The 135221-nt window shown below is 33.9% G+C and overlaps 4 protein-coding genes across 4 annotated transcripts; 2 read left to right on the top strand and 2 right to left on the bottom strand.

Moving 5' to 3' along the window:
• The first annotated feature begins 20909 nt into the window (after positions 1–20909).
• On the top strand, positions 20910–108151 carry LOC133199119 (perlucin-like protein). The gene is made up of 4 exons (XM_061334993.1): positions 20910–21249; positions 59378–59457; positions 60299–60386; positions 107901–108151. Exons 1-4 carry the CDS (start codon positions 20925–20927, stop codon positions 108149–108151), a joined length of 744 nt encoding a protein of 247 aa, XP_061190977.1. The 5' UTR covers positions 20910–20924.
• Positions 22397–24854, top strand: LOC133199200 (perlucin-like protein; the record flags this gene model as incomplete). Its single annotated transcript, XM_061335046.1, has 3 exons — positions 22397–22459; positions 23254–23341; positions 24616–24854. Coding segments are annotated over 3 exons (390 nt in total), but the record flags the coding sequence as incomplete, so codon positions are not given.
• LOC133199106 (uncharacterized) lies at positions 31144–43671 on the bottom strand. The gene is made up of 9 exons (XM_061334979.1): positions 43218–43671; positions 41500–41705; positions 41129–41225; positions 38717–38897; positions 37410–37495; positions 35557–36350; positions 34231–34370; positions 33398–33585; positions 31144–32379 (listed from the first exon to the last, which is right to left on the bottom strand). Exons 1-9 carry the CDS (start codon positions 43381–43383, stop codon positions 31583–31585), a joined length of 2655 nt encoding a protein of 884 aa, XP_061190963.1. The 5' UTR covers positions 43384–43671; the 3' UTR covers positions 31144–31582.
• Positions 108152–115985: 7834 nt separating the features above from the next.
• Positions 115986–121059, bottom strand: LOC133198401 (ficolin-1-like). Its single transcript, XM_061334496.1, has 3 exons — positions 120774–121059; positions 116499–116666; positions 115986–116239 (listed from the first exon to the last, which is right to left on the bottom strand). The coding sequence occupies exons 1-3, from the start codon at positions 121057–121059 to the stop codon at positions 115986–115988; spliced, it is 708 nt and encodes a 235-aa protein (XP_061190480.1).
• Positions 121060–135221: the final 14162 nt, after the last annotated feature.

Below are 135221 nucleotides of genomic sequence, written 5' to 3'. Positions count from 1 at the left end.
TGATATTCACAGAGACTTTTTAGAAGGGGAAAAAGACACCTATTTAATCCTTTCTTTCACATATTGGAAGTTGTACTTTTTGAATCTGTTTGCACTTTATTTGCTCTAAGTCTTTTCATATGCATATTTTTATACAAAGAAGGAACAAAAAATATGCATATGAAAAGACTTAGAGCAAATAAATTGCAAACAGATTCAAAAGTACAACTTACAGTTTGAAGCTGTACATCATACAGGGCTAAATCTGTATTTTATATTTATACAGAATAATTGAGATTCTTGGACATTCGTCCTCACTTTTTTGGTCTGCATCACTCAGGTGACCTACTGCTTCTGTTTTTGTCCGATGTCCTTCGTGCGTTGTGCGTCGTGCGTTAACATTTGAACATTTTCAACTTGTTCTCTGGAACCGCTGAACCAATTTTAACCAAGCATCTATTGGTGAAAGGGAACAAAAAGTGTAAATTTCATGGTCCCTGCCCTCCTGAGGCCTGAGGAGTGGGGCTAAAACCACCAAAATTAGTTGCAATCTTTAAAAATCTTCTTCTTTATTCCTGGACATCAAGCAGTCAAACTGTTGGTATGGTTGTGATAAGCACTGAGTCCTCTACCAAAGCTGTGAAATTGTGTGCTATATAGATCATATAGTGAAAGTGCATTATTTCTTTGAAAATCTTTCTTCTCTGCTCCTGGGTATTAAACAAAGTAACTAAGTACATAGCTATGATAAACAATGCTGCCTCTTCCAAATTGTTAATTTCATGGCCCCTGGGTCAGGGATTTGTTGTTGTTGTTTGGGGGGGCTGTATTGATTATATAGTGAAAATGCATTACTTCTTTGATAAAACTTCTTTTCTGCTCCTGGATATTAAACAAACAAACTTAGTATACAGTTATTATGAGGAAGGATGCCTCTTCCAAAATTGTGAATTTCATGGCCCCTGGCTCAGGGGTTCTGGTGTTAGGGCGGGGCTCTATTGATTAATGATTATATAGTGAAATGCATAAATTCTTTGAAAATCTTCTTCTCTGCTCCTTGGTATTAAACAAAGTAACTAAGTACATAATTATGATGAGCAAGACTGCCTCTTTTAAAATTGTGAAATTCATGGCCCCTGGGTCAGGGGTTCTGGTGTAAGGGCGGGGCTGTATTGATTATATAGTGAAAATGCATTAATTCTTTGAAAATCTTCTTCTCTGCTCCTGGGTATTATTTAAACAAACTAAGTACATGTTTATGGTAAGCAGGGATGCCTCTTCCAAAATTTTGGAATTCATGGTCCCAGGGTCGGGGGTTCTGGTTAAACGAAGGGGGGGGGGTATCAATTATTTAGTGAAACAGCATAATTTCTTTGAAAATATTCTTTTCTTCCCTGGTTATAAAGCAAAGAAACTAAATGAATAGTTATAATTAGCAAGAGATCTAGAGTTCCTTCCAGAATTATGAGTTTCATTGCCCCTGGACCAGATGTTCTTTGTAAGGGTAATGCTCTATTAATAATAATGTGAAAATGCATTAATAGTATTAAGGGGATGAAGGATACATGGTCACATGACTCTGTTTTACTACGTCATAGTCTCCGTTTATATAAGTGCAACACGTGTAAAGCATCAGTTCTTGTATAATTTTTTGACATTTTTTTTAACCTTAATTACCATCTTATATTAAAAAAAATTAAAAAGTTTTTACGTTCTTGTAAACATTAACAAATTATGAAAAAGATTTATCCACTCCTCTGTTTCCCTAAACTGGCCGTCCAACAAGTCGGTGACGTCATACACGATCTGTTAGTACAGCAAAATCATACTCGGTGAACACAGGGGCGGTATTATTATGTAAAAATAGGTCATAATCAGTATATGATGAAATGTTTTGAGAAACGGGGAACACAAAAATCATTTTTGCATGGCTGATGACGGAAATCTTATGTAGGTATATTTTCTTTCGCTTAGTTAGCTTATTTAGTGTAACGTCATAGTTGGTTTTTCCCGAACTCGAGAAATGTAACATGACATGTTTTTGTCATGCTTATGCCCTCTTTAACGATGTCCTGTGAAATAATGAGGTCAGCCACATCATTCGAAATTTTTACTGTTAATCAATAATTTGAAGGATTTGCATTTCAACGTAAATTAAAAAGTTTTGAATGATAGAATTTTTTGTAAATTACGTTTTTTTAAGTTGTCTTAAAAAGTGGGTAAATTTCCCTATCCAGATGCAGTGTGATAGACAAAACTTGCTTTTTCGAATTTTAAATCCTAGTTATACTCTGAAATATTTTAAATGATACATGTCCACTTTGATATTTTTATATATGCTTAAAAAATCCCATTATGGACAGATTTATGAGCCCGGAAACATGGAGAATTAAAACTCCACTTAGATACTGTAGGGCATAGTATTTGTCAATGAATATCTCCAAAATAAGGCAAGAAACCTAATGATATAACTGCTGTAAAATATGTGGGACATACTTAATTAGAAATATACAAAATATGAAAAGAATTGAATGACAAGTATTTTTCAGCTCAAGGTCCTTCTCCTCCTTAAATAATCATGTCTGCTCCTTATAGTGTTGAGCAGATAAACAAAGTGCATAGATATGATGAACAAAATTTATATAAAAAAAATTAAAACTTGTGTGGTTCCAGGGTCAGGGGTTCTGGTGTTTCTCGAGGGGGGGGGGGGGGCTCTATTGATAATTGATATATATAGTGAAAATGAGTAAATTCTTTGTAAATCTTCAACTAAATGCTTGCCTATAATAATGAGGGTGCCTCTTCCAAATTTCTGAATTTCATGACCCTGGGTCATGGGTTCTGATGTAAGAGTAGGGCTAAGTTGAATCTTTAGTAAAAATGCATTTTTCTGTGAAATTCTTCTCTGCTCCTGGGCATATCGGAGGTAAACAGAGTAAAAGTTTTAATAAGCAAGGATATTTTTACCAGATTTATGAACATCTGGACCGTTTGGTCAAGTGTTCTGGTCCTGGGCAGGGCTCTATTGATTAATTATTCTACTGAGAGAAGTTATTCCCCTTTGCAATTCACTTTTGATAATTAATCACTGTAAATAAAATATTTGAAAGGTTAATAGAATAAGAAAATTATGCAAGAATTATTACTGTATACTACTAAAAGTACTTTCATAGTTTTAATAATCAAATAGACTTGTACTTGATACATAAATAAAAATGAGACAAAAATAACTTATTAAATGTTCTTAAAAGACCAAGAAAGGCCAATGTGAGGCGATATAATATGGGGTTAAAATAGTACAGAAGCACAAATAGTTTGTTAATAGTTTGCATGGTGATAGTGATGAATAGGGGAATTAGAACTTACTTTATGAGTTGTTACTGATTACAAGACTAATTATATCGTTGATCCTGATCATCATATTTCTCTTGCTTTTGGGCAACAAAGCTTCATCTATCAGTTTATTTTATACTCTATGGATCCTCTAAATTGTTGTATTATACTCAGGTGACCCTTAAGGCCCTGGGCCTCTTGTATTTCCATTATAAACATACTTATATACATACTTTTTTTACAATCATAGTATCATAATAAATTATTCTGCACTAAAGTTGACTTAATTATTATTTGATTTAATTCACAAATGATAGGGATTTATGTCTCTCAGTTGATTCGATACGCAAGAGCATGCTCTACGAATGAACAATTTCTAAAACGAGGTAAGTTATTGACAAACAAGTTGATGAAACAAGAATATCAGCAGTCTTGTTTAAAGTCGTCATTTCATAAGTTCTATGGAGGATACAATGACCTTGTCAGCAAATACAATTAATCATTAAGTCAAATGCTGACTGATGTTTTTCATTATAAATGTCAGGCCATTATGTACACACTGAATTATCGACGGATTTTTCCGTTATTTCCCGATCATGACAAGGAGCACACGGCGTGTGTGACCGGCGACAGGGGATGCTAAGTCCTCCATGGCACCTGATCCTACCTCTGATGTTTTAGAGGTCCGAGTTTGCTCCAGCATTTGTAGTATTTAATGGACTTTTGAGCTTGAATACTGTTCGTTATTGCCATATAATTCATGACAGGAACTTCAAGTAAAATTATTGAAAATAACATCGCTTATATGAGCCTGGTCTCGAATAAGCGAATTTATTTCAGTAACCCTAGTAATGTTTGTGAATTCCATTAAATTTACATCCATTCGGATGAAAGCAGCTATGTTAAATGTGATCTAATAATCAATGTAAAATAGTAGCTATAAAATGGTAATGAAAGTAATATAATGACCTTAAATGATTAGATTCGTGTCGTATTTATTATCAGTTACATGGCATGTATGAGCTGTGTGTCACTTGACTGGTATAAAAATAGAATTATTAGGCTGAATTTAGAAAATGGCACTAGTGCAAGGGCATCTAGTTGTTTTTGGCCATAAAAATTGATACATATTAAAAGAGATTAACATCCTTTACCTGAAAAATGCTGGGAGCTAGTTTCTGTTGTTTGGAAAGTACTCGTAATTTTGCCGCGAATGCGTGTATAGCAAAAATGTTCCACTTTCCCCGTACGTCGTACTGAATTTAAAAACAAAAACTGCTGTTTTTGCTATTTCTTTGTAGTTGAAGACTGCTTGGTCCAGCATCCACAAAAGCTGATTTTGCATCGAATAATTTTATGTGTTCGCATATTCCATAAAACTTGTCTGCTGGGTCGAGCTTCCTCATCAGCTTATGTCGCGGTTGTGAATTCTGTGTGAATTCTGATTCCAAATCAACCTATGTCGTAGTGGGGATTTCTATGTGTTGCGTATTCCGTGAAGTAGTTCGCTGGGTACAGCGTCCACATCAGCCTATTTCGCGGTGGTGAATTTTGTTTGCGTATTGCATGAAGACTGCCTGCTGCGCACAACGTCCAAGCAGCGTATGTTGCGGTGATAAATTTTTGTGTTTGTGATTTCCGTCGCATCTCAACTGTTGGAGGGCAACACATACTCAGGAGCTCAATCCATTGTGAATCCTACTGCACATGATTTGTAAACGGAACTTCGGGAATTGAATTTGTGCATTGAGTTGTAATTGACAAGTAATTGATTGATATTTGAATTGTTTGCAAGCAAAACATAACATATTTTCTTTCTCAAAAAAAAAAAAAAAAAAAAAAAAAAAAAAAAAAAAAATATATATATATATATATATATATATATATATATATATATATATATATATATATATATATATATATATATATATATATATATATATATATATATATAAATTAAATAGATTAGTAGAGAGCTTATAGCAAACATTCGATCAATGTTAAAAAGATATTTTATTACCCGTAAGTAAAATGCTGTTAATTTGAGCGGCTTGCTCATCAGTTTTATTATCTATTATCAATCTCTCAGATAAGTTTTTGCTAGAAAGTTGTATTTCAGATGGAAAAGAGGTTTATTTAAGAAATAAGGTATTATTTTTTAAACTTTCATCGGAATTTGAAGACGTGTTGGTCATGTGATCAAATCCTATAAAGCCCGAAGGGCTTTATAGTAGAATTGATCACATGCCAACTTATATTTATATTTAAGCTTATTTACAAAGTATATTATGTATAACAGTTTTGAGACCATCACATGATTTAATTTTTTTTCAAACCCCAACGGTATAAATTGAATTTGTTGAACTCGTCTATCTCTTATGAAGTCACAGTGAAATTACGTCAATTGTTTATGACTGAACAATGAATTTAAAGACACGTGATGAATCTGTATTTACACAGGATTAAATAAACCTTATTTTGATGGTGCATTATACGGGAAAACATTTGCAAATGTAAATATATTATACATGACATTAAAAATAAGGTGAAGCGTCTTTGATTACAAAACTTAATTGCGTAGATCAAAATCCTATACACCATTTTAACGAGCTCGATAAATCAAATATAAACTCACACAATTATAGATGTTCTTTTTATCACATACAATGTTACTTTTTAACAAAGCTTTAAAACCACCACTGTAAAACTATATTGATTGATTTCTGCCCATATCGATAACGAGTAAATTGACGACATCGCCCTGTTGACCTTGACATGCTGAAAAAATTTTAGGATTATATCTGTTGCATCTTTTAAAACATACGTGACAATCTTTTGGACATTAATGTCAAATAAACCTTCGACTAGAAGTTTTAATACATGTCGTGCAAGAAAAAGGACCGAGAAATCATGAATCCTTTTCTGGTCCTTTTACGGCGATAGTGCTTCTTGTAGACCCACGGTCTGTTCTTTGCTTGTAGTATTATGTAAGAAAGCATTTTCTAAAGTGGTTAGATTACCTGCATGATCAAAGGAACCTTGTATCAATAATACAACTGCTAGGTATAATCTTACCTATGAGAACGATATGGGGGAACACAGGCGTGACTTTTGGTACAGATGAAGTTTATTCAGTCCTCATTTACTCCCATGAATGTACAAAAGCGATACCGTGAATGCAATCAGGCAAATACCCGGTATCACACAAATGTGAATTTGTTTATTTTTCAATTATATTCAGAAAATATTTCAATAGAGGCTTTGGTAAATGCAGTTTCCGTTTCCATTAATTAGCCTAGTCACAAGTACGTGCACTTAATACTTATTAATTACCCTAGTTACAGGTACATGCACTTTATTTTTACTAATTACCCCAATCACACGAACATGCACTTAATATTTATTAATTACCCTAGTCACATGTAGGTGCACTTTATATTTTAGAAAATCTTGATAGTTACAAAACTAGATTTGTAATAAAAATGACTGTTAAACAGCAATTGCTTAATGTATTTAGAATATTAAACGTGCCATTTGTTTTAATTGTAAGCAAATGAAAATACACGATGGAATTTGCTTTGCATTTAGAATTACTTTCACATTTTTTTTTTCTGAAAAAGCTATATTCAAATATAGTACAGTGTGTTTCAACAAACATATCCATAATTTGAGGTTTGCAAAAAAGCCATTAAGTAATTATGAAAGAAAATTTTGCAGAAATTTAAAGATTACAATCATACAATTTTACCAATGTGAAAGTGTAAATAAAGCTTGATAATTTACTCTTAAGACACTTTTTTCTAAACCATAGACGTAAGAGGCAGTTTTTAATTTAACGTCATTTCATTGTGTGTTCCAAATGGCCGCCGTGTTTTCCAATCACATTATGCACCTTGTCTTCTAAGTCATGTATATATAAAGAAAACACACTTTTCTAATTGGAAACATGTGATTTTGCTAAATAATCGTGATAAATATATTCATGAAAGAAAACATTGTGATTGCTCACTTTTTTTTGGCGCGAGATACTGTATTGCCAAAATATCGGATAAATTTTAGAAACGCTACAACATGCACAATAGATAAAAAAGTTTTCATATCATATAATTGGTCTTTACAAATTACCTTTATTAAAATCATTCTAATTATTCGTACGAATAATCGCACAAAATTGATACTCGAGAAGTTTTGATTTTTAATTTTTTTTTTTCTAAATGACAGTTTCTATGTCTTTGGAGACCAGTAGGCATATTCATGAAGCTGTCTTAAGACTAAGATATGTCTCAGACTTCTTAGTCCTTAGATGTGGTAATTTCTTGAACCCTGTCGGACTTATGACACTTCTCAAAAAATTGTCCTCCTTTTCTGAATTGTTGGTTGTCACAGAAAATAATATTGGGAATATAATTTCATTTTTCAACGTGGATTTTGGGGAGGGGGAAACAAAAGTGCCTGAAAAAAATGACAAGGACAAAAATAAAGAGGCATACTGCTCAAACTCGAAAAACCTATTTGGGGGGGGGGGCAAAAAGTGAGGGATTAACCAGTTTTCCGGAATAAAAATGAATTGTAGGTTTGTAGCCTTCGAATAGAAATAGGACTACTTAGGACTACTTTAGATATGTAAAGTTGACTACTAGTAACTGGCTACTAGTAGCTGGCTACGACAAGTGGGTAAAGTTGACTACTAGTAACTGGCTACTAGTAGCTGGCTACGACAAGTGGGTAAAGTTGACTACTAGTAACTGGCTACTAGTAAGCTACTAGTAACTGGCTACTAGTAGCTAGTTACGACAAGTTGGTAAAGTTGGCTACTAGTAACTGGCTGCGATAAGATTGTAAAGTTAGCTACTAGTAACTGGCTACTAGTATCTGACTTAAAATGTGAATGAAGCTAGCAATTAGTAACTGGCTACGACATGTGAGTAAAGCTAGCTACTAATAACTGGCTTGCAATATGAGCAAAGGTACATAGCTTCTAGTAACTGGCTAAATTACAAATATTAATTTGAAGAAAATAAAAGTAATGTATTGAATGCACTTAAAAAAATGAATACAATCTCGTATTTCTGTTTTGCTAGTAAAAATATCTTACATTAAAATATGCTACTTTTAATCTCTACTTGCACTTTAGTACTATCATTGCATATGCATTTTGAATTAGTCATATCTTAGAAAAACCGTTTGTGTGCCGTTTCTTTTATAAATTTCGAAGACATCTATTCCGTCCGGTGATCTGGCACTCAAGTTACCAAGATATCTGTAGTGATATACACAGCTATTCGGACATTTTATGTAATATAATGCAAGTTAGGGATACAAATGTTGATATCATTGAAGTAACTGGATTCTTAATTAGCTAATGTCTACTTATATTGCTGATATAAACTTCCTGTTTGGTTCTCCTCATGACCTTGCACTGAAGTTGCCAAGATATCTGTAGTGATATCTTCAGCTACTAGCCTGTTTTGTGAAATGTGAATCAATTTTTATCAGCCTCAAGAAGCTGGGTATTTAGAGAGCTGATATCTACTGATACAGCTAAATAGAAATTTCTTCAAGGTTCTCCACATAAAACATGACTGACAATTGACGTTTATCTTTCTTTTCAGCTACTAGTATATTTCATGAGGCATACTAAAAGTTTGCAATACAAATATTGATATCATTGAAGTGACTGGATTCTAATGAAGCTGATCTCTATATTGTTGCTGCTGTAGTATTGCTGATGAAAGCATTCTCTTAACTTCTCTACATGATCTAGCACTGAAGTTAACAAGATATCTGTAGTGATATACTCAGCTACTAGCACTTTTTTTTAACAAGATATCTGTAGTGATATACTCAGCTACCAGCACTTTTTGTGTAATATAATGCAAGTTTGGGATACAGATGTTGATATCATTGAAGTAACTGGGTTCTTACACAGCTGATATCTACTAAAACTGCTGATGTAAACTTTCTCTTAGCTTCTCCACACGATCTGGCGCTGAAATTAACAAGATATCTGTGGTAATATACCCAGCTATTAGCACTTTTTGTGTAATATAATGCAAGTTTGGGATACAAATGTTGACATTATTGAAGTAACTGTGTTCTTACATAGCTGATCTCAATGAGTCTGTGGAACAATGCACACACTGAAACGTAATCTTTTTTTTCAGTTCATTATATGAGCTTCTTCCTAATGATAAATTAAATTTTTTGATTGTTTGTTTGTTGTTTAATGTCCCTCTCGAGTATTTTTCACTCATATGGAGAAGCCACCACTTGCCGGTGGAGAGCTACAAATTTTGACCTATACCCGGCACTCAGGGCCATTGAGCAGTGAAGGATCCTTTTCGTGCCAACACCTACTGCGACACGGGACCTCGGTTTATACGGTCTCATCCAAAGCACCGGTCTCCATGTCCCACAGTGGGATTCAAACGCGCGACGTAATAATCAACTCCTTACTCCGCGACTCTAGAGCGAACGCTCTAACCACTGCTCCACGCGCGCGACCGCCGTGTAATGAAATTTAAACAAATTGATGCTTCAGTATTTGTAAACCTGGAAAATGACTTTAGGATTTTCATGATTTGATTATTTGTTTCATCCAGGCATATAAGTTGTCTCCTTATTAAGCATTTAATGTTCAAAATGTAACACCGTCCTCAAAGTTGATGATATTTTTAGCCTTTTACTTAACATTTGACAACTTTTCAATTTTACTAATGTAAAACAGCATACATTCAATCAATCAATCAATTTAACTACAAGACCAAGTTAAAAGATTTTGACATATTTTATTCTACTTGAAAAAATAATTCAAATGTAAAACAACCATATTCTAAAGCTGCTTTGTGGGAGAAATTCTTGTTCCCTGGCACACTCTGTTTATATTATAAAAACAGCACTGACCGTAAAATGCATGTATATGATAAGTTCATTTTTTTTCAAAGGTAATTATTTTGATCAAATGTCACAGATATAGGGTTTTTTCCATGGATTTTGTTGTTGTTGTTGTTTGTTTTTGTTGTTGTTTTGTTTTGTTTTGTTTTGTTTTTGTTTTTGTTTTTTGTTTTGTTTTGTTTTTGTTTTTTGTTTCTTTGTTATTTTTATTTACTGAAAATACATGTATATGTATTTTTTTTTTTACTTCTTACCCCATTCAGGTGCAGGACCCATTACCATTTTACTCTAAGTATTCTTTTGACTTATTTCTTGAACTTGAGGTAAGTTATTCCCTTATGAATGTCCAGCAAGTTTCAATAATAACAATTATTTTTGATTTCATATTTCATGTTTCATTTCAGTGATGATATTTAAAAATCCAGTTAAAAAATAGAAATTGGGAATAGAGCCAACACCGACATCTGAAAACAGAGGTTTAGTGCAGTTATGGTGCGTATTGGGAATATCGGTAAATTTGTGCTATGAGAACTACCACCATGATTATAAAGGAAGTTTATTTTTAGAAGATTACGTTTATTGGATAAACATAATATGGGCAAAAGTTACATATGAGAATGAGAATATGAATATTTAGAATGATCAGTTGATGTGGTAATCACTCAATCACGCGGTTTTGCGAATATGACGGCTGTATTATGGTCATGAAATATATGGAGATAATGAACAGTATTCAAGCTCAAAAGTCCATCAAACAATACACAATAGGAGCAGAGCAAACACGGACCTCCAAACATCAGAGGTGGGAACAGGTGCCATGGAGAAGTGAGCATCCCCTGACGACCGGTCACACCCGCCGTGTGCTCCTTGTCATGATCGGGAAATAACGGAAAAATCCGTCGACAATTCAGTGTGTAAATAATGGCCTAACAATTAGTGTGAAAAACGTCAGTCAGCATTTGATTCAATGTTAAATTGTATTTGCTGACAAGGTCATTGTATCGACCATAGAACTTACGAAATGATGACTTTAAACGAGACAGCTGATATTCTTGTTTCATCAACTTATTTGTCAATAATTTACCTCGTTTTAGAAATTGTACATACGTAGAGCATGCTCTTGCGTATCGAATCAACTGAGAGATATATACCCCGTATGCAGGTGATGAAGGTATATTGCTGCATAAGTAAGGGAAGTTGACGATCGAAAAGTTAAAGTCATCACGTTTATCATAAAGCTTGGTTGTTAGATTACCATTAACGTCTTTTTCAAGTAAAATATCCAAATATGAAACAGATGTGTCAGACTCTGTGGTATCTTTTATCTCAAGTTCACAAGGATATATCGTATCGACATGAGAATGGAAATAGCCATTGTTAATGGACAATACGTTGTCGATATATCTAAATGTCGATTTGAAGGCCACAGCAAGTGTTTTCTTCTTTTCACGTACAAGATTTTGGACAAATTCTGCTTCATATGAATACAAAAAAAGGTCTGCTATTAACGGGGCGCAATTGGTACCCATGGGAATTCCAATAGATTGTTGGAAGACCTGGTCTCCAAAAACCACATAGATATTGTCAATCAGAAACTCAAGCATCTTTTTAATGTCAACTTCAGAGTACTTGTGTGAACAATCAGAATGTTTTTTAACAAAATAATTTTGCAAATGACCAATGACAAGGTAGGTATATTTACGAGTTCCATTTTTATTGAAAAAGCAGCTGTCAATGATATCAAAAAGCCTGGACTTTAATTTATCGTGGGGAATGGTTGTGTACAAAGTTGAAAAGTCGTAAGTTTTTAAGCTGTTGATTTTGGTAAAATCTTGTGATTTCAAATTTTCCAAAAGTTCCTTGGAATTTTTAAGTATCCACCTCTGATTTACACCACTTCTCGAATATATTGTTGCACAGTACTCTTGAAGTTTCTCCTTCACCACTGTTAATATCTTAGTGAGGAGTAAAGATAGAGGCTTGGTTGAACAGTTACTGGAACCCGCTATGTATCTTTGTTTGTAAGGATTTTTATGAAGTTTCGGAATCCAATATAAATATGGTAATTCGAATTCATTTTGGTTGTTTGGAATATTAAAAATATTCAAAACTGACATATGATTTTGAAGAATTTCTTCCTTAGAAAGGGAACTATGAGTATAAGTTGCGGGTCCTTCGGATGAGACCTTAAAAAGCCGAGGCCCGGTGTCATGGTAGGCTTTGGCACAATAAAGATACCTCACTGCCCAATGACCCTGAGTGCCGAGTAAAGGTCAAAATTTGAAGCCCTTCACCGGTATATGGTGACGTGTCTATATGAGTGAAACATTCTAGAATGGGACGTTAAACAGTGCAATCAATCAATCAATCTCCTGAAGGCAGAAGATTATTGGTTATTAAAAAATATGATTAAAAAAATAATATTAAGAATGTAAATGCACCAAGAGTGAAAGTTTCATAATTGATTTTTATACGAAATATTTAGGTCTTAGGTCACTGAATACGCTATAATTTAAGAGTCATTTTTGTCTATAGGAACTTTATTTGTCAATCAGAAAAAAAGAAGATTAAAATAGTTAAGACTTTTTTATTCAAAATTTTGGTTTTAAATCCAAATCACTGGTATTTGGAATAAATGGTGAAATATGGAAATAATGAACAGTATCTAAGCTCAAAAGTTCATTCAAACAATACAATTCAGGAGCAGAACAAGCACGGACCTCTAAAACATCAGAGGTTGGATCAGGTGCCATGGAGGAGTTAGCATTCCCTACCGACCGTCTCACCGCCGTGTGCTCCTTGTCACGATCAGGAAAAACGGAAAAATCTGTAGACAATTCAGTGTGTAAATAGTGGCCTAATGATTTAATGAAAGATTGAATTTGCTGACAAGGTCATTGTATCGACCATAGAACTTACGAAATAAGACTTTAAACATGACTGTTGATATTCTTTTGTCATGAACTTCTTTGTCAACTAAGAGACATAAACCCCATATGCTGGTGATAAGGGTATATTGCTACATAAGTAAGGGAGTGTGACGGTTGAATCGTTGAAATCACGCTTACGATAAAGCTTGGTTGCTAGGTTACCATTAACGTCTTTTGTAGTAAAATATTCAAATATGAACTAGATGTGTCGGCTCTTTGGTATCATTCTTTCACCCTCACTGGGATATATTGAGTCGACATATCAATGAAAGTAACTGTGGTCTAATATGTTATGACGGAAAAATATTCTCAACAAGACAAAACAGAATATATTGCTTTTTGTGTGACAATATGTTCTGTCGTTAATATTACTACAAGTAAAACACCCGAAGTTTGTATGAACAGTCGTTTTGGCTTATGTTGTGATATAGTATTTCCATAGATTTGAAAAACAGGGCCTATTTAAGAAATAAAATGTCATTTTTAGAATGTCACTGGGATATGACAATAAGTTTTTCACTTATCAAATCCTATAACGCCAAATCTGAAAAGCTGTGTTAGAATGAATATGAGATACAAGCGACAACTTGACAAAAAAGATAACGCAATGGCCAGATATGTAATGTGTTTTAATATATAATGTCTTCAACTTTGTGGAAACAGAAAGAAGAAGTGATTGGGCTTTGGAACAGAAGAAGTTGAAGAACTTTTGAATGAAACTCAACTACTAGCAAAGAGGAATGCTAAGGCTGACATGCAAAGAATCCAAGAAATACTTTGAGCAAGGATACTGACATTGATGTAGAACACGACAGGTGATAATACCTGTAATAGCAGGGAAAATTAGAAGATCATTTCCAAGAAAAAAAAAACATGAATACATGTAGTTGGGTAGACTGCAAATGAATGTATGTAAAGGTATGTAGATTTAGCAGAGAACATAAATGTTTGTATCCTTACTAAAAATCACTATTCAATTGTGATGAGAATAACTGGATGAAGTGTAACCAAAAGATTTACTGTTGCTAGAAGCGCTGGTATAGTGATAGTTTTTTTTTTAGTTGAAGGCAAACTTTTAAACAAGGAAGCTCTTGATTTATCAAAGTATTTAGATTAGCAATTAATTAAAGGGTAATTCTGGGCTACTGCAAAAAATCTATATTACTTTGTCTACGAACTGGAACCACTCAGCTATGTTAAGGATGGAAATGGAAAATGCGATCTTAGTGCCTTCTTGATACGTATTATTTTTAAAAATCTTTATACCAAAGTAACTGTATACATGTAGGAAAGGTAGTATAGATATTGGTACTGGATAGATTTGTTCCGTACTCAGTACCAGTTACATTGCATGTATCAGTTGTGTGTCACGTGACTGGTATAAAAATAGGATTGTTCAGCTGAATGTAGAAAATGACGCTTTTGGAAGGGCATACGCATGTTTTTGAGGAAAAAAAATTGATACATATTAAAAAAGATTTACACCATCATCCCGAAAAGTGCTGGAAGCTAGTTTTAGCTGTTTCGGAAATACTCGTAATTTTGCTAAAAATGCGAATAATAGCTTAAAATTCCCACTTCGCTTAAATTCTGTTATGAATAAAACTAATGTTATGAAGACCAGAATCAGCTCCCAGCACTTTTCGAAATATGCATGATATAAGCAATTGATATTCCATATTTCAGCTCGAACAGTCTAGTCTATGCCCTTGCACTTTTGAGGTTGATCAGGAATACGCTTATCATGTTAGCGACATTCTTAACATTCTCTGTCTTTCTGCAGCTCCATAGCACCTAGATAAATTGAAAATCTGCATAATTGTTTTAAATAAATCATATCCTTTTAATTTTAGTGATTAGATTTTAACATTGGCGATGCTTTTATATTTATTTAAGGATTTTTGTAATTATTAAGCCAATGAATCCAATCCTCTGGATCATTTTTACCGCGTCAAGTCAAGGCTAGTGACCCCATTTATGACACAAGATTTACTTCTAATAACTCGGCAGTATTGTTATCAAATGTTGTGATTTTACATGCTTTTAAAAAAAATGATAAAATAAATGATTGCAAGTTGTTATTTACGCATCATCATGTGGCTAAATAGTTTTTTGTTAATTTTCTGTTATATTTTTTATGACGTCACAATGAAACTTCCCATACGTTGCATCACAAATATGAACTCAGGACTTCCTTAACGTAGCTGAGCACCCTACAATTCTCTTATTTATGAATCCAATACTGTAGAAAGATTTAAAGTACATCCGATTATTTGTAAATTACGAGGGTTATTCAAAAATAAAATAGACAAGTGTATTTTTGTAGGAACCCGTTGTCATAAATAAATGAAACCCACTGCGGAATGTGAAGACCTGTCCTTCGGATGATACCGTATAATCCCGTATCGCAGTAGGTGTTGGCACGCAAAGGGTTCTCACTGCTGAAGGTCGTAAATGCCGAGTACAGATCAAAATTTGCAGCCCTCCACCGGCAAGTGGTGGCGTCTCAATATGAGTGAAAATTTCTCAACGGAATATAAATCAAAACAAACTTGAATTCTTTATAAGTATTCATTTTCAACCTCGTAATTTATCACACAACACACTTTATCCACACGTAAAATTTTAAAAAGATATATAAATTTTTGTAAAAAATAAGGGCTAAGTCTACGGAATTTTTGGATAACCCTCGTGATTAGCGGAGAGATAAACCATATGTTCGATTCAACTGGTGTCAAAATTTCCTAAATAATATAAAATATGTGGAAGATTTAGCAAGACTCTAGGCCAAACATGAAAAAGAAGACCTTGACACTTTGTCAGAATAGATTAAATACATCAGATGGATGATAAAATCTCACATTAAGCAGCTAAGGGACAATATGAAAACCATCTATTCTTCTGTCTTCAATAATTCAAAAGTGAACAAAGATTAATTACACGATCAATATCTACTGGTTCCAGCTGAGAAACCTGATAACAACACTGGCATTGTTTGTAAGGCTCATCATTTTAATTGGATATTAGAGGAACTTGAATTTACTTCTGCAAATGGTAATCTAATTTATATTCATAGATCCTTTCTAAAGAGGAAATTCTTTAAAATTTTATGTCTGTTTTATAAATATTTAGTAATCCCAACAATCAAATTGAACTTGAACTACCATACCTATACTGCATTTCTAAACTACATAAAATCCTAACAAAGATACAAAGCGGGTTCCAGTTAATGTTCTACCCAGCCTGTTTTTCCCTAAATAAAATATTAAGAGCAGTGAGGGAGAAACCTTAGGAATATTGTGCATCAACATATTCGAAAAGTGGTGTAAATCTTATGTGGATCTTGATTTAATTTTCTAGAGCAAATATCGAAAAAAAAAATTGTGTAAAATTATTGTCCAAAGCATATTTTATCTCCCCTTGGTTCAGTTGGTCTCTTATTTCGCTCAAGAGTGGTGTTCATGGGGTGGAGGATGTGCATTGTTCTTGAACTATTTTTATAGATGGAAGATCAAGGTCAGAAATCCTCTTTGTCCAGGGTGTATTTTCTTTCCCCTTGGCAAAACCTGGGTCAAACTTCAAGCTTCTATGTTCTTGGTTTGCCAACATACACATGTACTTATCCTATGCATCCAAAAAAATTAGGAAGAACTATGCATTGAGTATTATGTTGGGCAAGAGCTCCAGGGTGATCCCAACCCCCTATTTATAGCTCACCTGAGCTGAAGGCTCAAGTGAGTTCTGATCAAATTTTGTCTCCGTTGTCTGTCATTGTTGTTGTCTTCATCCTAAAGTTTTTACAGTATCATCTTCTCAAGAACTGCTGGGCAAATTTAAACAAAATTGTCACAAAGAATCCTTGGGTGAAGGGGATTTAGAATTGTTCAAATGAAGGGTCAAACCTTCTTTTAAGGAGAGATAAGAATGAGTGAAAATATTAAAGATAGTGGTTTTAACCAAAATTTCTCAAAAGCAGACTAGTGACATACCTTTACTATTGTTTATTGATAAAATGTCGTCAAAATATATATAAATGTTGAGTTGAAGGCCACAGCTAGGGTTTTCTTCTTTTCTTGACGAAATTCTTTAATAAATTCTGCTTTAATTCAATTGAATCAATATTTTAGTATGTGAAGTCAATTACATTATTGGAGGACAATAATTAGAAGACATCAGGTGTTGCGTATATAAGTCCCCTTAAAATTCTGCTTTATAGGTGTATAAAAACAGGTCGGTTAATAAAAGAGCACAATTTGTGCCTATCGAAATTCAGCAGTTTTTTTGGAAGACCTTGTCTCCGAAGAGACATAGATATCGTCAATAAGGTATTCCAGCATTTTTTGACCATTCACAAGAAACGAAAATTTAAGACATCCATTCTTATTTAGGAAGCAGTTGTCTATGATGTCAAAAAACCTGCTCAAAAATTTATCGCAAGGAATGGTCGTTAAAATTGTAGAAAAGTCATATATTTTGATGTTATTAGTATGTGAAAAGTAAACAGAGAAAACTAGCGTCTGCACTGATAACTCTACCTAGAACTTTAATTTAAAGTAATGTGTCTTCTTAATGTGTCTTCTATGTGTTTGTCTGACATAACTGAGGACACAACATCCACAAAAGGTTAGTTAGGGTTTTTAAAAACCCGCTAATTGAATATATTTTATTAAGTTACATTTTATAGTTGATGGTTATTCATTATACAGCACTAAACTTATGAATTAACAAATTTCAATGAATTTAAATTTTCTCCAAACAAAAGCGGGATACCTGCGTAGTTGCCATTAAAGTGTTAATTACATTGTGAATTCAAATTTGTTCCAGTCTTTCTTCTTATTTTCATTTGAATAAAAACGTTGGATCAAATCCATCATCTTTCTGGTGAACAAAGTATGTAAGACATCAAACACTTTGTGGCTAAGCTAATATGATCGATGGTGCTTCACAAAATAAATAAATTAATTAATTAATTTTCTTATTTTTCATTGAATATTTCCTTAAATCAACAACCATGTACACGAATATGCTAAAACTAATCCATTAATCCTTGATAATTAATCAGCATTATTTTAATCTCAAAGAAGCCCTGAGAATAAGAGCCGTAATTATTATACACAATATATTTGCCGACTCGGAAACAGTTTAGGTGTGCAATGGAAATATCGGCAATCTTTTTGATTAAAAATATTTTCTTAATAAGGATGGTCATTCTTTTTACTACTTTATTTATATCGGACAAATGTAATTATGGTTAATAACTACATAATTAGGACGATTAGATTTTACATTTAGATTTGTCAAGTGATGTGGCAGTCATGTGATTTTAGCAAATATACTTGCTGTATTGAGATCACCTATAAATTTCACTAGTGCAAGAACGGCATTAAATATAGATATAATTAATTCATTTTCAAGATTTCACCAGGTTTGCAGCACTTTTCAAATACCTTAATCCTTCTAGAATTTATTTGTAAAAGCTTACTATGATTCAATGAGTGTATGCCCTAGCACTAGATCGATTTATTAAGACCCTTACATTAACATCGAATGTACTTGCATACAAATATACGGTGCATTAATTGAATAGGAAATGTGCGGAAAATATGTGAGTGAAATAATAAAAAAGACATTGCATCCAAGTTAATGGCCTCTTAAATTTCTGCAAATAATATTATATTTAATTATAAGATACATTTTTCGTTGAGAAAATATTACAGTGTACTTGATCCGCCTCTCGCTGCATACAAACGTTTTACGAAATGGCGTCACATCGATAAGTGCATCGCAATCAGTGACTTGTTTAAACTTTGCTATATGGGATTAAACTAACGACAAAACAGCATATTGTAGTAAATTTTAATGTAGTTTGATGGTTTCCTAGTTAAACGGAGCAAATCATTTCATTTTGTGGTATTTAAGAATTGTTAGTTTTGTATGATGTCATATTCATACTTCCCGTACAGATTAGGCTCCGCCGCCACTTTGTAGCCTTAACGAGTCCCAGTCTACTTGGGTTTTGCATTCGTTTTCAGTCAGCGTTGTTTCAGACGCGTCACAGCACCCTTGATTACCGTCACAATTGAATACAATAACGTCACAGTTAAAATGACTTCAAATTGCGCTAAAAAAAATTTACATTTCTTGCATTCCTTGTATGTCTTGACTCTCACTCATTCAGGCATTTCTATTAATGAAATATATGGAGATAAAGAACATTATTCAAGCTCAAAACTCCATTAAACATTACAAAAAAAGGAGTAGAACCAAACATTAGAGGTGGGATCAGGTGCCATGGTGGAATGAGCATCCCCTGTCGACCGGTCACACCCGCCGTGTGCTTCTTATCATGATCGGGAAATAACGGAAAAATTCTTGTGCTTTAATAAATAAACGGTTTGATTAAAAACAACTTTGTAACATTATTTATTTTGAGATATTGTGAATTTCTAAGTAGATATTTATAAGTTTAATCTTATTTTATTTTAATTTTGGAGTTTAAAAAAATGGAACCTAAAGTAAACACATTTAGAATTTCTCCTTGAAAATGTTTATCAATTTTGTCGATAACTTTACTATGCTAGCAGTAGATTGAATTAAAAAAAAATTCTACGAATCATTTAAATGCAACCAAGAAGAAGTAGTTTAGTTTCTTACATATTAACAAACTTTGTAATTTTATTGCCTTCCCACCCCCCTCCCCCTCCCCCTTCCCCACCACCGTTTCTTTTTCGACGTAAAACAACGTTTTGTGTTAGATAAAATAACGATTGGAGAGAAAATTCTTTCATAATGTAAGGAACACTTAATTTTGAGAAACATATACAATACAACAATCATTAATTGATATTATGTAAACCTACTGCGGCTTATAAAGTATCTTAGATGTAATTTAAAGTCCAATTTTTGTGTTTTGATATGCCCCCTTTTAACTACCATAAAGGCGACCCCCATAATTTCTTTTCATTTTTTAAACGAGGAATGGAAACTGCAAATATATGTAAAAAAGCAAAACATTTCTTTCTTTTTTTTTTTTTTGGATTTATGAATTCCGTTGTTTTTATGTAGTTTTAGCATATAATTTTCTGAAAAACCATAAAAAATGTCCATATCTTGAAATTCTATTAAACTGAAATCTGCATAAGATTTTTCAGCTTCGCTAGCCAAGGGTTTCCGATCCGAAATCTACTAGAGTAGATTTCGGATCGGAAACCCTTGGCTAGCGAAGATGAAGATTTTTATGCATTTTGTCATTTACTATTAAGAAAGAAGCTTTCTATGCAATTACATGCCCTTTCAAATATGATATAAATGATGACCATTTGCTGATATCGACATTTGTAAGAAGTGTACAGAATATAAATTTATACTAATTCATTCTTTTTCATTACTTACGGAATGTACACGGTAGTGATGAGAATGACGCAGTGGTTTTGTCAATAACTGTAGAAATATTAGTTAAAAACACACAATTTCTAGGGGACAAAAGCTATAAAAGCAGATTTTATTCGCTTTGTAAATTTGGTATTCTTCTGTGTGAATAAACAAAATTATTCATTCAAATGAAATTGACTTTCGTAAATAAAGTGAACGACACTCTTGTAATCAATTATTTAATGGATTCATTGCGAATGTGTTTTATTTGATCACAAAAACAATAATCATCTCTTTTATTTAAATTGTTAGATTATGTTGATGTATCACATTACCAAATCGCAATTAGTTCTTGACTGTGATAAGGACGAGATTTTGTGTAAAGTGGGTATTATCATCATGTTGAATAAGCTCATAATGACAGCCTTCCATGTAGTGAGCTTCTTTTCAGCCATTTTAGCTTCTGTGTGTTCTGTTCCGGAATACTGTGAAAAGAGATTAGAAAGAGACAGAGACTACGATAATGCTACGATCACAAATTCCTCTTACATCGGAAAAGAAATTTTGTACGTCAATCTGCAATCATGTGCCCAGAAATGTCTAACGTATCGTTGTGCGTGTTCGGCCATTTTTCACAACAGTCAAATGGGAACCTGTGTGCTGTTGAGCGCCACATTAGATCCCCAGTCTATTGGGTCTGGCCCCATTGAGGGGGACTGGGAATATTACACAACTCCAAAAGGTAAATTTAAAGTTAAATTTAAAATCCTTTAAGGAGGCTGCGGGGGGGGGGGGGGTCAACAAATTAACCATCAAATATAACGTACTTTTTTTTAGATATAATATCTTAAGCTGTCAACTGTCATTTGGTAAAGAAACATTTCATACATCTTAGTTTGAAAATTTGATCATTTTGTATATCTTTATATGGAGCTCTTCTTCTAAAGGAGATCAATATGGTCTGAAAATGGCCACAACCCCCCAGCCCTCTTAATGTACTTTAATCCTGAATCATCATCATTATTATGAATTATTTTTTGTTACGTTTTAGTATTGCTTTGTACCTCTTCTTAAGTAAGCTAAATTAATTTAAAAAATTTCAGGACTAGTTGAACAGGTAAACGGAGAAGAAACTTAGAAAGACAGACAGACAGATTAAAGATAGAGATAACAGACAGACAGACAGACTCACAAATATGTACACTCACACATGCGTACATTGTATATTTATAATGTCAACGTTAGCTGATCCCTAAGAAAGTTATATAGTTAATAGTTATAAAAGTTATATATAGTTTAACTTTGTCATATCCTGAGGCCACAAACTATATCAGATACGTGGTCTTGGTTGACTCATTCAAAGGCTGTAGAATAGAACCATTTGTATATAATTTTAAAAAAGACTGTAAACAGGTGATTGCTAAATATATTGCTTTTCAATATTGTTTAAACTTTTCCAAATCCTGAGGCCATAAACGTATATCAGATACGTGGTCTTGGTTGACCCATTCAAAGGCTGTAGAATATTTGATATTTTAAAAAAAGACTGTAAACAGGTAATTGCTATATATATTGCTTTTCAATAATATTAAAACCTGTGTTTTCAGACCATTGTTATGGATTTTCACGATACAAAATATTTTAAAAAATATCACTCACTCTATATGAATAATTTATGTAGATAAAAATATAAACAATTAAATGTCATTGTTAATACGGGGATGAACGATTGCTATCAGGATTCCCTCCAAAAATACAATGCCTGCTTTTGCAGGTTATGCGGTTTTTTTTCTTTCGCAATGTTGCAACTTGTCACCCCTTTTTAACAAAAAAGCTTTAATTGTTTAAATAAACTCTATGACTTGTAAACAGGTTGTGAGCCAGACTGACTGGAATATAGCACTCACTGCTACTTCATTTACCAAACAGAGGTCAGGTGGATGGAGGCGAAGGTATGAACTCGGTGTCAAACATTGAGGATTCAAGAGAGTAACTGGAGAATAAATGTTTTGATTAAGAATATATGTTGAATATGCATGACTTAATTATCTGTTTTTATACAATGTTTAATTCTGTTTTTATTTTTTAGTAACCGTACACGGTAGCTCAGTCGGTAGAGCGCTCGCTCCGTGATCGGAAGGTCGTGAGTTCGAATCTAGACCGCGACTGACCTAAGTCGATAAAAAATAGGTAGCAATTGTCTCTTCGCCATGCGCTCAGCACTTTGAAGTGAAAGTTGCGGGTCCTTCGGATGAGACCTTAAAAACCGAGGCCCCCTGTCATGAGAGGCTTTGGCTCGATAAAGATCCCCCTCTGCTCAATGACTCTGAGTGCCGAGTAAAGGTCAAAATTTGAAGCCCTTCACCGGTATATGGTGACGTGTCTACATGAGTGAAACATTCTCGAATGGGACGTCAAAAACATACAATCAATCAATCAATATTTCTTAGTATGAAGAAAGAGAATAAGCATGATAAGTTTAGGATTTTTAAATGAGTCATTTTAACAGCTTCTACAGTTAAACTCTTCAATTTGAGAGTGAATATCACGCTGCACTTGTCGGCGTTTAACGTTTGTGACGTTAGAATTAAAAAATCATTACATTATCTTTTGACCTTTCCGTCCGTCTTATGCTGTTTTGAATTCCAAAGATTTCCATGCATTTTATAAAGAAAATACACGTGAAATGTACATATACTTCGTTATCGTAATATTTCCTTATAAGAGAGATTAAGTAAATTTCCAGTCTGAATGTGAAGCAAGATGTTCCCATCTGGTGGAAATAGAAACTAAAGAAGAATCTGATTGGTTGGCTGAGACATTTGTCTTGAAAGGTAGGTGACTTGTTACAAAAGAATAATCTGAATTCCTGGCTTGGACGTATTCGTTTATCGATAAGTCTTAGTTGTTCATTGACCTTTATGATCTACATTGAGTAAAACATCTAAATATGAAACAGATATGGCAGACTCTGTGGTGTCTTTTATTTTAAGTTCTCTGGTATATATCGAGTCGACATACGAACTATTGTTAAATGATAAAATATCGTCGATATATCTGAGTGTCGAAGTAAGTCATAAATTCAACACTAATTCGTTAACGATTGCGAAATAATAAAACACGTTACAAAATGTTCTAGTATCCTCTAACGTTGTTGAATATTTACCTTTTCTGGTGTTTTCAAATATATCCCAATCTTTATCAAAGATTAAAATTAAATCTGCCTTTTGATATTTTAAGTCCCTTCCTGAAGATACAAGATTTTTTCTAAACTAGTGTTAACTGACTTGGAAAATAAGATGCATGAAACATATGGAGATAACGAACAGTATTCAAGATTCAATATTCCATTAAATAATATAAATTTTAGAGCAAAGCAAACACGGAACAGGTGCCATGGAGGAGTGAGTATCCCCTGCCGACCGGTCACACCCGCAGTGTACTCACATTTAGTGTACATAAAAACATCATCATTAAAATGAATTCATGACCTCATAGGTCAGACACAGCCCTCCAAACGAAATCAATGATTTATATTCATATATTCAGAGACATTATCTCAATATTCCGTACAGTAGCAGGGCTGCATTGAATCTTGCTATGGGATGGAATCTTGCTGGACACCGTCTGTTCACAGTTGTCCTTTCATCCTAGTTATTGGAATTGAAATATTTTCAAAAAATAAAGGTAATAAAGTCTTTAAAATATTCTAAATCCTATTCAAATAGAAAATCTAATGACCTGCATACCGGAAAACACACTTATAGCAAACACGCTTTTAATGAATTGACGCTCATAGCGAAGTGATTTTCATTCCTCTTAGTTTTGAATAGTATTATGAACTTAACGGATATAGCGAATATGACGAATTACGTTTATAACGAAGCTAATCTCTCCGTCCCTTTCACTTTGCTACTAGCGTGTTTTATCCATTATACTTTAATTGAGCTTAAATTATCCACATCTAGAATTTTTTGTATAAACCAATTCTTTTTTTCAAATTTTTTATGCAAGGAATATATATATATAGGACAACAAGAAAATGATTTAGTTTTACAAATTTCATTACGTATTTATTTGTAAAGCATTTAAATTCTTTCTTTTCCAGACACGTGTCCGTCTAACATTTTTGCTTTCTGTCGCGCTTGGACGGGAGGCAACGATCTTAGAACGGAAGGCAGATACCAGTGGGACAATGCTAATGAAAGCATGGCCTTCACAAATTGGGATTCAAATGAACCAAGCATAACCTATCCTTTTCAAGCAAAGGATAGCGACCGTATCCACCTACTTAGAAATGGTAAATGGAATGATGTACCTTGTTCGACCTTCTGTGAGAAGGCCTGAAGGTCGATAGACAAGAACTATGCTGGTATGTTTTTATCAGTGCGTTCAGGAGTTGTGCGTCTTTGTCTATCCGCAAAGTGTACGTTCTCAAATTTAATATATTCATGTAAAAGTTGAAAACAGATAATTAGAAATATTTCTTGTTGACACATGTAACGTTTTGTGGGAGTTGTGTGATTTTATATTATTTTATTTTGCTATCAATTTAGTCTAAAAGACGTCTCATCATTAAAATGAAAGCATAATAACTTACTTAATGAAAATGAACATATTACGGAAGAATGCTACACGAAAATTTTATTTAACTGGTCTTTAAAGTAATTGTAATTTTCAAAAAATGGACCAATCCCAATCGAAATTAAACTGATCCAAATCAAAATTAATTCAAATTTTTTACAGAAGTACTCAATTCTGCCATTCTCTCTAAGAAATCTATTTGAAAGACAATTTTAATTACTTTGTAAACCATATTACACTCAAGCAATTTAGCATTCTTGTGAAATTGTTATATATTTTCCATTTTATACAATTCTGGTTGGGATCAGATTTATTTCCAACAGGATTGGTCCTAGGTTTAAAATAGTCATGTTTCTAAGTATATAAGTCTAAGTCTATAGTATTTAATACTATAATTTATTTTGATAAACATTTATCAAAAAAAAAAAACAAAAAAAAAATATTTCTGATTTTTCTTGACATATCTAATTTGATAATAATCTTACGCATTTATTAACTGCAAATTCTAAATTCTAAATCATCTATTTTACAATGAAAATAAACATAAAGAACAGTAATCAAAACCAAAAGTCCATTGAAACCATACAAATGTGAAGCAGAGCAATCACAGACCTCTATATAAATTTAAACATTTTCCTGGATAAAATACAAACAAGAAGGCCATGGACCACATCGCTCACTTGAGCACATTGGCTAGGAAAAAGCAGAGATCTTGTTCATTATTGATAAGGTTACGGGAGGGAGGGGGTACTTCAATTTACACTACCTCAGGATGCTTCCATTTCTATATTGATAGTCATATTAATAGTCATGGCTTTGTTGTTCTTGAGCAGAAGAATTTTAAAGATTTTTTCCCTATGTATTCCTATGTTAAACTCTGATCGCTCATTGTGGCCCCACCCTATCCACCCTAAATTTGAACAAATTTGAATCTACACTGTCTGATGATACTCCTATAATAATATGACTATATGACTAAGAGCTAGGTTCACTTTATGCATAAAATAGCCCTGTCGATATACCAATTTATTGACTAACACCCTGTGTACCAATTTCAACATTAATATAAAGTAGAGACTTGGTGCTTTCAGTTTATATAACAGAATTGCAATGGAAGAGCACAAGCATTAAAGAACAGGTCGTGTGAAATTGCAATATTATTGAATTTTGAAGAAAATAGATATCTTTGAGAACGTTCAGCAAAGAATTAAAATATGAGCACACCCCTCCATCCAAAAATTAAAATATGTTTTATAATCTTCATTAACAGTTCTTTTAAAATATATTTACACACTTTGGATCGGAGGTTGTACTGTATATGAAATATTGAAAAATGGCGTCATCTTTCGGAATTTCTGTTGAAATATTCAGGATGTGTGAAAAATGACGCAATTCATGACGTCATAATGCATTGACTAGCAAGAACATTTCAGTAGATAATCATTAACTAGGTGTTCAAGTATTATATATTGCCTTATCGACTAAAACTATGCAGTTTTGAATTTTCAGAAATTGACAGGGCCAAAAAAAGGCCCTAAGTGGCTCTTGCTCTTTATCTACCCTATTAAAAAAGAGGTATTCCTTTAAATAACAAAAAAGTTATTATTCCTTAACCACTGTCAATAAAATATAACTTGTGAGTGTGTCGAAGGGTTTAAGATTTGTAGCGTTGTTCCAATTAAGAATTCGTTCATTAAGATCAAAATGAACAATTCTTACATTTAATATGTAATTGCAAGCATTAAACTTTTTTCCTGTCAGTGAGAATGATAAGGAATATTTTGTAAAATCAAATAGAATAGAAAGAATGTAGTGATTTTTTTTTCAATATTAACATTTTTTTTTGCATTTGTCGTATTTTTCAAGGTCCCTTTTGCTTCATGGAAGGGCAATAAAATAAACATACACAGTTGTATGCAAAAGTAAAATTAAAATGAAACTTCTCATTTAAAACAGTCCCCTGGATATTGAATTTCATTTGATGCTTTCAATTATATCATAGTAAATACCAAAATAAAGACTTGGAAATATTGTTTATAATAATTTGAAGATAAGGGTTACCTTACATTTCAATGATTTCTATTAATACAATTGAAAAAATGCATTTAACCAAATGATAGATTCAAGAAACAAACCAAAGAGAAAGGCTGAGTTTTAGATCGGTGCCTAGAGCTATGTTATTAAAAAGCTTGAAAATTTATAGTTATTCTTTTTCACAATATGACTTCAGCAAATGACTCAGGTTTGTATTGCAAAACAAGCACGCCTCCTTTCCATTCTTTTAACCAACAAAATATGGCTGAAACATTTTCATTGTAATGTCATTAAAAATTTTTAAAAAGTAACAAAAATAAATTACACTGCATGATGAACCTTAAAAATGTAGTATGAATGAATCCTTTTTTCTAGAAAAACATCCAAACATGAAAGAAATGTATGAATCTCTGTGGTTTCTTTCATGTTTATCTCAATGGGATAGATCGAATTAACGTAGGAATGCAAATAAATATTGTTAATCTAAAAAAGTCGTCGATATATCTAAATGTGGTTTAAAGGGTCACGGCAAGAGAGCTTTTCTTCAAGATGGTTTTTTGAATAAATTCTGCTTCATAGAAATACTCATTCATGTACGTCCCCATGACATTGCAAAAGACAGAATATTACATGAGAGGTAAAACTCAGGAAATAGAAAACTTTATACCACATTAATCCATATATTATTGATAAGCAGGAGTGCTTTTCAGTTTTCTATGTACCTTGAAAAAGTCGATTTTATAAAATGAATAATTAACTTAATGTTCAGGAATATCATTTGGGGATCAAACTGCAGGAAAAAAACATATTTAAAAGAGGAAATAGGCGACAAAATATGATTTATTACGAAACAATGAAATTTTGAAATCTAAAGACAAACTTTACGGTTCCAAAAAGTAGATATTGAAAATTGAAGACAAACACTACTATACGATTCAAAAATGATATAGCGAAGTTAAAAATAAAACACTGTGGTATAATTTAAGACAGAAATACAGAAAATCAAAGACAAACACTGTGTTCATTAAAGATATCACACTAAGCTATAACCACGTCTCTATATGAGTGAAAAATTCTCCACTGGGAAATTTAGCAACATAAAATCAATCAATCTAAGCTATAACTTACGAGTTAAATACAAAAAATAAGTACTGAAAATTAAAAGAAAACGAACACTAACGTCTTTAGAAAGAAATACTTAGAATTGCTTATACTAATTCATATGCATGTTTTAATGAGCTGTGCACTATATAAAGTAAGAAACCTGCCAATTTCACAAGATGAACCTACACCTTTCAATTAACTGTATAGACACTGAAAGAACTTGAAAAGTAAGTAAAGACAAAGCAATTGTGATCAGAGCAAACATGGACCTCTGAAAAATTTAGCTGGGATCAGGTGCCATGGAGAAGTAAGCATTCCCTTGCGACAGGTCACATCCACCTTGTGCTTCTTGTCATGATCGGGTGCACAGATAAATATACGTAGACTATTCAATGTAAAAATAATAGCCTAACATTTGTAGGAAAGTTGTTAGTCAACATTCGATGTAGCGAAAGATCGTATTTGCAAAGAAGGTAATGGTATCGACCATAGAATGTGCGAAACCTCAAACCCTTGTATCTTCAACTAGCTTGGTCCCTTTTAGAAATTATTAACATGCTCCTGCTATCGAAACAACGGGGAAACATAAACACCATACGAGTATACAGGTGACAATGGTATGTTGCTACATCAACAAAGGAAGTTAGCGATATAGGAAAAAAAATGAGATCATCACGTTTATCCTTAAGTTTAGTTGTTAGTTGACTTTTTCCCTAGCAAAACATCCAAATATGAAAGAAATGTATGAGACTCTGTGGTTTCTTTTATTTTGATGTCAATGGGATATATTGAATTAACGTTGGAACGGAAATAAATATTGTTAAGGTGTTTGGCTTCTGACAACAAAAATAATTAAAAATTTAATTTTTCTTTTTTAATTGTAAGAATAAACATAATTAATTATTTTAAGCCAAAAAAGTGCATATGTATATGATTTGGTTTACAAGCTATAGGCGTTTATGCCAAAGGGAGGTAAATCTCTCATTTTAGTAAAGAAAAAGACCAAAAATGCGTCCAACGTATTTAATATTCCCTTTAACCTAAAAAATATTTTCAAATCATTTTGACTTTTTGTTATCTTTTAAAAGTAGTCATAAGGAAAATAAATATTGATGAAATAATGATGGTAATCAACCGAAGATAAAATTAATTCTTTAAAAAAATGCACACACCCCTGTGCAAAAATTCGCTTATTTTTCCTTTTGGGGGCTTGTAAAATAAGCTTGGAAAATGAATTAGAAATAATTAAAAAGTTAATTTTTTTCTAGTTAATTATTTCTTAGTTGTAGTGCTTTCAAACAATGTAAAATATTGTATATCTACATGAGTTACTTTAAAAGATATTTTCATATGAATTTCCTCTGACCGAATTTTCCTCAAATTTTGAACAGAGGAAATTCGGATTGATTATATTTGCTTCCTACATTATTTAGCCTGTTATTTTTGATGAATTTTCTATTTGCATGAATGTATGATTGTATTAAAACTCATTCTTTCTCTTAAAAAAAGGACATTAAAATATATTAGTGAACGACTATATTTGATATTGAGGGGGAAAGAGGGGGAAGGGGGGTATCGAGTCAGATTATTTTCGTGCCCTCTCAAGACAGAATATTTATTTGCAAGAAGACCGGATACAGATTATTAAATTTCATTCTTGGAAAAATTCTGAAAACTCTACTTCTTTGGGTTTTAATCTTTCATATTACAAAGCTGGTCTCACAGTATATAAACTTCCCAGATTAACAAAACTTAAATCTACAGTATGTAATGATGCTTTCACACAAGTTTCATCTTCTCTTGCCCAGTGGTTCTTGAGAAATTTTTTTAAAGATGCTACCAAATTCTTAATTATCTTCCCTTGAAAGAGGGCGTGGCACTCCTGTGAACAAACTTAAATCCCCTTACCCCAAGGATGCTTTGTGGCAAGTTTGGTTGAAATTGGTCCAGTGGTTCTTGAGAAGAAATCAAAAATGTGAAAAGTTTACAGACATTGTGATAGTTATCGGTATTTCAAATTGTTACCGGTACATGTAACATACAAAAATTTAATGGCACTGCTGTATACTGTAAACATAAAGGTTTTTTATCGTCTTTGACAGAAAGCTGCTTCCGCTATATCAAGAACATCACAAACTTTATGACGTGTATATTTATTGGTACACAATCAGAAATGTGCCAAAATCAAACCTAGCTTGACTTGTTGAAAAATTAATCACCACCAAGTATAGTGCATGCACAATATACATTTGCAGTATGTCCTTTCATATTCATTTGTGCATATTTCAATTTATGCACATAGCTTTCTTCAATAAATATCAATGAACAGAATTTAAATTCCCATGTATGGTCAATAAATCATTGTCAATTCAGTTTCTAAATTGGATTTATTTTGAATGGAAAGAAAATGTTTTGTTCAACTACAAACTACCAATAACACTAGACATTGAAACATGTTTCATATACAACAGTACATTGCATAATTATACCCCCGCTCCGAAGGAGAGGGAGTATATACTGTTTTATCCTTGTGTGTCTGTCTGTCCATAACAAATTTTTGTCGCAGTTTTCTCAGCAACCACTTATAGCAGATACTTGAAGTTTTAACACTCACTTTGTTTAGGCATGCCATATAGTAAGATTTATTTTGTACGAATCCAATTTCAACTTCCTGTTTATCTGTGCGTCTGTCAATACCATGCATAACAAATTTTCATCACAGTTTTCTCAGCAACTACTCATCGGAGATGTTTGAAATCTTAGCACACTCTTTGTTTAGGCATGCCATTTGGTGGGATTCATTTTTGTACGAATCCAGTGTCAACTTCCTGTTTATTCCTGTGTCTGTCCATAGCTGAACTTGTGTATATTCACATCAGAGGGTATATTCACATCAGTGCTCAGAGCAGGGGTATTACTAGTGAGCATTGGCTCACCTACTTCTTTACTTTATCTATTCTTAATAACTTATTATGACTGTATTCTTTTTTGGAAGTGAGGACCAGTCCTTTGGATGAGACAGTATAAACTAAGGTTTAATGTTGCAGTAGGTGCTGCCACAGAAAGATCCCTCATTGCTCAATGGCCTCAAGTGCAGAATACAGGTCTATATTTGCAGCCATCGGTCGACAACTGGTTGGTCCAAACATGAGTGAAAAATTTTCAAAGGGACGTAAAAAAAACCCTCACTAGTTCAAATAGTCTCAAGAGCAGAGTACAGGTCTATATTTGCATCCTGACATCAACAACTCGTGGGGTTCCAATTTGAGTGAAAAATTCTCAAAGGGACGTAAAACAAACAAACAAACAATAACAAACAAAGAACATCATACATTCACAAACAAATAACTGCATTACTGCTCAGACCTGAAATAATCTGCAACAGAATCAATGATTTTTTTAGATTTTGTCACACGCACACTATTATCAGCTATCTCTGACAGCACATCCTGCACTCCCTCCCTACCATTTCTCTGATATGCAAGTTGTAAGTGGGATAAGGAGAGTCCACTGCCGGCAATCTTATTTCCCATTCCATTCGAAATTACCTTTTGGTCCAATAAAGGCCTTAGTGTACTCATTAGATGCTTTGTTGTGTTCTTGTGATGAAACACGGCAACGGCAGAGTTCAAGGTGAAGGATGCAGCAACTTTGACTTCATGGGAGGGTCCTGTATGATCGACCAATCTCTTCAAGGCTATGACATCCTGTAATGAGTCATGCGCACTGTATTTGTCTTGTAGAATTTCTGCAAAGAGGTGTAACTGCGAGTATGACGAAAGGTTTGGATGTGACATTTTGAAAAGAGGAATTGTATCAATGAAGCCAGTGACTGCAGATGAAAATGTCTCCAAAATGTTTAGTTTACTCAAAATGTTGAAGAGCACAGGAAGGTCAAACACTTTAGAGTTATGCCCAACTAGAACAACATCTGGACCCGACATCTTCATGAAGTCCATAAACTGGATCAGAGCATCTTTAATGCTGACTGTCTCAACTTCCTCATGATTGTGGTACATTTTATTGTTGACTACTTGTATTCCAGTTATTTCTGTAGCTTTTGATGTCATTGGTTTTTTTGGAATGATGTACTTGTTGAATACCTCATCATTTCTAACTGCAGATAACTGCACAATATGAGAATCCCTTGCTGAAAATAAAAACAAGTATATTCAAGTTTTTGAAATTCAAAACATAAAATATCCAAACAAATCCATTGATATATGCACTATTTCAAAAATTTTGAAACAATGAAATACTAGTTCCCCCTTTCCCCAAGCCTTAACTCCTGTCGAAAATGCTTGAACTCTTTCAGAGTATGCATTTTCTTTTAATTCAGTGTTGTCAGATTAGGAAAAGTAAAGTTTTGAAAGAACGATATAAAACATGCTCAACTACCAATACCAGAATCATAGAGGTTTAAAAACTTCTTTTATGCCATTTCAAAATATGCATTTGCTTTTATTCAATATTAGCAACAGAAAATATATAATTTTTGAAAAACATATATTACCTCTGTATAAATTATGTGCATTTAGTTTCATTGGTTTTTGTCCCACCCACAGGCCTCTGAGGTGCAAGAGTCATAACATTTAAATTCCTCTTTACTCTGAAGATGCTTTATACCAAACATCGGGGGGGGGGGGGGGGGGGGGAGCCATATAGTTTTCAGGAAGTTAAAAATGTTTATTAGTTTACACATGGCAGACAGTGGACAGGGACCAATTACAAAAGGTCATATGAGTGTCTCAAATCTTCGAAATTAATCATGTTTTCATACATTCCTTTTGCATATGCTTCCCATACATCTGGTGGATATCAATCAGGAAATAAATTTTGAGATTACATGGGTGTGATATCACAATTGTTTATGACTGAAAGTGTTGTCATGGAGTTTTGCTGCTAAGGCTCGGAGATAGAATATCATATTCAATCATTTCCAACCGCAAAACATGATAGATCCTTCTTTTATAGAATTGTTTACTTGATCGTGATTCCCATATCTTGTGATAAACACTTGGTGGTTTTTGTGACAAACAGATTAGAAATTTTCTTGCTGTTTACAAAATGCTGGGTTTATTCCTTCGACATGCATATAGAAGAAATACTGGAAGAGTGCCATAACCATCAGCATTGACTAGACATTCAAAACTCATTTAGGTTCTTACCGAGTCCAGTAGTTTCCAAGTCGAAATAGATCTCTTCAGCATTTAACAACTGACTTGAAGGAAGATGATCATACTTTGGAATTGTTTTTGGAGCTGGAATTTCATCAATGTCCGAGGCATGGTGGAGATCACATCCTGTCAAATAACTGACACCTTCCCTTGTCTCTTTTGTAGAAAGACTTTGAATTCTGTAAAGAAGTTGTATATTGTAAAACAAATAATTCCAAATTGAGGTCTTACAAGAGGCCTAGCAAAATAAACACTCACCTGATGTACAGCCAATAAAAAAAATTTACTTAGTAAAGACTGGTTGCACAGTTCTGATAGAACGTTTCAAGCTATTCTAAACCACAATTTTGTACATTACAGGGTGAAAGAAATTTCAGTGACCACTTGGCAAAGCAAATAAATATGAAGCATAACCATTCATCTCAATGAAGATTTTGCTTGTCCCATATGACTCACTTTTCCAATATAAAATAGATATTCAACAATATAGTGAAAAATATACCTCCAAATGAATTGGAAAAAAATATTTATCAAACCACTGGTTTATTCATTCCAGAAAATGTCCTCTTCATTAATTTTATACTTATATCAAACTTTTTATGACAATTTGCAACCAGAAGAGACTCACTATTTATAACAAGCATAAATCTTTGGTGATTCAGAAAACAATAGATCTTAGTAAGATTCAAGAGTTTTATTCAATTCTCACTTTAAATATATACTTATCAGCAGGGACATCCACTTGTCCTTGGTTGGTTTTCACTTTTCAGTTAGACAAGAGTTTTGTTGCACTCTGACAAATGACAATAAAAGTATACTAGTACCTCTTGGCTTTCAATTCTCTCCTTCTCCTTTTAAATTTCTGTGTCATTGAAATGGCCTTCTGTCGTTTTCTTTGGAGATCCCTCAGAATGCACTGTCTTCGAGTATAGTAGCCAGGAGAGAGGCCTAATTTCTTGTTCACCTTTAATAAGGATATAAGAATCCATTATGTTCAACTAAATATGCAATACATTCATTAATCTGCTTTTGATTAAAATTTGCAGAATTTTAAAATCTAAGAGATTAATATTCTCACATAACAAAAGTACACACAGTAGAAATATTGTTAGGAATATATGTAATGCAAACAACATACATTATAAAACAAATGGATCATGGGCCTTGATGGTCACCTTTACTACGGCTACTTTGGCCCCGCCCCAAGCTCTAACTTGGGACTAAACTCGCTCCTTTTTTTACCATTGGCCTTGCTGTTTTTCACTTGATTCCCCCCCCTTTGTAGTACTTATTGTGGCCCCACCCTACCCCAAGGGGTCATGATTTGAACAATTTAGAATCTACACTACCCCAGAATGCTTCCACATAAGTTTCAGCTTTTCTGGCCCAGTGGTTCTTGAGAAGATTTTTAAAGATTTTTACTACATATTTCAATGTAAATCTTGGATTCCCTATTGTGGCCCCGCCCTACCCCCCAGGTGTCATGATTTCAACAATTTAGAATCTACACCACCCCAGAATGCTTCCAAATAAGTTTCAGCCTTTCTGGCCCAGTGGTTCTTGAGAAGAAGATATTTAAAGATTTTTACTATATATTTCAATGTAAAACTTGGATTCCCTATTGTGGCCCAGCCCTACCCCCGGGGGTCATGATTTGAACAATCTAGAAACAACACTACCCCAGAATGCTTCCAAATAAGTTTCAGCCTTTCTGGCATAGTGGTTCTTGAGAAGAAGATTTTTAAAGATTTTTACTATATATTTCAATGTAAAACTTGGATTCCCTATTGTGGACCTGCCCTACCCTGGGGGTCATGATTTGAACAATTTAGAATTTACACTACCCCAGGATGCTTCCACATAAGTTTCAGCTTTTCTGGCCCAGTGGTTCTTGAGAAGAAGATTTTTTAATGACCCCACCCAATTTTTGTATTTTCTTGATTATCTCCCCTTTGAAGAGAACCTGGCCCTTCATTTTAACAATTTAAGCTCTTCTTCACCCAAGGATGCTTTGTACCAAGTTTGGTTAAAATTGGCTCAGTGGTTCTTGAGAAGAAGTTGAAAACGTGAAAAGTTTACAGATGGACGGAGAGACGGATGACGGACAACGGGTGATCAGAAAAGCTCACTTGAGCTAAAAATTAACATACCTTTATAAGATATCTGTGACCTTCATTTTTCTGAGCTACACACGCAGCAACTCTATATCTGAGGCTTGAAGAGGAGCTGTAATGATGGGTCTTTGGGGCTTTTGCAGACACCATTCTGTTAAAACTCTCATTTGATTGCGTGCTTCCTAAACATGAAAGACGATCAGAATGACTTGCATATGAACTGAAAACTTCTTTGAGATCATCCTGAAGGAACCTATCTTTGAGCGGTTTTCCATGTGGAAGAGACTTGTAGCGCAGGTTAGGGTTGTCGATGAACTTGCACCACCGTGCGGAGCAGTGTTCGTGATCTCCAAAGATGTGGTATGGTATTGATGAGAGGTCTTCTTGGATTTGAAGAGCATTTCCTTTTCCCTGTGCTATGGAGTAACTGAAGCACTTTTGAATATACTTTATAACAGACAAAGTTAGAGATGAATGTTCTTTCTTCAAGGTAAACAAAGAGTTTGTAAACAGTTTCTTCAGATGATTTTTATCAGACAACTTCTTGATATTAGCATTGACATTAGTTTTTAATCTTGCTATTGTGGTGGTATCCTCATCTCCTATGATTCCGTCAATGGTTATTCCTTTACTTTTCTGTAAATCTTCTACCATCTCAATAACCATATCTGCCTCCATGGCCTTTGAACTTCCCTCCCAGTTCTTTGAGCACTCATGGGCTGCTGGATTCTTGTTGGTTGTTTCAGCTACACTGCATACTCTGCAATTCTTTGACCTCACAGAATATGACAATACTTTGCCAGAGAGAGGGCCAACCATGGAACAATGACCTAAAAAAGTACATATTTTGAAGTAAAAGAAAAATTTAACACCCAATTTCAAAACAATGCCAATGGGTTATCACACTTTAGAAGATAATCTATACAAACGTTTTTCCTTTCTTTATTCCTCTGAATAAAATTCACCTAATATTGCTAATGAGAGTGCTTGCATATTGATTTGACTCATTAAGGCTCTTCCTTAATGAGTTTTTTCCTATAAATTCCCATGTAAAAATTATATCCCTTTTTGTGGCTCCATCTTACCCCCTTGGGGCCATAGTTCAAACAAAATTGAATATGCTTTACCTGAGCATGCTTGTATCTATACATGACTACTAATGGCTGTTCTTTGGAAGAATATTTTAAAATTTCAATGTACAGTTGAACTTTGGGATACATGTATCTTTTTCATAAAATGTTTCTTTCTTTCTATCATATAAATCCCCGATATCTTAACCGTGTATTCATGGTACAGGTGTGGATTTAAAACACTCTTTTTGAGGTAAACTAAATAAATATCGAAGGCATGGTGCCTGAAGATTTCTTGAATATTAATAGATAATCAATAGATAATCAGGGTCATATTGACATCGCTGCAATATGCCATACACATATTCGAATTTCTAGAGAGGGAGAGAGAGATGTCAACAATGATGCCGATCGATAGCCCCACCTCCTATAAATTTGATTACGTGACCTAAAAACCACTCCAGGTACATGCCAAATTCCGGAAGACGACACTAATGTATCGTTGCTTCAATTTTGATTCATGGCAAAAGGCCTTGCTTTTGTACAAATGTTCTACCTAATATAACCATGTATACGTAACTCTTTCTATTGCTTGCAATATATTTTGGATTCACTTCATTTACAGCTTGGTAGAGGAATTGCAAAAAGATCCAAAGGGCGTTAATTCCACCCATTCTTTACTGCATCTGTTTGCATACATATTTATTGGAATCATGTCCTGAGCAAAATTAATGCATAATTCATGGGGGACGCAGGCCAAAATAAATCACTCTATGCATTAATATTTGTTTCATTTTCCTAAAATTTGTCTATTTTTACCTGACAAACTATCATATGTCTTTCCACTTCCCCGTTTTTGCCATCCAGCATCTACAGCAACAACTAGTCCCTTTTCATTCATCTCTCTGAAAGATAGTTAAATAACAGACATCAGTTATTAGCCTGTGAACCTGTCTCCTTTAGAACACCTCCCTAATATGCATAACAATCTGCATATTTATCAGCACTAATTATGCAGTAGATGACTAAAACTAACATTTATAAGTATATCTAGTAACTGTGAAGCAGTATATAAAAAGTCATAAACTGTTCCAACCCAAGTTATACCAGTATATGTAGCTATTAAATTCACTCCTTATAATTTAATTTTTTAAATCAATAAGACAATTTCTCCTTCAGAAATGCCTTCGAATTGCACATATTTTAAAAGTAACACCAAGCGGATTGATACGTTTTTGACGTACATTAAGTCATTGTGACGTAGGCAACAAAGGTACCATAAAAACTAAAAAATTTTATCCAATCAAATAATGCGTTACAACCAAAATTAAATTTTTTTATAAAATTTTTTATAAATATTTTGACTCCATGCTGTGGACCAAAATGTAGACTAAAGGAGTTATATGATTTATTCAAAGTTTAATCAACACAACATTGGGATGCTTCAATATAAATATGATCAACATGGTCCTGCTGGGTTTTTTTTCCTTTACACATGCATTATGTAAAATTTGACTGCTCTGATTTTGGCTCAACTCTAACCCCAGTGCTAATAATTTTTTTTTAAAAATCTACTCTTCACATCTTAGATATGTGTTAGTAATTTATAGGATTTAGTGTGATCTTGCAACTCTATCTTATGTACTCCTTTATTAAACTCTAATCCGCTATTGTAGTCTCAACCTATTTTAAAAAAAAAACCATTTTTCCTATATATTCTTGAATAAAATTTGATCACCTTTTGTAAAAACCCTAGTCCTGGGGGGTCATGATTTTTACACTAAGTAATGAAGCTAGCTTTCACATAAATTTCCTCTTTCCTGGCCAAGTGGTTCTTAAAGAAGACTTTTAAAACATAACATTAAATTTTCTCTAATTATTAATTATCTCCCTTTTAAAGAAAACATGACTCTTCATTTGAACAAACTTGAATCCTGACCTTTCATTTGCACAAACTTGAATCCCTTTACCCAAAGATGCTTTGTGGCAAGTACGGTCGAAATTGGTTTGTGTGGAGAAGTCGAAAATGTGAGAAGTTAACAGATGACCACTACACATGGTTGCTGGACACCCTTTGATCACAATAAAAAGTGAGATTTTAAACTGAATTTATATTGTATACACACTCATTCATCATTCCCAGTTCCTTCTGCAAAGCATTAGACATAGACTCTGCAGCAATATCTTGGACAGCTCTGCCGATCTCTTTCTGTCTATTGTCTAGCATGGCATGACTAACAGGTGGTATATTCAGCTCAGAAAGGAGACTGTTAACTTGAGTTACACCAATGCCAACATGTACCATTGCTGTAAATACAAATTCAAAAATGAAAAAAAAAATATCAATCTAATTAAAACAAGAGGCTCTTGAACCACAACACTCACCCGAGTCTCATTTTTCTCTGTATTCCCAGGAAATAAAAAAAAAAAGATCCATACTGTACTCAAACCCCCAAGGGGTAATGGCTACCAAACTTAAATTGATCTACATAACATTGGGATGATTCAATATCAATATGATTAATATGGTTATATGGCTTTGCTCTTCTACAGAGAAGATGATTTTTAATTTTTAAAGATTTTTTCCATGTACTATTGCATTATGTAAAATCTGTTAAGTCCAGTGGTTCAGAGAACAAATCTAAACAAGAAGTCTGTGAGCCAATGCTCACTAGTAATACCCCTGCTCTGATGTAAATATATGTTCTCATGTAGAAACACAGATATAGAGAATTTACGGATATAGTGAAGTTTTTTGGAATCCCCAGCAAAATTCCTAACAAATCCTAAGAAAATATTACAGCTATAACAAACTCTGATATAACGAATTTACAGATATAGCAAACTGATTTTGTGTCCCATAGAGATTAAAAATAATAAAAATTATATCTTTTATAATGAATTTTTATAATGAATTGCAAATTCAATATATATACTTTAACAAATTCGTAATACATATATAACGAATTACGGATATAGCGAAGTAATTTCACAGGTCCCTTGGACTTTGCTATAACTGAGTTTTACTGTATATACACAAGTTCAGTTGCGACAGAAATTTGGTATGGACAGACGCATGGATAAACAGGAAGTAGACATCTGATTCGTATAAAAATGAATCTTACCATATGGCATGCGAAAACAAGAGCACCGCTAAGCGGAGCATCACCTCACAGAGGAACTTCACCAGTAATGGTAATGTCTCCATACGAGAGAATAATTCTCAAGAGGAACGTTAAGAAAGATACAATCACCTAGTTATCAAGGGCACCCACCATTACTATATAAAGTTTACAATAAGGTAAAGTACATAAAATGTATTGCAACACTAATTAATTTTTTAACAAAAGTCAAAGTTGATATTATATTGGGGGGGGGGGGGGGGGATGGGGGATCCATTTTTAACAAAAATTAAAAGTGCATATCATATTGGTGGGGAGAGGTGGGGGCATAACATGCATACGTAATTGGGCAGTTTCCCTTATTCCTAGCAGAAACATATCACGTATGCTCTAAGTTTCAGTAATTTACCTATGCAATATGCATAAAATCTGAGAATACCTGTGGAAGCAATATTTTTTCGTAATGAAAAATAACAATATGTCAGTGTTGAGAGGTCAATGAAACTTGCGAAATGTCTTTATAGCTTTCAGAAGAAATAAGGATAAATTCTATATTGTAAACAGACACATGTGGAAATTTAATAATGAAACTGCAACGTTCATCAAATTATTTCAATTACTCAGTGTCAGAGATGACACTTTTAATTCAGACAGATTGTCTCAAGATACGCACAATAATATGACAATATAAATATGCAAATACATAGTAGAACTTACTGAAGCGAGTCTATCGAAGCGATCCGAATTTACCAGTTTGATTAACAGGAAGTGAGTATTGTCAAGTCGTACATAAAATTTCAGGGCTTGAAGGTACGCAATATTTAAAGAAATATTTCACTGATTAACTTGAAAATGAATAGGATTTGTCCTTTCACAATCCCACATAAGTATGTGGAAGCTGAGATTTGATAGTACAAAGGTTCTCCTTAAATCTTGCCAACAAGCTGTAACGGACACACTAACACACACACAAACACACACATATATGCACAGTAGCGATGCTATATCCTCTCCGCAACTAGCTGCGCGAGGGGATAACAAAGAGTGTGCTAAAAACACAAGGGTAAAACAGTTTACCCCCCTCTCCTTTGGAGCAGGGGTATAATTTTGTAAAGTTAACAGACAGACAGATAAATAGAAAAACTTAGATCAGAAAGCTCAAATGAGCCTCTGGCTTCAATAAGTTAAAAATGGCTTCTCAACAAGTTTTTATTCTGAACTAAACATTATATATATATATATATATATAAATTCTTTCAAGTTCATGCAAAACAAGTGGCACTTATGAAATCTTTGAACAATGGGGAAAAACCTATACGTACAAAAATGAGCTAAAATTTAATTAGGCTCTTGTGACCTGACAAAAATTAATATATGTGTATCTGATGTAGGGGATGTGTAAGTGAAACTTCTCACCTGCTGATAGTTTTGTATTTACATCCCACACTTTTCCATGTTTTTTCCCCGTTTTTACATGGTTAATATGATTACACTTTGTATTGCTGCAACAGACCTGAAATGTGAATGTAAAACCAATGAATCCCCAGTTACAGGTCACTGTAATAAATTCATTCACCGTTAATGAATATCAAATGCTGGGGAAAAAAAGAATTTCAATATGCATTATTTCAAATATGATAAAAAAAAATATTGTAAAACCTTTCAAAACTTTTAATAAGGACATGGAATAATGCCTATTTTACATTGAGAAAAATCCATGAAAAAAAACCTTTCAAGCTTTCAAAGTTGTTTTCTAACTAACTGGACATAAATTTATGAGTTTATACCTTTAACAAAGAAGCTAAACCATGTGTCAGTACAGAAATTGTGTGTGAAAGTTGCAATGGTAAGCCACATTTACAACATCCCCGCAAGCCCTCAGCTAACACTCCAAGTTCTACCACTCTCCTTCCCTCCTTCCAATCCTCAGATGTAGTCACTTCTCCCCCATCCACCACCTCCTCTCTTTCCAGTATATTTAAATTTGGCAATTCTATTAATAAAGAATGAATAAATAAAAATTATCACCAGGATACACATAACGTTCTTTACTATCTACACATGCTGACAAGTTGACTACTTTTGATACACTTACAACAGTTCATAGTGCCGATATACAGCATATTTTTGACATTTAAGAGGTAAGTATATGCTATTTAGCATGTGCATATATGCATAACAAAATTCATGCATTCATGGTGTTGGGATAGTTAACTTGACAGGGTTGTGCATCCAAGTTCTGCTGTTTTGTTCCATTTTACTAAGAAGTAACACAATATAAACAATTTATTTCTATTATTATGGTTTTGGGCCAGTCTTTTTAAAATTTACTGGCCCAATGTGACAGTGAAAGTACTAGACTGCTGAGTTAAAAAATTGACCAGTAAAAATTTAAGCGATGGCCTGAGTGGCCAGTGAAAAAAAAAGTAATTATTTTTAGTCCTGGACCTGTTATAAGATAAATAAACCATCCTGATCAGTGGCGGATCCAGGAATTGCATAACAGCGGGGCGCAGTAGAAGGCAGGGGGTCTGGGGGACTGCATTGACCCCCAGTGGGTCTAGGGCAAAGCCCTGGTGGGGGCCTGGAAGCTGATGAATTCTTACAAATAAGAGATGTTTTTTCCTTCATTTTAAGATAATGGACATAAAAGTTCTACATACAAAAAATTCAAAAGGGGGGGGGGGGGGGAGCTGGCCCTGTATCCGCCTTTGCTGATAGAGATTTCCAAAGTTTCTCCAAATATGTTGTTGAAATCCATTTTATTTGTTTTCAATCTCTTATTTGCTATGACATCTCAACCACACATACATGATGACACAGCCTATTCACACTGTGTTACGAAAATACAAACAATTAATGAATAAAGGTTAAGGGAAAATCAAAGAAAATGTAACAACAGAAAATTCAATGTTTTGTAGTTGTATATGGAATTTATTTCAATCATGAGACAGGATTTTTTTTTTAAAAAATAGATTTTCATTTGTGTTTTCAAAGACACTTGTGAAAATATAAAAAAAAATCCTATCCCACTAGTGAAATAAATTCCATATTCAGCTACAAAACATTAATCATCTGCTATGTATCATGATACACTGGAACTGCATCTCAGTATTGTGATAAATATTGTGAGATTTCACCTTTCATACATTTTTGCATAATTTGTGTCATACTGTTTTGTAATGTAACTTTCCATCACAATGTGAAGGGATCAAATGAGTATATTATTTCATCAAGCTTTAACATTTTATAATCTTTGAACCACAGCAATGAACAGCAAAAGTAAATTAAAAAAATATATCTTATATATATTTATTACATGTAGGTTAAACTATAAAAAAATTAACATATAGGCCTATGACTTAAAATGTTATAAGGACTAGAACGGCGCACTGTAATGGACATCATGTGCCTTCCTTTAATATTTCTAAGATAGATCTAACATAGATGCAGATGTGCAAACTGGTTTTTTTTTTTTAGATATGATACACGTATGTATACAAACCTTGATCATGATCAATGTTAACAGGAGTTGCACTGGCGGAGTAATTGTGGTCTCTAAGAATAGCTCCCCTAATCCATCGGGTCAATTGCCCTGCAGATACTTTTTCATATCTCTCCTTCTTCGTTTTCGAAACGAACCCATGGCGTCTGTACTTTGGTTTCACCATCTTAACCAAAGTTTACGCGCCGAACGTTACTTCACGTCTGCTTTTTACTTACATTATCGTAATCCGTCTCACATGTCTTAATTTTCCGCGAAATATAAAATAGTTATTATATGTTTTCTTCTGGCACAAAAATCAATATTATGTACTTTCTACGGATAATTATTATAATTACTTAAAATAAACTATTATTTTTCTGTCATACTGAATTCTTTATTAAAACGACATTCAGACCAATTTCCGGCAGTTCGAGTTGCGCGGTGTATTCAAATTCGTCAGAAGCGAAACACCTTAATTTAAAAAGTCGTCGATATATATTAATGTCGTTTAAAGGGCAATGGCAATAGAGCTTTTCTTTGAGAGATGTTTTTGAATAAGTTCTGCTTCATAGGAATACTCATTCATGTACGTCCCCATGGCATTGCAAAAGACAGAATATTGCATGATAGGTAAAACTCAGGAAAGAGAAAACTTTATACCACATTAATCCATATATTATTGATAAGCAGGAGTGCTTTTCAGTTTCCTATGTACCTTGCAAAAAGTCATTTCCATTAAATGAATAATTAACTTTATGTTCATGAATATCATTTTGGGATTAATTTACAGAAAAACATGATATTTAAAAGAGAAAATCAGCGACAAAGTATGATTTATTAAGCAGCAATGAAATAATGAAATCTAAAGACAAACTTCAAGGTACCAATAGAAAAAAACAAACAAACAAACAAACACAAAAAAAAAAACAAACTGAGAATTCAAAACAAACACTACGATACAACTCAAAAATGATATAGCGAAATTCAACACTAAACACTGTGGTACAATTTAAGACAGAAATACTGAAATGAAAAAGGTGAAGATCAGAGACGAACGCTCTGGTATAACTTAAGACAGAAATACAGAAAATCAAAGACAAACACTGTGGTAATTAAAGTTAAAACACTAAGCTATAACCATATTTCTATGTGAGTGAAAAATTCTCAAATGGGACGTTAAACAACATAAAATCAATCTAAGCTATTACTTTAGAGTTAAACGCATAAATGCATAAAATAAGTACTGAAAATTAAAACAAACACTAAGGTCTTTAGAAAGAAATACTTAGAATTACTTTTGCAAATTCAAACGTACATGAATGTTTTACTGAGCCGTGCACTATATAAATTAAAAATAACTGTCAATTTCACAAGATGAACCTACACCATTCAGTTATCTGTATGGACACTGATAGAACTTGAAAGGTTAGTGAATGACAGAACTCCTTTAGTTAATTTCAGTTAATTGAATGGCAGAATTTTATCCGATGTGTGCAAATTCCCCACACCGGCTTTTATCTTTACCGTGACAACAGATTGTATATTCATTTATTGAATTATTCGATGTCCACAAATAATTCTGAACTTAATGTCGATGCTGGTTAGATGTTCATTAATCATGAACATTTCCATGAAAATTTCCATATTTTCATACAGTACATTTCCATGAAAATCACAATATCCAGGAAAAGAAAAGAAAAACAAGCAGAAATATGACGTTAAAAACTAGATTCAGCTCAATAGCTTCAAAAATTTGTGGCATTTGCTAATAATCAACAGAGTAGAATTTTAATATCATTTTGCTAAAAAAAAAAAAAAAAAAAAAAAAAAAAAAAAAAAATCCCTACCTACCTACCCTAATTTTTTTGGAGGTGTAACCGGAACCACACATATTTTGTTGTTTGGCCTAATCAGTGATGTCATAATTCCGGCTGTTCTCAAAAATGGATTACAACTAGCAACAAATATTTGAATTTGTAAACTTTTATTATATGCACGATAAAAATTGTAAAGGGATGATGGAGAAAAATGTCCTAAGCAGAAAGTGCTGCCTAGTTTTCATTCGTTAAGGATAATTAAAAAGTTTGAACAAAATATAATGTAAAATTGAAAAACAGTTAAATTCTGCCACCCCCCTCTCTCCCCCCCCCCCCCCAAAAAAAAAAAAACATTTATTAAAATGCATCTTTAAATAACAAAATTAATATACACACTTTGGGGGGTCTAAAAAGCTAGATTTAAAACAAGAAATCTGTCAAGTATCCAGTGAAAATGTACAAAACAGTGGTCAAAAATTTCTGAACACGAGTCTTTCAAGTTATTAAGGACAACAGTAAGGAAAACACTGTAAGTATAACATTTTAGGAAATCATTGCCATAGAAACTGGAATGAAGAATGTTGGATACTTCTGACTTTAAATAATAATTTTGAATACCTGTTGATTAAAATAATATATAAAATGTGTATGTAGCTTTTGTTGTAATTTTTCTTTCTGCCTGTGTGACATATATTGTTAAACACCCTGTATAAAATACATATGTATCTACCTGACAATGCAATGATACAAGCAGGTAGAAGCGTTTCTTTACTCCAGCGAATGGTGACTTTGGCATTCACCTCACAGGAGGAGATGTCAAGTCTTCTGTTTGTAGGAATAACACCCGTAGCATCTTCTTCTAAGTAATATACTGCAGCCAAAGTTGGAATTTTAGCTGTAAGAAATTATATTTGCTTTAGTCTACTAAAATGCATATCTTTTATCTGGAAATATTTGAACAGCAGTACACCTGTATATTGTAACGAAACCGAGGGTATAAGGTTATTACTTAATCAGTTAATCGTGGGCCGCTGTTGGTTACTGGTAACTGGTCAAGGTTGAAATGGTTGTCCACAAAGTTTATACACAATCGGAATAATGACCAATTGTTGGTCCACTGAATAATTGGCGAAATGACCAAATTTTAGTTCACTATAATATCTGCACTAGAACCGTGATGAATAACACGTTGTAAAGTTTATGATATTTATTAAGACGACCAAATGGTTCAGTTATAAGCACAATGATACACTTGGCTGGTACAACGTTATTTGGTTAATACAAAGATGACGAACTAATGGTCAATCCAGGACGTTTCTACTCTAAATGACTCTTCACTAATGATTTCGTATACATAGATTTGGTACTGTTTGTACATACCACTGTCTTACACCCGAAGTAGACGGAGTCGCTACCCACTGCAGACTGACTTCTAAACACAAATCAGCTGTCTTTAATAGACAAAAGTTGTTATGATGACGTATAAACGTCAGATACCAATAACGTCACAATCAATATCTAATTTGTAAGTTAGCGGGTTTTGACCACTAAAATTACTTAATAACGTTGTACCTATATAGAACGTATACAACATTACGCTTTGTAATTACAATACATAAATCAAATTGATAAAGTTCAAATAATAAATCATTATTCAATTCTTTCGTTCATTGTTCATTGACAAATATTTTAGTAGTTTATACACATCGGGTTCAGGGTCCGTTTATTCGGAATTTGTCAACAACAGTTAATCCGAATTTCACAGGTAAACTTATCGAAACGTAACAATACCCCCCTCTTAAGTCGAAACGTCCTCGTTTCGGGGTGCTTAGTCAATCAAGAATTTTTTTTTATATATATCCTTTAGAGATACACGTTACAGAGATAGATTCTCATCTGCTTCACAACGGAACAGCTTCATCTGGTCATGATGCACATATTTTGGTTTCTCGGCTTTAGACTTTTTCACTTTGTATATCAAATCGGACACAGCACGTAACACTACATAGGGTCCATTCCAATGAACCTGAAGTTTGGGACATCTTTCTTTGGTCCTTGATTTTGATGCAACCCACACATGTTGTCCTGGGGTGTACTGAATCTGGTTTGCCTTGGTGTCATATTTTCGTTTCTGGTTCTCGTTTGCGAGTAACATTTTTCTGCTGGTTTTCTCATGGATGTCCTCTAAGTTGGTTTTCATCTTGTCGACGAACTTATGGCAGATTTCAGGACAAGTTTCCCATAGATTGTGACCATAAACAAGGTCAACAGGTAGTTTTATCTCTGTACCAGAGTTTAATCTTGCTGGACTGTATCCTGTGGTCTCGTGAACTGACGATTGGTAGGCAAGCATCAGAAATGGTAAAACTTCATCCCAATTCTTTTGGTTAGGTTGTACATACTTGCTTATCATATCTTCTGGCGTTCGGTTGAATCTCTCTATTAGGTCAACACTCTTCAGATTGAATGGGGTTTTTCTTCTTTTCTTTATTTGTAACATCTTACACAAGTCTTGAAACAACTTCGACTCAAACTGTTTGCCTTGGTCAGTATGAACCTGGAGTGGGACTCCATACCTTGAAATAAATTCATCTACAAAAACCTTTGCAATGGTTATTGCCTCTTGGTTTTTGACCGGATAAGCTTTTATCCATCGGGTGAAATAATCCGAAATGATAACAACATACTTGTTACCCATCTCATTCCGTGGTAAAGGACCAAGGATGTCAATGGCCACTCGTTCCAGTGGTTCCCCAACTAAATACTGACCCAGTTTTCCTCTGGCTGCCCTTGGTGGATTCTTCCTTGCTTCACAAACGGTACAACCTCTGATATGCTTCTCAACATCGTTTTTGTAAGATGCCCAGTAGAACCTTTCTCTTATCTTCTCGGTAGTTTTGGAGATTCCCAAATGTCCACCCGTAGGATTGTTATGTACCAACTTAAGTATTTCTTTTACACAAGCATTTGGTACCACCATCTGGTAAAAGATTTGTTCATTTTCTTCCCATGTCCTGAAGAGTACTCCATTTTTTAATGTTAGTCGATTCCATTGCGACCAATATGTCTTTAACTCTTTTGGTTCTTTAGCTATTATCTGCCAATTTGGTCTGTTGTCCTCCGTCTTCCACTTTACTATTTTCGCTAATATTGGATCTGCATTCTGCTCCTTTTGTAGGTCTTCTTTTGTCTTTGTCATGTACCAATTTCGAGTGTCGGTTTGGTCTTCTTTTAACTTTAATACTACATTATCATCATCCTCTTTGGTCTGGTCGTTTGTCTCCTTCTTATCACAAGGTTCACATAGTCGATGATTTAGTCCATCACTATTATCAGGTAGTAAAGCTCCTTGTACGGAAATTTGGAACACATGACTTTGTTCAATGTTAAGGTCACATGATAATTTCTTGTTTCCAAGGTAAGAGTTCCTTCACCCAAATGTAACTGACAGTTATGCTCTTTAAGAAAATTAAAACCCAAGATCATCTGTGCTTCAACGTCAGCGACGACCACTCTATGTTGTATAATTTCCCCATTGACACGAATCTGAAGTATTGTCTGACCTTCTGGTACCACTAGTTCACCGTTTGCCATTCGTAAGTTATTATGGTTTGGTGATAATTTAGGTCTTACACATCTATTTATCTCGTAATATTTCTTTGGGTGAATAACTGTGATAGCTGAGCCAGTGTCAATAATACAGTTAATTTTAACATTGTTAACAAACACATCCATCGTTAATGAGTTATTATTGGAACCCTTTATTTCAAAAACATGTGGCCCTTTCTGTTGTGTAGTTGACGTTAGGCCGCCGACGTCAACTACAGTGCGTTTCCCTGGTTCTCAGGTTCTTTGGTCGTCAAGTTTTCCGCGTAATCTGTTTTTTTTTTTTTTTTTTTTTTTTTTTTTTTTTGGTTTCTGTGTTTTTCGTCTGTGAGGTGTCGTTGTAGCAATCTGCATTCACTTTTGATGTGACCATCTTTCTTGCAGTAGAAACAGGGACCTTTCTTGTAAAATTTCTTATCTTTGTTTTGGCTGATCATAGCTACTTGATGTGTATAATCCTCGTTTCCGTCTATGTACATTGGTTCCTCTCTCTGCATACGTACTGCAACTTTATTTCGCCTCCCCCGTGCTTGTTGAAAGGCCTCAAATTCCAATGCCAGTCGCACTGCATCTTCTAGGTTTTTAGGTCTTCCTTGAAACACTGCCCATTCCATTTCTTGGTCATTTAAACTTTCGATGAACGAATCTTTGGTTATTTGGTCACGGAAACCTAAAGGTGCGTTTGGATATGACCTCCTCACAAGTCGTTTTATGTCTTGCATTAATTCTGTGATAGTTTCGTTTCTCTTCCGTATTCGACTCTTAAGTTGTGCTTTATGAATCTCTGTTTGGTTTTCTGGGTCAAATCTCGCTGAAAGTGCGGAAACAAGGTGGCGAAAATTATATCGATATTCTGGTCGTAGATCACTCAACACGCTTAATGCCGGGCCGCGTAGACTAGTACCCAACTCTAATGCCTTTGTTTCCTCATCCCAGTAGTTTAATTGGGCGATCATGTCAAAATAAACTATGTAGTCGTTCCAGTTCATGGCACCATCAAATGTTGCTGGTTTTCTCCCTTTTGGTTCTGGTGTTCGCCTGAATCTGTGGTCATTGACTTGTCTTGTGTGACCATAATTTGGTACACCGTACTCAAAGCTGCGCATGGTCGGCTGCAATTCGTTGGTTCTAGCGTTGTTAGTAAAGCTGCGTGATACCATCGGGTTTGACCAACTTGTTCTTGAATCTTCATAATCACGAGATTCGTCATATGAATTTTGTAGAGATGTATTTCTATATGGTCGATGTTTGTTCCGTATTTGGTCCTCTTCAGACGTGGTATTGGTACAAAATCGCACATTGTTTTGGTCTACATGTTGGCTGTCAGCACATGTTGGTCTCACTTGATTTTGTAATAAATTCATTTGCGACTTCAAAGTTTTTAATTCATTTAGAATTTTTTGTAAACTGTCTTGTGTACATGAATTTATTCCGCTGCCATCTCCTATTTGGTCGTTGTTATTAACCCGCAAAAGCACTTCTCTGCTTGGAGTACCTTCGATAAATTGATTTTCTTGTGGTCCTGAAATATGGTCATTTTCCTCCATACCTTCGTCGTTCCTCGACATCATTATTTTTTTTAAGTGTCACAATTTTCTTAAACAGCGGATCCCACCGCTGCCACCAATGTAACGAAACCGAGGGTATAAGGTTATTACTTAATCAGTTAATCGTGGGCCGCTGTTGGTTACTGGTTACTGGTCAAGGTTGAAATGGTTGTCCACAAAGTTTATACACAATCGGAATAATGACCAATTTTTGGTCCACTGAATAATTGGCGAAATGACCAAATTTTAGTTCACTATAATATCTGCACTAGAACCGTGATGAATAACACGTTGTAAAGTTTATGATATTTATTAAGACGACCAAATGGTTCAGTTATAAGCACAATGATACACTTGGCTGGTACAACGTTATTTGGTTAATACAAAGATGACGAACCAATGGTCAATCCAGGACGTTTCTAATCTTAATGACTCTTCACTAATGATTTCGTATACATAGATTTGGTACTGTTTGTACATACCACTGTCTTACACCCGAAGTAGACGGAGTCGCTACCCACTGCAGACTGACTTCTAAACACAAATCAGCTGTCTTTTATAGACAAAAGTTGTTATGATGACGTATAAACGTCAGATACCAATAACGTCACAATCAATATCTAATTTGTAAGTTAGCGGGTTTTGACCACTAAAATTACTTAATAACGTTGTTCCTATATAGAACATATACAACATAACGCTTTGTAATTACAATACATAAATCAAATTGATAAAGTTCAAATAATAAATCATTATTCAATTCTTTCGTTCATTGTTCATTGACAAATATTTTAGTAGTTTATACACATCGGGTTCAGGGTCCGTTTATACGGAACTTGTCAACAACAGTTAATCCGAATTTCACAGGTAAACTTATCGAAACGTAACAATATTATAGCATATATATATATATATATATATATATATATATATATATATATATATATATATATATATATATATATATATATATATATATATATATATATATATGATGGAAATGAGTGACTTTCAATCGGGCTCATTCCTATAATTATTACTAGCCCTGACCAAAAATTCACTAGCCCTGACCAAACATGCAAAATTACTTCATCAAGAATTTTAATGAGAACTTTTGAAACCATATTTAATAAGGATATTGTCTTTTGCATGTGTCAGTATTTTTGACAGACTTTTGGATAGGTCCTTTTAAGCCAATTGAGTTGGGTTCATCAGGACATTAGAGCATTATAATTATTGTAAATACATGTATTAAAAAATTAATTTAAAAACTATTATACTATATTTTTACCATGTTGATAGTGAACAATAGTGTCAACTACGACTTCTCAATTATAGCAGTGGCGAAAAATAGGGAATGTGTCATGTGGGGATTTTTTTTCTTCACACAGTGATGGTGTTAAAGAAATATTTGAAAAAAAAAATGAATCTACACTATGTAATGAAGTTTTAACTTTTCTGGCCCAATGGTTCTTGAGAAGAAGAATTTTGAAAGATGACAACAAATTTTTACTTATTCCTGGAAACATAAGTTTTAACTTCTGACCCAATGGTTCTTGAGAAGAAGAATTTTGAAAGATGACAACAAATTTTTACTTATTCCTGGAAACATCAGAGTTGGGATCAAGTGTTGGAAGACTTGATCTCCAAAAACTGCATGGGTATTGTCAATCAGAAACTCAAGCATCTTTTTAATATCAACCACAGAGTACTTATGTGTACAATCATAATGTTTTTATCAAAATAATTTTGTAAATGACTAATGACAAGGTAAGTAAATTTACGAGTTCCATTTTTATTGGAAAAGCAGCTGTCTTTGATGTCAAAAAGCATGGATTTCAATATAACTTGGGGAATGGTTGTATAAAATGTTGAAAAATCGTACGTTTTGATGTTATTGCTATTAATATTAAAATTAAGAAGGTACTAAGATGATATTTACCACTTCTAACTTAGCTTAGAACTTTTCTGTCCTCAATCTCCCCTATTTATGTTGCAATATACCATTATTACTTGCATATGGAGCTGATGTTGATTCAATACGCAAGAGCATGCTCTGCGTACAACCAATTTCTAAAACGAGGCAAACTATTAACAAATAAGTTAATGAAACAAGAATATCAACAGTCTCGTTTAAAGTCAACATTTTGCAAACTCTATGTCGATACAATGACCTTATCAGCAAATACAATCTATAATTAAGGCGAATGTTGACTGACGTTTTTCATACCAATTGTTAGGCCCTTACTTGTACACTGAATTGTCTTTGGATTTTTCCGTTTGCTTGATCATAACAAGGAGAAATTGTTGGATGTGACTGGTCGAGAGGGCTCTACTCCTGATTAGTATTTTCTCTGTGGACTTTCGAGTTTGATTATTGTTCGTTATATTCATATTTGATGCATTTAGTTTAATAATCTCTTTAACAAAGTAATTGTATACATGTTAAAAAAGGTTATAAAGGTTTCCATAACGAATAAGTTTGGCCGTACTCAGTAATTGTTACCTTGCATGTATCAGATGTGTGTCCAATGACTGGCATAAAAATAAAATTTTTAAGCTGAATGTAGAAAATGACGCTAGTGCAAGGGCATACGCATGTTTGTAGACAAAAAAGATTTACCCATTAAAAGAGGTTACATCGTCTGCCTGAAAATTGCTGTGAGCTAGTTTTTGCTTTTCACGCAGGTGAGTTGAGGCTAGGTTTAGACATTTCTATGCAAAGGAACTAATTAAAATGCCCAAGGACTATATCTATTAAACAGAGAGAGTTAAGACTTACTGTCTAATACATACATGGTACCCATGACTTGAGATAGCCAGTACACATTATGACGTCATATTATGACGTCATTGTTCTTTTCTACACAAGCTTATAATGGACATCAACAAAAATGCTTCGGAGCAAGGGCAAACTCTATTTTATTTAACTGAAACAATGTATATTTAGCAGCAAAATATTCCAAAGATTGCTGGTATTGCTGCACAAATATCAACAGCTCAGTTGTATAATTTCTATTTGTAAAGTTTTAAGTTGAATCAGGGTAAAAAAAAGTACAGTCCGGTATAAGTTTCCTCAAATTCCGATCAAATGAGAAAATGCCTAGGATTTGTGCAGCAGTTTTATTTATCTATAGAATAATCTTCATAGAATTGCACAATTTTTTTTTGGTAAAATAAAATAGGGTAATCCTAGCTGTTTTGTTGATGTGTTTTATTACCTCCAATATGTAAGAACAATGACATCATAATATGACGTCATAATGTGTACTGGCTATAAGATATCGTGGATACTAAGTATGCATGAGAAAATAAATCAAATCTTTCTCTGAATAATTAATATACCTCTTATGCGTTTTTATTAGCTCATTTACATAGAAAAGCTTATACCTAGCCTTAACTCACATGCGCAGGAAGTGCTGGGCATATTTCAGATCGAACAGTCTAGTCTACGCCCTTGGACTTTTGAGGTTAATTGGAAATATGCTTATCGAGTTAGCAGTCTTCTCCACATTCCCTGTGGTGTGCAGCTTCATAGTGCCTAGATAAATTGACTATCTATATAATTGTTTCAAATAAATGTTTTGATTTTATTTTATTTATTTTTTTTCATTATAAGATTTAAGAATTGACGAAGATTTTGTATTTAATTAAGCATTTTCTAAATTAGTAAAACAATGGATCCACTAATCTGGATCACTTGTACTGCGTAAAGTCAAGGCTAGTAACGTCATTTATGACATAAGATTTGCTTCTTACTACTCGGCAGTATTGTTCTCAAATGGTGAGATTTTGCTTGCTTTAATAAATGATAGATAAAATAAATGTATGCAAGTTGTTATTTACCAATCATCATGTTGTTAAATTGGTTACCATTAACGTCTTTTTCTACTAAAATATCCAAATATGAAACAGATGTCTCAGACTCTGTGGTATCATATATTGCATGTTCACTGGGATATATAGTGTCGACATATGAATGTTATATCGACTAATATATCATCGTGAACTCGAAATAAAGGACACTACAAAGTCTGCCACATCTGTTTCATATTTGAATGTTTTACTAAGTACAAAATATTTTTGTATGTGACCATTCACAAGAAATGAAAAATATTTAAGAGTTCCTAATGAGGCAGCAGTTGTGAATCAAGTCAAAAAGCCTGATTAATAATTTATCGTGAGGAATGGTTGTATAAAGTGTAAAAAAAGTCATATGTTTTGTTGTTATTAGTGTGTGAAAAGAACAGAGAAAACTGGCGTCTGCACTAATAATTGTACGTAGAACTTTAATCTAAAGATAATGCTTTTCCATGTGTTTGTCTGACATTTGTCATAAATGTAATTTTTCAGTTATTGAAAAAATCTGACTGTATTTTCATACTTTTATATAATATTATAGATAGCAATTATATCGAACAAGAAAGCGTGCACAATGTCCCTTGAATTTTTATGGGCTACAATGCAAGACTTTCTTTTCAAAGCACCATTGAAACAATGAGCCTTTTTTTTCTGTTACGTAAGAACTGATCTATGTTCCCTGAAGATTTACTGTTAATCCTTCTTTGGTTTCTCACAATGAATAGTTTAATACATGTGATAAATCGTCATAACCGTCGTGGACGCTTTCAGAGAGCCTTTCAGTTACTCCTTGTCACGTGACTATTATACGTTGGTTTTGCAAAAAAAAAAAAAAAAAAAAAAAAAAAAAAAAAAAAAAAATGAAATATAACAAAGGAAAACATTACTAGGCATTACTAAACAAATTAATTTGAAATTCATTATGGGACAAAAAAAAAAAAAAAAAAAAAAAAAAAAAAAAAAAAAACAGCCTTATGTAAACCTGTTCTTTTCCCAAATATTCATTCCATCGATTTTCAAATCTGTCAATAAGCAATCCTCTTTATGCATCCTAAGCCACTAATTACACACCTACCAGGAAGTATAGCATGGATTTCGATATCATTTTGACTAAAAATGCGCTTAGCTATACATCAGGGGAAAAGAATAAAACATTACGTCATCCTTGTATGGTTATTTTAATCAATTTCCAATTAAAATTTCAACGGTTTCTGGAATTCAAAAACATTCGTAAAAAATTATCATCACGTAAAACGTGCACTAACATTTCATTTCTATTGTGATATTTAGTAACAGATGACCGACTGTTCATCAGCATAAGAACCCAGTACATACTGAGCTTCTTCAGTTGTTGACTAGGCTTAGATTACATCCTTATACACAGTTATTCCAGTCGGTCAATATGTTCCGAATAAAGTCCTTTTATATAGCGTGCTCTTTGCCAGCCTTAATTGCATCATTACTGTGTTCTCTTTCTGATTATTGTGAAAAGAAACTAGAAAGATACATAGAATACGATAATGCTGTCATAGCGAATTCCTCTTACATCAGAGAAGAAATTCTGGACGTAAATCTGGAATCGTGTGCACAGAAATGTCTTACCTATCGCTGTGCGTGTTCAGCAATTTTACATAACAGACGGATGCGATCCTGTAAACTATTGAGTGCCAGGTTGAATCTCCAGTCTATTTCACCTGGTCCCCGTGTGGAGGGCTGGCAATATTACACCACTCCAAAAGGTAAAAGTTAAAAATATTTATATAATATGAATTTATTATAATTTATTTCTTTAACATAGATTTAACATAGATGAACATTTTTGTAGTGATCTAGTTCATGAGCTAGATCAATCTTTGGAATTATAGGACCACACGTAGTTGAATTCAAAATGAAATAAAGAGAAAAGACAAAGTGTCATGAAGATTGTATAAAGCACATTCTACAACTCTGAAACTAACATGACTGCCCTAAGTGAAGAAAAATCAATGTAGATAGCACAAAGACATTCACTTTTAGGAGACCCTCTTCCGCTCAACCCGGGGTTGAACTCTCGACCTACGGAATCTGCCTCCTAGCAGTACAGCAACATCGCGCTAGAACGCTCGGCCATCTAGGCAAGTCAAAAAAACTAGCTTTCAATACCGATGGAATTCTCGCGGCACATAAACTTGCAAAAAATTTGAGAACCACAATAGGAAGCCAAGAATATGTGCATTTTTACAAAAGGGGTGATGAACTTGTCAGAAAACCTCCTCAAACTGCCTTCATTTAACTTGTCAGAAAACCTCTTCAAACTTCCTTCATTTAACTTGTCAGAAAACCTCCTCAAACTTCCTCCGTTTAACTTGTAAGAAAACCTCCTTCTTTCGTTTAACTTGTCAGAAAACCTTATCAAACTTCCTTCATAAAGTTATCAGAAAATTTAGTTTGATAAATTTACTGCAGATAGATGCCACCTTCCCGCCAATCAATTCTCTTTATTCTCCCTAGAAGCATTCTTCATATTTTAATCTGCTTTATGAAAACAACAAAAAGCAAAATTATCTCCTTTTGTTCATAAATAATTAAACAAGGAACACTATCATCACAAGAAAGACACAAGGTTATCTGTTTTATCTTATGGAGTTTGTTTTATAAAAAAAAAAAAATCAATTTCGTTACAACGTGTATTGGTAGCGATCCTTTAATAAAACTAATGTTCAGATAACTGTATCTCTCACTTCCATTCTCAATGACCATGTAGTGTAGAGCAGCGTCGCGAGAATTCCATCGGCATCAAAGCAAGTTGCCTAGATAGCCGAGCGATCTAGCGCGCTGTTCCTGTACTGCATTCCGTAGGTTGAGAGTTGAAAACCGGGCTGGGGCGGAAGTGGGAAGTGGGTATACTTATAAAAGCGAATTTCTTTGTGCTTTATATATATATACGAGGGTTGTTAGAAAAGTTCGCGGACACATTGATTTACGGAAAATCTATTGTTTACTGTGAAGTATGACTTATGCCTGATTAAATTCCTATCTTTTGTTTATTAGTATGAAAAAAAATCAGGTCCATTTACTAAAATTTTGAAAATTTACAACAATTTTTACTATGCGGTCATAGGATTCACGGAGCAATCCCTTGACGTTAAGTGACGAGAGAATCAGATTTCAAACCCGTTAAGCTTTTTCATAGTTCTAAATATCTTTCATTTCTTTCGAATTTTCTTGTCTTTTTTCTTCTTAAAAGTTAAATATCTATATCAAGACATGTTACTTTTCCTCTATAATGTATTTTGTGCTGTTTCGGATATTAGTGAGATCTTAAAATAATAGTCTACGCAGTTAGGAGATCAGGTATGGAAACAATGCACATTCCATAGCCGCAACGTCCATGCGATAAGTGGGGTATTGAGGTATCGATGGAGTTGATCATTGAAAATGTTAATCCTTCCATTCTTACAAAGCTACTACATTTTGAATACTTTTGTCCTTTGTACGTGTAGGCAATTTCCAGCAACATCAAGAAGCATTTTAGTTTATTTTAGACATTTTCCTGTCTGCACGCATAAATTTTAGTAGCTCGGTGCTCCATGACGTTCCATAACGTTCCCATTCTTGGCTTTGTTTTTACGCGTTGATTATTTATAAATGGCTATAAAACAGTCATACACCCTCCAATTTAATTCAAAATTTTGGCAAGTGACGTTTCATGATTACTGTAGCGACAGGTAAAATATAATTCTTTCTGCGCTACAACTGTGCAATTTTTTATTTCAATAAAAAGTCTATGTAATGTAAACATGCGAAAAAGTAGCATGCTCTGTGAAGCATGTTTTATCAAAATGATATAGCTATATATTTTTAATGATCACAGGAAAACACCAAATCTTTTTATATTTATTGGAAAATAGGTAAAGTTTTTACCTGGAGAGTTTAACCGGTTTCATGGAAATAGCGCGCTCACAATTGAACATATATATATATATATATATATATATATATATATATATATATATATATATATATATATATATATATATATATATATATATATATACGTTTATTTAATAGCTTTTTGAACATGTAAATGTGATCATGTAAAAAGTAAATGATTTTGCATACATTTTTTCACCTGTGAAATGAATAAGGAATCGTAATTTTATTTCCTAAAGCAAATAAAAAGTCTGCTCTTTTCCTAGAGTAAAATAGTATTCCTTAGTATTCCTAGTATCTCATTATGCAAGCTCAATTCATCCAATTTAGCTGAATTGTTGTTTTAGTAATCACGTTTTTGCTTCATTTAGCTTATAAATTTAGCCTGACGCCAAAATATATAGTTTCCATTGCAAGCAATCCTACTCTCCGGTCAGATAAATAATTATTCCACAAGTTCGCAAGATACCTACCCGATTGTTTGCAGTTTATGCATACAACCTGAGAATTTCTTCAGCCCATGTTTTCCCAATAAAAAGAGAAAAAAAGGGGGGAAAACTTAATGGTATTTGAAAGTAAAATAACTCACGAACCTTGTCTCATCACACGAAGATTCTTTTTTAAAACACAGATTAAAGGACATTTTCCATAGCACACAATTTTGCAATGCTCAAATTTTTATTAAGGAACAACTTTCAAATCAGCAATTATCCAAAAGCAATCTTATGTTAAAAAAAAATAAATAAAAAATTATGAAAAAAATGAAAAAAAAAAAAAAAAATAAAAGTAATAATAATAATAAAACACACCACAAAATTACTATCGTACTGCACTTTTTGCGAAGAATACTGTCTTGAAGAATACTTTGCAATGGACTTGCCAAAATCGGTACGTTTATGGAATTATGAAGATTTTACTCTGACCTTTTCTAATGTGATTATATATTAAAAAAAAATGGATATATTTCTACATCCACTGAAAATTTTCTCCTTTTTCTCATCCAAACCGAATGGATCAATATCAATTTCTAATCCAGTAAGATCTTTTTAAAGCTATGCGTATGGAAGATTTCTATACGTTGTTTAGAAGTGTCAAAGGTCAACTGTTTCATTGCCCATTAACCAAAACAACGTACGGACTTAACGCACAATATTTTAAAAACTATCACTCACTCTATATGAATAATTTATGTAGATATAAATATAAACAATTAAATGTCATTGTTAATACGGGGATGAACGATTGCTATCAGGATTCCCTCCAAAAATACAATACCTGTTTTTGCAGGTTATGCGGTTTTGTGTGTGTGTGTGTGTGTGTGTGTGTGTGTGTGTGTGTGTGTGTGTGTGTGTGTGTGCAATGTTTGCAACTTGTCATCAGCTTTTTAACAAAAAAGCATTTTATTGTTTAAATAAACTCTATGACTTGTAAATAGGTTGTGAGCCGGGCTGGTTGGAATATAGCACTCACTGCTACTTCATTGGCCAAACAGAGGTCACGTGGATGGAGGCGAAGGTATGAACTCGGTTTCAAACATTGAGGATTCAAGAGAGTAACTGGAAAATAAATGTTTTGATCGAGAATACATGTTGAATATGCATGAAGTAAATTTCTGTTTTAAATACAATGTTTAATTCTGTTTTTATTTTTTAGTAACCGTTCACGGTAGCTCAATCGGTAGAGCGCTCGCTCCGTGATCGGAAGGTCGTGAGTTCGAATCTCGGCCGCAACTGACCTAAGTCGATAAAAATAGGTAGCAATAGTTCCTTCGCCATGCGCTCGGCACTTTCAAGTGAAAGTTGTGGGTCCTTCGGATGAGACCTTAAAAACCTAGGCCCCGTTTCACGGCAGGCTTTGGCACGATAAAGATCCCCCATTGCTCAATGGCCCTGAGTGCCGAGTAAAGGTCAAAATTTGAAGCCCTTCACCGGTATATGGTGACGTCTCTATATGAGTGAAACATTCTCGAATGGGACGTAAAACAACATACATACAATCAATCAATCAATATTTCTTAGTATGAAGAAAGAGAATAAGCATGATAAGTTAAAGAGTTTTTGAATGAGTCATTCTAACAGCTTCTACAGTTAAACTCTTCAATTTGAGCGTGAATATCACGCTGCACTTGCTCGGCGTTCAACGTTTGTGACGTTAGACTTAAAAAATCATTACATTATCTTTTGACCTTTCCGTCCGTCTTATGCTGTTTTGAATTCCGAAAATACACGTTAAATGTAAATATACTTAAAAAATTATAAATTTTATATTTTAAGAAAACCATAATTTGGTTTCATGCATAAAACTAATAAATGTTTTACAAAGAGAAAATTTCTTTAAAGTGAAATTCAATTTCCAGTCTGAATGTGAAGCAAGATGTTCCCATCTGGTGGAAATACAAACTAAAGAAGAATCTGATTGGCTGGCTGAGACATTTGTCTTCAAAGGTAGGTGCCTTGTTACAAAAGAATAATCTGATTTCCTGGCTGGGACGTATTCGTTTAACGGTAAGTCATATGTTACCTAAGGAGAATCTGTTTTACTGAGTAAAAAAATCCATTAACAATAGAAATATGTGAAGAGGGCATAAAACACGGACCTCTGGAAATTCCAGAAGTGGAAAGAGGAGTACATTCCCTGTTGACCGGACGAACCCAATCTTTATCAAAGATTAAAATTAAATCTGCCTTTTGATATTTTAAGTCCCTTCCTGAAGATACAAGATTTATTTGAACTAGTGTTAACTGACTTGGAAAATAAGATGCATGAAATATATGGAGATAACGAACAATATTCAAGATTCAATATTCTATTAAACAATACAAAATTTTGAAGCAAAGCAAACACGGACCTCTAAAACATCAGAGGTGGGATCAAGTGCCATGGGGGAGTGAGCATCCCCTGCTGACCGGTCACACCCGCCGTGTACTCACATTTAGTGAACGTGAAAACATCACCATTAAGGTAGGTCGCGGGTTTACTGCATAAAAATTCTTACGAGAAACCATATCCTGAAAATTTTGTATAATGTTCCTTAGAATTTGCAGCATATTCTCTGAAATTTTTATTAAATTTGCCTACGTGGTTTTAATGCTATATTACTGTAAAACCGGTATAGTTTTTGGTACTATTTTTACACTTTACTATAGAAATATATGGGAAAATGACGTTTTATAAACATTTTTACCGAAAGAATTTCTTTAGAAAAGATCGGATAACTTTTTAAAGACATAAACGAATTACTCAGAAATTTCAAAATATCAGGATGAGGTAAAATTAAAACTATTGAGGCAAAAAAATCAATATGTCTTCTCGCCAGTTTTTTTGCTAAATAATTTTAAAGTTTGCTTTTATATTGCCAATATATTGTTACGGTTCCCTAATTTTTCCCACTACTATGGGAAACACTTTCTGTGGAAATATACAGTACAAGTTAGTAAAACAATACTCCCTGTAACATACTGGACTATAAAACGACGAATAATATGTTTTATTTATTTGTATGTTTATTTCATCATCAATTGTATAGTTACCATGTTCATCATTGGGTCGAGGTCGGTAATTAGCGTTACCCCGAAATTCCTCGACATCTTACATTCCCAAGTCACGCTTTAACTGTTTACGATTGCTTCTGTTTTTGTTTATGAAGTTCATCAGCAATAAGTCCCAAATGTACCAAACAGTAATTATCCGCGCCCTAGGGTGCGTGATTCCTTTCGTCGATCCGATCGGCATGGCAGCATATCAAAGCTTCTTTGCAATAACAAAGATGGCGGGTATTTTAACTTTGTCTTGACGTCACGACAATCGAGCCCGATGCCTATATAAGCCAGCGCAGATCGATCGACTAGTCAGTTTTGTAAGTTGACTTTTACAGCTCACATCTCCAGAATTTCTGGGAGTGAAAGTCAATGGATAACTCATATTGAAAAATAATTCATTTATGGGAGCTGATGAATTTTGAGATAATATTTTATTTTTACTTTTAATAATTATATTGAATTGTTCTGTGGGAGAAAATTATTGAGAGGTGAAATAACTCTCCCATAACTATCTATTGTATTGTGAAGGACTCCCAGTATTTTGGGAAATACTTTTATACTTTCGTAAATTTATTTATAATTCCATAAAACTAAAATTCTCCCATTTGAGAATATTTTATTCCCACTTCTAGTTAGGAGAGAAATAATATTTCTACGGGAGAAAGAAATAGGGATAATCATTCAAAGAGATTATGCAAATTAAATACAACAAGCAATAATAAATTTTTTATATATTTTAATCCTGACTTAGAGTTCTTTTGTCCAATATACAGACTTGGGAGACCCACAAGTTGCATAATGGAAAAAATCCCTGAACGGTAACATTGGTGTCAGAAGTGGGATTCTTCAATTTTTTTTCCCATTTATCTGATTGGACAAAAGACAATTATTATATAAACAAATTCTTTGTAACATAAAGTAAAATAATACTCCCAAAAGAAATTCTTAAAAATGTCACGGGAGAATAGTCAGTTTTTTAATCCAAGATCCCAGGCAGAAGTAGAAAATTTATCCCATGAAGAGCTCTTTCAAAATGAATCTTCACCAAAACAAACATCAGCTCCCAAGGGTTCTGAAAATATAAATGAATCATTGTTAAAAGCAGTTGAAAATACAAATAGGGGTGTTCTATGCATGAAGCAAGATTTTGAAGAACAATTATCACAAATGAGACAGGAGTCCCATCAATTACATGGGAGGTTATCATCACTTGAAAATCCTGGGAAAGCTATTGGTCTGCATAAATATGGGAACTGTTCTGAAAATCCCAGTCAATCACCATTTCTAGGGGCTGGGGAGAGATTTGAATCTTTCAGAAACCCAATGTCCCCAAATTCAAGAGTGAACAGAAATGACAATAGCCTACATTCTCCCAATCAAGTGAAACCAACAGTCTCAATAAAACCACAAACATATGATGGGGTAGAAGATTTTGAAGATTATTTAGCCCAATTTCAAGTTTTAGTAGAGTTGCATGGTTGGGATTACAGAACAAAGTCTTTGTATCTCGCCAGTAGTTTAACTGGGAATGCTAGGGCAATTCTAGGGGAGCTTAATGAAGCTCAGATTAGGGATTTTGACTCCCTTGTTAAAGTACTCAGTATGCGTTTTGGATCAGTAGAAAGGTCAGAGATGTATCGGGCAAGACTGAAAAATAGGATTAAGGGAGAAAATGAGTCCCTATCAGAATTAGCTCAGTCAATCAAGAAATTAATCAGACAATCCTACCCGACTGCTGATCCTAACCTTACAAACATTTTAGCTCTAGATCATTTTATTGATGCTCTCCCAGACCCAGATATGCGCCTCAGAATTCGGGAGGCGAGAGCTAAAGATATTGGGGAGGCTGAAATTTAAGCAATTAGGTTAGAGACGCATAAAATGGCAAATGCCCAAAGAGGAAAGCCAGTATATGCTGTAAATTCAAACACAGACTCTCAAAAACCTCCTGTCAATAAAAATGAAGATTTAATTCTTTCTTTGCTAAAAGACATAAAAGATTCTTTGTCAGGTTTGAAAAATTCTGATCCGAAGTCCCAAAATTATGGGAGGTCATGGGAAAACAGATTTTCAAACAATAGGCCCAGACAGTTCAACAACTGGGAAAATGACAAATATGGGTCAAGAAATAGTTATGGAAATAGAAGTAATCAGGGGAATCAATACTCCCAAAAGTCATCCCCTCACAGAAATGATTTTGATTTTCAAAGACAGGGAAACCATCAAACGTCGAATTCATGGGGCGGAAATCGGCGAGAATTGGGAACAAGTCCCAGAATAAACCATTAAGTAAGTGTACGGGGGTTGATCCGGTATCAAATAAGACTACGAAAAATCAGAATTTAGAGATAGGGAGTAAACCTCAAAATGAACAAAGTCCCAAAAGTATTTTAGTGGGAGATGTTCAAGGAAATGAGGGAATTTTTATAGCTGGGAAAATAGAAAATATTCAAACAACAATATTAGTAGATACCGGATCAAGTGTGACTATTATAAGGCCCAAACTGTTTGATAAGATACAATTAGTAGAAAAATCAAGTGTTAAACCTTGTAGTGTGAAATTAAGATCAGCAAACGGAGATGACATCCCAGTTGTGGGAGAGTGTCTCCTTAAATTTAGCCTTAGAGATATTGAAGTTTCCCATACTGTTATCATTGCAAATATTGAAAACAAATGTATTTTGGGAGTAGATTTTATGAAGAAGTTTTCATGTAAGATTTGTTTGAAGAAAATGAAATTTGAAATTCAGGGAGAAGAAACCCCTTGTTTTAGTGATGAAAATAGTGTAGTTGATTGTTGTAGGGTTCATTTGATAGAAGATTTAGTGATTCCCCCAAACTGTGAATTTATTGCCCCTGCTAGGATAGAAAGTCCCAATTTTCAGCGGGGTGCTGCCATAGTGGAACCCTCAGAAAATTTTATGGGAAAACATGAAGTATTGATTTCAAAAACTTTGGTAGAAGTAGATGGGGAAAATGTCCCAGTGCGTTATTTGAATTTAGGTGACAAAAGTTTAAAGTTACACAAAGGTAGCGAAGTAGCCTCAATAGAGAGGGTTGAAGATATTGGGAATGGGGAAGTTGTGAAAAATGTAAGGGCTTATTGTAATGGGAATGATACCCATATGCCCAATCATTTACAACAAATTTTAGATAGGGTTCATCCTAGTATTAGCTCTGAAGAGAAACAGAGACTAGCAAATCTTTTAAGGGAATTTGAAACAAGTTTCTCCCTTTCATCATCCGACATGGGTTCAACAGATTTAGTAGAGCATAGAATAAATATGGGAAATGCACTCCAGATTAAGCAACCTCCTAGACGTATTCCCTTAGCTAAAATGGCTGAAGCTAAGAAGGAAATAAATGACATGTTAGATAGGGGGATGATAGAGACATCAGACAGTCCATGGAGTTCTCCCATAGGCCTTGTTAAGAAAAAGGATGGGGCAATCCGGTTCTGTATAGACTATAGAAAGTTAAATGATGTCACTATTAAGGATAGTTACCCCATTCCAAGAATTGATACAACATTAGATGCCTTGTCAGGTTCGAAATTATTTTCTACCATAGATCTTAAGAGTGGGTATTGGCAGGTTAAAATGTCACCTGAAGATAAACCCAAAACAGCTTTTTCAATACCAGGGGGAGGACATTGGCAATTTTTAAACATGCCATTTGGTTTATGCAATGCAGGAGCAACTTTTGAAAGACTAATGGAAAGGGTCTTATCAAATCTTTCATGGAAGATATGTCTTGTTTATTTAGATGACATAATAATATTGTCTAAAACTTTTGAAGAACATATTGACAATTTAAGACAAGTTTTTGGGCGACTGAGGGAGGCTAATTTAAAAATGAACCCAAAGAAATGTGTTCTCTTGCAAAAAGAAGTTCCCTTTCTGGGACATATTGTGAGTGAAAATGGGATAGCCACTGATCCCTCAAAGATTGACTCCGTCAACAATTGGCCCATCCCTAGAAATGTTAAGGAAGTTAGAAGCTTCTTAGGTCTTTGTTCATACTATAGACAATTTATATCCAAGTTCTCAGATATGACTAGGCCATTACATAAACTTACAGAAGCAAATAGGAAGTTTGTATGGGATTATGATTGCCATGTAGTATTTGACAAGCTAAGGCGAGCATTAACTAGTTCTCCCATTCTTTCCTATCCTAATGAAGAAGGCTTATTTATTTTAGATACAGATGCCTCTAACATAGGTTTGGGAGCTGTTCTTTCCCAAGAGCAGGGGGGAGTAGAGAAAGTCATAAGTTATTACAGTAAGACATTTAGTGCAGCGGAATGCCGCTATTGTGTGACTAGAAGGGAGCTATTAGCTATAGTGAATTCGATAAAGCACTTTCACCACTATTTATATGGGAAAACATTCCAAGTAAGAACAGATCATGGGTCCCTAACTTGGTTGTTGAATTTTAAAAATCCAGAGGGACAAATAGCACGTTGGTTTGAATTTTTGTCTTCATACAATTTCAAAATTGAATATCGAGCAGGTCGCACTCATAATAATGCGGACGCTTTGTCCCGCAGACCTTGTCTCAAGGGAGATCTAGACTGTAAGCATTGCAGTAAGGCAGAAGACAAATTTTCTTTAAATCAACATTTGCTAAATGAACCTCCCATTGGAAACCAATGCCAAGTAAAAAGGGAAATAATATCTGAAACTGAACATAATGATGTAAGTGATAGTCCCAACATTAATAGTGGTGTACCTGAAAACTGTGCTGTTACCACAAGGTCTAAGGGAACTCCCTCTGGGATAAGCCCTACCCAACTAGAACAAACCAAAATACATCTGGAAAATGAAGAACCAGAAAATAGCATAAATGCTTTACAAAATAAAGACTCAGATCTAAGGGAAGTAATAAAATGGGTCAAAGCTGAACAGAAACCTCTCTGGGAAAACATATCCCATATGAGTGAAACATGCAAATATTATTGGGCAAGATTTGATTCTCTGCATTATATAGATGAGATACTGTATCATAAATGGGAAAGTGTGCAACCAAAATTTCAAACTGTTCTCCCAAAATTTATCATTGGGAAAGTTATGAAAGAAATACATTGTAATATAACGGGCGGTCATTTGGGGTTCAATAAAACTCTATCAAAGGCCCGAAATAAATATTTCTGGCACAAAATGTCCCAAGATATAAAGCATTTTTGTAAAACCTGTGACAAATGTGCAGCAAGAAAATCTCCTAATAAAATCCCAAAGGCCTAGTTACAAAAATACCTGGTTGGTGTTCCTATGGAGAGATGGGCAGTGGATATATTAGGTCCTTTACCAATGACTCACAGGAAAAATTCTTATCTTCTAGTTGTGGGAGACTACTTCACCAAATGGGTTGATGCTATCCCTATTAGAAATAAGAAATCAGTTACAGTAGCTCAGAAATTTATAAATCATGTGGTCTCCATTTTTGGAGTCCCAATGCAAATTCATTCAGATCAAGGCCAAACATTTGAATCTGATGTTTTCAAAGAAATGTGTAAAATACTGGGTATAGATAAAACCCGTACCACTCCCTACAGACCTCAGTCTGACGGAATGATAGAAAGGGCAAATAGAACAATTGAAAATATGCTTTCAGCATTTGTTATTAAAAATCAAAAAGATTGGGATGATCTGATACCCTTAATCATGTTGGCATATCGATCATCTTCCCATGAGGCCACAGGGATAAGCCCATGTGAAATGGTGTTTGGGCGATCGGTCACACTCCCAGTAGATTTAGTGCTTGGTCGAGTTCATCCTGAAAAATATGAATCAAAATTAAGTTCTGAATACGCCCAAAATCTATCAGAAAAATTAAATAAAATACATGAATTTGCCCGAAATAAACTAAGCATGTCTTTTGATGCTATGTTACGGGATTACAATGCAAAAATTCACCAAAATCAATACGACCCAGGAGATGCTGTATGGGTCTTTTTCCCAAATCAAAATATGGGACTCCACAAAAAGTTATCCCTTAAATGGAAGGGACCATACATTGTTTTACAAAGAATAAATGATGTTCTTTACAGAATAGGGAAAAATGCAAGACATAAGGGGGATATTATCCACCATAATAGATTAAAACCATATCTGGGAACAAATAAGCCCACGTGGTTCAAATCTCATGCATAGACTCCCTCTGTAAATAATAAATGGGATATTTGTATAATACAAATAGACATTTCCCATACTAAATATTTCTTACGGATAAAGCCATCCTTAGATGTATCCAGAACTGTATACCATATAAGAAGAAAAGCCAAACGTACAAAGCCTCCTATGGATAGACTGTTCCAATATTCTGAAATAGACAATGCCGAGAAGTTTGTGAATTGAAGGAAGTGATATTACATATGTTGAGGACATTATTTCTGTATTATACTTATGAACATATCTAATTACTTGTTTTAATCTATGATATTATGAATGTTGTTGTGAATGTTTCGTATGTTGATAATTTACTTGTTTTATCAAATATCTTGTTAACTGTTGAATGTTATGATGTACATATACTTATCAATTAATTTATTGTCAATTATAGTATGCACTTTTAATGTAAGTCGTTTTTGTGCCAACAACTTAGGGAAACATAAAAACTTGTACCCACCTTTTTATTCCCTGACTTGAAGTATAAAACCATTTAGGAAGTTCTTCACATGGGAGGGGGCCGTGTTACGGTTCCCTAATTATTTCCACTACTATGGGAAACACTTTCTGTGGAAATATACAGTACAAGTTAGTAAAACAATACTCCCTGTAACACACTGGACTATAAAACGACGAATAATATGTTTTATTTATATGTATGTTTACTTCATCATCAATTGTATAGTTACCATGTTCATCATTGGGACGAGGTCGGTAATTAGCCCGAAATTCCTCGACATCTTACATTCCCAAGTCACGCTTTAACTGTTTACGATTGCTTCTGTTTTTGTTTATGAAGTTCATCAGCAATAAGTCCCAAATGTACCAAACAGTAATTATCCGCGCCCTAGGGTGCGTGATTCCTTTCGTTGATCCGATCGGCATGGCAGCATATCAAAGCTTCTTTTCAATAACAAAGACGGCGGGTATTTTCACTTTGTCGTGACGTCACGACAATCGAGCCCGATGCCTATATAAGCCAGCGCAGATCGATCGACTCTTTTACAGCTCACATCTCCAGAATATCTGGGAGTGAAAGTCAATGGATAACTCATATTGAAAAATAATTCATTTATGGGAGCTGATGAATTTTGAGATAATATTTTATTTTTACTTTTAATAATTATATTGAATTGTTCTGTGGGAGAAAATTATTGAGAGGTGAAATAACTCTCCCATAACTATCTATTGTATTGTGAAGGACTCCCAGTATTTTGGGAAATACTTTTATACTTTCGTAAATTTATTTATAACTCCCTAAAACTTAATTCTCCCATTTGAGAATATTTTATTCCCATTTCTAGTTGGGAGAGAAATAATATTTCTACGGGAGCAAAAAATAGGGATAATCATTCAAAGACATTATGCAAATTAAATACAACAAGCAATAATAATTTTTTTTATATATTTTAATCCTGACTTAGAGTTCTTTTGTCCAATATACAGACTTGGGAGACCCACAAGTTGCATAAGGGAAAAAAATCCCTGAACGGCAACAATATTTCGTTTAAGGCGTTATTTATGACTAAAACGTCATATATTGAACGTAATCGCGTTTACATATAAGTATCTTTATATTTGGAATATGCAAGATCTAAAAGGTGACATAGATGCGCACTGTAATTTTATTCAGCATTTCACTTGTTGCGGAAACATGTTAGGAAGAACTTATCTACTATAGGATTATGAAATTCATATTCTGACCACGAAGTCAGAATGAACGACATTTTGATATTAACATTCTTCTTGCATTAGAATTAATATGCAGCGACAACACTGCGATTGATAATAAATTAATACAAGTAATGTTAAGATGTTGAAGTTCGTTATTAAGATTTCAAGTATAACACGTGAATTTTATCACTTCATTCGCAATCGGTAAAGAAAGAAAAAAAAAAACCCACCCCACCACTGAGGAAGGGGGGGGGGGGGGGTTACCGGCAATGTTCTTTTTATATCAATCGCAATTCGGTATATAGTCCGAACTCTCCAACATTTGTTCTTTCTTGATTTTTTTTCTTTATCAAGTTTTCATTGGCAAAATGTAAAATACTTGCATTCAGCTTATACACAGACAGCTTAATTTTGTTATAGAATAAATTGTATTTGATACTTGTATTTCGTAATACATGTAGTATATTAATATCTGTTTAGAGTGTCATAAAGGTCCGATATGCCGGGTGTTTGTATTAATTTATTTTAACATGTTTAATGCATTTCACTATGAGAAATCAATTCCTTGCTAGCCTGCATATAGAGAATGACTTTATCAGATTCAAATACAAAATATTTTTTTTTTTTTTTAAAAAAAGGAAGAGGAAAATGCATGTAATTAAATTCCATTCATTTTTAGTGTCGAGAACTGATTTTATCTTAAAAATAACATTTTTTTTTCGGCTTTGATAAGCAAACGTGGTGCATTAAATACCTTCCCTTCTTTGCAAATTAAGTGCATACATACAGCCACCTTTAGCAGTTTAGTATCATTTACAATATAAATTATTCCTTGCATTTTGCATGGCATCTATGATGTTTTATTAGTTGTTCTTATACATTACACAGATAATCAGAGCAGAATTCAAACTTATAATACTCTGGGTTCATACATTTACGACAATATAATTACGGACAATAACATGTACTTTCTACGCTTTGCACGGATTAGATTCTGTTGCTAAAGTTATTTTCAGAGAAATAAACGGGAAGCAATGCGACGTCGCCTTTGTGACGTAACTGACGTCATAATCAAATGTGCACAAAACAACCTCTCGAATCGTCGAAATTTTGTACCGAAATTGATGACAAAAGCAAACCCGCGACCTACCTTAAGATGAATTCAAAGCAAACTAGTGCTAATTGTAACGGGAACCGTTACAGATGTTCCCCAAACGGCTCCCCAATCCCTTATGATGCCCCATTCCCTACAAGCTTCAATAAAGTAGACAATACTTTTGTAATATAGATGGACACTTTATTTTTAAGGGTATTTCATTGGAAAACTACTCCGATATAGCCATATGGGTATTAGCCAATCAAATTTCAGCGCATGTACTTGCACATGTTTTCTACATTTTTCACATTAATTTTCTTATAGTGTCTCACGATACATACATTTTTGTTAAATATTAAAGAATCTCATTGAAAAATAAGAGAGATGTAACCCTTTAAGTATTAGCCAATCAGAATTCAGGATACACGCATGCATGACCTTGCATTCAATTCTGATAGTATAATAATCTAGGAGCTCTATGTGCCTATCCATGTCGTAAATTTCATCTTGTTTTGTTGAAAACCAAGGGAGTTATAGACATTTAAAGTTTCAACCAATAAGATTGCAGCACACCCGCATGCGCGTGTTTTCCAGAAATTTCCTATATAACATGTTGTGGCACCTTATAATATATACTTATATTCTAAATTTCAAATTATTTTGTCAAAAAACAAAGAAATTATTGAGATTTCTGTATCAGCCAATCAGAGGAGAGCGCACGTGCATGCGCATGAGATCACGCTAATTTGACCATGTTACCTTGTCTAGATTACTAATATATCTTTATATTTTGAGTTTGAAAGCAATTCATCAAGAAATATAAAACTTACGGCTTCATCAAGTATATAAGTCATTTCACGCATTGCACGCGCGCGCACGTGCATGCATGTGCGCGCAAAATGACCTTCGTTCCGAACACCTACACAACATGCCTATTAACCCTAAAAAGGTTTCATGTCAATCGGATGAGTGATTCTATGAGAACACTCCCGGACAAAAAAGTACCGGAGAAGAAAGTAGAAAAAAAGAATAATAATAATAACTAGAAACTCATTGCGAGCAATGAGAGGTCTTCCGTCCGATTCTGAAAATAAAAAAGAAAATTCAAGCTTAAAAAGTGATAAAAGAACTTCAGACATCCTGGAGATTTAACCCTGGTCGTCAGCGTGAAAATCCAACGTGCTAACCATTAACCATTCACCTTTTTGCATCACTTCCTGTCACGATCGGAAGTAACGGCGATACAAGATTTTCTCACGATTCAAATAAACTGATGACTGACTATCAGTCCTGAAAGTTTTAGACTTCAGTCCTTTATTGTTGCCGAGCAATATTGTTAGAACAAATTCTAATTTTGAGGACAGGTAAACACGCGACCGGAAGTGAATTTTATCAAAATCTCTGACTTTTCTCTAGACATTTGCAGTATCTACAACATACATCAAATTATTTCAAGTACTTTATCGATAAGCAATATTTATGAGAATGTTAAATATAAAAATAACGTAATTTATCTCCTAAAACCGGAAGTTGACGTTTTTATTTCTGGTGGGACCAACATCTTTCGAATCTGCTAAAAAGATGCAATAAAGTGATGCAATTTTTAATTAAAAAAAGAAAAGTTGAAATTTTCGATTTCTTTGATCACTTTCTGTTACGACCGGAAGTGACGGCTGACGCTCTTAACCCAAATGGTTTTGCCTTCATCTTAAGGTTTGTTGCTCAAATAAGTTTGGTGTCTTAATCTCTCACCGTTTCCGAGATCTTGCTCAGACAACTTCTCATTTTGAGGACAGGAAAACACGCGACCGGAAGTGAATTTTACAAAGATATTTGAGGTTACTCTAGATATTTGCAGTCTAAATAACATATTTAAAATTCATTTCAAATACTTTATCTACAGAAGATATTAATGGGAAAGAAAAATACTCAAATTATGTAGTTTTTCTCTTATAACCGGAAGTTGTCGTTTTTATTTCCGGTGGGACCAACATCTTTCGAATCTGAGAAAAAGATGCAATAAAGTGATGCAATTTTTAATTAAAAAAAGAATTGTTGAAATTTTCGATTTCTTTGATCACTTCCTGTGACGACCAGAAGTGACGGCTGACGCTCTGAACCCAAGTGGTTTTACTTACATCTTAAGGTCTGTTGCTCGTATAACTTTGGTGTCTTAATCTCTCACCGTTTCCGAGATCTTGCTCAGACAACTTCTCATTTTGAGGACAGGAAAACACGCGACCGGAAGTGAATTTTACAAAGATATTTGAGGTTACTCTAGATATTTGCAGTCTAAATAACATATTTAAAATTCATTTCAAATACTTTATCTACAAAGGATATTAATGGGAAAGAAAAATATTCAAATTATGTAGTTTTTCTCTTATAACCGGAAGTTGACGTTTTTGATTCCGGTGGGACCAACATATTTCGAAACTACAAAAGAGAAGCAATAATGTGATGTAAGTATTGATTTAAAAAAAGAAAGTTGAAATTTTACGATTTCTTTTATCACTTCCGTAAACGACCGGAAGTGCCGACGACGAACGAAAAGGCAATTCTGCAAATTTAGAAGTCACGTTCTATGCTCTCCAATAAGTCTCCAGTTCATATCTTTAGCCATTCTTGAGAAAAAGGGGCTACAAAACTTCATTTTAAAATCAGGAAATTGCCCGTAACTTGGAACCAAAATGGAATTTTCCAAATTTTCCTTGTGATGAACAAAGTTCATACAATGACTAATTTTTCCTGAAAGTTTCATTGAAAACGACTGAATACTTTTCGAGAAATCGCGTGCACAAAATTTTGTCAAAAAAAAAGAATAATAATAATAATAATAAGAAGAAGAAGAAGAAGAAACAGTAGAATCACTATAAGGTCTTCCGTGAAGACGGAAGACCTTAACTAGATGAGATCTCGTTGCGAGCAACGAGTAGGTCTTCCGTCCGATTTTTCGAAAAGATGAGATATGATTTTGACTATGATCTTTGTCAAAAGATAATAATTTATAGACTTCCCTAATTAGATTTCATTCTTTTTATTTATATAACATTATCAAAGAGCTATAGATGACATGCTTTTTGCCACTCTGAGCCCCTAGTTTTAGGGGTCAGCCCCGTTTTCTTGATATCAATTGAAAGGTCTTGTGATTTTAAAAACGTTTTCTTCAAGAAATATTCAGAGATTTCTTTTCGTTGTGGAGATATGCTGAATGGAAATATTTAAGGCCCATCCCTAAAAGTCCTAAATGGGGCCGTTTAACAAAAATTGAAAGGGTGCATATTGTTTAGAACATTATTCTGACCATCTTTTGTTTAATATTGCTTATCAAAATATTCCACCTTTTCAAGATATAAAGCGTCAAAGATGTAGCATTCTGGCCCCTTGTGACCCCTTATACGTAACATTTGATCAGAATCTTATCATATATTGTTGTAAATCGTTAAGATAAGCATCTTTACTTCAGTAATGTATTACAAATTATTGATCGTTAAAGAGTTATAGATGAAAGACTTTTGGCCCCTCTGGGCCCCTAATTTGAGGAGTCAGCCCCTTTTTCTTCATATCAAATAAAAGGTCTTGTGATTTTGAAGATTTTTTGTTCAACAATTATTCAGATATTTCTTTTCGTTGTGGAGATATGCTGAATTGAAATATTTAGGGGTTGCCCCTCCAAGTCCTTACTGGGGCCGTTTGACAAAAATTGAAAAAGTGCATATTGCTAAGAACATAATTCTGACTATCTTTTGTTCTGTATTGCTTATCAAAATATTCCCCCTTTAAGAGATATAAAGCGTCAAAGATTCAGCATTCTGGCCCCTTTTGACCCCTTATTACGTAACGTATGATCAGTATCTTATCATATATTGTTGTAAATCGTTAAGATAAGCATCTTTGCTTCAGTAATGTACTATAAATTATTGATCGTTAAAGAGTTAAAGATGAAAGACTTTTGGCCCCTCTGAGCCCCTAATTTGAGGGGTCAGTACCTTTTTCTTGATATCAAATGAAAGGTCTTGTGATTTTGAAGACTTTTTGTTCAACAACTAGTCAGAAATCTATTTTCGTTTTCGAGATATGTTGAATTATAATATTTAGTGGCCAGCCCTTCAAGTCCTTAATGGGGTCGTTTTGGAAAAATTGAAATGTTGCATATTGTTTAGAACATTATTCTGAACATCTTTTGTTCAATATTGCTTTTCAAAATATTCCCCCTTTTTGAGATATAAAGCATCAAAGGATTAGCATTCTGGCCCCTTTTGGCCCCTTATTACGTAACATATGATCAAAATTTTAAAACATATAGTTGCAAATCGTTGAGATGAACATTTTTGCTTCAGTAACTTATACCAAAATATTGATCGTTCAAAAGTTATACATGAAAGACTTTTGGGCCCCCTGAGCCCCTAATTTAAGGGATCAGCCCTTTTTTCCTGATATCAATTGAAAGGTCTTGTGATTTTGAAGATTTTTTGTTCAACAACTATTCAGAAATCTATTTTCGTTTTCGAGATAGGCTGAATTGAAGTATTTAGGGGCCAGCCCTTCGAGTCCTTAATGGGGCCCTTTTGCAAAAATTGAAAGGTTGCATATTGTTAAGAACATTATTCTAAACATCTTTTGTTCAATATTGCTTTTCAAAATATTCCCCCTTTTGAGATATAAAGCGTCAAAGATTTAGCATTCTGGCCCCTTTTGACCCCTTATTACGTAACATATGATCAAAATTTTAAAACATATAGTTGCATATTGATAAGATGAACATTTCTGCTTCAGTAATTTATAACAAAATATTGATCGTTCAAGAGTTATACATAAAAGACTTTTGGCCCCTCTGAGCCCCTAATTTGAGGGATCAGCCATTTTTGTTTGATATCAAATGAAAGGTCTTATCATTTTACACATCTTTTGTAATACATGTTTTAACAAAATATTTACAGGTAAAAAGATATAAAAGAAAACGTGTCAAATTTTGCGAGATGTTTGTGAGCCCATTTTTCGAGCCCAGGCGAGCTTCAACGCCATTTGAGCCTGAAAGATATAGATGCCCAATTGCACATCTACAATCTTTCCTCTATCTTCACTGAAAATCTTAACTCAATAGCTTTAGTCGTTTAGGAGGAGATTCCAGGACAAGCCGACCCTCTGAAAATCAGAAAATCGTCCATATCTCACGACCGGAAGTGACGTCATCAAAAAACAAAAAAAACCTATCAAGATCAATTGAATATCTTTTACATCTGAAAGTTTGGTGTAGATCGGCCAAGCCGTTTCTGAGAAATCGCGTGCACAAAATCGGTTGGAAGAAAAATAATAACTAGATGAGATCTCGTTGCGAGCAACGAGTGGGTCTTCCGTCCGATTTTTGATAAGATGAGATAAGAATTTGACTGGGATTTTCGTTCAAATATAATGATATTAATAAATAGTTAAGACGAACAATTTTGCTTTAATAATGTTTAACAAAATATTGATCATTAAAGGGTTTTAGATTAAAGACTTTCGGCACTTCTTGGCTCCTAATGTGAGAGGTCAGCCCCTTTTTCTTGATATCGTCTTAAAGCTCTCATGATTTTGAACACTTTTTGTTCAACAACTATTCAGAAATTCTTTTTGTTTTCGGAATATATGCAAAAGAAATATTAAGGGCCGGCCCTTCAAGTCCTAAATGGGGACGTCTAGCAAAAATTCAAAGAGTGCATATGTTCAGAATATTATTTTGAACGTCTTTTGTTCAATACTGTTTATCAAAATATTCTTCCTTTTCAAGACATATTGCGCCAAAGATTATGCAATTTGGCCCCCTAAAGACCCCTTATTTCGTAACATATGATATCAACATCATGTTATTTAGATAAAGTTTGTGAAGAAGAACTATTTCGCTTCAGTAATATATTACAAAATATTGATCATTAAAGAGTTATTGATTGTATACTTTCGGCGCCTCTTGGCCCCTTATTTAAGGGGTCAGACCCATTTCCTTGATATCACCTTAAAGCTCTCATGATTTTTTACACTTTTTGTTCAACAACTAATCAGAAATTCTTTTTCGTTTCTGAGATATTCGCAAAAGAAGTATTTAGGGGCCGGCCCTTCAACTCCTTAATGGGGACGTTTAGCAGAAAATGAAAGGTTGCATCTTGTTTAGAACATTATTTTGGACATCATTTGTTCAATATTGCTTATCAAAATATTTCCCACTTTTGAGATATAAAGCGTCAAAGATTTAGCATTCTGGCCCCTTATGGCCCCTAATTATGTAACATTTGATGTAAATATCATAATATGTAGTCGTACATTGTTGAGATACACATTTTTGCTTCAGTAATGCATTACAAAATATTGATCGTTAAAGAGTTATTGTTCAAAGACTTTCGGCCCCTCTCAGCCCCTATTGTGAGGGTCCAGCCCCTTTTTCTTCATATCACTTTAAAGCTCTCATGATTTTGAACACTTTTTGTTCAACAACTAGTCAGAAATTCTTTTTCATTTCTGAGATATTTGCAAAAGAAGTATTTAGGGGCCGGCCCTTCAACTCCTTAATGGGGACGTTTAGCAAAAAATGAAAGGTTGCATCTTGTTTAGAACATTATTTTGGACATCTTTTGTTCAATATTGCTTATCAAAATATTTCCCACTTTTGAGATATAAATCGTCAAAGATTTAGCATTCTGGCCCCTTATGGCCCCTAATCATGTAACATATGATGTGAATATCACAATATATAGTCGTACATTGTTGAGATACATATTTTTGCTTCAGTAATGCATTACAAAATATTGATCGTTAAAGAGTTATTGTTCAAAGACTTTCGGCCCCTCTCAGCCCCTATTGTGAGGGTCCAGCCCCTTTTTCTTCATATCACTTTAAAGCTCTCATGATTTTGAACACTTTTTGTTCAACAACTAGTCAGAAATTCTTTTTCATTTCTGAGATATTTGCAAAAGAAGTATTTAGGGGCCGGCCCTTCAACTCCTTAATGGGGACGTTTAGCAAAAAATGAAAGGTTGCATCTTGTTTAGAACATTATTTTGGACATCTTTTGTTCAATATTGCTTATCAAAATATTTCCCACTTTTGAGATATAAATCGTCAAAGATTTAGCATTCTGGCCCCTTATGGCCCCTAATCATGTAACATATGATGTGAATATCACAATATATAGTCGTACATTGTTGAGATACACATTTTTGCTTCAGTAATGCATTACAAAATATTGATCGTTAAAGAGTTATTGTTCAAAGACTTTCGGCCCCTCTCAGCCCCTATTGTGAGGGTCCAGCCCCTTTTTCTTCATATCACTTTAAAGCTCTCATGATTTTGAACACTTTTTGTTCAACAACTAGTCAGAAATTCTTTTTCATTTCTGAGATATTTGCAAAAGAAGTATTTAGGGGCCGGCCCTTCAACTCCTTAATGGGGACGTTTAGCAAAAAATGAAAGGTTGCATCTTGTTTAGAACATTATTTTGGACATCTTTTGTTCAATATTGCTTATCAAAATATTTCCCACTTTTGAGATATAAATCGTCAAAGATTTAGCATTCTGGCCCCTTATGGCCCCTAATCATGTAACATATGATGTGAATATCACAATATATAGTCGTACATTGTTGAGATACATATTTTTGCTTCAGTAATGCATTACAAAATATTGATCGTTAAAGAGTTATTGTTCAAAGACTTTCGGCCCCTCTCAGCCCCTATTGTGAGGGTCCAGCCCCTTTTTCTTCATATCACTTTAAAGCTCTCATGATTTTGAACACTTTTTGTTCAACAACTAGTCAGAAATTCTTTTTCATTTCTGAGATATTTGCAAAAGAAGTATTTAGGGGCCGGCCCTTCAACTCCTTAATGGGGACGTTTAGCAAAAAATGAAAGGTTGCATCTTGTTTAGAACATTATTTTGGACATCTTTTGTTCAATATTGCTTATCAAAATATTTCCCACTTTTGAGATATAAATCGTCAAAGATTTAGCATTCTGGCCCCTTATGGCCCCTAATCATGTAACATATGATGTGAATATCACAATATATAGTCGTACATTGTTGAGATACACATTTTTGCTTCAGTAATGCATTACAAAATATTGATCGTTAAAGAGTTATTGTTCAAAGACTTTCGGCCCCTCTCAGCCCCTATTGTGAGGGTCCAGCCCCTTTTTCTTCATATCACTTTAAAGCTCTCATGATTTTGAACACTTTTTGTTCAACAACTAGTCAGAAATTCTTTTTCATTTCTGAGATATTTGCAAAAGAAGTATTTAGGGGCCGGCCCTTCAACTCCTTAATGGGGACGTTTAGCAAAAAATGAAAGGTTGCATCTTGTTTAGAACATTATTTTGGACATCTTTTGTTCAATATTGCTTATCAAAATATTTCCCACTTTTGAGATATAAATCGTCAAAGATTTAGCATTCTGGCCCCTTATGGCCCCTAATCATGTAACATATGATGTGAATATCACAATATATAGTCGTACATTGTTGAGATACATATTTTTGCTTCAGTAATGCATTACAAAATATTGATCGTTAAAGAGTTATTGTTCAAAGACTTTCGGCCCCTCTCAGCCCCTATTGTGAGGGTCCAGCCCCTTTTTCTTCATATCACTTTAAAGCTCTCATGATTTTGAACACTTTTTGTTCAACAACTAGTCAGAAATTCTTTTTCATTTCTGAGATATTTGCAAAAGAAGTATTTAGGGGCCGGCCCTTCAACTCCTTAATGGGGACGTTTAGCAAAAAATGAAAGGTTGCATCTTGTTTAGAACATTATTTTGGACATCTTTTGTTCAATATTGCTTATCAAAATATTTCCCACTTTTGAGATATAAATCGTCAAAGATTTAGCATTCTGGCCCCTTATGGCCCCTAATCATGTAACATATGATGTGAATATCACAATATATAGTCGTACATTGTTGAGATACACATTTTTGCTTCAGTAATGCATTACAAAATATTGATCGTTAAAGAGTTATTGTTCAAAGACTTTCGGCCCCTCTCAGCCCCTATTGTGAGGGTCCAGCCCCTTTTTCTTCATATCACTTTAAAGCTCTCATGATTTTGAACACTTTTTGTTCAACAACTAGTCAGAAATTCTTTTTCATTTCTGAGATATTTGCAAAAGAAGTATTTAGGGGCCGGCCCTTCAACTCCTTAATGGGGACGTTTAGCAAAAAATGAAAGGTTGCATCTTGTTTAGAACATTATTTTGGACATCTTTTGTTCAATATTGCTTATCAAAATATTTCCCACTTTTGAGATATAAATCGTCAAAGATTTAGCATTCTGGCCCCTTATGGCCCCTAATCATGTAACATATGATGTGAATATCACAATATATAGTCGTACATTGTTGAGATACATATTTTTGCTTCAGTAATGCATTACAAAATATTGATCGTTAAAGAGTTATTGTTCAAAGACTTTCGGCCCCTCTCAGCCCCTATTGTGAGGGTCCAGCCCCTTTTTCTTCATATCACTTTAAAGCTCTCATGATTTTGAACACTTTTTGTTCAACAACTAGTCAGAAATTCTTTTTCATTTCTGAGATATTTGCAAAAGAAGTATTTAGGGGCCGGCCCTTCAACTCCTTAATGGGGACGTTTAGCAAAAAATGAAAGGTTGCATCTTGTTTAGAACATTATTTTGGACATCTTTTGTTCAATATTGCTTATCAAAATATTTCCCACTTTTGAGATATAAATCGTCAAAGATTTAGCATTCTGGCCCCTTATGGCCCCTAATCATGTAACATATGATGTGAATATCACAATATATAGTCGTACATTGTTGAGATACACATTTTTGCTTCAGTAATGCATTACAAAATATTGATCGTTAAAGAGTTATTGTTCAAAGACTTTCGGCCCCTCTCAGCCCCTATTGTGAGGGTCCAGCCCCTTTTTCTTCATATCACTTTAAAGCTCTCATGATTTTGAACACTTTTTGTTCAACAACTAGTCAGAAATTCTTTTTCATTTCTGAGATATTTGCAAAAGAAGTATTTAGGGGCCGGCCCTTCAACTCCTTAATGGGGACGTTTAGCAAAAAATGAAAGGTTGCATCTTGTTTAGAACATTATTTTGGACATCTTTTGTTCAATATTGCTTATCAAAATATTTCCCACTTTTGAGATATAAATCGTCAAAGATTTAACATTCTGGCCCCTTATGGCCCCTAATTATGTAACATATGATGTGAATATCATAATATATAGTTGTAAATTGTTCAGATAAACATTTTAGCTGCAGTAATGCATTACAAAATATTGATTGTTAAAGAGTTATAGATTAAAGACTTTTGGCCCTTCTCAGCCCCTAATGTGATGAGTCAGTCCTTTTTCTTTGATATCATATAAAAGATCTTGTAATTCTACACAATTTGTGTTCAATATAGTTTAACAAAATACTCATAGTTAAAAAGTTATCGTAAGAAATGTCTCTAAAACTCACTCATGATTCGTGTCCTAAATTTTGACCCCTACCGAGCTTCCATACTAGGCACTTCCGGAAGATTTGAAAACCCAGGTGATCAATGGCAACATGTCCTCTATTATCGCTGAAAATTTCAGCACTCTAGCTTTAATCGTTTTTGAGTTCCATTGAAGACAAGGAGGTCCTCTGAATTTTGATTAAAGGGCGATAACTTCCGACCGGAAGTGAATTTCAAAAAAAATGAGAAAAACGTATAAGGTTCAGACAAAGATACATCTTCCCTGAAATTTTCAAGTAAATCGATCAAGCCAACTCCGAGAAATCTTCTGCACAAAAATTGTAAAGAAAAAAAAAGAATAATAATAATAACTAGATGGTTCTCGTTGCGAGCAACGAGTGGGTCTTCCGTCTGATTTTGGATAAGATTCGTTAAGATCTTGACTGAGATATTCGTCTATAAAAAATTAAAGGATGCATATTGTTAAAAACATTATTCTGATCATCTTTTGTTAAATATTGCTTATCAAAATATTTCTCCTTTTTGAGATACAAAGTGTCAAAGATTTAGCATTCTGGCCCCTTATGGCCCCTTATTACGTAACATATGATCAAAATTTTATAATATATAGTTGCAGAATGTTAAGATGAACATTTTTGCTTCAGTAATTTATAACAAAATATTGATCATTAAAGAGTTATAGATAAAAGACTTTTGGCCCTTCTGAGCCGCTAGTTTGAGGGGTCAGCCCCTTTTTCTTGATATCAAATGAATGGTCTTGTGATTTTGAGGACTTTTGTTCAACAACTATTCAGAAATTTCCTTTCGTTTAAGAGATATATAGAATACCAATATTTAGGGGCCAGCCCTCCAAGTCCTTAATGGGGATGTCTTGCAAAAATTAAAAGGGTGTATATTGTTTAGAACATTATTCTGAACATCTTTTGTTCAATATTGCTTATCAAAATATTTCTCCTTTTCGAGATACAAAGTGTCAAAGATTTAGCATTCTGGCCCCTTATGGCCCCTTATTACGTAACATATGATCAAAATTTTATAATATATAGTTGCAAAATGTTAAGATGAACATTTTTGCTTCAGTAATTTATAACAAAATATTGATCATTAAAGAGTTATAGATAAAAGACTTTTGGCCCTTCTGAGCCGCTAGTTTGAGGGGTCAGCCCCTTTTTCTTGATATCAAATGAAAGGTCTTGTGATTTTGAGGACTTTTGTTCAACAACTATTCAGAAATTTCCTTTCGTTTAAGAGATATATAGAATACCAATATTTAGGGGCCAGCCCTCCAAGTCCTTAATGGGGATGTCTTGCAAAAATTAAAAGGGTGTATATTGTTCAGAACATTATTCTGAACATCTTTTGTTCAATATTGCTTATCAAAATATTTCTCCTTTTCGAGATACAAAGTGTCAAAGATTTAGCATTCTGGCCCCTTATTACGTAACATATGATCAAAATTTTATAATATATAGCTACAGAATGTTAAGATGAACATTTTTGCTTCAGTAATTTAAAACAAAATATTGATCATTAAAAAGTTATAGATGAAAGACTTTTGGCCCTTCTGAGCCCCTAATTTGAGGGGTCAGCCCCTTTTTCTTGGTATCAAATGAAAGGTCTTGTGATTTTGAGGACTTTTGTTCAACAACTATTCAGAAATTTCCTTTCGTTTAAGAGATATATAGAATACCAATATTTAGGGGCCAGCCCTCCAAGTCCTTAATGGGGATGTCTTGCAAAAATTAAAAGGGTGTATATTGTTTAGAACATTATTCTGAACATCTTTTGTTCAATATTGCTTATCAAAATATTTCTCCTTTTCGAGATACAAAGTGTCAAAGATTTAGCATTCTGGCCCCTTATGGCCCCTTATTACGTAACATATGATCAAAATTTTATAATATATAGTTGCAGAATGTTAAGATGAACATTTTTGCTTCAGTAATTTATAACAAAATATTGATCATTAAAGAGTTATATATGAAAGACTTTTGGCCCTTCTGAGCCCCTAATTTGAGGGGTCAGCCCCTTTTTCTTGATATCAAATGAAAGGTCTTGTGATTTTGAAGACTTTTTGTTCAATATGTTTTAACAAAATACTTTTATTTAAAATGTTATTATCAGAAGTTTCTCTAAAATTCACTCATAAATCACGTCCTAAATTTTGACCCCTACCGAGCTTCCATACTTTGCACTTCCGGAAAATATGAAAACCAAGGTGCACATCTAGAACATGTCCTCTATCACCACTGAAAGTTTCAACACTCTAGCATTTGTCGTTCCTGAGTTTTTGTGCAGACACAAAGTCTATCTAAAAATCGATCAAAGGGCGATAACTTCTGACCGGAAGTGATTTTTCAAAAACTGACAGGGCGTTATAAACTTCAGATACCAACGCATTAACCCTGAAAATTTGAAGCAAATCGATCGAGCGATCTCCGAGAAATCTTCTGCACAAAATCGGTAAGGAAAAAAAAAGAATAATAACTAGATGAGATCTCGTTGCGAGCAACGAGTGGGTCTTCCGTCCGATTTTTGATAAGATGTGATAAGAATTTGACTGAGACTTTCGTTCAAATATAATGATATAAATAAATTGTTAAGACGACCAATTTTGCTTCAGTAATCTATAACAAAATATTGATCATTAAAGATTATAGATGAAAGACCTTCGGCCCGTCTTGGCCCCTACTACACTTTTTGTTCAACAACTATGCAGAAATTCTTTTTCGTTTCCGAGATATATGCAAAAGAAATATTTAGGGGCCGGCCTTTCAACTCCTTAATGGAGACGTTTAGCAAAAGTTGAAGGTTACATATTGTGCAGAACATTATTGTGAACATCTTTTATTCAATATTGCTTATCAAAATATTTCCCACTTTCGAGATATAAAGCGTCAAAGGTTTAGCATTCTGGCCCCTAATTATAATGTCCCCTTATACCGTAACATATGATGCCACCAACATGTTATATAGTTAAGGAAAGTGAAGATGATCTATTTTGCCTCAGTAATGTATTACAAAATATTGATCGTTTATTCAATATTGCTTATCAAAATATTTCCCACTTTCGAGATAAAAAACGTCAAAGATTTAGTATTTCGGCCACTCACGACCCATAATTATGTAACATATGATGTGAATAACATAATATATACTTGTAGTTTGCTCAGATAAACATTTTTGCTGCAGTAATATTTTACAAAATATTGATCGTTCAAGAGTTATTGATGAAAGACTTTCGGCCCCTATCGGCCCCGATTTTGAGGGGCCAGCCCCTTTTTCTTGATATCACATTAAAGCTCTTATGATTTTGAACACATTTTGTTTAACAACTATTCAGATCTTTTTTTCGTTTCCGAGATATATGCAAAAGAAATATTTAGGGGCCGGCCCTTCAACTCCTTAATGGGGACGCTTAGCAAATATTGAAAGGTTGCATATTGTTTAGCACATTATTTTGAACATCTTTTGTTCAATATTGCTTAGCAAAATATTTCCCACTTTCGAGATATAAAGTATCAAAGATTTAGCATTCTGGCCCCTTATGGCCCCTAATTTTGTAACATATGAGATTTTTATCATAATATATAGTTGTAGATTGTTCAGATAAACATTTTTACTTCAGTAATGTATATCAAAATATTGATCTTTTAAGAGTTATGGATTTAAGACTTTTGGCCCCTCTTGGCCCCTAATGTGATAAGTCAGCCCTTTTTTCTTGATATCATAAAAAAGATCTTATTATTCTACACAATTTCTGTTCAATATGTTTTAACAAAATATTTATAGTTTTGAAGATATGATAGAAAATGTCTCGAAAATTCACTCCTGATTCATGTCCTAAATTTTGACCCCTACCGAGCTTCCATACTAGGCACTTCCAGAAAATTTGAAAACTGAGGTGCACAACTAGAACATGTCCTCTATTATCACTGAAAATTTCAGCACTCTAGCTTTTGTCATTTTTGAGTTTTTGTGTAGACAAAATGGTCACTAAAAATTCGATTAAAGGGCGATAACTTCCGACCGGAAGTAAATTTCTAAAAAATAAAGAAAATGTATTAGGTTTACATCATGATACATCATCTCTAAAAATTTCAAGTGAATCCATCCAACCATCTCCGAGAAATCGTCTGCACAAAATTTGGACAGAAAAAAATAATAATAATAATAGTGAAAAAGAAACAATAGAATAATAGAAAGGTCTTCCGTTGGAGACGGAAGACCCTAATAACTAGATGGTTCTCGTTGCGAGCAACGAGTGGGTCTTCCGTCTGATTTTGGATAAGATTAGTCAAGATCTTGACTGAGATATTCGTCTGTAAAAAGTGAAAGGACGCATATTGTTTAGAACATTATTCTGAACATCTTTTGTTCAATATTGCTTATCAAAATATTTCCCCTTGTTCGAGGTGTCAAAAATTTAGCATCCTGGCCCCTTATGGCCCCTTATTACGTAACATATGATCAAAATTTTATAATATATAGTTGCAGGATGTTAAGATAAACATTTTTGCTTCAGTAACTTATAACAAAATATTCATCATTAAAGAGTTATAGATGAAAGACTTTTGGCCCTTCTGAGCCCCTAATTTGAGGGGTCAGCCCCTTATTCTTGAAATCAAATGAAAGGTCTTGTGATTTTGAAGACTTTTTGTTCAACAACTATTCAGAAATTTCCTTTCGTTTAAGAGATATATAGAATAAGAATATTTAGGGGCCAGCCCTCCAACTCCTTAATGGGGATGTCTTGCAAAAATTATAAGGGTGTATATTGTTTAGAATATTATTCTGAACATCTTTTGTTCAATATTGCTTATCAAAATATTTCCTCTTTTCGAGATGTAATGTGTCAAAGATTTAGCATTCTGGCCCCTTATTACGTAACATATGATCAAAATTTTATAATATATAGTTGCAGTATGTTAAGATAAACATTTTTGCTTCAATAACTTATAACAAAATATTGATCATGAAAGAATTATAGATGAAAGACTTTTGGCCCTTCTGAGCCCCTAATTTGAGGGGTCAGCCCCTTTTTCTTGATATCAAATGAAAGGTCTTGTGATTTTGAAGACTTTTTGTTCAACAACTATTCAGAAATTTCCTTTCGTTTAAGAGATATATAGAATAACACTATTTAGGGGCCAGCCCTCCAACTCCTTAATGGGGATGTCTTACAAAAATTAAAAGGGTGTTTATTGTTAAGAACATAATTCTGAACATCTTTTGTTCAATATTGTTTATCAAAATATTTCCCCTTTTCGAGATATAACGTGTCAAAGATTTAGCATTTTGGCCCCTCGCGACCCCTTATTACGTAACATATGATCAAAATTTTATAATATATAGTTGTAGAATTTTAAGATAAACATTTTTGCTTCAGTAATTTATAACAAAATATTCATCATTAAAAAGTTATAGATGAAAATTTTTTGGCCCTTCTGGGCCCCTAATTTGAGGGGTCAGCCCCTTTTTCTTGATATCAAATGAAAGGTCTTGTGATTTTGAGGACTTTTTGTTCAACAACTATGCAGAAATTTCCTTTCGTTTAAGAGATATATAGAATAACACTATTTAGGGGCCAGCCCTCCAACTCCTTAATGGGGGTGTCTTACAAAAATTAAAAGGGTGTATATTGTTTAGAACATTATTTTGAACATCTTTTGTTCAATATTGCTTATCAAAATATTTCCCCTTTTCGAGATATAACGTGTCAAAGATTTAGCATTCTGGCCCCTTATGGCCCCTTATTACGTAACATATGATCAAAATTTTATAATATATAGTTGTAGAATTATAAGATAAAAATTTTTGCTTCAATGACTTATAACAAAATATTCATCATTAAAGAGTTATAGATGAAAGACTTTTGGCCCTTCTGAGCCCCTAATTTGAGGGGTCAGCCCCTTTTTCTTGATATCAAATGAAAGGTCTTGTAATTTTGAAGACTTTTTGTTCAATATGTTTTAACAAAATACTTCTATTTAAAATGTTATTATCAGAAATGTCTCTAAAATTCACTCATAAATCACATCCTAAATTTCTACCCCTACCGAGCTTCCATACATCGCACTTCCGGAAAATTTGAAAACCAAGGTGCACATCTAGAGTATGTCCTCTATCACCACTGAAAGTTTCAACACTCTAGCATTTGTCGTTCTTGAGTTTTTGTGCAGACACAAGGTCTATGTAAAAATCGATCAAAGGGCGATAACTTCTGACCGGAAGTGATTTTTCAAAAACTGAAGCGGCGTTATAAACTTCAGATACCAACGCACTAACCCTGAAAATTTGAAGCAAATCGATCGAGAGATCTCCGAGAAACCTTCTGCACAAAATCGGTAAGGAAAAAAAAAAAGAATAATAATAATAACTAGATGCGATCTCGTTGCGAGCAACGAGTGGGTCTTCCGTCCGATTTTTGATAAGATGAGATCAGAATTTGGCTTAGATTTTTGTTCAAATATAATGATAAAAATAAATTGTTAAGACGAAAATTTTGCTTCAGTAGTGTGTATTAAAATATTGATCATTAAAGAGTCATAGATTAAAGACTTTCGGCCCGTCCTGGCCCCTATTTTGAGGAGCCAGTCCTTTTCTCTTGGTATCTTCTTATAGCTCTCATGATTTTCAACAGTTTTGTTCAACAACTATTCTGAAATTCTTTTTCGCTTCCGAGATATATGCAAAAGAAATATTTAGGGGCTGGCCCTTCAACTCCTTAATGGGGCGTTTAGCAAAAATGAAAAAGGTTACATATTGTTTAAAACCTTATTTTGAACATCTTTTATTCAACACTGCTTATCAAAATATTTCCCACTTTTGATATATAGAGTGCCAAAGATTTGTCATTCTGGCCCCTTGTCGCCCCTAATTATGTAACATATGATGTGAATATTATGTAATATATAGTTGTAAATTGTTGAGATAAACATGTTTGCTTCAGTAATGAATTACAAAATATTGAGCATTAAAGAGTTATTCATAAAAGACTATCGGCCCCTTTCAGCCCCTATTCTGAGGGGCCAGTCCCTTTTTCTTCATATCACTTTAAAGCTCTTATGATTTCGAACATTTTTTGTTCGACAACTATTCAGAAATTCTTTTTCGTTTCCCAGATATTTGCAAAAGAAACATTTAGGGGCCGGCCCTTTAACTCCTTATTGGGGACGTTAATCAAAAAATAAAAGGTTGTATATTGTTCAGAACATTATTTTGAACATCTTTTGTTCAGTATTACATATCAAAATATTTCACACTTTTGAGATATATAGCGTTAAAGATTTTGCATTTTGGCCCCTTATGACCCCTAATTATGTAACATATAATGTGATTATCATAATATGTAGTTGTAAATTGTTAATATTGACATTTTTGATTCAGTAATGATTTACAAAATATTGATCGTTAATGAGTTATTGATAAAAGACTTTCGGTCCCTTTCGGCCCTTATTTTTAGGGGCCAGCCCCTTTTTCTTCATACCACTTTAAAGATCTTATGATTTTGAACACTTTTCGTTCGACAACTATTCAGAAATTCTTTTTCGTTTCCGAGATATTAGCAAAAGAAGTATTTAGGGGCCGGCCCTTTAACTCCTTAATGGGGACGTTTAGAGAAAAATGAAACGTTGCATATTGTTTAGAACATTATTCTGAACATCTTTTGTTCAATATTGCTTAACAAAATATTTCCCACTTTTGAAATATAAAGCGTCAAAGATTTTGCATTCTGGCCCCTAATGGCCCCTAATTATGTAACATATGATGTAAATATTATAATATATAGTTGTAAATTGTTGAGATAAACATTTTTGCTTCAGTAATGCATTACAAAATTTTGATTGTTAAAGAGCTATTGACTAAAGACTTTCGGCCCCTCTCCTCCCCTAATGTGATGAGTCAGCCCTTTTTTCTTGATATCATATAAAAGATCTTGTAATTCTACACAATTTTTATTGAATATGTTTTTTGAAAATCTCCATAGTTTTAGAGATATGATAAAAAATGTCTCGTAAATTCACTCATGATTCATGTCCTAAATTTCGACCCCTACCGAGCTTCCATACTAGGTACTTCCGGAAAATTTGAAAACCCAGGTGCAAAACTTCAACATGTCGTCTATAATCGCTGAAAATTTCAGCGCTCTAGCTTTTGCCGTTTTTGAGTTTTTGTGTCGACAAAATGGTTATCTGAAAATCGATTAAAGGGCGATAACTTCCGACCGGAAGTGAATTTTAAGGATTTGAACAAAAAAGGATCATCTTCAGATCAAAAGGCATTACCCCTGAAAATTTCATGAAAATCGATCGAACCGTTTGCGAGATATCTTCTGCACAAAAATTGTAAAGAAAAAGTGGAATAATAATAATAATAATAAAAGTGAAAAAGAAACAATACAATAATAGAAGGGTCTTCCGTTGGAGACGGAAGACCCTAACTAGATGAGATCTCGTTGCGAGCAACGAGTAGGTCTTCCGTCCGATTTTTCGATGAGATGAGATGTGATTTTGATTAAGTTTTCGTTAAAAGATAATGATATAAAGATTTCCCTCCTTGGATTTCATTCTTTAGATTTATATAATTTATCTTGAATATCTTTCGCTCAATATTGCTTTTCAAAATGTTTCCCCTTTTCGAGATGTGAAGCGTAAAAGATTTAACATTCTGGCCACTTATGACCCCTAATTACGCAATAGAGAATCAAAATTTTACAACATGTTGTTGCATATTGTTATGTTAAGCATTTTTGCTTCAGTAATTTATAACACATTCTTGATCGTTGAAGAGTTACATATTAGTTTTTTGGCCCCTCTGAGCCCCTAATTTGAGGGTCAGCCCCTTTTTCTTGATATCAAATGAAAGGTCTTGTGATTTTGAGGACTTTTTGTTCAACACCTATTTAGAGATTTCTTTTTCTTGTGGAGATATGCAGAATGTAATATTTAGGGGCCATCCCTCCAGGTCCTTAATTGGGTCGTTTGGCATAAATTGAAAGGATGCATATTGTTTAGAATATAATTCTCACCATCTTTTGTTCAGTATTGCTTATCAAAATATTCCCCCTTTTCCTTTTCGAGATATAAAGCATCAAAGATTTAGAATTCTGGCCCCTTTTGGCCCCTTATTTCGCAATATATGATCCTATTTTTATAATATATAGTTGCAAGCTGTTACGATAAACATTTTTGCTTCAGTAATTGATAACAAAATATTGATAGTTAAAGAGTTATAACTGAAAGACTTTTGGCCCCACTGAGCCCCTAATTTGAAGGGTCAGCCCCTTTTTCTTGATATCAAATGAAAAGACTTGTGATTTTAAGCATGTTTTGCTCTACAACTATTCAGAAGTTTCTTCTCGTTTTTGAGATATGTAGAATAGAAATATTTAGGGGCCAACCCTTTAAGTCCTTTATGGGTCCGTTTTGCAAAAAATGAAAGGATGCACATCGTTTAGAACATTATTCTGAACATCTTTTGTTCAACATTGCTTAATAAAATATTTCCCCTTGTTGAGATATTAATCGTCAAAGATTTAGCATTCAAGCCCATTTTGGCCCCTTGTTACGTTACACATGACCTTAATTTTATAATATATAGTGGCAAATCGTTAAGATGAGCATTTTTGCTTTAGTAATTCATATCAAATTATTGATAGTTTAAGAGTTATAGATGAAAGATTTTTGGCCCCTCTGAGCCCCTAGTTTGAGGGGTCAGCCCCATTTTCTTAATATCAAATGAAAGGCCTTATTATTATGAAGATTTTTTGTTCAACAACTATTCAGAAATTTCTTTTCGTTTTCGAGATATCTAGAATAGAAATATTTAGGAACCACTCCTCCAAGTCCTTAATAGGGCCGTTTTACAAAAATTGAAAGGGTGCAAATTGTTTAGAACATTATTCTGAACATCTTTTGTTCAATAATGCTTATCAAAATATTTCCCCTTTCCAAGATATAAAGCATCAAAGATTTATCATTCTAGCCCCTTATGGCCCCTTATTACGTAATATGTGATCCCGATTTTATAAAACTTAGTTGCAAATTGTTAAGATAAACATTTTTGCTTCAGTTATTTATAACGAAATATTGACCGTTAAAGAGTTAAGGATAAAAGACTTTTGGCCCCTGTGAACCCTTAATAGGAGGGGTCAGCCCTTTTTTCTTGATATTAAATAAAAGCTCTTATCATTTTGCACAACTTTTGTTATATATGTTTTAAAAAATGTTTACAGGTATAAAGATATAAAAGAAAACGTGTCAAATTTTGCGAGATGCTTACAGTCCCTGAAACGTTCTACTTTCCCACTTGAACGGTGAGCGAACGCTGAACGAACGGTGAACGAACGCTGAACGAACGCAGAGCGAACGGTGAGTGAACGATGTGTGAACGCTGAACGCAACTTGGTGAACGATGTGTGAACGGTGAACGGTGAGCGAACGCAGAACGCGAACGGAGCGCAAACGCGAACGCAAAGTGAACGGTGAACGAACGGTGAACGCAAGATGAACGATATATTCGGAATGCCTCTGATCTATTCCTTGCATTGAAACTATTTTATTGTATTATAATGTCAGGTGCCAAAAAAAAAAAAATAAATAAATAAGTAAACCAATAAATGAATGAATAAATAAGTAAATAAAATAAATTCTCCAAAATTGTCCTAAGAAAGACGATTCATGCACATTAAGTTTTTAATAATACGATTTTTAACGCATTAAAACATTGCAATTGTTGCCGAACGCTGAAGTATAAAAGATATTTTTTTAGTTGGAAAATAAAAATGTTTATTCTTATTTGATAACAAATCAGAGAAAACTTCTGACTTATAGAATGAATTAAAGCGATTGTAACACCCATTCATATATCTCCGTGTCAAGGCGATTTTATGTAAAGTAATGAAAAAAAAAATTAATTACAATGGTCAGTGGACGTTTTGCATTTATACGCTCGTATTTTAAATATTTAATACAATAATATATTATGTGTCATTTCTATTTTTCATGATGATTTATTGAGCAGACTTCTGCATGTATCTGTAGATGGCCGTGATTATACTCGGACAAGATAATACAAAGATACATATTCATATTATTTGTTATAAATTCAATTTTCAGAACTTGATATTTAAGTAATATGCTGTTATAATTTTTATTAAACAGACAAATGAGAGAGAGAGAGAGAGAGAGAGAGAGAGAGAGAGAGAGAGAGATTCCGTTTCAGCCCCCCCCCCCTTCCTTTCAGGCTTCACTAAATGTTTGTACTTACATCAAACAATAACTCTGAAATTTTTTTCTAAATATATTAGACAGTGAAAGTAACTTCTTTTTTTTATCAACAAATCATATCTATCTGTTTGACAGTATTACTCGTTTTTATTTTCCTGCTTCAAGTTCACACGAAGTCCACGTGCTTGTCCTGTCAATCAAAATCATTCGACACTGTGCAGGTGTGAAAGTTTCGTCACATCGAAGACGAAGTGCGAGTATTTCCAACAAGTTATAACATTTATTTTTATCATTTCTAGATTTGATACCAACATTTGAATAATAAATGAATAAAATATATTGGGCATTAACACTTGAATTTGAAACATACTCTCTGCCAATTTCAAATACCACCGCCGACATGTGTACATTGTGAACTACTATTGTTTTGTGACTTTTTTAGATGCATGTTTGTTTTGAGACTGAAATTTTTGTTCTAAAAAAGACCTTAACTTTTTTTAACAGGTTAATTAAAATTTTCTGGAAATACAGTACTGACTAAGTAACCGATTTAGGGGAAAAGGGGGGGGGGGTATTAATCATATCGAATGGCAAACATATAAAGTTACGGTGAAGAAAGAATTTTTTTTTCTCTATAACTATAGACTTTACATACATGTATTATAGTAGCGAAAATTCTGTAGTGCATTTCATTTTAAATAAATATTTCCTTTAAACACACTATCAATTTAATTCGCTCCAAAGATAATAAATTAACGGGATATCCGCAGTACTATGTATAACTCTCAGAACTAGTTCTATCATATTTTCTGTAGTAACTGAATAAAAAAACGCGTTAGAAATAAATATTTTCGTAATTTTGCTGCGTAATTATTTGACCTGGATAATTATATCTCCATTAACGATTTGTCGTCTTTAACAAAACAAAATGTTGCAATTCTTGAAGTATTTGCACATTGCCCTTAGTTAAATTTAATATTTCAGCATCGTTCTACATAGGTACAGAACAACATTTATTTTCCAGAGTAATTTAATAAATAACCTAATAGCTAAGTTAGAATAATAAAAATATATATCTTAGATATTTTCCCCCATGAAATAATGATTCTTCAAACACGATATGTTAGTTATTAAATTAAAAAATCTGTAACTCCTTACCTACAAAAAGATAAGTCCTTTCACTTGGGAGTTCCGAATGGCAATGAAAACTGAACGATAGGTGAACGCTGAACGCAAGGTGAACGCAAAGTGAACGGAACGAAGAGCGAACGCTGAACGCTATGTGAACGGTGAACGCGAGCGCACGGTGAACGGTGAACGCAAAACTGTGAACGGAGAGCGAACGGTGAACGCACGGTGAACGAACGGTGAACGCACGCTGAACGAACGGTGAACGAACGGTGAGCGAACGGAAAAATGGGAAAGTAGAACGTTTCAGGGACTGTATGAACCTATTTTTCGCGCCCAGGTGAGCTTCAGCGCCTTTTGCGCTGGGAAGATATAGACTCAAAAAAGCACATCTACAATCCTTCCTCTACCTTCACTGAGAATCTCAACTCAATATCTTTAAGCGTTTAGGAGTGATTGCCAGGACAAGCCGACCCCCTAAAAATCAGAAAATCGTCCATATCTCACGACCGGAAGTGACGTCATCAATATAAAAAATTTCCAATAAGGTTCAGATCAATATCTATCAGATCTGAAAGTTTCGTGAAAAGCGACCGAGCCGTTTCCGAGAACTCGCTTGCACAAAATCGGTAAGAAAAAAAAAGAATAATAATAATAATAATAATAATAATAATAGGGAAAAAGAAACCGAACGAAAACAATAAGGTCTTCCGTTGGAGACGGAAGACCTTAAAAAGAAAAGTGAAAAATCAACAATAGAATAATAGAAGGGTCTTCCGCAGAAGACGGAAGACCCTAATAACTAGATGAGATCTCGTTGCGAGCAACGAGTAGGTCTTCCGTCCGATTTTTCGATAAGATGAGATATGATTTTGACTATGATCTTTGTTAAAAGATTCTAATATATAGACTTCCCTAATTAGATTTCCTTCTTTTGATTTATATAACATTATCAAAGAGCTATAGATGATATGCTTTTGGCCCCTCTGAGCCCCTAGTTTGAGGGGTCAGCCCCTTTTTCCTGATATCAGTTGAAAGGCCTTGTGATTTAGAAAACGTTTTATTCAAGAAATATTCAGAGATTTCCCTTCGTTGTGGAAATATGCTGAATTGAAATATTTAGGGGCCACCCTCCAAGTCCTTAATGGGCCGATTGACAAAAATTGAAAGGGTGCATATTGTTTAGAACATTATTCTGACCATCTTTTGTTCAGTATTGCTTATTAAAATATTCTCCCTTTTCGAGATATAAAGTATCTAAGATTTAGCATTCTGGCCCCTTGTGGCCCCTTATTACGAAACATATGATCACAATCTTATCATATATTGTTGTAAATCGTTAAGATAAACATCTTTCCTTCAGTAATGTATTACAAATTATTGATCATTAAAGAGTTAAAGATGAAAGACTTTTGGCCCCTCTCAGCCCCTAATTTGAGGGGTCAGCCCCTTTTTCTTGATATCAAATGAAAGGTCTTTTGATTTTGAAGACTTTTTGTTCAACAACTATTCTGAGATTTCTTTTCGTTGTGGAGATATGCTGAATGGAAATATTAAGGGGCCACCCCTCCAAGTCCTTAATGGGGCCGTTTGACAGAAATTGAAAGGGTACATATTGTTAAGAACATTATTCTGACCATCTTTTGTTCAGTATTGCTTATGAAAATATTCCCCCTTTTCGAGATATAGAGCGTCTAAGATTTAGTGTTCTGGCCCCTTGTGACCCATTATTACTTAACATATGATCAGAATCTTATCATATATTGTTGTAAATCGTTAAGATAAACATCTTTGCTTCAGTAATGTATTACAAATTATTGATCATTAAAGAGGTATAGATGAGAGACTTTTGGCCCTCTCAGCCCCTAATTTGAGGGGTCAGCCCTTTTTTCTTGATATCAAATGAAAGGTCCTATGATTTTGAAGACTTTTCGTTCAACAACTATTCAGAGATTTCTTTTCGTTGTGGAGATATGCTGAATGGAAATATTAAGGGGCCACCCCTCCAAGTCCTTAATGGGGCTGTTTGACAAAAATTGAAAGGTTGCATATTGTTTAGAACATTATTCTGACCATCTTTTTTTCAGTATTGCTTATCAAAATATTCTCCCTTTTCGAGATATAAAGCGTCAAAGATTTAGCATTCTGGCCCCTTGTGACCCCTTATTACGTAACATATGATCAGAATCTTATCATATATTGTTGTAAATCATTAAGATAAACATCTTTGCTTCAGTAATGTATTACAAATTATTGATCGTTAAAGAGTTAAAGATGAAAGACTTTTGGCCCTCTCAGCCCCTAATTTGAGGGGTCAGCCCTTTTTTCTTGATATCAAATGAAAGGTCCTATGATTTTGAAGACTTTTCGTTCAACAACTATTCAGAGATTTCTTTTCGTTGTGGAGATATGCTGAATGGAAATATTAAGGGGCCACCCCTCCAAGTCCTTAATGGGGCCGTTTGACAGAAATTGAAAGGGTACATATTGTTTAGAACATTATTCTGACCATCTTTTGTTCAGTATTGTTTATGAAAATATTCCCCCTTTTCGAGATATAGAGCGTCTAAGATTTAGTGTTCTGGCCCCTTGTGACCCCTTATTACGTAACATATGATCAGAATCTTATCATATATTGTTGTAAATCGTTAAGATAAACATCTTTGCTTCAGTAATGTATTACAAATTATTGATCGTTAAACAATTAAAGATGAAAGACTTTTGGCCCCTCTCAGCCCCTAATTTGAGGGGTCAGCCCCTTTCTCTTGATATTAAATGAAAGGTCGTCTCATTCTGCACAACTTTTCTTCTATATGTTTTAACAAATTCTTAGTATGTATGAAGATATGAAAGAAAATATGTTAAATTTTGTGAGATGTTTCCGAGACAGTTTTTGAGCCCTACCGAGCTTCGGCGCCTTTTGCGCTAGAGAGATTTGGACACCTGCCTGCAAATCTACAAACCTTCCCCTACCTTCACTGAAAATCTTAAGTGTGTAAATAATGGTTGCCACCCGGCACCACGTGTGCCGACGGAGGAGGACCTGACACCTGAATCGGTGTTTCGGGCACATTTTGGGAATGTTCCAGGGTCTGCCACTCGTCAGAGGTCCAACCCAAATTAAATTCTAATATACTAGCTGTATAGATATCCGGGCATGGTGTTGCATGCAATCTATTATACTAATAAATATATTAAGTAATTATCAGAATTGAGAATTATTTGTTGGCGGTAGTTGTAGTGGACATTGTTTCTGTTTTCTGTTCCACTAATAAAGCCTTGTGAATTCGAAGCTGTATGCTTTCGGATATAAATCGATGAGTGAGACAATGTATGTTGTCAAAGAGAATTAATATTCTCTATGTTGCGAGCTTATAGTTAAAGCCTTGTTAATCCGAAACTGTATGGTTTTGGATATATGTCAATGAGTAAGACAATATATTTTGTCAAAGAGAATTAATATTCTCTATCTTGCGAGCTTGCAGCTATTAGCTCGTCTTATTTAGTTGTACAGGTTGTACTTAACGGCTCTTAGATAGAACTGCAGTTAAAATTCGTTGGGAGCGGGCGGGGCGACCCATCACGTCGTCGCGCTGGAGGAGTTAAGGTGCGTGGCATGAGAGAGATCGCATTGGCTGTTTATTTAGAGTGTGTATTGGGTTATTGACAGCCGCCTGTTTGCTGATATCTGCTCAGCATGATTCTCGCCATCACGGATTGTCTTTATTTGTTAATTAATATGTTGTCTGTTCGAGTTTAAAAGCTCGTTTAGGTTTCTATGTCGCTTGTATCCAATGATAGGGGGTGTCGGGAATATTGCAGAACACTGTTTATCTTTTTGGATAATTTTCCAATGTTTGCGTAATATTTTTCCAAGTTTTTTGACTGCGGGGTTGTATTTGGTAACAAGCACAGAGGGTGGTCTATTAGATTTGGTCTTGCTATTTTTTAGCAGATCTTGTCTATTGATTGTTTCCGTCTCTGAAACAATGCTGTCAATTTCAGAGTCCGAGTACCCCCTTGATAAAAGTCGTTTCTTGAACTGTGAAATTAATTGTTTTGTTTTGTGTGGGTCAGAGGTGTTCCTCTTATGCCGAATAATTTCACCCTTGATAAATCCTCTGAAGGTAGCATTGGGGTGTGCACTGCTGCGATGCAGGTACATAAACGTTTCGGTGGGTTTGATGAACGTTTCAACGTCTAAGACTCCAGTCTGTATGAATCTCTGTCCTTTGTGCACTTTTGTGTCCAAGAACGCAGTCTCATTCAAGTGAATATTGTAAGTAAATTTAAGGTATGTGTGCTCCAGATTTGCAAGTTCAAAAAACTGCAGTATTTCACTTTCTGTGGCATCAATGACCATAAAACCGTCATCCCTATATCTAAAGTGGGCCACAATCTTATTTCTATGGTTGTATTTTTTGGTAATATTTTCAAGGATATCAAAAAGGCGGAGGTCACATATCTCGGGTGAAGGAACCGCCCCCATGCTGGCCCCTAGTATTTGTTTATAAAGGTGGCCATTAAATTCAAATTCATTGTTCTCGAGCAGAATTTTTAATAATTTAATTAGGTAATTGGTATCTGGGATTGGTATTGTGACATCATTTTGTTTCAATTTTGTGAGTGCTTTTGCTGCAGATTGGATGAGTTCCGTGGCTGTCATGTTGGTATACATCGAAGTTACATCATAGGTAACAAGCCAGGTATCAGGTTTCAAGTGTAGGGATTCAACTTTGCTGATAAAGTCTTTGGTGTCTCTAACATAAGTGTGTTGTTTTTGTACTAATGGTACAAGGAAGTGATCTATAAAGTGGCCGATTGGCATTGTAGGAGAGGAGCATTGAGAGAAAATTGGCCTCCCTGGTATAATCATTCCACGCTGCAGGGCTTCGGACCCTTTGAAGTTTTCAATGTCAGAGATGCAGATTTTATGTATTTTAGGTAGTAGGTATAATCTGCCAGGCCTGAATGTAAGGGGCTGCGACAGAAATCTGTGAGTAGTGTTGTCAATGTTAGAATTGATGTGCATTTCACATACAACCTTATTGATCAGATTGTGTATTTCTTGTGTTCTGTCCTTGTGAATTGCGGCATAATGAATGCCATCATTTAATTGTCTAAGTCCCTCCGCTACATAATTGGAGCGGTTCTGAACTACAACAGTAGTGGATTTGTCTGCCTTTTTTATGATAATAATAGGCTCGTTGCGGAGACTGGTCAGGGCAGATCGTTCTTTTTTAGTCAAATTGTCTCTAAATTTGTGAAAGTGGATTTTACATAGCTCCATTTTAGTTGCATAGAGATAATTCTCTAAAGCTGTGTACGGTGTGTTGCCAGGGTTGTAGTTAGTATTGATATATAAGGGATGCAATTTTGTATCATTCTCATCTGTTTGAAAGAGTATCCTGCATCTCATTTTCCTTGCTAGTTCATTGAAACTACATAGCAAGTTCTGTCTTATGTTTTGCGTCCCAGGTGTGGGAATAAATTTCAAACCTTTGCTGAGTAATGATATTTCAGCTTCAGACAGGGTATAGTCTGAGAGATTGAGAACATTATTCTTAGCGTTCTCTGACAGACGTTTTGTTCGTCTGATAGTTCGAGCTTTTCTGTTGTTTGCTCGTCTTATTTTATATTTTTCCTTTTTCTGCGTTTTAGAGAGCCTTCTACTAGGCATCTTAACGTAATGCCGATCTGGGGAACAGATCTGCATTGATTGCTTAGTATAATGGACGAGGTTATGATCATCAGGGGCTCCTAGGGGGTATAGTTGAGGCGCGCTGATTGGCATGCGGAGTTATTTCGGGGCGCCGGCAGGCGAGGTAGATTGAAATGAGAGGAGGCGTATTTTTTTCTAGGAGTGGTATAAAAACGTTTATTTTCCTGTGAATGACTATATGATGCAATACAGATGCCATGGTTACAATGTCCGGCTTAGACTTGTTGCGGGACCGCGTATGAGAAGCGTCGAGGCGAGGGTTAGGTGTGTTAAAGCCCTATGGCTTCGACAATAATAATTGCTGCAGATGTTCTGAGTTTTGTACATATCTAAATGGTCCGCAGTGTAGAGTTGTGAAATTCAACACTGTGGTAATCATAATCAATAATCATAAACGCCCCAAGTACGACAACAATGGGGCAGGTTCGCTGAGGCATGCAGGAAGTAAAACAGAGATGTCGACAGTGACTCATATAACAAAGCTTTATTGTACATATTTTTTATGCTGAGTTTTTCACAGTACATGTTATGTTGGTTGATTTTAAGTCTGTATACTAAACGTACAATAAAAGTTTCTTGTTCAGAGAGAATAAAAGGATTAATATGGCGGTAAACCTTACCATACGTGTGGGTAGTCCACGAATATGAATTGTTTTATATACTTAGTGTCTGTTTACAAACACGTAAGATACGTTCACACCCTAGCATTTGCAAAAAGGGCAAGGAACTTGCACGGTCATTTGTTACTTGGGTCCTGAAGCATTTTAGTCAGATTTTTCAGTTCTTGAATGATAGATGGTTGATTGGTCCTTGAATTTCTCTGACCATTGCCCCGTCCTCTTGACCATGGTCTTGACTGGCTTGAACTCGGGCGTTTATGCTCGTAGGCTCTCGCAGGAGCTCTCAATTTGTATTGGTTGATCTTTTCAACCCATTTTTGTTTGAGGGCCTCAAGGTCCGAGAAGAATTTGGCCCGGTAAGTGCCGGCTTCACGGTCATTAGCTGCTAATTTGCTTTTGGTCTCGGCCACTCTTTTCTTGATTTCCTCATTTTTTTCTCGGATGATCTGTGCACATGTATCTTGCAGAGTGCTTATAAGTTTGGTAAGCCCCTTTTGGTGAAGGTCCTTGGTTATGTCCTTAAATAGCTCCTGGCTAACTTCATCGCAGCTTGCTGTGAAGTTGAGTTGAAAGTTCAGGAAGGCGGGTAGGTTTGGGTTTTCCGCATTGACATCCACCTTGTCTATTGAGTGCTTAATGGTGGCAATTCTGTGGCGTTTGAACATTAAATTGTCAACTTCCTTAATAGCGCTGTCCACCGTTTTTTGGTAGTCTTCACTTTTGCTTGCCGATGAGACGAGCGTTGTCTCATTCAAGTCCAAATCAGGATCACTATCATATTCAGGTGGTGTGTCCTCTATTTTTTGGCCCGGTGTGGGATAGCTGTGTGTTAGGTCAAAGTTGTCCGTGTCCATATTATTGCTTTCCATGTTAGAAGGTAGCAGTGGAGGGATGAAGCTGCTTTTAGTGGATTTACGGAGACCTGAGGACATTTGTTATAAAGTCAGAAGTCTGAATGACTCTGGGTGCTTATTGTTGGTGTGTTTGTAGATTTGTTGGGGTTAATTGATAATTGAGCGTGATTCCCCGCTTTTGATGTGTGAGTAAGCTTTATAGGTGTTGAGTTTGATTTATATGTGTAATTTGGCAAACAACAGTGTGAAATTGTGAATTTCAATTTCCGCTTACATCAAGGGAACTGAGGGATTGGTATGAGTTACGGTATGTTAGAAACGAATGACAGCCTGAGAAGTGGCTCTGTCAGGTCTTTGTATGCCTAGCCTGTGTTTGTGATGGTGGACGTTGGTTTAATTCCTGAGTTGACAGGCTCAGAGGAAAAATACAAAACGATGCTGTATCGCAGGTAGCAACGGTACAACGTGTACATCGCTCTGTCATATACAATAGTCTTAGTTTGCTGCTGGCAAATGAATAAAGGGATCTAGAGCAGATACCTTAATAAAAAGATATTCATGTGATAACTGATACTATACTGTAATTGATATAAAAAGTTCATTTTGTTGAAGAAGTATGTATATGTATAAAACGTGTGCCCGAAACACCAATATTGGTGACACGTGCCTCAACCGACATAGCACACGGATCGAGAATGGAAACCAAATCGATACACGGGAGGGTGGCAAGGGGTACGAGGTACCAAGATCAATGTGTAAATAATGGTTGCCACCCGGCACCACGTGTGCCGACGGAGGAGGACCTGACACCTGAATCGGTGTTTCGGGCACATTTTGGGAATGTTCCAGGGTCTGCCACTCGTCAGAGGTCCAACCCAAATTAAATTCTAATATACTAGCTGTACAAGTACAACCTGTACAACTAAATAAGACGAGCTAATAGCTGCAAGCTCGCAAGATGGAGAATATTAATTCTCTTTGACAAAATATATTGTCTTACTCATTGACATATATCCAAAACCATACAGTTTCGGATTAACAAGGCTTTAACTATAAGCTCGCAACATAGAGAATATTAATTCTCTTTGACAACATACATTGTCTCACTCATCGACTTATATCCGAAAGCATACAGCTTCGAATTCACAAGGCTTTATTAGTGGAACAGAAAACAGAAACAATGTCCACTACAACTACCGCCAACAAATAATTCTCAATTCTGATAATTACTTAATATATTTATTAGTATAATAGATTGCATGCAACACCATGCCCGGATATCTATACAGCTAGTATATTAGAATTTAATTTGGGTTGGACCTCTGACGAGTGGCAGACCCTGGAACATTCCCAAAATGTGCCCGAAACACCGATTCAGGTGTCAGGTCCTCCTCCGTCGGCACACGTGGTGCCGGGTGGCAACCATTATTTACACATATCTTAAGTCGTTTCGGAGGAGTTTCCAGGACAAGCCGACCCTCTGAAAATCAGAAAATCCTTAATATCTCGAGATGGAAAGTGACGTCATCAACGAAAAAAATTTCCAATAAGGTTCAGATCAATACCTATCAGATCTGCAAGTTTCATGAAAATCAGCCCAGACGTTACCGAGAACTTGCGTGCACAAAATCGGTAAGAATAATAATAATAATAATAATAATAATAATAATAGGGAAAAAGAAACCGAACGAAAACAATAAGGTCTTCCGCTGGAGACGGAAGACCTTAATAATAATAAGAAAAGTGAAAAATCAACAATAGAATAATAGAAGGGTCTTCCGCAGAAGACGGAAGACCCTAATAATAAAATTGAAAAAGAAACAATAGAATAATAGAAGGGTCTTCCGTTGGAGACGGAAGACCCTAATAATAATAATAGGGAAAAAGAAACCGAACGAAAACAATAAGGTCTTCCGTTGGAGACGGAAGACCTTAACTAGACGAGCTTGTTGCAAAGCAACAAATAAGTCTTCCGTCTAAATCTCAAGAAGATGAGATTGAGATCGAGAGGCTTCTACGGTCATATGTGCAAAAATGAACCATTTACCATTACTCTCGGTGTGACCGGAAGTGACGTCATTTTGACGACTTTTAATGGTCACCTTATCTGCTACTTGTCATTTTGAACAACTTTTCTTCTATGAAGCTATACAAATTCTCGATACTTTTTGAGATATCAGGAAAACACTTTTGGCCCCTCTATCTCCCTAATGTTAGGGGCCAGGCCCTTATTGTTGGTATCCTTTGAAAGATCGTAACATTCTACACAACTTTTGTTCTATATGTTTTAACAAAATATTTACAGGTAAAAAGATAGTATAGAAAAAGTGTTTAAAAAATTTAAAATTCCAGATAGGACATTTTTCGGGCCATAGCGAGCGCCGACGTGGGGCATTTCCGGTAAAAATGAAATGCGTTATGCATATCTACAGACATAGGTCTACCATACCTGAAAGTTTCATGTTTCTAACTAAAGCCGTATATGGGAAAATCTGGGGACAACCCGACCCTTCGAAAACCATTAAATCGGCAATATCTCTGGTCCGGAAGTGACGTCATCAAAACAGAAAAAAAACGCATAAGGTTCAAGTGATGATACATAAGTCCTAAAAGTTTCAAGGAAATCCATCGAGCCGTTTTTGAGAAATCGCGTGCACAAAATCGGTAAGAAAAAAAAAACAATAATAATAATAACTAGACTCTTGTTGCCATGGCAACAAAAAAGTCTTCCGTTCTTCTAAATCTGTAAGAATTTGCTTTTTTTCTGTGTAAAAAACATACATGTCATATTTACTGTGAAAGAAAAAAAATAACTGGAAAAAGTCCTTTCAGTACTTAAGGTACTTTGATTTTCATTATCAATATTGTATATTACATTTGGCACCTATAAGAGATAAACGTATATCATTAGCAATTTTAAAAAAAATTGTTTGCAATCATTTCTAAGACAAACAAACAGACGAACGAACACCGTACTATCATAAACTTCATTGTGTGTATATTTTGGCATAATTGTGAAGGTGTTATAAAAAAAATATAATGAATTAAGTTAGTATCACACTAAACGTAAAGTCACTGAGTTTTGTAAAGTTATAATATCAAGATTTGACAGCATACCTCTAAGACAGATTATTCAATTACAGTAATTCTTCAGCAATCGATTGATTGATTGATTGATTATACGTATGTTGTTTAACGTCCCTCTCGAGAATTTTTCACTTACATGGAGACGCCACCACTCGCCGGTGGAGACTGCAAATTTTTGTCCTATACTTTGGCACTTATCGCAATTGAGCAGTGGGGAATCTTTTTTATGCCAGCACCTTCTGCAACAAGGGACCTCGATTTATACGATCTCATCCAAAGGACCGGTCTCCACGTCCCACAATCCAAGTTCATAATACCGAGATATTTTATTTTTTATTTTATTTTTTCACAAGATTGTTGCATCAGATTTACTTAAAGATCATACTTCAAGATCATTTCGAACTCAGGCTACTTAATTGCAGTGAATACAGCGTCAAGTGATTTTGATTGACAGGTCAACACACGTGCACTTCGTGTGATACTTTTTAAGCTGAAAAATATACAGGATGTGACCATGACTGACTATGAAATCAGAAAACATTTAATAAAGAATGGGTGTGACCGATACAGAACTAATTTTTGGTCTATGTAAATGGATAGGAGGATCGGGATTAAGAGGGAATCTCTCTCTCCCCCCCCCTCTCTCAGACGTAAATTGAACATTTCATAATGACAAATCTACCATTATAGAATATGAAATTCTGTATACATGTAAATGGTAATTATATTCACATGTTCCAGATTTAAATCTAAAACGAATATATAATTCAAATAACTAGCTGCACGAACGTCTCCAAATATTAATCAAGATGGGGGGGGGGGGGAGGAGGCTTCAAAGTAATTAGATAGTTTTATGTTTTATGAATTATAAGGAAAAGTACGGACGTCAGTTGCATGTACATAATTATATATCACTGCATAAAATTGTGTTCATTCAGGTATACTTATCCCACATATCAAGAGACCTGTGCAATTTTTTTATCATGGTTTTTTTTTTTTTTCAAAAGAAACATATAGCGTACCATTATTTCACACAGGATCGCGTTTTCACATATTTTTTTTTAACTCTTTGAGTATTTCACAAGAATTCAAGAATCATCTTTTTTAATTCCTTGGGTATATAGAGTATAAATCATGTGTCATAAATAATTTAACCTTTTTATCAAATATACATGTAATAACCAAATCTAATCTATAGATTGATTTTCTTTCTTTTAAGTGGCAGATATCAATTTATTTATAAAGGCTTTAAAACAGTACTGTATTACAATTTTCTATCGCTCAATTCCTTTTTTGAGTGTATGTAATATTTTTTAATATCGAAAATAAAACTCGGAAATCGGGATAATTTCGCATTCAAATCATAGAGAATAATAAATCGTCTACATTATAGAAGGCTTATAACTATCGTATTCTGAACTTACTATACGAGATAGATAAAATTGCATGCCTGTCCATCACTATAAATGTATATTCAGTGCTTATAATATATTTACTTGAATTAGGTACCTAGCATATATATTAATTTTTCTTTTTAGATATATTCATGTGTAAATCAATTAACTGTCAATACAGACTTACACTACACTGGCAACTTTAAACTATACATGCTTTGGAAGCGGTAACCAACGTACTCTTACATTTAGAAGAGTGCATATGGAACGTCTAAATATTTTTGATATGGAGAGTGTATATGTCTCTGACGTCATCGATACTATTTCCGCCTTTATCTCGAAAGTTCTATTCTCACTTACAAGTCAGAGTTATCTTTCTTTGCCCATTGTATACACACTAGGTAAATGGGGAAAATGACGGTACCTAAAATCTAGAAAATGCGCAATCCAATTTTAAAACAAATTACATATTTAGTATTTGTAGAATAACCTCTGTTATACATAATAAAATCTTGAAAAAATATTAAAAATCAAAAAAGTTGAAAATTGACCAAACACAAGTTCACTTCCGGTTCGGACAGGAAGTACCGGAAACACACGAAAACAACTTCGAAACAAAGAGAATGTCATGATCTAATGCTCCTGTAAATTTCACATCTTTACCTCAAACCGTTTCCGAGAAAAATTCCGGACAAAAGTCCATTTAAAAATTGGAAATTCGGCCGTAACTTCGGACCGGAAGTGAATTTTTCAAAAAACGGAATTTTATATAAACTTCATATATCAGCCTACTATCATGTGAAAAATTGTGAAAATCTATCCAACCATCTCTGAGTAATCGCGCTCACAAAATTTGGGAGGAATAATAATAATAATAATAATAAAAAGAAACAATACAATCACTATAAGTCTTCCGTTGTGAACGGAAGACTTAACTAGAAACTCATTACTAGTAATGAGAAGGTCTTCCGTTATACTACTTCCTGTTTGCATAAACATGTCTTTTCCAACGTCGATATAAGCCTAAAACTGATGTAGAAACAAAATAACTTAAAAAAATTACTTTTTTCTTCATTTCCTGTCACGACCGGAAGTAATGACGACAGACGATTTTTACACGATGCAAATGAACTGATGACTGACTATAAGTCCTGAAAGTTTTAGACTTCAGTCTTTTACTCTTACCGAGCAATTGTGAGAACACATTCTAATTTTGGGGACAGGAAAACACACGACCGGAAGTGAATTGAATAAAAATCTCTGAATTTTCTCATGACATTTGTAGTATCTACAGCATATGTATAAAAAAACATTTCAAATACTTATCTTTAAGTGATATTTATGAGAAAGCTAAACATCGAAATAACGTAGTTTATCTCTTTAAACCGGAAGTTTACAGTTTTTGTTTCCGGTGGAATCTAACATATTTCAAAACACGAAAGAGATGCAACAAAGTGATGCAAGTTTTAATTTTATAAAGAAAAGTTGAAATTTTCGATTTTTTGATCACTTCCTGTGACGACCGGAAGTGACGGCTGACGCGTCTAACCCTATGTGTTTTGCCTACTCCTCAAGGTCTTCTACTCATTTAAGTTTGGTGTCTTAATCTCATGCCGTTTCCGAGACCTCGCTGAGATAACTTTTCATTTTGAGGACAGGAAAAACACGTGACTGGAAGTGAATTTTACTAAGATTTTTGACGTTACTCTAGACATTTGCAGTCTGAATAACATATCTAAAAATCTTTTCAAATACTTTATCTACAAAAGATATTTAAGGGAAAGTAAATTACTCAAATTATGTAGTTTTCCTCTTCTAAGCGGAAGTTGTCGTTTTTGTTTCCGGTGGGACTGACATATTTCAAAACTACACATGAGATGCAATAATATGATGCAAAAAAAAAATTCAAAAAAGAAAAGTTGAAATTTTTGATTTCTTTGATCAGTTCCTGTGACGACCGGAAGTGACGGCTGACACGCTTAACCCAAATGGGCTCGCCTACTCCTCATGATCTATTACTCGTATAAGTTTGGTGTCTTAATCTCTTACCGTTTCTGAGATCTCACTCGGAAAAAATATTTTTGAAAAGAACGGAAATCGGACATACCTGACGACCGGAAGTGAATTTTGAAAAAAATGAAAAAAAAAAAAAAACGCCTCGGTATATTTTTTAATTCTCTATCAACCCTGAAAATTTCATGAAAATCCATCCAGTCATCTCTGAGTAATCCTGCCGACAAAAAAAGGGGAAAATAGTAATAATAATAATAATAATAATAAACAGTACAATCACTATAAGGTCTTCCGTCTGGAACGGAAGACCTTAATAATAAACAGTACAATCACTATAAGGTCTTCCGTCTGGAACGGAAGACCTTAATAATAATAAGAAACAGAGTAAAAACAATATGTTCCCAAACTTCGTTTGGGGAACATAATCAATGATTTATATTCATATATTCAGAGACATTATCTCAATATTCCGTACAGCAGCAGGGCTGCATTGAATCCTGCTATGGGGTGGAATCTTATTGGACACCGTCAGGTCACAGTTGTCCTTTCACCCTAGTTATTGGAAGTAAAATATTTTTAAAAAATAAAGGTAAAAAAGTCTTTAAAATATTCTAAATCCTATTCAGATAGAAAATCTAATGACCTACATAGAGTAAAACACGGTTATAGCAAAGTGATTTTCATTCCCCTTGGTTTTGAATAGTATTATGAACTTAACGGATATAACGAATATAACGAATTATGTTTATAACGAAGCTAATCTCTCCGTCCCTTTCACTTTGCTACAAGCTTATTTTATCGAGTATACTTTAATTGAGCTTACATTTATTCACATCTAGAATTTTCTGTATAAACCAATTCCTTTTTTCAAATTTTTTATGCAAAGAATATATATATTGGATAACATGAAAATGATTTAGTTTTGCAAATTTCATTACGTATGTATTTGTAAAGCATTTGAAATCTTTTCCAGACACGTGTCCGTCTAACATTTTTGATTTCTGTCGTGCTTGGACAGGTGGCAACGATCTTAGAACGGAAGGTAGATACCAATGGAACAATGCTAATGAAAGCATGGCCTTCACAAATTGGGAGTCAAATGAACCAAGCATTACTTATCCTTTTCAAGCGAAGTATAGCGACTGTATCCACCTACTTAGAAATGGAAACTGGAATGATATACCTTGTTCGACAAAGACTAACTTCATCTGTGAGAAGGCCTGAAGGTCGATAGACAAGAACTATGCTGGTGTGTTTTTATCAGTGCGTTCAGAAGAGTTGTGCGTCTTTGTCTATCCGCAAAGTGTACGTTCTCAAATTTAATATATTCATGTAAAAGTTGAAAACAGATAATTAGAAATATTTCTTGTTGACACATGTAACGTTTTGTGGGAGTTGTGTGATTTGTATTAGTTTATTTTGTTATCAATTTAGTTTAAAAGACGTCCCATCATTAAAAAGAAAGCACAATAACTTACTTAATGGAAATGAACATATTGAGGAAAAATGCTACACCAAAATTTTATTTAACTGGTCTTTAATGTAATTGTAATTTTAAAAAAAATGGACCAATCCCAATCGAAATTAAACTGATCCAAATCAAAATTAATTCAAATTTTTACAGAAGCACTAAATTCTGCCATTCTCTCTAAGAAAACTATTTGAAAGACAATTTCAATTACTTTGTAAACCATATTACACTCAAGCAATTTAGCATTCTTGTGAAATTGTTATATATTTTCCATTTTATACAATTCTGGTTGGAATCAGATTAATTTCTAATAGGATTGGTCCTAGGTTTAAAATAGTCATGTTTCTAAAATCTTACAATTTCATTTTAATTTCTTTTTTAAAATATGATCTTCTAGAATGTCGTTCCTAGCTGTGACTTGTTTCTTGAAGAATTTATCCGTAGGTTAATAAAAATATTATCAAATACTATATTTTACTTTGATAAATAATTATTAGAAAAATCAAAAGAGTATTTTTCTTTACATATCTAGTTTGATAATAATTTTACGCATTTATTAACTGCAAATTCTAAATTCTAAATCATCTTATTTACAATTAAAAATAAACATAACGAACAGTAATCAAAACCAAAGTCCATTGAAACAAATGTGAAGCAGAGCAAACACGGACCTCTAGATAGATTTAAACATTTTCCTGGAAAAAATACAAACAAGAAGGTCATGGGCCACATCGCTCACTTAAGCACATTGGCTAGGAAAAAGCAGAGATCTTGTTCAGTATTGATAAGGTTATGGGGTGGGGGGTGGGGTTACTTTAATTTGCACTACCTCAGGATGCTTCCATTTCAATATTGATAGTCATGGCTTTGTTGTTCTTGAGAATAATAAGGAATATTTTGTAAAATCAACTAGAATATAAAGTATGTAGTGATTTTTTTTCTCAATATTCACATTTTATATGCATTTGTCGTATTTTTCGATGTCCCTTTTGCTTCATGGAAGTTTTATAAAATAAATGTACACACAGTTGTATGCAAAAGCAAAATTCAAATGAAACTTCTCATTTAAAAACGGTCCCCTGGATATTGAATTTGATTTGATGCTTTCAATTATATCATAGTAAACACCTAAATAAAAACTTGTTTATATTAATATTGTTTATATTGTTTATAATAATTTTCTGATAAGGGTTACCTTTCATTTCAATGATTTCTATTAATGCAACTTAAAAATGCTTTTAACCAAATTATAGATTCAAGAAACAAACCAAAGAGAAAGGCTGAATGTTGGATCCCTGCCTTTTAAAAAGCTTGAAAATTTATAGTTATTCTTTTTCACAATATGACTTCAGCAAATGACTCAGGTTTGTATTGCAAAACAAGCACACCTCCTTTCCATTCTTTTAACCACCGAAATATGGCTGAAATATTTTCATTGTAATGTCATTAAAAACTTATAAAAAAAAAAAAGTAACAAAAACAAATTACACTGCATGATGAAGCGTAAAAAATGTAGTATGAATGATTTTTTTTTTCTAGAAAAACATCCAAACATGAAAGAAATGTATGAAACTCTGTGGTTTCTTTTATGTTGATCTCAATGGGATATATCGAATTAACGTAGGAATGCAATTAAATATTGTTAATTTGAAAACGTCTTCAATATATCTACATGTCGTTTAAAGGGTCATGGCAAAAGAACTTTTATTCAAGGGTTTTTGAATAAATTCTGCTTCAAAGAAATACTCATTCATGTATGTCCCCATGGCATTGGTAAAACTCAGGAAAGAGAAAACTTTATATCATATTAATCCATATATTATTGATAAGCAGGAGTGCTTTTCAGTTTCCTATGTACCTTGAAAAAAATCGATTCTATAAAATGAATAATTAACTTAATGCTCAGGAATATCATTTTGGGATCAAATTGCAGAAAAAAAACACATATTTAAATGAGAAAATGGGCGACAAAATATGACATATGACACAACAATGAAATTTTGAAATCTAAAGACAAACTTCACGGTACCAAAAATAGATACTGAAAATTGAAAACAAACACTACTATACAATTCAAAAATGATATAGCGCAATTCAAGACAAAACACTGTGGTACAATTTTAGACAAAAATTATACTGAAATAAAAAAGGTGAAGATCAGAGACAAACATTTTGGTATAATTTAAGACAGAAATATAGAATATCAAAGACAAATACTGTGGTATTTAAAGAAAAAACACTAAGCTATAACCACATTTCTATATTAGTGAAAAATTCTCATTCACATTCAATTTGCATTAGTCGCATTTTTCGAAGCCCCTTGTGCTTCATTATATAAGGTTTATAAAATAAGCGTACACACAGTGTTATGCCAAAAAAAAAAATCAAATAAAGTTTATTTCTTATTTAAACACCTCCTAGCATGAGAATTGATTTGATGTTTTTAGTTAAGTCATCCTAAGTGCCTAACTCAAGACGTACAAATATTATTAATTGTTATTTAATTTTTTTGGGTACCCTTTATTTTAATGGTTTTTTTATTAAGTCTAAAAATGCGTTTAACCAAATGATTGATTAAAAAAAAATCAGTGATAAACTCTAAGTGTGATAACGAAAATGCATTTAACTCAATTGAAAATACACTTCTCGCCACAAGTGGAAATTTACTTCTCCGTTGATTTATTTTTCGCGAGATCATTCTACCATACTAGAGTTTTTGTTTCTTTAAAAATATCCCCTAACATGTATATAACTAATGCTTCTTATTTTCTACATAAATGAAAAGTGTTTTTTTTTTAAATTCATTTTATACAGTAGTTTGTTACGAGATAAAAAATTAATAAGTTTATACTGAAAAGGCTGCAATGATATTTCATTAGAGCTTACAAAAGATAGCAAAATGTTCTTTTTTTCTTACCCTCTTAATCTTTACTCCCATTTGTCTACTCATGTTTGAATTTCATTCAAACTTTTCTAATATATCCCTGTTTATGATAATGGACTTTTTCTGTTATTGAACACCAAGATTAAAGAATCTCGTTCAAATGAAGCATTTAAAAAATTGTCATATGTTTTGCAAATTATATGGAATAGCATCTCTGAGGCAGAAGTAATCAAGGAAAAGTATATTCAAAGAAAACAGTGTGACAACATTTTCATGAATTTCAAATAATGATTCTCAAAACCAATGTATACCTTGTTTACAGGAACACTGTCTTATTACTTATCATAATGTTTTCATCAAACCATCAAGTTTCCTAAAATATTAATGATAAGTGTTAAATTATGAGCAGGCAGAGCAGAAACAGACCTCCAAACACAGAGGTTTGTTATTATTAAATGGGTATCGTCTTCTCGTATCAATGATGTCTCTTTAAAATTTCGGTCATGATGAAGATGCAAGAATTTGTTTTTGACAAGTTCTAGTAATTATAAAGCCATGCAATAAAACTTTTACAAGCAAAGATATATTGCCTGATCCAGTAAATGCACTACCGAGCTTCTATCATTACTCCTCACAAAAATACTAACTGCAGTAAATGAGACTTATTAAATGTAATGTGCTGCAGCATATTCTGGAAGTGGTGTAGATCAGAAGTGGATGCTCAAGAAGTCCATAAAATTGAAAAAAATAAAATCACCATTTTTTTCAAAAGTAGTTAACATCCAAACACACGACTTTCCTACACTTTGTGCAACCATTCCTCATGATAAATCTAAAACTAGGTTTTCTGATATCATAAACAACTGCTTCTTCAATAAAAATGGAACTAAATTTTCACATCTTGCGATTGTTCATCAACAACATTAGTTCGTTTAAAATCACTCTGACTCTACACAAGTACTCTGAAGGAAGCTAGAGTTTTTAATCTTTGGTGACTAGCTGACTGGTCACGATAGCCTTGTGGTAAGGCGCTCGCTTCGTGATCGGGTCCGATTTTCGTTCGCTGCGCCGCGTCAAACCTAAGATGTAAACATAGGTTATGACTATTCCTTCGCTAAGCGCCCGGCACTAGAAGAAAAAGTAAGGGGTCTTTTGGATGAGACCTTAAAAACTTAGATCTCTTGTCTTGGTAGGCGTTGGCATGATAAAGAAAACCCTCACTGCTCATTGGCCCTCTGAGTGCCGAGTTTTGGTCTATATTTGAAGCCCTTCACCGGTATACGGTTACGTCTTTATATGAGTGAAAAATTTTCGATTGGGGCATAAAAACAACATACATATCTATTAATCAGTCTTTGGAAACTAAGTCTTCCACAAACAGTTGGAATTTTGATTTTTTTTTATATCGCTCACTGTTATATTCGCCTCTATCAATGTAAAACAAGGAAGCAATTAATATTGAATAAACTTCTCTTCTCACTGGATATAGTATTGATATAAAAAATCCCTTTTTTAGCTCACCTGAGCCGAAGGAGTGAGCTTTTCTGATCACATTTTATTGTAGTCCGTCTGTCCGTCTGTAAACTTTTCACATTTTCGACTTCTTCTCCAGAACCACTGGGCCAATTTCAACCAAACTTGCCACAAAGTATTCTTGGGTAAAGGGGATTCAATTTTGTTCAAATGAAGGGCCACACTTTCTTCCAAGGGGAGAAAATTAAGAATTCGTGAAAAATTAATGGCATCATTAAAAAGTCTTCTTCTCAAGAACCACTGTGCTTGAAAACATGAAACTTATGTGGAAGCATCCTCAGGTAGTGTAGATTCAAATTTGTTCAAATCATGACCCCCGGGGGTCGGGTGGGGCCACAATGGGCGATCAAAGTTGTACATAGGAAATATATAGGAAAAATCTTTAAAAATCTTCTTCTCAAGAACAGAAAAGCCATAATTGGTCATATTTATATGGTAGCATCCTCAGGTAGTGTAGATTCAATTTTGTTCAAATCATGACCCCCGGGGGTCGGGTGGGGCCACAATGGGCGATCAAAGTTGTACATAGGAATATAAAGGAAAAATCTTTAAAAATCTTCTTCTCAAGAACAGCAAAGCCATAATTGGTCATATTTATATGGTAGCATCCTCAGGTAGTGTAGATTCAATTTTGTTCAAATCATGACCCCCAGGGGTCGGGTGGGGCCACAATGGGCGATCAAAGTTTTACATAGGAATATAAAGGAAAAATCTTTAAAAATCTTCTTCTCAAGAACAGCAAAGCCATGATTGGTCATATTTACATGGAAGCATCCTCAGGTAGTGAAGATTCAAGTTTGTTCAACTCATGACCCCCGGGGTCGGGTGGGGCCACAATGAGCGATCAAAGTTTTACATAGGAACACATAGTAAAAATCTTTAAAAATCTATTTCTTAAGAACAGCAAAGCCATGATTGGTCATATTTATATGGAAGCATCCTCGGATAGTGTACATCCAAGTTTGTTCAAACATGACCCCTGGGGGTCGGGTGGGGCCACAATGGGTGATAAAAGTTTTACATAGGAATACATAGGTTAAATCTTTAAAAATCCTACTCAAGAACAGCAAAGCCATGATTGGTCATATTTAAATGGAAGCATCCTCAGATAATGTAGATTCAAATTTGTTCAATTCATGACAACCCCCCCCCCCCCCCAAACCACTTTTATATTTAAACTTTTCAACCTTTCAAGACTGAAGTGATTTCTGCTTTTCCTAGCCATAGTGCTCAGGTGAGTGATGTGGCCCCTGGGCCTCTTGTTTGCTATAATATTAGTTCGGAACTTTCAATCCGCACTTATTGATGTTTTGATAGAATGTTTAATATAGAACCTTTAACTAAGTCTTTTCAATCTTTCAAATAAGTTTATCAATTCCTTCAGATACTTCCTTCATTTCCTGTAGATAAATTAAGTGTATTCATCATTGGTATATAAGTTTTGATATTGCTAGAAAATGAAAAAAAGTTTCCCAAAAGGTGTTAAAATCCTTTTTTTTTCATTCATTTAAAGTTGATTGATTTGTCTAATTTTGTATACTGTTATTTTGTATTTAGTTTCCGACTTAAATTTAACCAAACATCAAGAACAAGGAATTTACTTCTAGAAAATAATTCCTGATTTAAGACTGTTGTTCTCTTCAATCCAAATTACTTCAGTTTTGTTTAAATTAATTTACAGCAAAGTGCAGCAATATAAAAAAAAAATCAATAATCTTTAAAATTTCTGAGTTTCTTGACATTAAGAACATGTAATATCAGCAACCGACTAACATAATTTCTTGGGTAACTTGTATGTACAGAAGTTTCAGTTAACAGACATTGGAAAAGATATTGTTGTTGGAAATTGGAATCTTAATTCATGACAAAGATCACTAAAAAATCATTTCAAATTTATCACCTCGAACAACGATGATTCTACAGTACATATCCATGAAAATCACAATATCCAGAAAAAGAAAAGAAGAACAACCAGAAACTCGACGTTAAAAACTAGATTCATCTCAATAGCTTTAAAATTTTGTAGCATTTGCTAATAAGCAACAAAGTAGACGCTTAATACCTATATTTAATTTACATTAATCGGTGATAACATAAGGGAATAAAATCGGATCAATAACATTTTTCTATAATACGTCAAAGTCAATAGCATAAGTACATTATCAGATAAAATTAAATACATTACACTATTAGACGATTTCAAAAACAGCAAAACATCATAGGATAATATTTAAAAATTGCTTAATAAGATAGAATGAATGCAACATTACATGCATAATGATATAAATTCATTATAGTTTTAATATTAAAAAATGTAAGCAAAACCTGGTGTTATAAGGAAAATCTAATAATATCATTAAATAACAGTAAAACAACACACTTTGTGAGAAATGCTATCGAAAAAGTATCTATTAAATGTCTGTCACCAGTAACAGGGATATCAAGCACATTCAAAATCATCATGAATCACTCTAAGTGACGTTTCATCATCCTCAGTGTTTTTTTTTTTTTATTTCACTGTTTTCAATGTATTCATGGAATAGACAGCACGTCTTTTTATCACAAGAGTCACATTTATTTCACTGTTACTAGTAATTGGAATACCAATTACACGTCATAAACATCATGTACCGCAATTATTAGTGAGGCTTTATAATCATGTAACAAACTTCGTGAGGCTTTATCATCATGATCTAGTGTCTCCTTTATCTCAGTGTAACCAATAACTTAGGATATATAGAGGTTCCATCATCATGTAATACACTTAGTGAGGTTTTATCATCATGTAATACACTTGGTGAGGTTTTATCATCATGTAATACACTTACTGAGATTTTATCATCATGTAATACACTTAGTGAGGTTTTATCATCACGAGAGTCTCCTTTATCTTAGTATAACCAATCATTAAGGATATAGAAGTTTTATCATCATGTAATACACTTAGTGTGGTTTTATCATCAAGAGAGTCTCTTTTATCTCAGTGTTACCAGTAACTTAGGATATATAGAGGTTTTATCTTCATGTAATACACTTAGTGATGTTTTATCATAATGAGAGTCTCCTTTATTTCAGTGTTACCAGTAACATAGGATATATATAGAGGTTTTATCATCATGTAATACACTTAGTTTTATCATCATCATGTAATACATCATCATGTAATACACTTAGTGAGGTTTTATCATCATGAGAGTCTCCTTTATCTCAGTACCATATTGGACTGTTGGATACCAGGGACTGACCCAGTTCTCAGACGACCAGAGACCATTTAGGTAGGTGGAATGGCAGGAGTTAAACCACCAACCCCCTCTCCAGTTAGCAGCACAGTGATATCCAGCCCTGTCATTGTCTCTGTCCGGGGTACTAAAGTACATCCCAGAGGCAAAGTCGTCACTATAACCAGTTAATAACATCCTGTCACCTATACCATAAATGAAAAAGATATATTACAGTTATTTCATTGTTATTACTGCCAACATAAAAAAAACGGCCAAAAAAGCAATGGTTGCCCAAAATAACGGCATAGATAGAAAGATAGAATTTTGCCTTGAAATATTTCAATTATTGAGCTTTTCTTTCAGATATTTTATGAAACTATTGATTTCTAATAACATATAATATTTATGTGTGTTTGATGAACTCTCTCTCTCTCTCTCTCTCTCTCTCTCTCTATCACGCACCTAAGGTTCCAGTTACTGGTCCTCCAAGAGAAAGTTTGTATTTGTTTGCCTCATCAGAAACAGAGAACTGATGATATAATTCATATAAAGTTGTGCCACTCTGTAATGTGATGGAGACATACAAGGATGAGTTCCGTCCCTTGGTTAAGCGGTGAATCACATCATTTCCTTTAATATTTAATGTGTCAATATATTAGTTATCAAAAATGTTAATTTCAGGATCAATATAGTATAATACAACACAATTGTAGCCTTTTTGAAGAGGTCAATCTCTAGATATATAAAATCTTAGAAAAAGCAAATCAACCCGGTACCAACTGCGGGGTCGATATGGTTTCTATAAAGTCTACATATCTAGGGGTTTTTTTTCGAATCAAAAAACTATATTTATTTTATTATTTTTCATATGAGAAATATCTTTAATGTCCATATTTGTAATACCCAATAATTTTCCTCATTTAAGGCTTTGTTATGTCATACTCATTAAGACGTCACAATTACAAATTAGAAATGAAGATCAGTGGCCCTTTTCGCAACCAAAAAGAAAAAAAAGAAAAAGAAAAGAAAGAAAAAATCGACTCAAACCAAACATTTTCCCAATCCTCAGTAAGCATCTAATCTGTAATAGGACACAGAAATATCTTCTATTTCTACTACATTAGATTGTGTTGTAAAAAAAAATAAGAAAAAAAAAATATTTATGTATTTATTAAAAGATTTCAGCGTTCTCAAATTTTTCCTTAGTCGTAAGAATTTTTGTAAAAAGGGCCACTGTTTTTTCTTTTTTTTTCTTTTTTCTTTTTTTTTTTTAAGAAACAGCCAGTTTGTATTGATTATTGTGATGTCACCACAATTTTTGCTTCACAAAAGATTGTTCCCAGTTTTTGAATCATCAGGTTAATAAGCTTTTTAGCATCTTAGAATAGAAACACCCAGTTAATAAGATATTTTATAAATGATTACGGGATCTACTTTGACCCAATCAGATATCTGGGAACGATGGAGAAAAATAATAAAAGCAATAAAATTGCTCCGAACAATATTATTATCACATATTTATGTTAGTAATATAAGTCTATTGTATTGTTGAGATTCAATACGATAATTTAAACACTCAAAATATGATGAAGTTAATTTGTGACAAAATATAGAAATAAAAACCGAAATTTGCACACTTAAGTAAACAATTGTTCACTAAAGAATGCACTTCACTTTCGATACTAATGTTCACTTAAGATATGAAATATCTTATAATATAAGATATAACAAATACAAAAAAATATACCAATCCAGTAAGAGTCTGCAGGGTTCCCAAAACCTTTTCTGTACTCCTCCCACGATTTGTCAAAACTCACAGATCCGCTCATCCTTTTCTGAATAGCCTATCAATTTCCATTCATTATTTGAAGTGTCATTTATTGCTATAGATTTAGAACTAAAAATGTGTAAAAAGGAAAATATATGTCTCAGATAAGCTCCTCCCCAAGAATTATGCTAAAAATGTATCTGTTTATCTAGATATTGTTTTAAGAATGAAATGTTCCATAATACTCATTGGAGAAAGATACATCTTAGTAAAAAAGTTATTTTCAATTCCAATAAAAATATCTTTTACAAAAAATGTCATGTAGTGATATGAGAATATAAAACAATCTGGAAAATACTAAACTGAAAAAAGGGAAACACATTGTTTTCACTTGTTTGCAATATCTTCTATTCTTCGATAAGATATTTTTCTATATGAGAAAGACTTGCACATCTTTTAATTTTTAATGATTAATGATAAACGTGATGACTTTAATTTATCAATGGTCAACTTCGCTTACTTATGTAGCAATATACCTTTATCACCTCTCTCATTTGATTCGATACGGAAGAACACGATCTACGTATTCAACAGTTTCGTTTGAAGTCAGTCATCAATTTGCAAGTTTTTGGTCGATACAATGGCCTTGTCTCCAAACACAACCTATCATTGATTCAAATGCTGACTGACGTTTTTCGTACTAATTGTTAGGCCATTAATTACACACAGTGTTGTCTACGGTCCCCCCCTCCCCATTTTTTCCCGATGATGACAAGGGGCGGATGTGACCGGTCGGCAGAGGATGCTTACGTATCCATAGCACCTGTTCCCACATCCGTGTTTGCTCTGCTCCTGATTTATATTGTTTGAATTAACTTTTGAGTTTGAATACTTTTTGTTATCTCCATATTATTCATCTATCAATCTCTCAGAAAGAGGTAACTGAATTATTATGTGAAATATTCATACGAAAAGGAGATTCTTTTTCAAATCAATGCGATAAAGGTATATTTTCATTCTCTGCTACACCTGATATTTATTTTAAATATGAATATATTTCTTATACAAATCAGAAACTATGCGAACATATTTGCATGATTATGAACTCAAACTTATTAGCTTAATAGTGTTTTAAAAGTTCTAAAAATGATCAAATGATTTAGATACATGTTACCAAAAATTAGGGAAAGGTCACTAAGAAATTGAATGTAACAAGAATAGGAATGAAAGACAGAACGGAATCTGACCCATCTGTCTGGTGTTTGGATATTTTAATAGAAAAAGACATCAATGGCAAACTAATAACATATCTTTATGACAAACGTACTGACTTCAACTTTTCTATCATCAACTTCCCCTTTTTTGAGAGCAATATATCATTATCAACTGCATATAGCGTTTATGTATTCTATTTGATTCGATACGCAAGCGCATGCTTTACGTACTAACAATTTCTAAAACAAGGCAAGCTATTGATAAACAAGTTGATGAAACAAAGATATCAACAGTCTCGTTTGAAGTCAATATTTCGCAAATTCTTTTATCGAAACAATGACCTTGTTAGCAAATAAAATCTATTGTTAAATCGAATGTTGACCTTTGCTTTTCATACAAATTTTAAGGGTACCCGGGGTAGCGCAGTTGTTAGAGCGTTTGCTCTAGAGTCGCGGAGTAATGAGTTGATCCTTACGTCGCGGGTTCTAATCCCACTGTGGGATTTGAAGATTGGTCCTTCGCATGAGCCCATATAAACCCAGGTCCCTAGTCTCAGTAGGTGCTAGCATGAAAAAGATACCTCACTGTTCAAAGTCCCTTAGTGCCGAGTATAGGGTTAAAATTTGCAGCTCTCCACCGGCAAATAGTGGCGTCTCCGTATGAGTGAAAAATTCTCTAAAGGGACGATAAATAAACAAACAAGCAAATTGTTAGGCAATTATCTCTAAACTGAACTGTAAACGGTCTTTACCGTTTCCCGATCATGATAAGGAGATCACGGCGGGTGTGACCGGTCGAAAGGGGTTGATTTCTCCTCCAAGGCATCTAATCCCACCTCTGATGTATAAAGGTCCGTGATTGCTCTGGTCCAAATTGGTATTATTCTGATTGACTTTTGACCTTAATTGCGTTTTCGTTTTCTTCATTTTTCATCATTCAAGAGACCGTTGAAAGACAATTGAAAGATTACAAAATTTGTTAACTGTCCTCACGGAAAGTCTACGACTGAGACATTACTTACATGTGCAATAGTATGATTTACTGTTTTGTCAATAAAATGCATATCTGAAAATGGTGAAGATAACGAACAATGATTGACCCCCCCCCCCCCAAAAAAAAATCACAAACAATATAAATCTGTAAACATGGCATAAAACACGGACCCCCTGAAATTACAGAGGTGGGATAAGTTGCCTAGGAGAAGTAAGTATCTTTAAGAAATACCTGTCATTCAAGTACTATTCAGCATTTTAATACCAGATTTGAATTGAAAGGTTATATCTTCCAGCGTTATTTCATAAGAGAGAGAGAGAGAGAGAGAGAGAGAGAAGGAGAGAGAGAGAGAAAGATCAGTATCTTACCGTCCACAATCCGCCATTTTCATCCATTTTACAATATACATCTACTGACATGTTATTTCCAGGGGGATAAATTTTGTATATACCAGCTGATACGCTCTGTCCTTTAACACGAAGGTCATGACAGTCGATACCAAGAACTATATATATATATATATATATATATATATATATATATATATATATATATATATATATATATATATATATATATATATATATATATATATATATATATATATATATATATATATATATATATATATATATATACGGTAAGAAAAGGTAAATTGAGATATACGGTAAGAAATGGTAATTAACATTCGATCTTAATTAACCTACAAATCAAATAGATTTTATTTATAATCACTACAAGCATATAATATCAATACTAACCATTAGGAGGGAAGTAGTGTCTCCAGCCAGTTTCAACTACTGTTATTTTTGTCCTATCACAGGGATAATAGACACACTTCTTTTCTTTGGCATTAAACCCAAAGCAGCCACACGTGAAACCACAAAGAGCGGAACAAAAGGACAAAGAGGAGGCATTATTTTCTGCTGGGAGTTCATTGTCTGACTTTTTGTCATCAAAATCGAGATTGGCCAAATACCTTTGAGACACAGCCTTTGCTAATTGTAGTGACACCGCAATCAGGAAAAAACTGTGGAAAACGTACATGTTACAATTTATGAAAAACGTACGTATAAAGTATTCAACGTCTTTGTAATTACAGAAGATGGAACGTTTAGCTTGGATAAAACGAATATAAATCCACAACTCTTTATTCATTCTGACGAAATTGGCTTCCAATAGTCGATTCTCCATTTACTACTAACGATTAGCTATTGGTTCCCTAGGTTAAAGGCGGAGTTGAAGTGACAATTCTGTGCATTGAATGATAAACACAGAAATTTAACGCAAAGTCCTCTTTTTAAACTTTACAAGGTTAATTATAGTTAGACCCAGCGCAATCTGGAAAAAAATGTGGAAAACGCACATGTTGTACTTCACCATAACTGTAAACTGTTACCTTCTATTTAAGTTTAGAAAATGTCCTTTTCAATAGCATAAGACAAATACATATATGAATTCAAAATGCTTGATTTATCTGAAAAATAGTTATGAAATACTCAGTGCTGCCACTCAAAAATGAGGTACAAATATTTATTTTGGTTAAGGGCGAATTGAAAGGAAAAATATTGTGCAGTTTAAATAAGAAATAAAAAAAAATCAGAGCAAACAATTAGTTCATAAGAGGCTATTTGCAAACAAAATATGTTAATGTAAAGATATGAATAAGATTGTGCCTAATGAAAAAGTTTTCGAATTTCAACGGATATTAAACATATCTGAAAATTTAATTGTAAGTTCGGTTTTAGTTACCAAGAGCGAACATATTCTACTCTTCGTTGCCTTGTCTGTAATATCATGTTAATCGATTCTAAAATTTAACAATGGCAAATACCAAAAAATAAAGAAATACTTCAAATTTCCTTCTGTTCCTGTGAAAACATAAAAAGGGTGTACGTAACGAATATTCATCGATCTAAAAAAAAATATACAAACAATAAAAATATGTGAACAAGGCATAGAACACAGATCTCTGAACATTCCAGACGTGGAATCAAATGCCAAGGAAGAGTAAGCATCCCCTGTTGATGGGTTCACATCCCCTGTTGATGGGTTCACATCCCCTGTTGATGGGTTCCGTCCTGAACCCTTTGTATTGAGCTTGTAGACGAAATATCCCTTAGTCAAATTTTATATAAAATCAAAGGCCTGACAATTGGTATGAAATATGTCAGTGAAAATACAATCAAATGATAGATTTTATATGTTAGCAAGGTCATTATAACGACCACAGACTTTATGAAATGCTTACTTTTAACGAGGTTGTTGAATTCCCTGTAACAGCAACTAATGAAAAACTAGTAGGCTAATAAACTAACACAATTAGTGCCAATCAGAATTCCAGCAGTTTGTTGGAAGACCTGGTCTCCGAAGACTACATAGATGTTGTCAATGAGGAACTCCAAAATCCTTTTTTAAAAACTTCAGAGTACTTTTTTTTAAGTCTTTCCCATTCTATCGGGTACTTGAAAATTTGGAATCAATTTTAATAAAACAAAATTGTTAATCCAATCTAATTGTTTATTTTCGATAAAGAAAAACAGGAAATTTACAGTCATTCTAAAATAAAAAAAAAATATTATATAATAAACTATAGAATGTTTTCTATATTAAATCGAGAAAGAACTCACATATGGCAATATACTCTGTATTATAATGTTAATTAAAATAATGCAAGGAAAAAAAAGAATAAAAAAAAACTTAAACTAATTTTGCACGTTGGTAATATTCATTTAAACTCACGAATATATTCATTTTAAAGTACTAGTTTAAAACAAGCATTCTGGGAGTATTGCATTAGCAATACTAGTCCCCTACCGGCACAGTGTAATCTGATTCCCGTTAAGAATTGAAAATGCCATAATTCCGTCAAAAATAGGGACGAAATGCAAACTTGATCTATAACTAATCAAGGTAAAGTCACATATCAAAAATCAGCTCAATATCTGAAAGCGTTTAGAAGAAAATTGCGGAAAACCCCTAAAAATTGAAAAGGCCGTAATTCCGTCAAAAATCAATGACGCGGAACGAAATGCAAATTTGGTCTGTAACTCATCAAGATACACTCACATATACCAAAATTCAGCTAAATATCTGCAAGCGTTTAGGAAAAAAGTGCGGAAAACCAAGTGAAACAGACAGACAGACAGACAGAGGGACAGACAGACAGACAGAAAGACGGACAGACAGACAGTTAGACGGACAGACGGACGGACAGACTCAGAGGAAACCTATAGTCCCCTCCGGTTTCACCGGTAGGGGACTAATTACTGGACAATGTACACGCAAAGTTTATTGCTGACTACTAATTTTTCCTCATTTTTCAATTCTATTCAAAAGAAAACTTAAGGCAGATAACATACAAATTTATTAACATTTTAGTAGTAAGAACAATACTCACAATAATGCATCTCTGTGCGTCCGTAAATGTAAACTTCGAAATTTTTAAACATGTTTTGCATTTTATGCAAAACAGAAACATCCATTAATGTCGTTATAAATTTATTAAAAAAGACACTTTAGTTGTATTTATTTCATTTCGTTACCACACTATTGAAAAAAAAACCCCACTTTTTCATGAATTTGAATGGCTGGAGGTTATAAGATAGGATTGGATATGGTAAGATTTATCTTCTTAATGTTCTTAATTTTCTAGCGTGACTACTGATTCCTCAATCCTATATCCAGTTTGCAGGCTATCCAATCCCATCCCATGTCAACTCACAAGAGAGAAACACTGCAGGGTTCTCCACAAGGGGTTTTACCATGGCGGCCCGCCATGGTTAAATATATGTGCGCCATGGTTAAACGAGCTGCGCCATGGTTAAAATGGGCGGCCGTCATGGTTAAATTTTTATTGCATTTTAGTATATACACCTACTTTTTAATGACTTGAGTAGTTAATTGTGTTTATACTACGACTGCCATGCATCTGGCATGCCTCGAGGGAAAGCGGACTGTGCAAACAAACACGGTGGCTGATCGGCGACTATGCTGGGAAGCGTGACAATGGAGGGTCAATCAGCTGAAGATCAATATCTTGAGAATTAATTATCCTGTAGTATACAAACATGTAATTTCGGGAAATTCCAACGTGTTCACTATTTGATAAAAGATCATAACGAGCAGTAGGTATGCCAAGAAAATTGAGCCCTTTCAAAATTTCCTATTCTTTGTATTTAATCAATTCCTCATGCTTTGTTTTCAAGTATTAACTTTATTATCTTTCTGATAAAATGTACGTAAGTGCCAATCGTCGTCTTAATTTTAGAGTTACCTCCCGTTTTTATGAAACTTCGCGTGGCGCTATTCTTAGCACGGGCACGTGGAGGAATAAACAATGGAGGAAACTCGGCGAAAATGCAATATGTAGAAAAAATAACGTTTAGAGAAAAAAAGAATAGAGAAAGCAAAATTACATTAATGCAAATTAATGCCCCCGGTTATACTAAGTTACTTTTACCATGTATGCCACCAGTAAGTTTTCATAGATCATGCAGTTAAAAAAAGCTTAGGCATTAGTAGAATGTCGGCTTTCGTTTGTTTGTGTGTCTGTTAACTTTTTTTAAAGTACTACCAATTCATCAGTTTCTGTCATATTTAAATAAAACTTTTTATATAACAGGCAACATCAATTCTGTATATCAGTTTTTGAAAACTGTTGCCATGGTTACTCTATCAAAACATTATTTTGAAATTCCTTCAAAATGTTCCCACCGTTCACGGTAGCTCAGTCGGTAGAGCGCTCGCTTCGTGATCGGGAGGTCGTGAGTTCGAATCTCGGCCGCGACAGACCTAAGTCGATAAAAAATAGGTAGCAACTGTTCCTTCGCCATGCGCTCGGCACTTTGAAGTGAAAGTTGCGGGTCTTTCGGATGAGACCTTAAAAACCGAGGCCCCGTGTCACGGCAGGCGTTGGCACGATAAAGATCCCTCACTGCTCAATGGCCCTGAGTGCCGAGTAAAGGTCAAAATTTGAAGCCCTTCACCGGTATATGGTGACGTCTCTATATGAGTGAAAAATTCTCGAATGGGACGTAAAACAATATACAATCAATCAATCAATCAAAATGTTCTACAGTTTTGGACCAATTTTGGTACATTTTTAGAGTAATTAAGATACATAATCCTTTTTATTTTTAATTTTTTAGCTTAAAAAATTATTGGTTATTTCAACTTTTTGTGCTGCAGTGGTTAAGTTTTGTGAATTCACCAATGGATTAATGAAGGTTAGAAAGTCTAACATGCATTCCTGTTTTTGGTCGCATTGCGCCTTCGCGCAGCTTCCTCCATGGTTAAATTTTCAAATGTGGAGAACCCTGCACTGTACTTGTTGTCAAAATATGACAAGTTTTAATTTCTATTCTAAAACAATTAGAAATGAAACACTTTAATAGGGATTGTCAAAATATGTCTGATTGAAATGTGACATTCTTTTAAATAAGGAAAGTTTTGGCATGTTTTATCCAAAAACTGGTTATTTGCTGACTGTATATATATAAAAAAAATGTTAATGTCCCGAAGGAGAACCTGAGAAGCACCAATCATTTTGTGAGAGACTGTGCCCTTTACAGACTCTGCAGATTGTCACCTTTTCATACAGGCGCCGTGTCAACCAGTATAGAATCGTTCATCTTTACATTCATAGTAGAATATAAACCGAGTGGGATAATGCTCGGTAGTTAAAATGAAATAAAAGATGAAAAAAAAAAAAAAAAAAAACAGTGATCGATATAAAGAAAGAACCTACGAACAATACTAATCTGTTAACAGGGCATAAAATACGGACCGCTGGAAATAAGGTGCCAAAGGAGAGTAAGCATCCCCAGTCAACCGGTCCCATCCGCCGTGCGCCCTTTATATTGATGAGGTAGACGGAATAATCCGCAGTCAAACTTAGAATAAAATCAAAGGCCTTCAATTTGTATGCAATATTTCAGTCAAAATACTACCCAGTGATATTGGTTATATTTGCGAACAGGGTCATTATAAGGACCATAGAATGTACGAAATGCTGACATTAAACGAGGTTGTTGAAATCCCTGTAACATCAATGTAAATCATATACGTACCAATTTTGATGCAACTAGTATATCAGTAATCTGCCTCGGTTTAAGAGTTGATCATACTCAGAGCATGCTCTTGAGTAGCGAATAAGTTGGGAGTTATAAATACCATATGCAGATGATAGCAGAATATTACTCAATAAATAAGGAAAATTGACGATGGAAAAGGTACGTCATCTCGTTTTCATACAATTTTGTTGTTAGTTGGCCTTATTGCCTATATTCAGTACAACATCTAAATATGAAACAGATGTGCCAGACTCTGTTTTGTCTTTTAATCCAACTTCACTGGGATATATCGAATCAATATTTGAATTGAGATAACTATTGTTAAATGATAAAACGCCATCGATATATCTGAATGTCGAGTTTAATATCAAAAGAACTTAAAAACAAGTCGGTTTATAAGTTCTAACAGTTTTTTTTTTCACGGAAATGTGAAGATAACGAACAGTAATGTTGCTCAAAATTCCATAGACAATGCGAAATGTTGACCTAAAACAGGATTTTTTTTTTCAAATTCTTGTACCATCAACTTATCGGACAGTAGTAAACTTTTTTTTTACACACAATTAATATGAAAATCATGCTTTTGCGTATTGAATCAACTGATAGACATTAACCCCATAAACAAGTGAAAATGATATATTTCGGTTTCTATGGGATATGCCAGGTATGTTATGAAAGGAAATGGAAAATGCATAGTACCTTCGTAATATGTATACTTTTTAAAAATATTTGTAACAAAGTAACTGTATACATATAGGAAAGGGTAATATAGAAATCCATAATGAATAGGTTTGTACTGCACTCGGTACCACTTATATAGCATATATCAGCTGTGTGTCACTTGACTGGTATATAAATAGAACTGCTAAACTGAATGTAGAAAATGACGCTAGTGAAAGGGCATACTCATGTTTTTGGAAAAAAAAAAAAAGGTTAATAAAGGTTCACATCGTTAACCGAAAAGTGCTCGGAGCTAGTTTGTGCTGTTTGGGAAGTACTGGTGATTATGCCTAAGATGCGTACAATAGCTTAAAATTCTGTAATGAATAAAAAAAAATTGTTATGCAGATCAGAATCAGCTCCCAGAACTTTTAAAATGTACATAATATAAGCAATTGATATTCCATATTTCAGCTCAAACAGTCTAGTCTATGCCCTTGCACGCTTATCGTGTTAGCGACACTCTTTACATTTTTTGTGGCTGTTCAGCTCCATAGCAATAGATTATAATTTATATCTTTGTTATAAAGAAACTATAATTTATATCTTTGTTATAAAGAAACTATTTTCTTTTTTTTTATTGATTGGATTTTTAAAAAAGCGATGGTTTTATATTTATTTAAGTATTTTTATAATTATTAATACATTGGTTCCACTCCTTCGGATCACTTTTCCTGCGTCAAGTCAACGCCAGTGACGTCATTTATGACATATTATCTGCTTCTAAGTGCTCTGCAGTATAGTTAACAAATTTGTGATTTTACATGCCTTTATTAAGAATGCATGCGAGTTGTTAGTTACGCAACATCATGTGGTTGAATTGATTTTAGTCGCTTGTTGAATTTTTCAATGATATCACAATGAAACTTCCCATAGGGTGCACCACAAATGTGAACTCAGACTTTCCTTAACGTTATTGAGTATCAAATCAATATAGGAATGAAAATGATTATTGTTAATTGAAAAAAGGTCGTTGATATAGTTTAATGTCAATTAAAGGCTACAGTAAGAAACTTTTTCTTTTCATGTTGAAGTTTTTCAATAAAATCTTCCACAAAAGAATACTCATCTATGTGTGTGTTCCCATGGCATTCAAAAAGACAGAAAACTATGTGACAGATATTCTTTGTAGAGAGAGAGAGAGAGAGAGAATTTTTCATATTTATGGGAAAAGAGTACCAGTTATTTTCCCATAGAACTCTATACAAACCTTATGCCTTCTCAGTACTTTACTCATTTACTCATGTAAAACATTGCAATGAAGTAGCAAAAATTGATAATGAGAGTTCAGTACAAGTTCTACGATACAACAATACGAATTACCGTTACTTTTTGAAAATGTTTAAATATCTTTTTGTTTTGTATTCTGTTAATGTGAAATGTCTTGTATTTGTCATTCTCGTAAAAAAGCGGTAAATTTTCAATAAATAGACATCTTGTTTTGAAACCTGTCCTTGTTTAATGATCGATTATCCTTCCAGTATTTCCTACTCTTTTTGAAAATTTGGTTGTTCCATCAAATAACAAAAAGTGAATATTCTTTAACCACCATCAATAAAGTGGAACTTGAGAGTTTGTCGAAAGTATAAAGATGTTAAGCCTTGTTTAGAATTTAAAACTCGGAGTAAAAATATGACTTTTTTATTTAAAAAAATGTTTTAAATGAGATCAAAACAATTCATTCTAATATTAAACATGCAAGTGCGTGCTTTAAAATAGTTGTTTTTTTTTTCTTTGAGGGAGATTAATATTTGTAAGATCAAAAAGAATATAAAGTATGTAATAAACATTTTGTTAATATTCATATATCAATTTGCACTCGTCCTTTTCTTCGAAGTCCCTTGTGCTTAATCAAATCAAATAAAATATCAATTAAACATACACAAAGTTTTATGCAAATAAATAAATAAATTTCAAATGTAGCTTGTTTCTTATTTAAATCAGCCTCCTGGGTATATCATTTGATTTGATGTTTTCAATTATTTATCTGATTATAGACGTAGAAATATCAAGAATCATTATTTAATGATAATACTTTCCTTTTATTTCAATGGCTTCTACTTATATCTAAAACTTTTTAACCAAAGATAGATCCAAAAAATAATTCAAGTCTATACTTTGATACATATGAACATGTTATTAAAGGGACAGGGACAAAGATTCGGAGTTAATATTTTCTAAACTGTCCAGTTTAATATCTTAATTTATGTGTTGCTAAAGCATTTCAAACCGAAATAGATGCGTAATTAGAAACTTCATTTATCTGCCAACTATTAAAACAAGGAATTTCGGGACGCGTTTGATTGACACACATCCTTTCACGAACTACACTTTATCCTTAATACTTAAGAAAAGTAGAAATTTTGTTGTGTATTTACAAAAAAAAAAAACATTAAAACTATAATCCAGAAAATTCAGAATAGAATTGTGAGAAAGCAAAACAAACTCACCAGTATTGTCAGTCCGTGCTCATTGATGTGTGCAGGGTAAACAAATGGAACACACCCGGTAAAACGTGTCCTGTTCAAAAAACAGATGTTGGACGTGATGTAAAAAAGAATATCGTCGTCATTGAATTCTAAGAATATTCGGGTAAATTTCATTCATTAGACTGAATTAAGTTTTTGAATTAACAGAGAAATTTAAAACATAAACAATGAAAATTTTAGTTATTCTTTTTCACAATATGACTTAAAAAAGACCAAAATTTGTCTCGTAAATATATACCTATCTCCTTTTCATTCTCTTAGAAAGGTATTCCTTATTCATTCCTCCTTAAGCTTATAAGGACATTCATGGAAATGGCCATCAATTCAGGCATGTACGATAATTTTCCCTAATGTATCAACTCCCGTTCAATTACTGTTTACAGCCATATTAAGGCATGGAAGATGAACGGTATCTAGATGATTTTTTTTATATATATTTTGACTCGTATAGAAGGTTTTTTGGGGGGGATATCTGTGATTTTTTTTTTTTTACTAAATGATTTTTAGGGAGAGGAAAAAACTTTACCTACATAAATATTTTTCTTTATTTGGGATCGTTCAAATAATAAATAGTTTCTTTGTAGGTGGAGTTCGTTCATGTATTGTGTGTTTTTTTTTATTGTGGGAGGAATCGTTTGTGTAATATGTGGAATCTTTTGTGACAGGAATTGTAAGTATTTGAGGTATGATGGTGTGAACGTTTTCCAATAAGCAAATACAACCTATCGTTAGGTCATATTTTTGATTGACTTTTTTTCATACTAAATTTGACAAGTGAATATTCAGTCTATCTGTTTAATACAAAGGGTTCACATAAGGTTAAACCGGTCGACAGGGGATGCTTACTCCTTCTAGGAACCTGATCCAACCTCTGGAATTTCGGGGATTTGCGTTTTATGCCCTGTTCACAGATTTGTGTGTTGTTTGTAGGGTTTTATGTTATCGATCACTATTCCTTATCTTCTCCTTTTTCAAGTTATGTGAACATTCCCATACCTTGTAAACATTCACATTGAATTAAACAGACTTAATTACAAAGGCAGCTGTAAATATTATGTTCTTCTTTTGTGTGGAGTGTTTGTAAATTGTAATATACATGTATTTCGCCTATCCAGTTGTGGCAATATTTTAAAATGCGCAGGACTGTTAAGGCGTACTTAGAATAAATCAACGGAATATAAACGTGCATAAATACATACCATTTTAAACTGAATTAATTTTTGTAAAGCTACTATATTATCACATGACTTTAATTTTAATTGAAATAACATTGTATACCCCGCTCGGTAGGGAATTTGGTTTGGTCACGTTATTTGACAGTCACGTGATAAATGCATGTAATGGGTACTGTATGTAGGTCATAAACAAATTTCAATATCGCAAGGGCATACCCTAGTTAAAATTAAAAATTTCAGTAATAAGTTGTGTCTACATAACTTCTAGTTTATGAAAAGTGCTGCTGCTTTAAAAAGAATTCGCATTTTATTAGTTTAAATTTCAAGTTATTTGGCTATAGTCGAAATATGTGTGACCTTTGCCATGTATTTTATTTATTCATTTAGTAATGCTCTCGATTTCAGGAAAGCAGCAGCACTTTTCAAGTTAAGGAATGTTTCCGTTATGCATATTCAAAAAATGGTCAAGATCTATTAAGTGTATGCCCTTGCGAAAAGGCGATTTAATGAGGCACCTCGGAGTGAAACATGCACACCCTGTACATAAAAACACGGTAGAATTAATTCAATACATTCTCTCGATAGTTTTTAAATAATGGCACAAAACAAAGGTTTCAGATTTGTAATAATGGTCTACCTAAGATTTGCAAATAATATTCTGTTTAATAATAAAATGCGTTTTTCACTGTGGAAAAATAACTTGATCCGCCTCTCACTGCACATAAAATGCGTCAAATGTTACCATGATGACGTCATGTCGACAAGTGCATTGCGATTAGTGACTTGTTTATATTTTGCTGTGTGGGATTTAACTAGCGACAAAAATGAATGCAGTGGTAAGTTTTGATTTAGTTCATCACTCTTTTGCAGTTTAAAACCGCAAATTATTTCATTTTCTGCTGTTTTGAGGAATTGCTATATTTGTGTGATGTCACAGTAGACATTTCCCGTATAAATTAGGCCCCGCCCACTTTATGCAGCCTTAACAGAGCTGCGTGATTAATTGTTTTATTTACAATTAAAAGAATGGTAGGTTTACATTGCCTATGTCTTTTTTTATTCGAATATATTAATATGTATTACAGACTGTCAATAATGAAACCCTTTTGTATTTCTTAATTGAAATATCTGGTTTTCGACTGATATTTAAAAGGAGAGAAGTCTTACAAGTCTTTTATCGTCGTCTAACTCACCTACCTTAAACTTCGCCTGATTGTATATCTAAAACATGACATATGCATATGAATGTCTTACGTCGAGAGTTCGAATCCCACTGTGGGACGTGGAGACCGTTTCTTCGGATGAGACCGTATAAACCGAAGTCCCGTGTCGCAGTAGGTGCTGGCACGAAAAAAAATCCCACTCTGCTCAATGGCCCTAAGTGCCGAGTATAGGTCAAAATTTGCAGCTCTCCACCAGCAAGTGGTGGCGTCTCCATATGAGTGAAACATTCTCGATAGGGACGTTAAACAATAAACACCCCCCCCCCCCAAAAAAAAAAATAAAAATAAAAATTTAAATTTCGCCTGAGTGTATATCTATAACATGACAAAACATGAAACATATAGGTATCTAAACACAAGCCATGGAAACTGTCAAAATTTTATTTGATCTTATGATTCTGACTCTGGTGCACTATTATTTTATTGTAACCATATAATCGTGACGAGTAGCTGGCCAGGGGTGTCAGATCGGCTTTTTCTCTGTTTGTCAATGTGTACATTAGTTCTGACCAGGCCGTAGAGGTGATTATTAATTTTCAGATCAAATACCATGTACAAATTTGAAGAAGTTACTTTGGAAGAACAAGAAGGGAAGGAATGTGTGATGGCAAAACGGAGTTCCTCAAAGATAATTTACCAGAAGACATAAAAATATTAACAGAAGACTGTACACAAAATATTAACCAGCCTAATATAGTCATTGGATATTATATCTTTACATTTCTTTTTTATTTGAAGAAGATGTAAATGCTCCGTGTTACAAAAGTTATGTACTGATATTTATTTGTGATATTTTTATATATTCATTTTTTTAGGAGTGTAAGCAAAACATGAAGCCTACAAATGGTGTTCACAACCAGTTTTAAATAGACGTGGTCATGGCGAGGACTTGAAAATCGTGTCTACTCTGCTCTGCTCTTGCAACAATTGCTCCAAAATGGCTCTCCTTATAATTTTTTAGATAATATTTTCTAGGCCAAGTTAAAATTAGCTAACAATCAAAGAACATTTTACAGTTACGAGCTCAGTCTACCGAATTTTGATACAAACCTCGTAAATAGCGAAGAAAAAGAGAGAGACAGAGAGAGAATAAAACTATTTTCGATTCAAAATTGTCTGTTTCAACTGGTGTCATAATTTCATAAATATTATGAATTTTTTGGAAGATTTAGCCAGGGGATGGGCCAAACATGAAAAAGAATACCTTGCCACTTTGTCAGAATGGATTAAATGCATTAGATCGATGGCGAAATTTCGTATAAAGAGGCTGAGGGACAGTATGAAAAAATTATCCTTTTGTCTTCAATAATTCAAAAGTGAACAGGGAACAAGATAAATTACACGATCAATATCAACTGGTCCCAGATGACAAAGTTGGTAAAAACTCTGTCATTGTTTGTAAGGCTCATTGTTTTTATTGTATATAAGAGGAACTTGGATTTAATTTTGCAATTGGTAATTTACTCATAGTTCCCTTTCTAAGGAAGAAATTCTTCAAAATCTTACGTCAATTGTAAATGTCTTTTAGTAATCCCAACAATCAAATTGAATTTGAATGCTCATATCTATACCGGATTCCTAAACTTCATAAAATCCTTACAAAGATACCTAGCGTGTTCCTGTTATTGTTCTACCAAGCCTATTTTTTTACTCCTCACTTAAATATTAACAGCAGTGAAGAATAAACCTCAGGAGTACTGTACAACAATATATACATGTATCTGAAAAGTGGTGTAAATCTTATGTGGATCTTGAATTAATTTTCTAGATCAAATGTCAAGATCGAAAAAAACCTTTGTGTGAAAAATCCTTGTCCAAAGCATATTTTATCTCCCATTTGCTCGGTAGGGCTCATATTTCACTCAAGGAGTATTGATGGGTTGGACGGTGTGCAGTGACCTTGAAATATTTTTATAGATGAAAGGTCAGGGGCAGAAAACCTCTTTATGTAAAATCCTAGTCCAGGGTATATTTTCTTTATATACCTTAGCAGTACCTGGGTCAAACTTCAAAGTGTCTAGGTTGGTGATTTACCAACATATACATGTACTTATCTTGTGCATTTAACAATTTTTGGAAGAATTATACATCGAGTATTATGATGGGCAAGAGCTCCAGGGTCATCCCTACCCCCTATTTTTCGCTCACCTGGGCTGAAGGCTCAAGTGAACTCTGACAAAATTTTGCCTCCTTTGTCTGTCATTGTTGTTATCTTAATCGTAAAGTTTTTACAGTATCATCTTCTCAAGAACTGCTAGGCAAATTTTAACAAAATTATCACAAAGTATCCCTGGATGAAGGGGACTTAAGTTTGTTCAAATGAAGGGTCAAGTCTTCTTTTAAGAAGAGATAAGAATGAGTGAAAAATTCAAAAATCTTCATATCCAAATCTCGATACTCAAGAGCATTCATCGAGTGCGATGAATTCTTTAACAGAGATACTGTACGTGTACATAAATTGGTGTATTCAAAATTTAGCGCAATCACTGGGTATGGAGTTGTTAGCGAAATCATGAATTAGCGCTATACATGTCCGTGCCGTATATTGTATTTATAAATGATTTCTTAGCGGTATTCATGAATTAGCGCATCAATGTTTGTGAGTGGCAAAGTCGCTAAAACATGAAGACCACTTTTTTGAAGTACACATACCGTAGGCTACTGACAGATAAGTTGATGTTACGGGAATTTCAACAACCTCGTTTAAAGTCAGCATTTAGTAAATTCTACGGACTTTATAATGATCATGTTAGGATATATTACCTATCATTGGGTCGTATTTTGGCTGACATGTTTCAGAACAATTATTAGCCCTTTGTAATCATAAAACAAACACCTAAAATTTTAAAACTGGAGTTCTGGGAACCAGGGGGGTTTTTGTAGAAAAAATGTTAATTTTTTTTTACCCCTGTCTGGGCCCAAGAGTAAAAATGATAGTCCAAAACCTTATTGCATAACTACACGATACCAGCAATCACTTTTCAAAAATTTTGCTACTGTTTAAAATGTAAGAGGAGTATTAGAAACCTGGGTTTTTGTATGAAGAAAAGTCATTTTTGACCCTATTTGACTCCAAGCTTGTAAATGAAATTTCCAAAACCTTATTCCTCATCTATAGAACACCAAATATCAATTTCCAAGAGATAATTAGACTACTGCGAAAAATAAAAGAGGTGTTCTGGGAACCAGGTTGTAGTAGAAAAACGTCATTTTCTACCCCTTTGTGGCCCCCAGGATGAAAATAAAAATTATTACACACAAGCAGGACACCATTAATCATCTTATATTGATGGGTTCTGGGAACCGTTTTTTTGTTTTTTTTTTTTTTTTTATAGAAAAAAGCCATTTTTTGACCCCTGTTTGACAAAAAGTCATTTTTTACTCCTGTTTTACCCCCATGGTAGAATTGAAAATTCCAAAACCTTACTGCACATGTACAGAACACTAACTAACGTATTCCAAAAGATTAATCTGTTACTGCTTAAAAAAAGGAGTTTGAGGAAGAAGAAACAGGGACAGACGGATCAG

This window comes from Saccostrea echinata, unplaced genomic scaffold (genome assembly GCF_033153115.1).
Source record: "Saccostrea echinata isolate AGI-Se365-2 ecotype Australia unplaced genomic scaffold, CSIRO_AGI_Sech_v1 ptg000033l, whole genome shotgun sequence".
Classification (NCBI taxonomy): Eukaryota; Metazoa; Mollusca; class Bivalvia; order Ostreida; family Ostreidae; genus Saccostrea; species Saccostrea echinata.
The sequence above is the reverse complement of the archived record's forward strand: the minus strand, read 5'-3'. Positions and strand labels throughout refer to the sequence as shown.

What these genes read in the sequence shown, in the direction of transcription:
- LOC133199106 (XM_061334979.1), bottom strand. Translation starts at nt 43,383, where the DNA reads ATGGTGAAACCAAAGTACAGACGCCATGGGTTCGTTTCGAAAACGAAG. An exon ending in GTCACAGATATCTTATAAAG is followed by an intron (nt 34,371 to 35,556) that starts GTATGTTAATTT and finishes TCCTTATTAAAG; the next exon opens with GTGAACAAGAAATTAGGCCT. An exon ending in CTTGGAAACTACTGGACTCG is followed by an intron (nt 32,380 to 33,397) that starts GTAAGAACCTAA and finishes TTTTATTTTCAG; the next exon opens with CAAGGGATTCTCATATTGTG.
- LOC133198401 (XM_061334496.1), bottom strand. Translation starts at nt 121,059, where the DNA reads ATGTACGTTTTCCACAGTTTTTTCCTGATTGCGGTGTCACTACAATTA. An exon ending in ACACTACTTCCCTCCTAATG is followed by an intron (nt 116,667 to 120,773) that starts GTTAGTATTGAT and finishes TAAATATTAAAG; the next exon opens with GAAATGATGTGATTCACCGC. An exon ending in ACCAGTAACTGGAACCTTAG is followed by an intron (nt 116,240 to 116,498) that starts GTGCGTGATAGA and finishes TTTATGGTATAG; the next exon opens with GTGACAGGATGTTATTAACT.
- LOC133199119 (XM_061334993.1), top strand. Translation starts at nt 20,925, where the DNA reads ATGACAGCCTTCCATGTAGTGAGCTTCTTTTCAGCCATTTTAGCTTCT. An exon ending in ATATTACACAACTCCAAAAG is followed by an intron (nt 21,250 to 59,377) that starts GTAAATTTAAAG and finishes ACTTGTAAATAG; the next exon opens with GTTGTGAGCCGGGCTGGTTG. An exon ending in TCACGTGGATGGAGGCGAAG is followed by an intron (nt 59,458 to 60,298) that starts GTATGAACTCGG and finishes TTCAATTTCCAG; the next exon opens with TCTGAATGTGAAGCAAGATG.